Source organism: Python bivittatus, unplaced genomic scaffold, assembly GCF_059951505.1.
Source record: "Python bivittatus isolate LINGU-HERP-01145 unplaced genomic scaffold, Pbiv_v1 ctg000850_np1212, whole genome shotgun sequence".
NCBI classification, from domain to species: domain Eukaryota; kingdom Metazoa; phylum Chordata; class Lepidosauria; order Squamata; family Pythonidae; genus Python; species Python bivittatus.
In genome coordinates, this window is record NW_028277112.1 from 66,675,186 (window position 1) to 66,815,954 (window position 140,769).

Below are 140,769 nucleotides of genomic sequence, written 5' to 3' on the forward strand. Positions count from 1 at the left end.
ACTCCTGGCCTTGTGAGAGCCACCATCCTTGTGTGGGTTCAAAAAGTGGCTGTTGGGGATGTTTCTCCAGTTGCCAAGGGAACATCCCGAGCCTGCCTGTCCAGCTGCCATCTAGGGGTAGGTTCAAAAAACGGCCATTGTGAATGTTTCCCCGGTTGCTGAGCAACCACGATGGTCTGCCCACCTATAAAGGCAGTGTGCCCAGGCGGCTCACTGTCTTTCTGGACTTGCCACGACTTGCCAGGACTTGCCTGCTGGCTGGCAGACGCTACTCTTGGCGTCTCCTGCTGGTGGGCTGTCTTTGCGCCGTCTGGCATTTTCTGCGGGGCGATCCAGCCTCTGCCAGGATGCTACCAACCATGTTCAGAGTAAGTGTGGCCCTCTCGGCCACCAAGAAACCGGTGGGGGGGAGGAGAAAGTCGGCGACGCCGATTCCCCCTCCCTGACTCCGGTCCCTTTTTCTGTTCCCCCTCCTCACAGAACATCTTGAAAAGGTGCCCATGTTCCTGCCTTGTGGGCACCACGGTGGAAGACCTTCCAGGGACGCCTGCCAGGTACCAAGGCCTTCTCCCAGGCCTCCCCCCCCACCGCTTCCTGTACAGAAGGGCCTTGCAGGGGAAAAAAGACTCCAGGCGGACTGGCTGACCGGCTCCTAAAGCATCTGTGTGGCCACGCTTGAAAGAGGGTCCGTGGCTAATCTTGATCTTTGGGCCCTTCAATCTCTCCCCAGTGATGAGGATCCGGAGCTGACGAGCCAGGGGCTCTTCACGTTACAGGAGATCTCCTTTGCATCGGTAAGGCATGACCAGCCAGCCGTTCACCCTTGCGATGGCAGAAGCCCCGTCTCTGTGGGTTTGAAGAGATGCAGCAGCGGATGGAGGCTGGAGGGACAGTTACGGACACACCCTGGAAAGGACAGGCTACCTGTCGGAAGTGCGCTCCTGCACTCTGTGGTTCTCCTTCATCCTCCCTCCGCTGCTTTCCATCGCCCAGCGCTGCCAGATGCCCAGTGGTGTCAGCTAGCTGAGATAGACGGGGGCCTCTGCAAGTCTGGCATTTAGCTCCCGGGTGGATTTGGGAAAGGGGTCAGCAAAGGAAGAGCAACGTGTCCTCGCAGCTCCTTTTCCCACTGAAAGCTCCACGTGGGTTAACCGAGGATGGTTGCATCTGCCAGTTGGCACAATCTTCTCTGCAATCCGGCTGCCAGATGCCCCTGACCTTGTTTGGTTTCTACCTTTAGGATTCCTCAGAAGTCACGCTCTTCTCAGACAAGGCCAGATATCAGAGGGGCGTGAAGTGGGAAATGACTCCCGATCCGTCAAGGTAGGAGGCACCTCGGAGAGTGAAGAGGTTGTGGCAGCTGCCCAAGAGGAAGGGCTCAAAGGCTTTGGGGCCTGCCCAGGCAGATGAGTCTGGAATGAAGCGTGACTCACCGAGTGGCTTTTTTTCCTCCTGTGTGTCCAAAATCTCTCTTTAAAATTACCATATCCAAAGGTGCTTTGAAAGAGGTTTTGCTCGAACCCAGTGTCCTTAAAGGCTCTGCTCCACTCCATGGCCTCTCCTTCTCCAGAGAGGCCTCTCTGGCCCAGACTCGGTGCCAGGCAACTGGTCTGCCCTGTAGCCCCATCTCTGCTCCCTCGGAGATGCCCAAGTTTGCCACAGTCCTCACATGGAGGCCAGAGGGGGGGGTGGCTTTGAAAGACACTGGCAAGGCTGCCCCACCCCTCTTGTGCGTCCCCCCCAACTCTGATGCCCCTTTTGGACCCATGGGCCCCAGGCTGGCAGAAAGAAGGGAAATTCTCCTCTGAAGGGACAGGACTTGGGCCTGCTAATTGGTGGGCAGGAGATACCAGGTGGAGGTGGCCCGAAGGGGAAAGGAGGGTCAAAGTGCCCAAGAGGCCCAGCAGAGAAGCAAGTCGGCCCCTCTGGCCCCTCTCTGTGCTTTGTGCTGCCTGATTGTGCCTTTGTGTTGCTCACAATCAGACACTTTCCCACATGAAAGGCAGAGGCCAAAGGCTACCAAGGGTTGCCACTGCTGGCCCTGGGAGGGCCACCATCCTTGTTTAGGTTCCAAAGGAGGTCGTTTGGGGCCTTTGCCCGTTTGATGAGGGAACCAGGTCTCAAGACCGCCTACGAAGCGCCTGCCTCTCTCAGCACCAGGCTGGGCGGCCTCCCTGTGCCGCCTGCCAGGCACCAAGGCCTCTCCCAAACCCTGGGCATGACGGGGCACCATTGACAGGCCGTACGGGTCTACGGGTCCCCCCCCCCGGACTACTTCCTGTCCACAAAGGGCTTGCAGGGGGAAAAAGACTGACAGAAAGACTGGCTGGTCTTGGAAAGGGGAGGCAGAGCTAGCTGGATGTTCTTCCACATCTCGCTTTCTTCCTCCTGTCAGGACCGAGGAGGCAGAGGGGCGACTTGAGGAGCAGGACAGCTCTTATGATGCAGATGTCTCTTCTGCCTCATGGGTAAGGAAGGTCTGGCAATGTGGCCAGTGGGAGTTCATGCTTCAGGTCCAGGGTGGAAGGGAGGAATTCTCCCCTGGGAGGCCCGGCCAGGCTGGCAAACTCTAGAACAGGAGCCCCTGGGATTCCTGGAGAGGCCTTTACGGCTTGGAGGGCAAGAAACAACAGTTCATAGCAATCCTCCAGCTTCACTTGTGTAATTCTCCCAGGCACATTTAAGGGGCAGCTACTCTGAACCTCCTCCTGACACTTCCGCCTCTCCTGGATTGAGGAGCCTCTTCCTCAATGGTCCTGCTTCTTCCTCCTCCATTTTCCCTGGCTCCTTTAGATTTCCCATCCCCCTGGCCCACCCTCTGGAAAGGGCATCCGAGGGCAGGGACTGGCAGTGGACTCATCTCCTTCTCCCCTGGCCTCCCTGCCTGGCTTCTCCCCTGTCCCCAGTGCAAGATTCCAGATAGCGGCTTCTTAACTAGCTGCCAGATGGCAGGTCACGGCTGGTGGAGGGGCATCCAGTGACGAAATGGTGATTGAGGAAGAGCTGAGTGCCTCACCATCCCTCTTTTCCTGTCCCCCTCCAAGGCAAAAGGAGAGAGGGATCCGTCTTCCAAATGGTGGAAGAGTCGTTGCGAAAAGAATGCCAAGCACCTGACTTTGAGCATAGCTTGTTTCGAGAACAGCCGCTCCTTACTCTGGAAGCAATATCCTCTTAAATTACAGCTTCTGAACGGGTTCTTCCTAGGGGGCTGAACCTTGTGCCCTAGGCTTTAGCCATCCTACTGGGGTGCAGAGAGCTTTCCATTTATCTCTTAATATGAATGAATGTCATTTGCAGGACTTCCAGCGCACTTCCAGGACCCACAGCCTGGAAGATGTGGAGACCGCTCCCGATTGGGCAAGGTACTGCTCTCAGCTGAGGGAGTCTGAAGCCCCCAAGAAGAGGGCTGTAGTACTGTCTTGAATAAATTAGGCTACGAGTAATGCCTGCAGAGGGGAGGGATAGATTTCTATGGGATGCACGCATGAAGGTCGAGGCACAGGACCCGAGTCTCATTTCGGAGAGGTGCCCTATTTTTGGCTGTAGAATCATTGACGAACTGCTACCCTTCCCCTAGAGCTCACTGCAGAAAGACATGGGGTCTTACACTCATTTATTTAAAACAGCGTTTGATGGAAGCCTTGCGAGATGATGGCTATTGTGGATAGAAATGCTTCTCTTGTCTCTTCTCATAGTAGAGTGAAGGACCTCCGGGGAAGCTGGTGTGCTGTGGGTGTGAGACAAAATGTCACTTGACCAGTGGATGGCAAAGAGACCTGTCCAGGGAACAGAGGGGCCCTTGGCTGGATCCTGCACAGTTCTATCTGAGCTTTACTTCTCTGTCCTCCTCCAGAACGTTAGTTAGAGATAACTCCCTTTTCACAAACTGACCCTTTATCTAGGTCTAATCATCTTGTATCTCTCTGCTCAACAGCAGGTCCCCAGAAACAAGGTCTGCTGGAACCTGGGATTGGGCCGAGACAGCCTCCTTGCAGTTATGTTGGGTAAGGTGTGACACCCAGGGTTAAACTGAAGGCTTCCCCAGAGACGGACCTATTCCTGGAACCTCCACTTCGGCCGTCACGTGGAGGAATTGGCCTCTAGCCATCCCCTTCCATTTCCTCTTTCTTTCTCCCTTGCACATGCAGGAAGAGCTGAACAAAATCTTCCACCTGGCCTCTACCCCCTCCCTTGGAGAGAGCCAGGTCCTTCCCTCCATAGATGTCGTGGCCCAGAAGAACCTGGAACTGGCCACGTACCGCCTCTTAGAGCTCCCGTGGAGGTAGGCAGGGGTGTAGGTTCTTCCTCCCTTGAATTCCAGGCCGACCCTTCCAACATCAGGCCGACCCTTCTGTATTTCTCCCTGTGCACCTGGGATGGACAGAAGGGTCCAACATGGTCTCCTCTTGATTTTCTTTCCAGCACCTGCGGCGAGCTGCTATGGGCCATGGTCACCTCGCCGTACTGCAGCGGAGATATGGTCCTGTCCCTCCTCCTGGCCAAGGTGAAGGAGATCCCTTGGCCACATCAAGGAGGAGAGGAAGAGTCCAGACATCCTCTTCCTGCAGCTACGGTAGGGGTACAGCTTGGAAGGAGGTGGTCCTCTTGTACGTGCAGACTTCAACCTCTCCCTCATGGTGTCAGCTGTGTCTGTGGGCTCCCCGCAGGCCAATGTGAAGGCACTTCTTGAATCCAGTTGAGAAGGAGCTTGGGAAGGAAAGTCTGGGTGGTGAGGTTGGCCGAGAGAGCGATTCTACCAAGAGGCAGGGTTGGCTCCATTAGCCAACTTGCCTTAGGAGCTCTGTTGGTGAGGCAGACTCTCCTTCTCTCCTCAGGCCAGAGCGATAAGGCTCATAGGAAGGATCATCCGGTCCGGGGAGCGTCCTGTGGTGCTGGAGGCTTGGTTCCCCGACGTTCTGCTCTGCCTGGTGGATGTCATCATCAAAAGCGCCAGGCAGCAGAACACATCGGCCCGTGAAGGGGACCTTTGGCCTCTAGAGTAAGCAATGGCACTGGGAAGGAGAAACCTCCTTCTCCTTCTTGGGCTTCTGAGTTCCTCCTCCTTTTCTCTTCGCACGCCCAAGCAGCATTTCTGGTACGGCAGTGACTCTGTGGCCCCACAAGACCTCCCCTCAGATAGGCCATGGCATTGCATAGCCCCCCAGGCCAGGAAGAAAAGCTCTCACGAACACAGTGCTCCTAGCTTAGGCGCCTGGCTTTTCTCGTGAGGCTTGTCCCTAAGCTTTAAGGAAACGGAAGAAAATGGAATCTCTGGCCTTCTTGAGGTTTCCAAATGCTGTTGGGGTGGGGTGGAAAGAGCGGTGGACGGCTGCAAGGAAGAAGAGAGCTTCTCCTAGAGCTTCCTCCCCTATTTGCTGTTTTTGTGGCATTCCAGGGAAAGGAGGGAGAGAACCTGGGGAGCGAAGCTTCCCTGTGGGCATAGCACAAAGCATTTCTTTTGCCCTTAGACTGTGGGATCGTGCCTTGGTGACTCTGGCCTTCTTTCCTCTGCAGAGAGACAGTAGACATCATCCAGGTGCTGCTGGCCAAGGTGGCACACCTATTCCTGGATGAGACCAGCAGGGAGATGTTGTGCCACCCCAGCCGCTGCCTCCATGGCGTGGCCATCTTGGTGACGTAAGTCAGAGGGCAAAGGGGCCCTTTTCTCCCCAATGAGAACCTTTCTTCTGCTCTTCAAGCCCAACCTGGCCTGTCCATCTGATGGTTTTTTCTCAAAAGAGACTTGGTGTGTTGCAGGACCCTCATCCAGACCTCCTCGTCTGCCACGTGCACCCTCCAGAGACATCTGGCTTCTGTCTTGGAGGAGGAAGAGGCAAAGGAGCATTCAGCTGCAGCGGTGGCCTTCTTTGTTGAGGTAGGAAAATGCCCACCTTGTTCTGTAGGATTCTGAGCCAAGGGGGCAATGGCACTTGGCTGACAAGGGTGATGCGGAAGAGAAAGCCAGAGTCCACCCCGGCCACCTTTAGGTCCCACTGAGAAGGATTAAGCTGCAAAAGCGATCTCTCTTGCTTTCCCTGCAGCTAAAGAAGAGCCTAGAGGCATGTCCTTGCTTCTCCAAAGAGCAAGGGGAAGCATTTTTCCTGGCGTACTTTTGGGCACCTTCTCCCCAGTGAAGCTGACTCCTTCTCTTTCCTCGTCCGGCCACTGACGGCCCTTCTACTTCTCTGCTCTCTTTCAGCTGCTCACTAACAACAAGAGCCAAGCCCCCGTGGAGAAGACCTGGAAGCTCCTGATGGCTTGGCTGGAACACCCCAGCCTGACTGTTCACCAGCTGAGCAGGAAGGGGCTTCTCTATCTCTGCGAGAACTACAAGGTGGTAAGTGGCCCTTGCCCACAGGGCATAGACAAATGCAGAGCTTCTCTACCCCAGGAGGGGATCTAACCCCTCTAGTCTAGGCAAGATCCAGTCCAAGACTTTTTTCCCTCCGTGTCATGCAGTTCTCAGGGAAATGAATTGGTGAGATAGATGGAAAGACAGATCATAAGGAAAATAGCCCTCAGTTCTGACATTTCTGGGAGAGGGTGGGGACTGCCACGAGGAACTGTTGTGCTCCTCCTCCTTACACCACTCTCAATTTGAGGAGGAGACAGGTCCCATGAGGGCCTTCTGCTGAAAGTGTCACCTTTCCCCCAATCTTCTTCCGTTCATTGGATGCTGCCCAAGCAGGTGGGAGGTGGCATATCTTCCTTTTACTCAGTCTTGGAGCGGTGACGGCTTGCTGCTGTCACATTCCATCTTCACTTTGGTCTTGCTCAGTTAAGAAGAGATTGCTAGCTAAGATCCCCAGCGGCAATCAGAAAAGGGCAGGGTGGTCATCTCTCTTTCACTGGGGGAAAGTCTTTCAGATCTCCCGTTCTCTCTGCAGATTATGAGTCCTGAGGAGCTCTGCCAGGCAGTCCTCAGTGGGCTCGGCAGTTCCAGCCCTGCCATCACCTTGGAGTTCTTGGGCTTGGCGGAGCAGCTCGGCCTCCAGACAGTGGAGGATGTCTGGACGTCCCTGAATGCCTCCTTGGCTGCCCAGTACCGCTCGCTCTTCCACCACGTGAGTCCTCAGCTTCTCCTTCCTTGGGAAGGGAGGAGAAAGTCAATGGAAAACTTAACTGCCAGGCTACAAGAGATCCTTTTCCTTTTCCTTTTGCTTTTCCTTTGTAGGAGGCGGCAGTTATCCGATGGGCAGCCCTGAAACAGATCTGGCCTCTTCAGCAGCACTGGAAAGATCTCGAGGGGACAACCACCATCCACACCCTCGTGGCAGTGCTGATGCACGTGGACGACGTTGAGGAGAAGGTGGCAGAGGTGAGGGCACAGCTCGCTTGGGCAAAGAGGGTTGCACCTTGGCTACCTGACTCACTCAAGGAAAACCGGAGAAGAACGAAATCAGCTTTTTTCTCTGTTTTTCTTTTGCAGGCAGCAAAGGATACCCTGCGGCACCTGGCGACGGCTCTCCGGTGGCACCTCGGGGACGCCCTCCTGGCGAGGGGGACTTACAGCCTGCAGGAGCTGCTCCATCAGATCGCCAAGCGCCTGGTAGGAGCCCTTCTCTGGCTTCTATTCCCCTCTACGGATGAGAGGCAGGTTTGCCATATGGACCACTTGGTGATCTCCCACCTCTGTCTTTCTGCCTTCTTTCCTAGAACCGGTTCCCCATGTCAGAGGGGCAGCTGGAGCTGGAAGTGTTCACCTGCCTTTCATACTTTAAGAGCAAGCAGGCTTCAGTGAGGAGAACGGCTGCTATGTTCATTGGTAACGGAGCTTCTTGTTTCCCCCGGGATCAAAGGGGGAGGGAATGCTGGGGTTACGGCCGCATTCAGTTGGGAAGTCAGCTTCGAAAGGGTCAGTTCTGTGTTTTTCTCCCTCCTTTCCTCTTTAGGTCACCTGCTGCACCTGAACGGCAGCCTCCTCACTGGAGGGACGGTTCCCATCTACCTAGCTCGTAAGCAATGCCTGCGCAAAGGGAAAAGGGGAACAGCTTTGGGTTAGCAGTGCAGAGAGGGAGGGAGGGTGCAGGATTCATTTTGAAGCGCTGATCTAATATTTATCTTTGCAGATGTGGATAGGTTGTTTGGGGACCAGGACCCTGCAGTCAGGCGAGTCGCCTGGCAGTTGAAAGGTTTGGTGGACAAAGCCTTCTCCCTCCATGCTCCAGATGGCCTGGTCGCTGCTCTCAGGCGCTTGGCAGCAGGCTGTAGGCGGCCACGGTACCCCCCGGAATATGAAGGCCTTTCCGCCTAATGGACCGGTGAGGGAAGCTGGGCAAGAACTGGAGGCGAATGGAGGGAAAGCAGGGGAAGGGGACCCGGGGTTTCCTCTGACGGGAGGGGACTTGCTGTGGCCTGAGTCAACCTTGTTAGGGTGGGGGCCAACAGCAGAGGGCCTTCCCAGGAAGGGAGGAATATCCACTGATGGGCTTCCTCCCAGTTCAGGTTGAGGCAAGGCTTGCGAGCAGAGACACTGATTGCCTGATATCTCTGTGTCTTTGCAGGAATGCCAGCTCTTCCTCCTGCAGCACAGAACATCTTGCGGCTCCACAGAGAAAGACCCCTAGGGTGCCCTACCATCCCCTTGCTACGGACAGAAGTCAGTCGCCGGTTGACGGGGCTGGGAAGGAATTTTACCCATAATGTGCCATTACGCTCGGCCTGTGGGGTTTTTGCCTTCCCCGTAGCAACATTCACCCTAGGTTGGCTGTTTACCTGTTAACATTGTTCAATAAATAGTGGAATAGTACTTTTAACTTTGTTTCCTCCATTCTGTTTCTTCATGCGTGTGCCTCAGATGAAAGAGTAAAAATGTAAAAATCAGCAAGAACATTGGTGTTGAAATTCTGCTAAGAATGGGGAAGGAAGAGCGATCAGTGCTGCTCTCTGTGTCAGCCCATCGGGGGGCAGCTCTGGAGCCAAATTCGAATCCCCCCGCCTTGGGACAGAAAGTTCTGTTACCCCTTCCCACTGGAGAGGGTGGACCATATCAGGCAGGTTCATATCAGAAGAGCCTTCTCACACAGAGCCTTTTCTCCCTCTCTGTCACCTTAGATCGTTTTGTTCCCCCTTATTGGAATTATTATTTTTAAAGAAGTATTTTCGTTTGGCGGAATTGGCTTTGATCCATGTGGTAGACACACGTGTGAGTTCCTGCACCCTTTTGAGGTTCATTCTGTCGTGGAACAGAAGTTCTGCTCTCCTATAGATTTTCCTGAGAAGGAAATATTGGATTTACAGGATCAGCACTGCTTTTCTTCTGTGTCAAATTCTTCTGGTCCTTATCCAGCAGTTTTCTGGAACTAAGACTTCCGGATGAGGTCATCTCCTGCCATATTTTAGGGACTTTTTTGGCTTGGTATAAAGCCAAATTCTAAAGATAAGATTTCACTGAATATAAATATAGAAAATGGGAAGGTTTCTCCTTTAAAACCTTTTTCAAAGACAGCAAGTCATGCTAAAAGAATGAGAGAAAATGCAGAGCAATTTCAAAGGAAATCAAAAAATGGCTTTGGAAGAGGTTGAAAAATGCTACACAAGGAGCATCGAAATAGTGCGCAGAATCAAGAATAAAAGTGAAGAAAGAAAGGGGAGGGGAGGGGAGGGAGGGAGAAGAAGAAAGCTGAATTATTTACAGGTAATGTCAAGACAGATTAGATGCTGCAACAAGGAGTATGAATCTGAAATTAATGCATCATGACCATGATGGTTGTCTCTGACAGGGTAAAGAGACTGAACCATGAGAAATTATACGTAAATGGCAAAAAACGAGCAAATAGATGGATTTGGGTATCGTACAGAACCAACAGCGGGTGGAAAAATGAATGAAAAATATTAAGATGTGCAAACACTGGGAGAGATGGGCAGCATGTACAGTAGTGTTTATCAAGAAGTCAATACTGACATAAGGAAAAGTGGCTGTCTATGGGACTTTTTGCCTGCTTTATTGTTACATGGGAGTGAGGTTTGGGTATGTCAGGAGAAACACATAAGTAACCTGAGCGCAATGGGAATGGGGAACTTTAGACGTGTATGTGGGATCACAAGAAGAGGCTGTGTGCTGAATGAAAGAGGGCCGAACGAACAGGGACTGAATCCAAAAGTGAGTGGTCGCCAACTACGTTGAAGTCATTTAATCATGTCGAGGGAATGGAGGAGAGAACTGCAAACCAAAGAGATGAAGAGGGAATGGACTGAGAGGAAGGGGGAAAGAGAAAAGTCAAGGTGGGATGGAATTGATGCGGTCACTAGATCCAAGTGAGAAGCCTGAAGAATAAAAAGGTAACGTTGCTTATCTCCAAAGGGAAGAGACTGACAGCTACGATAAAGAAGATGATCCCGGTCTCTTGAAGAAACACAGTCTGCAGTCAGGGATTTAGTCAGGAGTGCACGGAGCCACGTATTTAAAAAAACGTCTATAATCCACGCCACCCACATCACAGGAGCTACTACAGCGTTAGCTCCCTGGGAGATACACCCAGCATTAGATGTGCTTGTGGACTCAATCCCAGCCAACAGCAAGAGCCAAGGAGAATGGAGTGGCATAGAAATCCCAGTCAATCAATCAATCAGTCAACCAACCAATCAATCAATCAATCAATCAGGAAAAAGAACTTTAACGTGTTCTTAACTTAGAAAGTCACAATGCATCCTGATTGAACGGTTTTTTTAAAATAGATATTCCTTCGAGTTCAGACGGTACCAACCCTACACGTTGCTGTCCTCTTAGCGCTTCCTGCACTCAAACATGCATTTCTTAGGCTATCACAGAAGCCCAGGAAAATGCCTAGGTGTTTATGGCAGGGTTTCTTAAACCTTTTGCTCTCGGAACCTTTCCCATTCTTAAAAATTAGGGAGAACCCCAAAAAAGCTTTTGGTTGCATGGATTATATTTATCAATATTTACCCTACTAAACGTTGAAACTGACACAGTTCTAGAATAGTTATTTACTGAACCACGTAAAAATAACAATATGAAGCCAATGGCGCGTTCACATAAATGAAATATTGTTAATGAAAAAGCCCTATTTTTTAACAAATAAAAATAATAATGAGAAGAGTGCCATTGCTTTCCATATTTGCAAATATCTACAATATCTGGCAAATCGTTCCGATTTTGCAGACCCCCGGGAAGATCTTGGGGGAAGCCCAGGGGTCCTTGGACCAGCTGTTCTGAGGAGCCGTCAGTAGGTCTTCTGGGATGCCCTGCGGGATCTGGAGCCGGTTGCCCAGTTCGGAGCCAAACCCTGCATTCTCGTAGAAAAGGCAAAGGCAAAGAATCCATTGCTCTGCAGTCTCTGTATTCCTTGAGGATCTCTCGCTCTTTTCATGATGTAATGGCCTGATCACTTCCAAATCAATATAGATTTAGAATATGTATGTAGAGATGTTCTTATTGCTCTCCTTGCAAGGATTTGGCAGAGGAGGATTTTTCCTCTGGGGGCTGTTCCCAGGGGCCAAACCCAGAGGATTACAAATCTTCTGCAGTTCCACCGTCCTCTTCTTATTGCAAGGTATTCATCTTTTCTGAATGTCGGAACTATTTCTTTCTGAAACTCCCTTGAAACTTTTCTGGCTTGCATTTATGATTCTTTTTTCTACGTTTGGTGGAACAGGTCGTTGATCTAATTAATCTTCTGGATCGTCTCTCATATTCCTTTCTAATGGCTCATGGTTTTCATTTCAATTAAACTTAGAATTCCAAAATTAATTCACAAGGGCAGCTATTGAAAAACACACAGCAAGCATTCTCTTTGTCATCTTTCTTTCATCGGGAAACGCGAGGAATACTGCTTTGACAAAAACGGACCGTTTAATGCAACTACAGAGCTAAGAAGTTTATTGATTTGGGTCTTCTCGATATTATTACTTTGTTGAAAGAACCAGATATATGCTATTCAGCTTGTTTGGACTAGTTTGAATTGAATTCCTTCCATTTATTTTGAAAACTTGCTTAACTGTTTCTTTGAATCACAAGAGGGAACACCAACATAAGGAATATTTATTTGGAATTAAATGTTTCCTTGGAATGATAGGAATTGTAATGAATGGTAACGAAAGTCAGTTCTTGAGATATAAATTGCAAAATCCATGCAGCTACGGGATGGCGCTCTTTCTAATCTTCTGTGGTCACCCGGATTTCTGCTGCTGGGATACAGCATTTACAAAAGGAGATAGAGTTTGCAGAGTCAGTCGCTCCTCCCTTGGCGAAAAATTCTTGTCTCCTTTGTAGCACATGGAAGTTTGGGTTAAAATGAGTCTTTGCAAATCGGCAGTAATATATTTAACTCCCTCCTCTTCATTGCTTATTAGCTACTCAGGGAAAATTTTGAATATGCCCTCTGACAAGAGACCTGCCACTTTACATACGAAGAAAGAGAGAGACTTTGTTGTTTTTAGTTACTGCTGGTGACATTTACTCATAAGACATTTAAGCACCTATAGTGATTTGAGAACACTGTAGTTCCTAAATATACCAAAACTAAAATTTAGGGATGGTCCATGAACTTTCTTGTTGCCGTTTGGTTATGATACTAGACGTGAGGAAGGAGGGCAGGACCAGAATGTCACCTGGCAGCAACCATCCGTGAGCTGATGGCGCTGAGGTGGAGCAGCTATCCCTCTCCAGTATCTGAATGCCACCCTCTGAATCCTCACCTCTAAACCGGACTGGAGACACTACCAGAGCCTGCTCTGGCTCCAATGGTTGAGAGGAGGATTCAGCATCCATCAGAGGGAACGAAAGCTCTATTCTGTCTATTCCCAGGCATACCTCACTGATCAAAGCAATCTGGGCAGTCAGCATCCCAAAACCCTGACCAGAAGCCAGAATGAAATGGATCAAAACGATCATTGCCATCTGAGATGCCCTGAAATTGCCAGGACACAATGCAACTGAAAGCATACAATTAGAAGCTGACACCTTTCAGAAGTGATTTTCATTCACTTTTCCAGAAAAGCTGCAGCTCCAGATGTACTTGATTACATGATTGATCCAATATGATTGGATGATTGAGTGATTGAGTGATTGACAAAAATTGCATACTGCCTAGTAACCAGAGTCTAGGGTTCACCCAAGCAAAATATTCATATTTTTGGACTATGATGGCACCATAAAGAATTTCTGATTTTGATGCTTTCATTTATGATAATGGAGGTACACGTTCAGACGGATTCTTCAGGAAAATTGCATCTCTAGCTAATAAGGGTTCACTTTTGCAGAAAAAAGGAGTACGTCCAGCCTTGTGTGCTGGGTGGGCACCACCATTCCAGAGGGCGAGGGATTCCCTGATCTTTGCCGCTACTCACTCTCCTGCAGTGTTGCCAGCGGAGGCAGCCGCAGGGTCCCAAAGGCAGGAGGAATGACCGGGGCCAGAACGCCCACCATTAGCAAAGCTTCCCTGATTAATGCTGCACCCCCTTCGGAGAGATGCCGCCCCCATCAACTCTGACAGGCGTGAACGAGGGGAGAGGGAAGCCACGACAAGCCCCTCCAGAGGCCGCTTGTGGCCGGCAGGATCATGGCCGGCGGTTCCCTGCCCGCCTCTGGCTCCAGAAAAGCAGAATCCTGTATTCGGAGACGGACACATGGAAGGAGGCGGAGACTCTGTGAGGTCACTTCCGTTTCCGTTTCCTCCCTCATTGTGTTCTCAAGGGGGAAGCACGTGTCTGAGCTCTTCAGCTCAGAGGCTAATCATGGCCTAATTTTCTAATTTGCTTAATACATTAAATATGCCGCTTAATTGTAGCTAATGTAACTGCTGTTCCTGAAGAAAAACCACTTCATGTGAGTAAATGTTAATTTTGTCTTGTTAATTTTGTTAATTTTAATTTGTTAATGTTAAAAATTAACAAGACAATGTTAATTTTGTCTTGTTTCACAAGAAAACTGTGATCGTTGTTTTTCGAGGGGATCAAAGGGGTCGCTCCAGGCATAATCCCATGCCCACAAAGAGTTCTGGGCCGGGACACGACGAAATTTGAAATATTTTCGTGGATGTCGCTGGATTTTCTTAAGAGACAAGCAAGATTCAAAGCGGACATTTCTTTTTCCTGCTGAGCACGTGGTGACCCCCATTGTCTCCATTGTGAAAGAAATTCACACACACACCCCATTTTTCTTTTGCAGAACAGTAGCTGGGCAGAAAAGGGTTTTTGATTTTTGATTGGAGATTTAAACTTAGTTTTAAATTTTTGCACAATTTTGATTCCTGAGATGGCCAATCAGAATCACACTGATGAGGGAAGCCTCAAGCTACCCAAACTCACAGAGAAACATTTTATCCAATGGAAAAAGCGCCTAGAGGTCTCATTTGATCTTAAAGAAATTCTGGAGTGTATCGAAAATGAAAGGCCTACTGGCACTACTGAAGATGCTAAAGATTCAATCAAGGCATGGGAAAAGGAGAATGTTAGCAGTGGCTATAATTCTGAACAGTATTTCAGATGTGCAGATGATCCACGTTAAGAAGGGGAATACTGCAGCTCAAATCCTTGAGAATTTGGAATTGTCATATGGATTTGCAAGGAAACGCTCTCACCGTGCCTGGATAAGAGACTTACTTAACTTGAAACTCATATCCAAAGCAGATTGTAACAGTCATTGAGTGACTCAGTTCTTGACAATTCTTGAAAAACTAGAACTCACAGAATACCCCATGCAGGACGAACAGAAAGTTTGTTATTTCCTGGGATCACTAGGATCTAGTGCACTCCCTTGCATTTAAGCGACCAAATGAAAGGAAAGGGAAAAGTGAGGGAAGTTTTCTGTTACAAGAAAAGAGTTTAACTGTCCACAATTATGACACCAAGTCAAAGAAATGGATGATAGATTCTGGAGCCTCTAGTCATTTCAGTCATGACAAGGACTTCTTTGAGGACGTTAAAAGTATTGGCCCATCACAAGGTAGCAGTATTCAAATTGCAGGTGGAAAAATCATGAATGCACATGCAGAAGGGTCAGAAGTCCTGAAATGCAAAATAGGTTGTGAGATAAAAGGGAATCCCATACAGAGGGTTTTGTATGCTCCAGAACTGAACTGCAATATGCTTCGTGTCTCCACTCTACCCAGAAAAGGTTTCCATAAATTATTCGAAAATGATGTGTGCCAGATGTCTAAAGGTGGGAGACTGGATGCTGAAGCAAGCCGAATAGGTGAGGTATATGAGATGAATCTTTGGGAACCCCAATCAGCTAAGGTGGCGCGCTCAAGCCAGAAGGATGAGACGGATCCACGACTTTGGCACAGGAGACTTGGACGGAGAGATGTCAATGCTGTAATGGATTTGCAGCACAAGGAGCTTGCAAGAAGAATAAAGGTAGCACTAAACACTTTACCAACAACAAAACGTGTAAGTTGCATGACAGAGAAAAGTGTTAAACCTTCTTTTTCATCATGTACGCGACAGAGAAGGACCAGAGTGCTTGATATAGTTTATAGTGATGCGTGTGGTCCACTGAATGTTCGCTCAGTGTGAGGAAATAAGTACATTCTAATATTTCTGGATGACTTTTCAAGATATTATGTTGTGTATTTTCTCAAGGAAAAGAATCCAACACAAGAGATGTTCAGAAAGTACCTTGCCATGGTAAAGAACAAATTCCAGAGAAAACCCTTGGTTCTCATAACAGACAATGGGGGTGAGTACTGTTTAGGTGAGATGGAAACCTCCTTGAAGAGGAAGGAATTAAACATGTGAAAAGTGTTCCATACACAGCACAGTAAAACTCAGTTGCAGAAAGAAAATTCAGATCCATAATAGAGATGACAAGATGCATGTTAAAAGACGCATCTCTACCCCAGCCCGTGCGGGGAGATGCAGCCGCAACTGCGGTGTGTCTCCAGAACAGATTGCCAACCAAAGGAGCTACACGCACACCTTTTGAGCTTTGGCATGGGAGGATTCCCAGTCTGTCGCACGTTCGTGTGTTTGGGAGGCTTGCCTGTGGCTATATTCCCAAAGAAAAGAGGCACAAGTTGGACTCCATAGCACAAAAAGGCATTCTCGTGGGCTCTGCCACTGTAGGGAAAGGCTACAGAGTTATGGATCTTGAAAGAGGACAGCCCAGCTCAAGACACGTAGGTTATTTGATAAGGTGAACAAAGCCAAGTTGACAAAAGAGGAAGTGTCATCGATTTTTCTGAGCACCCCGAAAAGGAAACACCAGATCTCATGTACTTTCCACCAGAAACGTGTGATTGTCCGGATCTGCCTTCTATTGCCATAACACCATCTACAGAGCCTGAAGAGGAAGAAGACGCAGAGGACCAGACTCCCAGCAGCAGCACCAGAAATGAAGAGGAACTGCCTGATGTGGAGATCCCTGCATTGGAAGCTGATGAGGAAGCTGATGGACCACAGGTCAGACGCTCATGGGGATCCAACAAAGGTGTCCCACCACCACGACTGTCCTACCTTGCAGGGTTGGTGCAACCCCTAGAGCCTCCCAACTGGGAAGCGGTGGAAAAGATGCCAGCCACCGAAGCATGTGTCTGGAAGGATGCTGCGCAGGAGGAAATCAGTGCACTGCCCCAGAACAAGACGTGGACTCTTACCCAGCTACCTCCCGGAAAGCAGGCTATTGGAAGTAAGTGGGTCTTTCAGGTTAAATGAGGTGCAGAAGGGAAAGTACAGTGCTACAAAGCGAGGCTTGTAGCACAGGGGTTCAGTCCACAGTATGGAGAAGACTGTGATGCCACTTTTGCCCCAGTGGTCAGATATACCTCTATCGGAACGCTTTTAAGCAGAGCAGCTTCAAAGCAACTGCAAGTGGGACACATAGACATCAAAACTGCATTCTTACATGGCGAGATCTCAGAGGAGATTTATATGAAACAACCCAAAGGGGTTTTCATCAAACCAAATGAATCTCATTTAGTATACAGACTTCAGAAGGGGCTTTATGGACTGAAACAATCCTCTAGGACGTGGAATGAAAAACTACACACCATGCTAACACAGTTAGGATACAAACAAGGCCACGCAGACAACTGTTTATCCACCAAATGCAGTAATGGACAATTTTCTTACATTCTGGGATTTGCTGATGACCTCATAATTGAGACTGGAAATGACAGAAACTACTCCCAAATCCAAGCAAAGATGTGGAAGTCAAAGAACTAGGAAAAGGGCATTATTATCTAGGAATTCAGATAGAAAGAGAAGAAGATGGTAAGCCAAAAACAAAAGGTCCCTGAATTAATTGAGAGTCTGCAGATGCAAGAAGCGCACCCGGTTGCCACACCTATGGCTACTGATTTTCTGGAGAGTCAAGAGGAATCCGAACTTTTACCTGACAACAACAAATACAGGTCAGTAATAGGGAATGTTTTGTACCTAGCCACAACCTGTAGGCCAGACATAGCGGATGCAGTGGGGATTCTGAGCAGAAAAGTAAATGCTCCCACTCAACGTGACCGGACAGCTGTTCAGAGAGTTGTCAGATATCTAAGAGGTACTGCAAACTGTAGATTAAAATTGCCAGTTACAGCGATCCAGAACTAATCGGTTACACGGACACTGACCGGGCAGGGGATGCAGAAGACTATAAATCCACAGGTGGTTATGTCTTTATGTTTACAAATGGTCCCATTTCTTGGGGCAGTTATAAACAAAATTGTGTAGCCCCGTCTTCCACAGGGTCAGAAGACATTGCAGCTGCAGAAGCTTGCTGAGAAACGGCCTGGCCCGACCAACTGACAAAAGACTTTGGTTTAGTGCGCAAGAAACCCGTTTGCCTCATGGAAGACAACCAGAGTTGCTTCAAGTTGTCACAGAGTGAGAAATTCTATGCAAGAACGAAGCACATTGGAGTGAAATGTCACTTCGCGCGTGAGGCCACCCAGGATGGACTTGTGGACTTGACTTATTGCCATACGAAAGAGATGACTGCAGACATTCTCGCCAAGCCTCTACCGAGAGATGGCTTCGAGAACCTCCGAGTCAAGATGGGACTCTGGGTGGTTTAGTTTAATTGAAATGTTACAGGAAGTGTTTTCGACTGAGAAGGGGTTTTTAGGATAATGCAGCCCAAAGACTCACAGCTCCTGTATTCGTGGACGGACACATGGAAGGAGGCGGAGACTCTGTGAGGTCACTTCCGTTTCCTCCCTCATGTGCTCTCAAGGGGGAAGCACGTGTCTGAGCTGTTCAGCTCAGAGGCTAATCATGGCCTAATTTTCTAATTTGCTTAATACATTAAATATGCCGCTTAATTGTAGCTAATGTAACTGCTGCTCCTGAAGAAAAACCACTTCATGTCAGTGAGCGTTAATTTTGTCTCATTTCACAAGAAAACTAGTCGTTGTTTTTCGAGGGGATAAAAGGGGTAGCACCAGGTATAATCCCACGCCCACATAAAGAAGGAGTAATTACATTCTTTAGATAACAGGCCGGAAAGTTGCTATAGATTTTCGGTTAGAGCAGAAAGATTGTCGTGGTTTGGGTTGCCCAGTGTTAAGAGACTATGTGCAGTCCCAGAAAGGAAAACCAGGAAGACGTTAGCTGCACCGGGTGAGAATTCGTGTGCTGGTCAGATATGCGGCTCATTGCTAGGCCACGCAACCGTGAATTGGGGTCGTGGGGGCACCATTCATCACAGTTTCAGGGGCCTTTCTAGTGCAGACTATGAAACATTACATAGCAAAATGAGACCCTGTAAAGAAATGGGACATTTTGAAGATAGATGTGTTTATCCTTTAGTTGGAGTCAACAAGATCTTCTTGATACCTCTTTAATCTGCTATTGAGGACTGCCTGCCTAACTATTGTTTGCCTCGGCATCTCTGGGGGAGAGGGGCAAGGGAAGAAAGTGACGTCATGATGTCACACTGTCAATCCGATGGCTTCCATACTTGTGTCAGACCTTGGGAATCCTCGAACAAAAGGACAAGCTTTGTGTGGTGACATCACAGCATTTGTGTCATCTTTTTTCTATCCTCCGGACCACAGGCAGCCACGGAGAGTTGAGGGGCCGAGGGCTTCCTGAGCGGCGCTCCAGCCAGTAGGAAATCATCAGGGAATGGTAAAGTCCCCTGCAGTATGTGAGTAAAGTATGTAAATAAAGTTTAAGGCCGAGTAAGCAAGCTACTATGGTAGATAGAGATGATAGAGAGATGATAGAGAGATAGATGAGAGATAGAGACAGAGACGTAGATTTTGCTGATTTCGTTGCTAACTTGACTCGGATTTCTGAATGGCTGCGCAGGTCTGTGATGTGGGATAGAACTTGCCCCGTCCATTACATTAGGGAAGCTTTCCTGAAGACAGAAGGTAACCTTGTTGCCGTCAGATGCCAGGACTGAGCCATTTTTGACAATTTTTTTTTTTAATTCTCAAAAATTGTCACCTCTCAAAAGGCGTCGTCTTCAAGGGCTGTTTCTTCCAGAGCGGATAATCTGGAAACCATTCGCCCCTTATCTACTTCCCATGCCATTTTTACCTCTTTAGATTAGTGTTTTGTAAGTCAGCCAAAACTGAATAGCTGTTCGATAGGATGGTGTTTCGTACAGTGGAAAGGAGGAGGAATAGCCAAAGAAGCAGCAATTGTTGCAAGGTTACAGCAGAGGGGGGAAATAGCTGGAAATACTGGGCTGGAGGCGTGTGCTGGCACTGGATGTGAAGTCCGATGAAGGGAGGTGATAATCTGAGTCAAAGTGAGAAGCTCAGTCAGACAGGGATAACAGCAATCTGACCGGACAAAAGGAGAGCCGCGCGTCTTTGATCGCTGAACGGCTAAGACATGACAGTGAGCAGAGGGGAGAGGGGGCTGCTGCTAATGATCCTGGGGGCTCTTTGCAGGTTTCTTTGTTGTTATAGCCTGCAGACCATCTCTCAGATTTGGGACCGAAGACCATGTTATCAATCAATCTGTCCTATCTCGGCAGCAAGATTCAGAAGTAGTGAAGGGATCTCTCTCTTTACAGTCCCTGGCCTTTGGGGGCCTCCAGGCTCTCTCTCACTTCACACCCCTGCTTTTTCATTGCCAAGACCTGCATTTCTCAGCTTGCTACTGCCCTTTTCCAAGCAGTGGAGCAAGGCAGGGAGGCAGACCGGAATAGGAGTTCGTAAAAAAAGGGACCCAGGAAAATGGGATCCAAGGACAGTCCAATACTTTGGTCAGGTGTAGCAATACAAGAGTGAAGGGAGGTGCAAAACACGGCTCAGGACAGGACTTCACGCTGCTGCTCAGAGGTTTTGCTCGAACCCAGTGTCCTTAAAGGCTCTGCTCCATTGCGTGGTCTCTCCTTCTCCAGAGAGGCCCCTCTGGTCCAGATTCATTACCAGGCAACTGGTCTGCCCTGTAGCCCCATCTCTGCTCCCTCGGAAATGCCTCAGTTTGCCACAGTCCTCACATGGAGGCCAGAGGGGAGGTGGCTTTGAAAGACACTGGAGAGGGTGCCCCACCCCTCTTGTGCATCCCCCCCAACTCTGATGCCACTTTTGGACCCATGTGCCCCAGGCTGGCAGAAAGAAGGGAAATTCTCTGAGGGGACAGGACTTGGGCCTGCTAATTGGTGGGCAGGAGATGCCAGGTTGAGGTGGCCCGAAGGGGAAAGGAGAGTCAAAGTGCCCAAGAGGCCCAGGAGAAAAACAAGTCGGGAGCTCTGGCCCCTCTCTGTGCTTTGTGCCACGTGATTGTGCTTTTGTGTTGCTCAAAATCAGACACTCTCCCACATGAAAGGCAGAGGCCAAAGGCTACCAAGGGTTGCCACTGCTGGCCCTGGGAGAGCCACCATCCTTGTTTAGCTTCCGAAGGAGGTTGTTTGGGGCCTTTGCCCGGTTGATGAGGGAACGAGGTCTCAAGACTGCCTACAAAGCGCCTGCCTTTCTCAGCACCAGGCTGGGAGACCTTCCTGTTCCGCCTGCCAGGCACGAAGGCCTCTCCCAAACCCTGGGCATGGCGGGGCGCCATTGACAGGCTGCAAGGGTCTGCAGGAGCCCCTGCCCCCCAGAACTCTTCCTGTCCACAAGGGGCTTGCAGGGGAAAAAAGACGCCAGGTGGGCAAGGTATCTGCTCTCATCTGAGGGATTCTGCAGCCCCAGAAAGATGGCTGTAGTAACGTCTCAAATTAAAAAGGGCATGGGTAACGTCCACACAGAGGAGGGATAGATTTCTCTTGGATGCATGGTCAGCCCCCGGGACAGGGAGCTTCTCTCTGTTCTCCTTAATCAATGGGTTGGGGGGGCCATTTGGGGCCAAAGGGGGACCAGATGATGAACATGAGCATGGAGCGCATGCTTAAAGCACAGTAAAGTAAGCAAGCTTCCGACAAGGTAAAATGACACAGCACAAAAGGAAAAGGGAGAGGTGGGAGAAGGAAAACAAAATCCCTTCATCCAATCCTCCAGCCCAGCCAGTTGCAAGGGCTACTGCTTGGCTGATTGTGGAGAGTCCTAAGCCTGTGATTCATCTTCTTAGGGAGATTCACCTCCTTTCCTTCTCCACCCTGCTGCTGATAAAAGGGAGGAAACTCAGGTCAAGGCCCTTGCCCTGCCAGCTGACACACTTCCTAGAGCATGAGTGTGGCCACTCTTGTAAGAGGACCCATGCCAAGTTTTGAGTTTTGGGCCTTTTAATCTCTCCCCAGTTCTCAGGAAACGGAGCTCCAGAGGCAGGGGCTCCACATGATGGAGGAGGTCTCCATTCGTTCGGTAAGTCGTGGGCAGCTGGGAAGGGCCCTTTGCCGCTGACTGGCAGCCTAAATGGATGTGGCCCCTTACCCACGCCTTTCATTTTTCAGCTTCATCCTCTCCGCCACCCTGCTGCTTCCAGGCAGGGCATTAAGAGGGAAAGAGTGGAAAGCCTACTTTTCCCGGGGATGGGTGGGGTAGGGGTGGGGGTTCCTTTAACTCAGGGGATGCATCAAGCAACAGAAGCCCTATTCCAGTCAGGCGCCCTGCCTTCGATAGTCCTTTATTCCAGAGTCCCCAGGTTCCACGGACATAGAAATTCGGAGTCTCCTTTCCCTTTGTGTCCACAGAGGAGTCATTGTGATTCACAGGATTCCACCAAAGGCGGCAGAGACCACACCGGTGACCTCAGCGCCCTGAAGGAGGAGGCCTGGGACCCGAGTCTCATTTCGGAGAGGTGCCTACTTTTGGCTGTACAATCATTGAGGAACTGTCACCCCTTGCCCAGGACTCACAGCGGAAAGACATTAGGTCTTTTCCGCTCACTAATTTAAAACAGCGCCTGGTAGAAACCTTGCAAGGTGGTGGCTATTGTGGATAGAAACGCTTCTCTTCTGTCTTCTGACAGTAGAGTGAAGGAGCTCTGGGGAAGCTGGTGTGCTGTGGGTGTGAGACAAAATGTCACCTGACCAGTTGATGGCGGAGAGAGCTCTCCAGAGACAGAGGGGCCCTTGGTTGGATCCTGCACGGTTCTGTCCTAGCTCTACTTCTCTGACCTCCTCCAGAACCGTAATTTCAGATAACTCCCTTTCCTCAAACTGACCCCTAATCTAGGTCTAATCATCCTCTATCTCTCCGCTCAACAGCAGGTCCAGCGGAAAAGGTTCTGCTAAAACCTGGTCCCGCAATACGGCAACCTCTTTGCGGGAACGTCAGGTAAGGCTCGACACCCAGGCTTAAACTGAAGACTTCCCCAGAGAAGGACCTATTGCTGCAGCCTCCAATTCAGCCCTCCCCTGGAAGAATTGTCCTTTCACCATCCCATTCCATTTCCTCTTTCTTTCCGCCTCTTCTTTTTTTATAATATTTTATTGAGATTTTAAAGATACATATTTAAAAGTTAGAAATTAAAAGGAAAATTTGAAATACAAAAGGAAAAGAAAAAGTGAGATAAAGTAAAAAGAGAAAAGATATGAAAAATAGATATCTTCCAATCTATCTCTTGTCCTAGAAATGATAAGGCTATCATAAATGCTAGCTTGTAATACATGAAATAGGAATAATTCTTTGTCTAAATATATCCCATTACGTTTATAATCTAATTTTCAAATCCGCATGTAAGCTTAACCACACCTGCCTTTTGCAAGTAGTCCTTCAATGGTTTCCATTCTCTTAGGTAATAGTTATGTGAGTTTTCTTTTAATAAGCAAGTCAGTTTATCCTTTTCGGCCATATCCATCAGTTTTAACAACCATTCTTGTATTGTTGGTAGTGTCTGGGTTTTCCAAAATTGTGCGTAAAGAAGTCTTGCTGCGGTAATCATGTATTGAGTAATTCTAATAAGATGTTTTCCTATTTGAAAGTCCATTATCCCCAACAGGAAGGGTTCTGGTTTAAATTGTAGTATGCTCTGCATCAAGGTTTGTATTTGAGTCCAACATTTCTTTGCAATTTTACATGTCCACCACATATGGTAAAACGATCTCTCTTGTTGGATACATTTCCAAGAAACGTTGGAAATTGTCCCATACGTCTTTGATAATCTTTGGGGTGTCATGTACCATCGATACATCATTTTATAGAAGTTTTCTTTCGAGTTATAACATAAAGTAAATTTTAATCCTTTAGACCACATATTTTCCCATTGCTGCACATGTATATTATGACCAATATTTTTTGCCCATTTAATCATGCATTCCTTGACTTGTTCTTCCACCATTTCTTCTCTCAACAATAATTCATAGCAAATTATTCATTTTGCTATGAAATGTTCATCTGTTTCACATAATTGGATTTCAAATTCTGATGTATTCTGTTCAAATCTAAATTCTTTTTGATCAAGTTTAAATTTTTCTTTGTATTGCATAATAGAAAGCCATTGAAAGGTATATCTTTCTAAAACCAATTGTTCTTTTGATTTAATTTTATATTCTCCTTGTTCTTTTTTCTAATAAATCTTGGTATCTCATCCCTTTATTTTTATCTCTTGTTTCAGTTCTATAGAAGGCTTCTTGTATAGAGGTCCACAGCGGCATCTTAGGGCATAAAAGTGGTCTACCTTTAGTCCAAACCTTTCATAGAGATCTTCTAATATAGTGATTTTTAAAGTCCACGTAACTTTAACTTTATCATACCACAAATATCCATACCATCCAAATCTCAAATTGTGACCTTCCAAGTTTAATAATTTTTCATTTGTCAAGGTGATCCGTTCTTTAAGCCATACTAAACAGCAAGCTACACAGTACAATTTCAAATCGGGAAGACCCAAACCACCTCTTTCTTTCACATCGTGTAAATCTTTATATTGTATTCTTCGTTTTTTCCCTTGCATATATAAACTTTGCGAAGAGAGATCTCTTTGGAGAAGACCCTGATGCTGGGAAAGATTGAAGGCAAAAGGAGAAGAGGACGGCAGAGGATGAGATGGTTAGATAGCATCACTGAAGCAATGAGCATGAAACTGAGCAAACTCAGGGAGGCAGTGAAGGACAGGAAGGCCTGGCGCAATATGGTTCATGGGGTCACGAAGAGTCGGACACGACTTAACGACTAAACAACAATATATAAACTTAGAGATGTCACGTTGGCATTGTTTAAAGGGTGCTTTTGAACTCAATATCTGGAAAAGATATAAAATTCATGGCAAAATATTCATTTTCATCACCAATATTCTTCCTAATAGCGATAATTGTAGCTTTTCCCACCGATCTATGTCTTTTTTAATATCTGTCCAAAGTAGAAGATAATTATTCTGAAATAAAGCAGCATTCCTCAATGTCAAATATACTCCCAGAGGTTTTATTTTTTTCTCTATCGCAAATGCAGTTAGTTCATTCAGTTTCTTCTGTTGGTAAACATCCATATTTTTAGTTGAAACCGTTGTTTTTGCTATGTTTACTTTGAACCCTGCTAGCGACCCAAAGTCTCTCAATTTTTGCATTAACGATTCAATCCCATCCAATGGGTTTTCTAAGGTAATGACTAGGTCTTCAATAGAAGCTCTTAACTTATATTCTTCTCTTTTAACTCTTATTCCCCAAATGTTGTCATCTTGTCTAATATCTCTAAGTAATACTTCTAAAACCAATATAAATAATAAAGGAGACAAGGCACATCCTTGTCTCGTACCTTTTTGAATTTTACATGCTTTAGTAAAATCTCCATTAAGAATTATGTTTGTGGTTTGTGGTATGTATATTGATTTAATCCATTTAACAAAGTTTTCCGCAAATTTCATAAAATCCGAAACTTTAAACGTAGAAGGCCAATTTAAATTATCAAAGGCTTTTTCAGCATCCAAAAATATCAAGGCTGCTTGTTTTTCATAGTGTTGTTTCAGGTATTCTAATGTATCCAGAACGTTTCGAATGTTATCTCTGATTTGTCTTTTTGGTAAAAATCCTGCTTGATCCTGGTGGATAAACGTTAGAAGAATATTCTTCATTCTTTCCGCAAGAATTGTTGTGAATATCTTATAGTCATTGTTCGATAGAGATATTGGTCTATAATTCTTTGTCAAGGTCAGATCCTCTTGGTCTTTTGGAATCAAGGTAATATGGGCTTCTTTCCATGTTTCTGGCATTACACCTGTGTCCAAAATTGAATTCATAGTCATTTGTAAAGGAAGACAAAGCTCCTCCTCAAAATGTTTATAATAGGCCGCTGATAAACCATCTGAGCCAGGTGCTTTTCAACAATTCATTTACTTAAAAGCAGTTGAAATTTCCTCTAATGTTATGGGATCATGAAGTAATTTTCTGTGTTGATCAATAAGAATAGGCAATTTAAACTCCATTTATATTCCAGGTCAAATATTTGTAATCCATAAGTATATTTGTATTAAAGTCTTTTATAATCCACTCCAGAAACCCCAAGCTTTGTTAAATCCGCACTGGTTTCGATATCTTTTGTGGTCTTTTCTTTTTCTTATAATTCTTGATGGGTATCGCGAAAGTCTGCCTTATATTTTTCCAAAAGGCTTCTGCCTTTAAAGTAGAATTTATTCGAAATCTTTGCTCTTTATAGATAAAAGATAGTCCTTCTAGTCTCTCCCATCTGAAAGAAATACCGTGTTAGTTTAATTTATCTGTGAAGGAGGAGTAATCCTTTCTTTTTCTCAATATTCTTTAAGGTATTTCTTTTAAAAAAGTCACCTTTTTGCCTGTGATACTCAGTCCATCCTTATAGTGTTTTTTCAAAATTTCTTCTCTTGTAACCTTCCGTACAAAATGAATCAATATGTCTCTTGGGACCTTTTTTCTCTAGCAAAACGTGAATTGACTCTAAAAACTTTGTCTATTTCAGAATCTAGATCTTGGTCCTCCGTCTCCAAAAATTGTGCTAATGCGGTAATGATGAATTTTCTTACATCTTCCCCGGGATTTTCCGTTACTAACCTCAATCTCAACATAAATTCTTTCTCCCTCATTTCTGCTAATGCAATAGCATCCAAATTTCAATCAATTTCAATCAGTGGCTCCTTCTGACTTAATTTCTAACAACTGTACCTGTCCTTGAGTATTCTTGGGGTCAGTTGACAAATGATCAACCACATCCTTCACTTTCTGAACCTCATTTCTCAATTCTTGAGTCAATTCCTTCTTTACGTTGTCCATTTTTTCATTCATTTTTGTGTCTCTTTGGTCCCTCTGGTGGCTTAAGGCAGCAATTGCATCTAATCCTTTTTTCATGTCTCCACCCCCTCAACCGGTTCTATAGAAGTTCTGTTGATTCTCTCTCCTTTTCCTTATCCTTCTTCCCTCTTGAAGCCATTGTTGACAGTGCGAAATTCAATATCTTCGAAGGGCAACAGTTATAATCCTATAGCAACAGCTTTCTTCCAAGTTCTCTAACAACACAGCAGTTATAATCCCAGCTATAGAAAGCTGTCTCTTATTGTTCCCAAATATAGATAATAAAATATATAAACAATTCTCAATTCTCAAGCTTTTAAGTTCAACATGAACAGAAAAAAATAAAAGGAACACTCAGCTATAGAAATCCAACAGTAGATTCGTAATCCAATATAAGTTTAGAAGCAAGGAAAAGCAAAAGGGAAAAAAGAAAAAAATTATAATCCCATAAAAAAGGCAAGCCATTAACAGTTTGTAGAAACCTCTATTTAAATTCCACAAAAAGTTTCCATAACGTAGCAAAGTCCATTTCTCAATTTCCACCCATTACATTCCATGACAAAGAATAAAAGAGTAACTCACCAGCATCTGAACATGTAGCCCAGAGATAGATCTTACATATTAATAAAGCAAAAAATTTTTTAAAAGAAGTAATCCAAAGAGGAGGAGAGTAGAAAAAAAAAATCCCCCCTTCCTCTTCTAAAGTGATCTAAGAGGCCGGACTGCAGCGCTAACGTCTCTCATTCGTGAGGCTCTCTGCCTTTGTAAAGCACGATGTTTCCCAGCCGCCTTCGCTATTCTACTCACTGACTTTCCCGTGATGGAAGTGAGGAAAGGCAGGAGGAACAGCGTCCACGGCTCTTGTGGTTCATCTTCTGAACTCCCCCTATCCAGGGGAGTATTCTGGTGGTCTTCTCTCCTCTAGACCCACCGCTAATCAAATGCAGCTTGGGCAGTCCCCAGAGCTCTGAGAAACGCGTCAGCGCACTGCCCTGCCCTGCCCTGCCCTGCCCTGCCCTGCTTCTTTCTCTCTTGCATATGCAGGAGGTTCTGGATAAAAGCTGCACACTCACGTCTACTACCTCTAGTGAAATGAGACAGGTCCTATCCTCCCTACATGTCGTGACCCGGAAGAACATCAAGCAGGTCACATATGGCCTCTTAGAGCTCCCATGGAAGTAGGCAGGGGTATAGATACTTCCTCCCTCGAATTCTAGGCCAACCCTTTCAACATCAGGCTGACCCTTCTGTATTTCTCCCTGTGGAACTGGGATGGGCAGAAGGGTCCAATTTCTGATTTTCTTTCCAGCACCTGTGGCGAGCTGCTCTTGGCCTTTGTCACCTCGCCGTGCTGCAGTGGAGATGCGATCCAGTCCCTGCTTGTGGCCAAGGGAAGGAGGTCCCTTGGCTGCCTCCAGGAGGAGAGGAACAGTCCAGCCATCCTCTTCCTGCAGCTACAGTAAGGGTCCAGCTCGCAAGGAGGTGGTCCTCTTGAACACACAGATTTCAACCACTCCCTCCAGCCAACTTTCCTTTGCAGCTCTATTGGTGAGGCAGACTCTCCTTTTCTCCTCAGGCCAGCGCGATCAGTCTCATTGGGAGGATAGTCCGGTCCGAGGAGTGCCCCGTGGTGCTGGAGGCTTGGTTCCCTGAAGTTCTGCTCTGCCTGATGGATATCATCATCAAAGGTGCCAGACCGCAGAATCCATCGACCCACGGAGGGGACCATGGGCCTCTAGAGTAAGCAGCGGCGTTGGGAAGGAGAAACCTCCTTCTCTTTCTTGGGCTTCTGAGTTCCTCCTCCTTATCCCTTCGCATGTCCAAACAGCATTCCTGGTATGGCAGTGCCTCTCTGGCCCCAGAGACCTCTCCTCTGAGAGGCCAGGTATTGCATAGACCCCAGGGAAAAAAGCTGTCAAGCATGCAGAGCTCCTAGCTTAGGCGCCTTGCTTATGTCATGAGGTCTGTCCCCAGGCATTGCGGACAGAAAACGAAATATGTGGCCTTGGAGATGATTCCAAATTCCATTGGGGTGGGTGGCAGGACAAACTCACCCAGATGCAGCAAATCCCATTTGGTGGTGAACGGCTGTGAGGAAGAAGATAGGTCTGTTACACACACTGCTCCCAGGTTCGGCTTATGGTTACTCACTCACACACTCACAGCCTGTTGAGGCACGCGGATCTTGTCAGCCCCCCTTGCTTTCTACCTGGGTTTTCCCAATAGGTGCGGCTGGAGCAGACAGACACACAGCCCTGGTCAACAGCCGGGAAATAATTAGGGATACACACAAATCACTCCCAACCGAACACTGAGGCACAAGAGGTTCTTTGTAATACACGGAGACCCAGTGAATTTACAGTAACAGCAAAACTTTACTGGTTGCAAGGTACATTTGCTCTTTCTCATACACACACACATGTCCTCATCCAAATTTACCCACGTCCTTCCCAACTAGGCTGCCAGGCACTAGCTAGAGGTACTTCCCAACTAGGCTGCCAGGCACTAGCTAGAGGGACGGAAGCCGCCAAGTCTGGATCCAAAGATGACTCAGGTAACTCAGAGTGGGCGGGCTCTGGGACCCCTTTTATCCGCAAAAGTCCTTGCTGGGTTGATTTACAAGTTGATGGGATTGGGGTGAGGGCTTCCATGTGCTCAGGGCCAACTTCCTCTTTCTGGTTCAGGTCCTTTGTTTTTTCCTTAAGGACTTGCTTCCTTCTTATCTACCTCCCTGAAGGGATCTCAGAGATAAGTTTCCTGGCTTTTGTCCTCTCTGCTTAGGTGCCTGCTTCATCTTTAGGTTATGGCAGCTTCAGCCTAGTCTGACAGGTCCATTTACAGCCCCTTCCCCTATTTGCTCTTCTTGTGGCATTCCAGGGAAAGGAGGGAGAGAACCTTTGATGGAAGTTTCCCCATTGGCGTAGCACAAAGCATTTCTTTTGCCCCTTAGACTTTGGGATTGTGCCTTGGTGACTCTGCCCTTCTCTCCTCTGCAGGGAGACAGTTGACATCATCCAGGTGCTGCTGGCCAAGGTGACACACCTGCTCCTGGAGGAGACCTTCAGAAAGGTGTTGTGCCACCCCAGCTGCTGCCTCCAGGGCGTGGCTTTATTGGTGACGTAAGTCAGAGGGCAAAGGGCCTCTTTTCTCCCCAAAGAGAACCTTTCTTCTGCTCTTCAAGCCCAGCTTGGCCTGTCCGTCTGATGGCTTTTTCTCAAAGGCGCCTTGGTGTATTGCAGGGACCTCATAGAGACCTCCTCCTCTGCCACGTGCAGCCTCCAGAGATATCTGGGTTCTGTCCTGGAGAAGGAAGAGGCAAAGGAGTATTCAGCTGCAGCGGTGGCCTTCTTTGCTGAGGTAAGAAAATGCCCACCTTATTGTGTAGGATGCTGAGCCAAGGAGGCAAAGGGAGTGGCCTGACAAGGGTGATGTATAGGAGAAAACGGGAGTCCCGTTAAAGGTTGAATGGGGCTTTAAGTCCCATTGAGAGGGTTCAAGCTGCAAAAGTGATCTCTCTTGCTTTCCTTACAGCTAAAGGAGAGCCATGTTTCTGCTGCTTCAAAGAGCAAGGGGGAAGCATCTTCCCTGGGGACCTTTTGGGCACCTTCTCCCCAGTGAAGCTGACTCCTTCTCTTTCCCCGTCCAGCCATTGATGGGGCTTCTACTTCTCTGCTCTCTTTCAGCGGCTGACTAACTACAAGAGCCAAGCCCCCGTGGAGAAGACCTGGAAGACTCTCAATTTGAGGAGGAGACCCGTCCCAGGAGGCCCTGGTGCTGAAAGTGTCATCTTTCCCCCAATCTTCTTCAATTCATTGGATGCTGCCCAAGGAGGTGGGGAGGTAGAATATCTTCCTTTTAGTCAGTCTTGGGATGGTGACGGCTTGCCGCTGTCACATTCCATCCTCAATTTGGTCTTGCTCAGTTAAGAAGAGATTGCTAGCTAAGATACCCAGCGGTGATCAGAAATGGGCAGGGTGGTCATCTCTCTTTCACCTGGGGAAAGTCTTTCAGATCTCCCATTTTCTCTGCAGATTATGAGCCCCGAGGAGCTCTGCCAGGCAGTCCTGAGTGGGCTCAGCAGTTGCAGCCTTGCCATCACCTTGGAGTTCTTGGGCTCGGCCAAGCAGCTCGGCCTCCAGACAGTGGAGGATGTCTGGACACCCCTGAATGCCTCCTTGGCTGCCCAGTACCGCTTGCTCTTCCACCACGTGAGTCCTCAGCTTCTCCTTCCTTGGGAGGGGAGGAGAAAGTCAATGGAAACCTTAACTGCCAGGCTACAGGAGACCCTTTTCCTTTTCCTTTTCCTTTTCCTTTTCCTTTTCCTTTTCCTTTTCCTTTTCCTTTTCCTTTTCCTTTTCCTTTGTAGGAGGCGGCAATTATCCGATGGGCAGCCCTGAAACAGATCTGGCCTCTTCAGCACCACTGGAAAGATCTCGAGGGGACAACCACCATCCACACCGTCTTGGCAGTGCTGATGCACGTGGACGATGTTGAGGAGAAGGTGGCAGAGGTGAGGGCCCGGCTCGCTTGGGCAAAGAGGGCTGCAGCTTGGCTACCTGACTGACTCAAGGAAAACAGGAGAAGAACGGAATCAGCTTTTTTCTCTTCTCTTCTTTTGAAGGCAGCAAAGGAGACCCTGCGGCACCTGGCCGAAGCTCTCCGGTGGCACCTCGGGGGCACCCTCCTGGCGAGGGGGACTTACAGCCTGCAGGAGCTGCTCCATCAGATCGCCAAGCACCTGGTAGGAGCCCGTTTCTGGCTTCCATTCCCCTCTAGGGGTGAGAGGCAGGGGTGGCGTATGGACCACTTGGGGATCTCCCACCTCTGTCTTTCTGCCTCTTCTCCTAGATCCGGTTCCCCATGTCAGAGGGGCAGCTGGAGCTGGAAGTGTTCACCTGCCTTTCCTACTTTAAGAGCAAGCAGGCTTCAGTGAGGAGAATGGCTGCTATGTTAATTGGTAACGGAGCTTCTTGTTTCCTCCGGGATCAAAGGGAGAGGGAATTCTGGGGTCACGGCGGCATTCAGTTGGGAAGTCGGCTTTGAAAGGGTCAATGGTTTGTTTTTCTCCCTCCTTTCCTCTACAGGTCACCTGCTTCATCAGAACGGCAGCCTCCTCATTGGAGGGACGGTTCCCATCTATCTTGCTTGTAAGCAATGCCTGCGCAATGTGAAAAGAGCAATAGCTTTGGGTTAGAAGTGTAGAGAAGGAAGGAAGGAAGGAAGGAAGGAAGGAAGGAAGGAAGGAAGGAAGGAAGGAAGGGAGGGAGGGAGGGAGGGAGGGAGGGAGGGAGGGAGGGAGGGAGTTATGCAGGATGCATTGTGAAGCGCTGATCTAATGTTTATCTTTGCAGATATGGACAGGTTGCTTGGGGACCAGGACCCTGCAGTCAGGCAAGTCGCCTATCTTACCAAAGGTTTGGTGGACAAAGCCTTCTCCCTCCACGCTCCAGACGTGCTGGTGGCTGCCCTCCGGCACTTGGTGGCAGGCTGTAGGCGGCCACGGTACCCCCCTGAGTATGAAGGCCTTTCCACCTGATGGACTGGTGAGGGAAGCTGGGCAACCAGTGCCTCAGGTGTAGGGTGGAGGCTAATGGAGGGGAAGCAGGGGAAGAGGGCCAGGAGTTTCCTCTGAAGGGAGGGGTCTCGCCATGGCCTGAGTCACTTTGTTCAGGTGGGGGCCAGAAGCAGAGGACTGTCCCAGGAAGGGAGGAATGTCCACTCGTGGCTTCCTACCAGTTCAGGTTGAAGCCAGGGCTGTGAGCAGAGAAACCGATTGCCTGACCTCTCTTTTTCAGGAATTCCAGCTCTTCCTCCCATGGCAAAGAACATCTTGCAGCACCGCAGAGAAAGACCGCTAGGATGCCATACTATCCCCTTGCTACAGACAAAAGTCAGTCGCCGGTTGACGGGGCTGGGGAGGAATTTTACCCATAGTGTGCCGTTACGCTCGGCCTGTGGGGTTTTTGCCTTCCCCATAAGCAACGTTCACCCGAAGTTGGCTGTTGACGTGTTAAAGTTGTTCAATAAATAGTGAAAGCTACTTTTGACCATGTTGCTTTGGTTATTTCATGGGTTCACTCCATTCTGTTTCTTCATCGGTCTGCCTCTGATCGAAGGGTAAAAATGTTGTAAAAGTCAGCAAGAATATTGGGGTTGAACTACTAGTAAGAGTGGAGTGTTACAGGCGCTCCCAGGTTCGGCTTATGGTCACTCTCTCACCCATCGCAGCCTGTTGAGGCGTGCGGATCTTGTAAGCTCCCCCTTGCTTTCTACCTGGGTTTTCCAAATAAGGGCAGCTAGAGCAGACAAGACGCACAGTCCTGGTCAACAGCCAGGCAATAATTAGGGACACGTACAATCACTTCCAACCAAACACGGAGGCAGAACAGGTTCTTTGGAATACACGGAGACTCGGTGAATTTAAAGTGACAGCAAAACTTCACTGGTTACAATGTACATTTGCTCTTTCTCACACATGCACAGACACTCACCGACACTCACCCACATCCTTCTCAACCAGGCTGCGAGGCAGTAGCTAGAGGGAAGGAAGCCGCCAAGTCTGGATCCAAAGATGACTTAAAAAGTGGGCGGGATTCAGGACCCCCTTTATCCCCCAAAGTCCTTGCTGTGGGGATTCACAAGACTGGCAGCTACTTTTGCCTTCTAAATTTACAAGGGTGGTAGCTGTTGATGGGATGGGGGGGGAGCGGTTCCATGCGCTCAGGCTCAACTTCCTTTGTCTGGTTCAGGTGACATTTTTCCCTTTGTTTCCTTAACGACCTGTTTCCTTATCTCCCTCCCCAAAAGGAGGAGGTCTTTTAGACAAGATCCCTGGCTTTTTGTCCTCTCTGCTTAGGTCCCTGCCTCATCTTTAGCTATGGCCTCTTCAGGCTAGTCTCTCAGGAGAAGGAAGAGAGGTCAGGGCTGCTCTCTCTGCCAGTCCCTTGGGAGGCAGGTCTGGGGCTGGCACTTGGTCCTTGGCAGTTGGTTGCTGTGATAATTTACCTCACTCTTTGGCGGTTCGTGTGTCACCTGTGCTTATCCAAGGTGACCTCCAGGATCCAGCCCAAAAGTACCAATGCCTGGAGGGCAACTTTTCTGCTTTCAACATCTTCATGTTTGTAGGGTTATAACCCAACGTTTAGCTAAGTATGGACAACTGTGAAAAAAGACCAAATTTCAAACATGGATGTCAATTCCTGTGTTTACAACTATAACCAGTAAAGTTTGTCCCTCATTAATGGATTAAAATCAAATAGAAGAAACTTAACTGTTTTAGAAGAATAAGTATTGAATGTACAAAAACCTAAACAAGATTACTTGTGAATCTTTAACAATCATTTAAGTGTAAGGATTTAAAAACATACTTTAATACAGCCAGTAAGCTGTTTCAAAGTTTTTTTTAATTCCTTAAGTTAAATGATTGTTAACAGGATATAGATTATTGTGATCAAAATTTAAAGAAACTGTGGAAGCGTCAGTTTTTCAATGCTGTTATATATATGAACCACAGCTACAATTTGTGCTGCACAATCTTTGAAAGCCTGTCGGGCCCAGCCCCCCACCGCCCCTTTAGAAAAGAGTACTGTGCTCTGACTGATCTCTGGAGTCTTCCACTTGGTCTCCTTCCCTGCTCCCCTCCTACGTCCTTCCTCTTCCAGTTTGGTGCAGTGTCTCCTGGGACATGTAGCACTACGCTACAAGTCTGGCTGGGCAAATGTCGGTATGCTTATTGTGGAGAATGGAAGGGGGCTTTATAACCTCCAAAAGCATGGCGCTCCTAAAAGAGGAGGACTGAGTCCCTACCATCCGTCTCAATCCTCTAGAAAAAATTACTCCAGAGGATTGCTCTAGGTTGCTTGGGAAAGCAGGTAGCAGCCAAGAATGCATGCCATGAAGACACCCTACTTCTTCTATACTCTCAGCAGTCTCTGGGTACAGAAGCAGCCTTCCAGTACTCAAGAAGAGTTGTCTGTGAGACCTGATCGGATGAGTGCTGCAGACGGTGCCTGCTGGGTTCTTCACATTTATCTTTAGTACAATTGAGAAATGCAGATGAGATCCTTCTGCTATCTTCTCCACAGAAGCAACTGGCAGATGGGTTTACAATACAGAGGTGCCTCCTCATACAAGGTGTGCTGAGGGTGAAGGTCATCCTCCCCAAAGTCAGTGCTCCAACGATAGTTCCCACGGGAGCAGAGAGACAACCAGAGCAGTTTCAGAACCTGCTGCTTTGAAGTCCTTTCCAGGCTACATATGCAAAGAAGTTGAGGTGTGTGGTGCGTACGTTCCCAAGATATGGGGGACTGCTTCCTTACATGGACCAAGGTCTTCAAATTCAGCAAGGGAGCTATGGTTGTAGGCTTCATTTCTTTGATTTAGAGTACCTAGCTTTCTGAGTACCATTTGATTTCTGAAGAGAAGTTATCCTTCGAAGGAGAAAGAGGACTTTTAGGTACAGCTTATTTAATAGGATTAAATTCCAAGGCTCAGAGCCATCTTAGAAAGAAACAGCCATACTAGGTATGTTTATGGACGCTCCAAGAAATGAGAGAAGCCATTCAAACTTTTATGATCAATGTGGAATAACTCACATACATTGCTGAAAAAAGGAGATACTTTCAGTGCGCCAGAAATGTTTGTAAAAAAACAAATCCCACGTGCATACATTTGTGAATAACAGTTAATAAATATAATGTAAAGCTTCTCAATATTTCTGCCTAATGTCCCCTCTAAAATGTCAAATTTTGCTATGTGCTGAATTTGAGAGAAAAACATCTGTGGCTGCTTCTTAAATGAAATCTTCAGTATCCAAATGGACGGTGTCCTATTCACTATCTTAATTTTTATTCTGCAATCACCTTGTGTAATACAAAAATTTACTTGGGGTTCTTCTGTTGCTATCTTCCAGTTGTAATTTCCTTGTTTTCCCACTGCATCTTTGCTTGCCTTTACCCCAAAATCCATGGGGAGGGAAGAAAGGAATAATTGCACAATGCACTTGTCAGGAAATATTGCTATTATTGTATACTTGCATCCAGACATCTGACCCCAGTATACCATTGTGCCTTATTTGCCCACTCTCCCCTCCCCTCCATGGTGTCCACAGACTCTGGTTGCTATAACCAAAATGATGAAAGCAGCATCATGCCACAAGCTCTGCCCCTTTGGGGTGTGGGGCTGGGTCACAATGCAAGTAGAAAAGATATGGGACTCAAATTACAACAGCACAACACTGCTTTGGTCATCCTACTCCCCCTTCACCCTCTCCCCTGGCAGATGCCACTGCTCCCCTGCCCCACCTTATCCTAAGGAAAGTGATGGATGAAGGTTTTCTCGCTCGAAGGTTAAAGGGAAAAGAAAGGACCTAGGGGAATCCATCCCTCCTTTTCTAGAACAGGCCCTATTCACAATGAATAAAGGCATCACTACTGGGTGGAATCATGCCTGTAGTAGGATAGGGACCAGCAAGGGGGGAGAGCAAATTTTACTCCAGTATAGATTTTTGCCAGCTGAAGTATGGCAAGGTAGCACTTTGAAGATGCTTTGAGGAAACACAGATCGCTAAAGGCTTTCCTTTCCTCCAAAGCTATCTTGAGTGTACTTTGGTAAGTAGGAATTGGGAACTTTGAACAATATCTGAAGTAAGAAATCCATCTTGTAAGAATCAGTGTAAATATGGAACATCAACACTTCATGGATGCTAAATGTTCCAATGCCTAGAGGCGGTGAAGATCTAGATGGCGAGAAACAGGCTTAAACTCAACCCTGACAAAACAGAGTGCCAGGGAATTTTTGGCTCTCCTGGTATCAGGATACTGCCGGAGGGACACTACCTACTGATGAGCTTCTGGATCTAATTCAAAGTGCTGGTGTTGAGCCACTAAGCCCTTTATGCCATAGAGCTTGGTTACTTGAAGGACTCTCTTTCTCCCATTCTGTCTGCCCACCCTGTAAGATCTGGCAGAGTTGAAATGCTTTGGATCCCATCCTTCAAACAATGTAATCTAACAGGTCCCACCAGGAAGCATGGCTTCTCTGTTGTGGCATCTCCCCTCTGGACTGGTATCCCGCCCCCCCGAAATTTGTGTCGCCCAACCTGTCATTCTTTAAGTGAGTCTTGGGGAAATGTCTCTTCCCCCAGGCCCTGGGATGAGGTGTTGTATGGTTGAATCTTGTCTTTTTGGTTCAGGTTATTTTTATTCTGGGTTGGCCATCTTATTGGGTTTTCTTTATTGGTAGTTTTTATTGTAAGCTGCCTGGAATGGTCAATGGGTGGCTCTATACATTGGATTAAAAAACAAACAAGCACTTACACAAAAAACATTTTCTACCTCTCCAGGGACAATAAAATGGTGTCCTATCATATCTGGGATTGGTCTGAGGACTTCAGGTGAATCAGACTGTTTGGTCAACTATAGAACTTTTCGCCCTTGTTTTTGCCTCATTTTCGTCTAAAGAGATGTGCATCTCCTTCATCATCTTAAGGGCTGTTGTAAGACATATTCTTGGCATCTGATTGATGAAATCACTTGGATGCGCTCTAAGTTACCTGAGTTTTTACCATTTGTTTTGAAATCTGTTCTGTATGTCATCTTGACTTGCTCACAATTAGGTGGCTGAATAAATTGAATAAAATAAAATAAAATAAAAATATCCATATTTAAATCAAATAACCTGGAAGGCAGAAGGCTTTGGAGCAGCCTTCTTAGGATTATCCAATTAGAAAGGGATATTACATTTTTGTTTCCTTTTTCCTTTTTATTATACTTTTTTTCTCTAGACTGCTTTTGTCTCTTTTGTAGGTCTGGCTGTGCTTTTTCCCCATGGACGGACAAAGTCAGTCAGTCAGTCAGTCAGTCAGTCAGTCAGTCAGTCAGTCAGTCAGTCTCTCCTTCCTTCCTTCCTTCCTTCCTTCCTTCCTTCCTTCCTTCCTTCCTTCCTTCCTTCCTTCCTTCCTTCCTACCATGTTCTCTAACAGACATTGATGGGTTGTTCAAATGACAATTACATTAGTAATTGTTACTGTTTCCAACTGGTTTTCTCATTCATCCTTTTTAAATGTGTATATATCACTATTGTATTTTTAATATTTCCTATGGACATATATAAATCTTTGAATCTGTATGTCTTTTAAAGCTGTGAAATAATAATGTGAGGTTTCTAGGTACTTCTAGCAGGAGAAAATATATTCTTACTGAATTTAAGACGATTGAGGCCAACACTGCATTTTTATAAGGAATACAATGATTTGGAAGAGGATAGAATAAGAATTAGGGTTAGACTAAGAATTAACTACTAGTTAAGAAGGGTTTAAGTTGGTGATTTTACAAAAAGGAAGACAGGGATGGCCATGCTAATATATCACGGTACTTTATTTTCTCTTCTCTAAGCGATAACAGAATTTTGTCCAAATATAGTGATTCTGTCATTGGAAAAAATAAATTGCTTTAATACTTGTATCGCGTCACAAATTCCTGGTGTATTTAAGCCATTTCACAACAGTGACAAAAGGCCACTGAGCTGAGCGTCAAACATTTTGTTCAGTCAAGATGAAAGAGAAGTCTTGCAATATTTGCCACTACGTGAATGAATGTCATTTGCAGGTCAAGATGCAAGCCCAGCGCACGTCCGGAACCCACAACCTGGAAGATGTGGAGACCGTTCCCAATCAGGCAAGGTACTGCTCTCAGCTGAGGGAGTCTGAAGCCCCCAAGAAGAGGGCTGTAGTACTGTCTGAATAAATTAGGCTACGAGTAATGCCTGCAGAGTAATGCCTGCAGAGGGGAGGGATAGATTTCTATGGGATGCACGCATGAAGATCGAGGCCTGGGACCCGAGTCTCATTTTGGAGAGGTGCCCTATTTTTGGCTGTAGAATCATTGAAGAACTGCTACCCTTCCCTAGAGCTCACGGCGGAAAGACATTGGGTTTTTTCCACTCATTTCTTTAAAACAGTGTTTGCTGGAAGCCTTGCGAGATGGTGGCTATTGTGGATAGAAACGCTTCTCTTGTCTCTTCTCACAGTAGAGTGAAGGACCTCCGGGGAAGCTGGTGTGCTGTGGGAGTGAGACAAAATGTCACTTGACCAGTTGATGGCAAAGAGACCTGTCCAGGGAACAGAGGGGCCCTTGGCTGGATCCTGCACAGTTCTATCTGAGCTTTACTCCTCTGTCCTCCTCCAGAACGTTAGTTAGAGATAACTCCCTTTCCACAAACTGACCCTTTATCTAGGTCTAATCATCCTGTATCTCTCTGCTCAACAGCAGGTCCCCAGAAAAAAGTCTGCTAGAACCTGGGATTGGACTGAGACAGCCTCCTTGCAGTTGTTGGGTAAGGTGTGACACCCAGGGTTAAACTGAAGGCTTCCCCAGAGACGGACCTATTCCTGGAACCTCCACTTCGGCCGTCACGTGGAGGAATTGGCCTCTCGCCATCCCCTTCCATTTCCTCTTTCTTTCTCCCTTGCGCATGCAGGAAGAGCTGAATAAAATCTTCCACCTGGCCTCTACCTCCTCCCTTGGAGAGAGCCAGGTCCTTCCCTCCATAGATGTCGTGGCCCAGAAGAACCTGGAACTGGCCACGTACCGCCTCTTAGAGCTCCCGTGGAGGTAGGCAGGGGTGTAGGTTCTTTCTCCCTTGAATTCCAGGCCGACCCTTCCAACATCAGGCCGACCCTTCCGTATTTCTCCCTGTGTACCTGGGATGGACAGAAGGGTCCAACGTGGTCTCCTCCTGATTTTCTTTCCAGCACCTGCGGCGAGCTGCTATGGCCCATGGTCGCCTCGCCGTACTGCAGCGGAGATATGGTCCTGTCCCTCCTCCTGGCCAAGGTGAAGGAGATCCCTTGGCCACATCAAGGAGGAGAGGAAGAGTCCAGCCATCCTCTTCCTGCAGCGACGGTAGGGGTATAGCTCAAAAGGAGGTGGTCTTGTACGTGCAGACTTCAACCTCTCCCTCATGGGGTCAGCTGTGTCTGTGGGCTCCCCGCAGGCCAATGTGAAGGCACTTCTTGAATCCAGTTGGGAAGGAGCTTGGTAAGGAAAGTTTGGGTGGTGAGGTTGGCAGAGAGAGCGATTCTACCAAGAGGCAGGGTTGGCTCCATTAGCCAACTTGCCTTAGGAGCTCTCTTGGTGAGGCAGACTCTCCTTCTCTCCTCAGGCCAGAGGAATAAGGCTCATAGGGTGGATCATCCGGTCTGGGGAGCGTCCTGTGGTGCTGGGCTGGAGGCTTGGTTTCCCGACGTTCTGCTCTGCCTGGTGGATGTCATCATCAAAAGCGCCAGGCAGCAGAATACATCGGCCCATGAAGGGGACCTTTCGCCTCTAGAGTAAGCAATGGCACTGGGAAGGAGAAACCTCCTTCTCCTTCTTGGGCTTCTGAGTTCCTCCTCCTTTTCCCTTCGCACACCCAAGCAGCATTTCTGGTACGGCAGTGACTCTGTGGCCCCGCAAGGCCTCCCCTCAGATAGGCCATGGCATTGCATAGCCCCCCAGTCCAGGAAAAAAGCTCTCACACACACAGTGCTCCTAGCTTAGGCGCCTGGCTTTTCTCGTGAGGTCTGTCCATAAGCTTTAAGGAAACGGAAGAAAATGGAATCTCTGGCCTTCTTGAGGTTTCCAAATGCTGTTGGGGTGGGGTGGAGGGAGCGGTGGCCAACTGCAAGGAAGAAGAAAGGTTCCCCTAGAGCTATCTCCCCTATTTGCTGTTTTTGTGGCATTCCAGGGAAAGGAGGGAGAGAACCTGGGGAGGGAAGCTTCCCTGTGGGCATAGCACAAAGCATTTCTTCGGCCCTTAGACTATGGGATCGTGCCTTGGTGACTCTGCCCTTCTTTCCTCTGCAGGGAGACAGTTGACATCATCCAGGTGCTGCTAGCCAAGGTGGCACACCTGTTCCTGGATGAGACCAGCAGGGAGATGTTGTGCCGCCCCAGCTGCTGCCTCCATGGCGTGGCCATCTTGGTGACGTAAGTCAGAGGGCAAAGGACCCCTTTTCTCCCCAAAGAGAACCTTTCTTCTGCTCTTTAAGCCCAGCTTGGCCTGTCTGCCGACGGCTTTTTTTCAAAGGCGCCTTGCTGTGTTGCAGGGACCTCATCAAGACCTCCTCCTCTGCTACGTGCAGCCTCCAGAGACATCTGGCTTCTGTCCTGGAGAAGGAAGAGGCAAAGGAGCATTCAGCTGCACCGGTGGCCTTCTTTGTTAAGATAGGAAAATCCTCACTTTATTCTGTAGGATGCTGAGCCAAGGAGGCAATGGAAGTGGCGTGACAGGGGTGATGCATAGGAGAAAGTTAAAACTTGAATGGGGCTTTAATTCCCATTGAGAGGGTTCAAGCTGCAAAAGTGATCCCTCTTGCTTTCCCTACAGCTAAAGGAGAGCCATGTTTCTGCTGCTCCAAAGAGCAAGGCAGAAGCATCTTCCCTGGGGACCTTTTGGGCACCTTCTCCCCAGTGAAGCTGACTCCTTCTCTTTTCTTCTCCAGCCACTCACAGGCCTTCTACTTCTCTGCTCTCTTTCAGCGGCTGACTAATGACAAGAGCCAAGCCCCTGTGGAGAAGATATGAAAACTCCTAATGGCCTGGCTGGAACAGCCTAGCCTGACCGTTCGCCAGCTGACCAAGATGGGTCTTCTCCATCTGTGCAGTAGCCACGTGTAGCTTCCAGAGACATCTGCCTTCTGTCTTGGAGAAGGAAGAGGCAAAGGAGCATTCAGTTGCAGCTGTGGCCTTCTTTGTTCAGGTAGGAAAATCCCCACTTTATTCTGTAGGATTCTGACCCAAAGGGGCAATGGGAGTTGGCTGACAAGGGTGATGCGGAGGAGAAAGCCAGAGTCAGCCCCGGCCACCTTTAGGTCCCACTGAGAAGGATGTAGATCCAAAAGTGATCTCTCTTGCTTTCCCTGCAGCTAAAGGAGAGCCTAGAGGCATGTTCCTGCTTCTCCAAAGAGCAAGGGGAAGCATTTTTCCTGGCATACTTTTGGGCACCTTCTCCCCAGTGAAGCTGACTCCCTCTCTTTCCTCGTCCAGCCACTGACGGGCCTTCTACTTCTCTGCTCTCTTTCAGCTGCTGACTAACAACAAGAGCAAAGCCCCCGTGGAGAAGACCTGGAAGCTCCTAACGGCTTGACTGGAACACCCCAGCCTGACCGTTCGCCAGCTGAGTAGGAAGGGGCTTCTCCATCTGTGCGAGAACTACAAGGTGGCAAGTGGCCCTTGCCCACAGGGTATAGACAAATGCGGAGCTTCTCTACCGCAGGAGGGGATGTAACCCCTCTAGTCCAGGCAAGATCCAGTCCGAGACTTTTTCCCTCTGTGTCATGCACTTCTCAGGGAAATGAGTGGTGAGATAGATGGAAAGACAGATCATAAGGAAAAGAGCCCTCAGTTCTGACATTTCTGGGGGAGGGTGGGGACCGCCACGAGGAACTGTTGTGCTCCTCCTCCTTACACCACTCTCAATTTGAGGAGGAGACACGTCCCATGAGGTCCTGGTTCTGAAAGTGTCACCTTTCCACCAATCTCCTTCAGTTCATTGGATGCTGCCCAAGCAGGTGGGGAGGTGGTGTATCTTCCTTTTACTCAGTCTTGGAGCGGTGACGGCTTGCTGCTGTCACATTCCCTCTTCAGTTTGGTCTTGCTCATTTAAGAAGACATTGCTAGCTAAGATCCCCAGCGGTGATCAGAAAAGGGCAGGGTTGTCATCTGTCTTTCACTGGGGGAAAGTCTTTCAGATCTCCCATTTTCTCTGCAGATTATGAGCCCCGAGGAGCTCTGCCAGGCAGTCCTGAGTGGGCTCGGCAGTTCCAGTCCTGCCATCACCTTGGAGTTCTTGGGCTTGGCCAAGCAGCTCGGCCTCCAGACAGTGGAGGATGTCTGGACTCCCCTGAATGCCTCCTTGGCTGCCCAGTACCACTCGCTCTTCCACCACGTGAGTCCTCAGCTTCTCCTTCCTTGGGAGGGGAGGAGAAAGTCAATGGAAACCTTAACTGCCAGGCTACAGGAGATCCTTTTCCTTTTCCTTTTCCTTTTCCTTTTCCTTTTCTTTTTCCTTTGTAAGAGGCGGCAATTATCCGATCGGCAGCCCTGAAACAGATCTGGCCTCTTCCGCAGCACTGGAAAGATCTCGAGGGGACAACCACCATCCACACCTTCGTGGCAGTGTTGATGCACGTGGACGACATTGAGGAGAAGGTGGCAGAGGTGAGGGCAGAGCTCGCTTGGGCAAAGAGGGTTGCACCTTGGCTACCTGACTGACTGAAGGAAAACAGGAGAAGAACGGAATCAGCTTTTTTCTCTTTTTTTCTTTTGCAGGCAGCAAAGGATACTGTGCGGTACCTGGCTGAAGCTCTCCACTGGCACCTCAGGGGCACCCTCCTGGCGAGGGGGACGCACACCCTGCAGGAGGGTGAAGGAAGGAAGGAAGGAAGGAGTTATGCAGGATGCATTTTGAAGTGCTGATCTAATGTTGATCTTTGCAGATGTGGATAAGTTGCTTGGGGACCAGGACCCTGCAGTTAGGCGAGTCACCTGTCAGATGAAAGGTTTGGTGAAAAAAGCCTTCTCCCTCCATGCTCCAGACGGACTGGTGGCTGCCCTCCGGCGCTTGGTGGCAGGCTGTAGACGGCAACGATACCCCCCTGAGTATGAAGGCCTTTCCGCCTGATGGACCACTGAGGGAAGCTGGGCAAGAACTGGAGGCAAATGGAGGGAAAGGAGGGGAAGCAGTTCTGACATTTCTGGGAGAGGAAAGAGACTGCCAGGAGCAATTGTCTTGGTCCTCTTGTATGCGCAGATTTCAACCTCTCCCTCATGGTCTCAGCTGTGTCTGTGGTCTCCCCACAGGCAAACGAGACAGCCTTTCTTGAATCTTGCTGAGAAGGAGTTTGGGAAGGAAGGCCCTTTGGGTGGTGAGGGCTGGCAGAGAGGGATTCTACCAGAGTTGGCTCTGTTAGCCAACTTTCCTTTGCAGCTCTATTGGTGAGGCAGACTCTCTTTTTCTCCTCAGGCCAGAGCGATAAGGCTCATTGGGAGGATCGTCTGGTCCAGGGACTGCCCCATGGTGCTGGAAGCTTGGTTCCCTGAAGTTCTGTTCAGCCTGCTGGAGTCCATCATCAAAGGCGCCAGGCAACAGAATAGATCAACCCATGGAGGGACCCATGTGCCTCTAGAATAAGCAGTGGCAATGGGAAAAAGAAACCTGCTTCTGAGTTCCTCCTCCTTTTCCCTTCGCATGTCCAAGCAGCATTTCTGGTATGGCAGTGCCTCTGTGGCCCCACAAGACCTCTCCTCAGACAGGCCAGGGAAAAGCCCAGCCTGGCCTATCCATCTGATGGGTTTTTCTCAAAAGAGCCTTGGTGTGTTGCAAGGCCCTTATTGAGACCTCTTCCTCTGCCATGTGCGGCCTACTGAGACATCTGGGCTCTGTCTTGGAGAAAGAAGAGTCAAAGGAGCATTCAGTTGCAGCCGTGGCCTTCTTTGTTCAGGTAGGAAAATCCCCACTTTATTCTGTAGGATTCTGAGCCAAGGGGGTAATGGGGGTTGCTGACAGGGGTGATGCGGAGGAGAAAGCCAGAGTCGACCGCGGCCACCTTTAGGTCCCACTGAGAAGGATTACGCTCCCAAAGCGATCTCTCTTGCTTTCCCTGCAGCTAAAGGAGAGTCTAGAGGCATGTTCCTGCTTCTCCAAAGGGCAAGGGGAAGCATTTTTCCTGGCATACTTTTGGGCACCTTCTCCCCAGTGAAGCTGACTCCTTCTCTTTCCTCGTCCAGCCACTGACAGGCCTTCTACCTCTCTGCTCTCTTTCAGCTGCTGACTAACAACAAGAGCCAGGCCCCCGTGGAGAAGACCTGGAAGCTCCTAATGGCTTGGCTGGAACACCCCAGCCTGACTGTTCACCAGCTGAGCAGGAAGGGTCTTCTCCATCTGTGCAAGAACTACAAGGTGGTAAGTGGCCCTTGCCCACAGGGCATAGACAAATGCAGAGCTTCTCTACCCCAGGAGGGGATCTAACCCCTCTAGTCTAGGCAAGATCCAGTCCAAGACTTTTTTCCCTCCGTGTCATGCACTTCTCAGGGAAATGAATTGGTGAGATAGATGGAAAGACAGATCATAAGGAAAATAGCCCTCTGTTCTGACATTTCTGGGACAGGGTGGGGACCGCCATGAGCAACTGCTGTGCTCCTCCTCCTCCTTACAACACTCTCAATTTGAGGAGGAGACCCGTCCCATGAGGTCCTGGTGCTGAAAGTGTCATCTTTCCCCCAATCTTCTTCAGTTCATTGGAAGCTGCCCAAGCAGGTGGGGAGGTGGTGTATCTTCCTTTTACTCAGTATTGGGATGATGACGGCTTGCTGCTGTCACATTCCCTCTTCAGTTTGGTCGTGCTCAGTTAAGAACAGATTGCTAGCTACGATCCCCAGCGGTGATCAGAAAAGGGCAGGGTTGTCATCTGTCTTTCACTGGGGGAAAGTCTTTCAGATCTCCCATTTTCTCTGCAGATTATGAGCCCCGAGGAGCTCTGCCAGGCAGTCCTCAGTGGGCTCGGCAGTTCCAGCCCTGCCATCACCTTGGAGTTCTTGGGCTTGGCGGACCAGCTCGGCCTCCAGACAGTGGAGGATGTCTGGACACCCCTGAATGCCTCCGTGGCTGCCCAGTACCGCTCGCTCTTCTACCACGTGAGTCCTCAGCTTCTCCTTCCTTGGGAGGGGAGGAGAAAGTCAATGGAAACCTTAACTGCCAGGCTACAGGAGACCCTTTTCCTTTTCCTTGCTCCTTTGTAGGAGGCGGCAATTATCCGATGGGTAGCCCTGAAACAGATCTGGCCTCTTCAGCAGCACTGGAAAGATCTCGAGGGGACAACCACCATCCACACCCTCGTTGCAGTGCTGATGCACGTGGAAGATGTTGAGGAGAAACTGGCAGAGGTGAGGGCCCGGCTCACTTGGGAAAGGAGGGCTGCACCTTGGCTACTTGACTCACTCAAAGAAAAGAAGAACGGAATCAGCTTTTTTCTCTTTTTTTCTTTTGCAGGTAGCAAAGGATATTCTGCGGTACCTGGCTGAAGCTCTCCACTGGCACCTCAGGGGCACCCTCCTGGCGAGGGGGACGTACAGCCCGCAGGAGCTCCTCCATCAGATCGCCAAGCGCCTGGTAGGAGCTCTTCTCTGGCTTCCATTCCCCTCTAGGGGTGAGAGGCAGGGGTGGCGTATGGACCACTTGGGGTTCTCCCACCTGTCTTTCTGCCTCTTTTCCTAGATTCGGTTCCCCATGTCAGAGGGGCAGTTGGAGCTGGAAGTGTTCACCTGCCTTTCGTACTGTAAGAGCAAGCAGGCTTCAGTGAGGAGAACAGCTGCTATGTTCATTGGTAACGGAGCTTCTTGTTTCCCCTGGGTTGAAAGCCGCAGGCCATTCCGGGTTTACGGCTGCATTTGGTTGAGAAGTCAGCTTTCAAAGGGTCGGTGGTGTGTTTTTCTCCCTCCTTTCCTCTATAGGTCACCTGCTTCATCAGAACGGCAGCCTCGTCACTGGAGGGATGGTTCCCATCTACCTTGCTTGTAAGCAATGCCTGCACAAAGTGAAAAGAGGAACAGCTTTGGGTTAGCAGTGTAGAGAAGGAAGGAAGGAAGGAAGGAAGGAAGGAAGGAAGGAAGGAAGGAAGGAAGGAAGGAAGGAAGGAAGGAAGGAAGGAAGGAAGGAAGGAAGGAAGGAAGGAGTTATATGCAGGATGCATTTTGAAACTCTGGTCTAATGTTTATTTTTGCAGATGTGCACAGGTTGCTTGGGGAGCAGGACCCTGCAGTCAGGCGAGTCGCCTATCTTATGAAAGGTTTCGTGGAAAAAGCCTTCTCCCTCCGGGCGGGCTGGTGGCTGCCCTCCAGCACTTGGTGGCAGGCTTAAGGCAGCAACGATACCCCCCTGAGTATGAAGGCCTTTCCACCTGCTGGACTGGTGAGGGAAGCTGGGCAACACGTGCCTCAGGTGTAGGATGGAGGCTAATGGAGGGGAAGCAGGGGAAGAGGGCCAGGAGTTTCCTCTGATGGGAGGGGACTCGCCATGGCCTGAGTCACTTTGTTCAGGTGGGGGCCGAAAGCAGAGGACCTTCCCAGGAAGGGAGGAATGTCCACTGATGGGCTTCGTACCAGCTAAGGTTGAAGCCAGGCTTGTGAGCAGAGAAACCGATTGCCTGATCTCTCTTTTTCAGGAATTCCAGCTCTTCCTCGCGCAGCAGAGAACATCTTGCAGCACCGCAGAGAAAGACCGCTAGGGTGCCATACCATCCCCTTGCTACGGATAAAAGTCAGTCGCCGGTTGACGGGGTTGGGAAGGAATTTCACCCATAATGTGCCGTGAGTCTCGGCCCGTGGGGTTTTTGCCTTCCCGTAGCAACGTTTGCCGTAGGTTGGCTCTTTACCTGTTAAAATAGTTCAATAAATAGTGAAATGGTACTTTTAACAGTGTTTGCTCCATTCTGTTTCTTCATCGGTCTGCCTCTGAACAAAGAACAAAAATGTTGTGAAAATCAGCAAGAACATTGGTGTTAAAATACTGCTAAGAGTGAAGAAGGAAGAGAAATCAGTGCTGCTCTCTACGTCAGTCCATTGGGAGGCAGGTCTGGAGCTGAGGAGCAAATCCACCCGCATTGGGAAGTAAGTCCTATTCCTCCCTTCCCAGGGGAGAGGATGAATTGCGCAGGTCCATATCAGAAGACCCCGGCATCACTTCCTCTAGCTCTGCACACACGGAGCCCTTCCTCCCTCTCTCACCTTCAAGCACCTTTCATTCCTGCCTGTTGTTGGGACGGTTCGGAAAGGAGAGGGGGACAGGCCAGAGCCGGCAAAGGACTGGAGACCCCACGCACCAGGCTCTGAGTCATGGAGAAGAGAGGGCGGCAGCTTTTGTCCTCTGCCTGAAAGAACGACATCCTTTTGAATGCTCCTGTCTGATACGGCAGCAGTGCTGCATTCCCCAGCATCCAGAGAAAGAAAAGTGGGTCCTACCTAATTAACATCTCCCAGCAAAAGAACAGCAGCTTTCTGGCATTAGGCCTCCCTAATGTCAGAAAGTTGCTCACAAGAAAAGCTGGAGCAACAGACTTTTGAGCACGGAGGGAGGGAGGGAGTGAACACTTTTTTAAAACCTTAGCTCTGTTGTAACACAGAAAGCAGTCCAAAGAATCTCAGAAGAAGGGTCCTTTTCATGTCTTACAGAATTTATTCTGATCAAGCCTACTCCCAAACTTCCAGGAACAGAGATGTTCTAAGTAGCAATTTTCCTCCCTTTGGGGCATCATATATATTTGGGGGGACATACGTATATATTTTTTTCTTTTCTCCTGGTTTGGGATTGTGTGAGAGGGTTGTCTCTCAATCGATCAGTCCACAGTTTTTAATCTTTTCCCAGCGTTGAGTCCCCCTCCCTCCACCTTTCTGGAAGTCTTCGATTCTTATTTCCTTGTGGGCTCCACAAATTCACTTCTTTTCCCACCAACTCCTACTACTCTGTATCAAGTTTCTTTATCTCCAAACTCTCCTGCCTTCTTCCTGTTACATTCCTTGTCATAGGATCTATTCAACTATCTGGCGGTAACATTGTGGAGTGGTTCAAGTTTCCAAACTCTCTTTTTGCATAGCTAGTTTAGACACGCTGACCAGCTTGACTCATCTCCACACTTTCAATCATTGTAGATTTTTTAAAGTACGATGTAGGAAAAGATACTAGAAGTTCTTAAGTAAATAGACAGGGCAGAAGTTCAATTAAAGGATCAATGGACTAATCATCTGCTCCTGGTTATTTTTTGAAAATGACCGCCTCACAGAGTACATATGTTGCATGTGGAAATTCCTGTGTACAAATCTGAACATCTCCATTTCAAAAAAAAGGATCTCTGGTGCAACGTTAGGCAAGTTCTTCCAGAGCTCCAAAACTTGGCTCATTGATTCCTTTTAATGCACAGAATGGTGGGGAAGAGATTCTAAAAAACAAGAAATGGGAGTGCTATTCTATAATTGGACCGTCAGGGTTGTTTCTGTGGCTCTTCACTCCTGGTGCTTTATCTGGCAGAAGGCAAAGTTAGCCCAGGAGGTGATAGGGAACCTCTTCAGGAGTCAGAAAGAAGGAAGCATCTTTACCAGGTTGCCTGATGATGCCCCCTAGGGCAGCCATTTGGGGAATGAGAAACATCCTGCTCTGGCAGCCATCTTGCAAGCGTGCCTGTCACGTGCTCTCAGAACAATGGATTCCCTCTTTTAGCTTAGCATGCACTAGCATGTGCACTAGCATCTCCTACTGCAGACTGCGAGAATTATTCGGAATAAGAGCTGAAGCAGAATTGCTGAAGGAAAGAGATGAGCTTTCCAAGGAAGTATAGTAAATTCATCTAAGCATTACGATCAGTCAAGATAGGTTTCTGAACAAAGCCTGACCCAGCACCCTGAACTTATGATTTATGGTTTTGATGATTAGACAGAAGAGATGAGAGAAAGAAGAGAGCTGTGTTGCAACCACAGAGTAAGAGATAAATTTATAATTGCACTTAGAAGTGCTGTAAAGAAGATCAGAAGCTATTTCTTCGTATCGTTTTTCTTTCTTTTCTATTTTTCTTCTACTTTTTTCCTTTCTTGCACTTTTAGCTTTCTCTCTGATTTCTTTCTTCTTTTCTTTTTCTCACTTTATATTAATTTCTACTAGTTTTTATCTACTTTTAAAAAAATCTTTCATACAATTATACCAAAAGAAAAAAAAAAAGCACTACTTCCACTAGAACCCAGAGGGTGGGCGGGATAGAAAGAGCTTTCTGTCCCTCCTACTATCTGTAGTAATCTATGGCCTCCAAAGATCCCTTTTCCTGCATTTTGCCTGAGCAATTTTAAGCTGCCTTCTGCCAACCGCCTTGCAAACACTGGGCTGACCCTCCCTCCGTCCCTCTCTCCTTCCTTTTCCTGTTTTACTCTCTTTGGGCCCACTATTACTGCACAAATAAAGTATTTCTTTAAAACATAGCAGCAATGTTTTTGCTTTCTGCTTCTCTTTGCAGGATTCTTGTCAGATAGAGTTGGTGGGCCTCCCAGATGCATAGTTTCTAGCTTGTGGAAAATGTAATCAAGGCATTGTCTCACCTGATTCTGTGTGGATCTGACCTTGCCACGAATATCGAATTAGCTAACCTGCAAAAGCTGCAGCAGAAAGGCAGGCAGCCCGGATCAGGGAACTAGAAGCACCTTATGCAGGCCTGTAGAAGCAGAGGTGGAAAGCTGCCTGTCAGAGGTGGCTCCCTCATTCATGGTGCCATACAAGGTTTGGAAAGAGGTTTGGTGCTCCTTCAGATCCCTCCGGTTCACAGCTTTAATGTGGAAATGGGCTGTGTTTTTCTGCCTCAAGAAACCCACGTGCGTCTTTCATGCCTGCAAATTGATAAAAATTTGGGTTGGGAGGAGTTTCAGCTCCAGTACAGTCGCCTGAAGACTGGTGTAGGCGATCCTTGGGGCCGGAGACACGTGTTCAGGATTGAAAGAACATGTTGGGTACATTCCCAAAATGAAGGCCATGGGAAACTTGCCCATTCACTCGGTGTAGCATAGGAATCCCTCAGGCTCGCTTACCAGTAGATGAATGACCCCGCATAGTTCCCAGGATTGCTTTTATAGCCGCTGTGGGAACTCTGAAGAGCGCACAGACGCTGTGGGAAATTGATAGGCCACTACTGGTTGGTATTTGGATTGCTAGCAGGCCAGCTTCCTATGATTTGATGACAGGCATCTATGTCTCTGAAAAGGAGGCAGGTGGGGCCTTGATTCGGGTTCGAAACAGCCAGCAAAAAAAAGGGAAACTCTCCTCTGAGGGGACAGGACTTGAACCCGCTAAGCGGTGGGCAGCAGATCCCAGGCCGTGCTGGCCCGAAGGGGAAAGGAAGGTCAAAGTGCCCAAGAGGCCCAGGAGAGAAGCAAGGCGGCATCTCTGGCCCCTCTCTGTCCTTTGCGCCACACGTGATTGTGCTTTTGCGCTGCTCACAAACAGACAGCTTCCCACACGAAAGGCAGAGGCCAAAGCCACCAAGAGAAACCACTCCTGGGCCAGAGAGAGCCGCCATCCTTGTGTGGGCTCAAAAAGTGGCCGTTGGGGATGTTTCCCCGGTTGCCAAGGGAACGTGGTTCCGAGCCCCCCTGCAAAGGTGGGGCCCGGGCTGCTCCCTGTCTTTCTGGACTTGCCTGCTGGCTGGCGGACGCTCCTCTGGGCGCCTTCTGCTGGTGGGCTGTCTTCGTGCCGTCTAGCTCTTTTGTAGCTTTTCTGCAGGGCGATCGAGCCTCTGCTATGGCGGTACGAACAATGTTCAGAGTAAGTGTGGTCCTCTCGCCTCCAAGTAACCGGGGGCGGGGAGGAGAAAGTCACGGGCCCCGATTCTCAGTTCTCTCTCCCTGACTCAGGTCTCTTTCTCTGCTTCCCTCTCCTCACGGAACATCTTGAAGAGCCGCCCATGTTCCTGCTTGGTGGGCAGCATGGTGGAAGAGCTTCCTGTGCCACCTGCCAGGTACCAAGGTCTTCTCCCAACCCCTGAACTTGGTGGGGTGCCAGTGAAAGGTGGCAACAGTCTGTAGGACCCCCCCCTCCAGGCTGCTTCCTGTCCACAAGGGGTTGCAGGGGAAAAAAGACGCCAGGTGGACTGGCTGGTGTTGGAAGGGGGAGGCTGAACTAGCTGGATGTTCTTCTACATCTCCCCTTCTTCCCCCGGTCAGGACCCAGGAGGCACAGAGAGACCTTGAGGAGCAGGAGAGCTCTTATGATGGGGATGCCTCTTCTACCTCAGGGGTAAGAAAGGTTTGGCAACATGGCTGGTGGGACTTCATGCCTCAAGTTCAGGGGGGTGGTTCCTGGGTCCGTTAGACATCCGATCCCCCTGGCCTGCCATCTGGAAAGGGCATCCGAGCTGCCAGAAGTCAGGTCACAGCTGATGGAGGGACATCCAGTGATGAAAGGGTGATCGAGGAAGGGGCTGAGTGCCTAAGCGTCCCTATTTTCCTGACCCCGTCCAAGGCAAAAGGAGAGAGGGATGCGTCTTCCAAATGCCTGAAGAGTCTTTGGGAAAGGGTTGCCAAACACCTGGCCTTGGGCATAGCATGTTTTGAGAACGGCTGCTCCTTATTCTGGAAACAATGTCCCCTTAACGTTAAGGCTTCTGAAGGCGCTCTTGCTAGGGGCTGAACCTTGTGCCCTAGGCCTTAGCCATCCTATTGGGATGTAGAGAGCTTTGGATTTATGTCTTAATACGAATACATGTCATTTGCAGGATTCAGTGGAAGCCCAGGGAACCTCCAGGACCCACAGCCTGGAAGATGTGGAGATCGTTCCCGATTGGGCAAGGTATCTGTGTAATGAATTTAAGCCTTCTATATATATAATCCTATAGCCATAGAACAGCCATGTTTACCCTATTCATGAACTTTACTAGGAAACTCACGTTGCTGGTATGAAGGAATGTTGGAATGTACGCGAGATACCTTGTATGAATGAGTTCTCAACAATGACAGGGCTGGAATGCTGGTGGGTGTAAGGAATAAAGTGACACATCATAAATTTATAAGATAACGGGACGAGAGGTACCATTGTAACAAGTCACCCAACGTACCGAATATGAAATGTTCCTGGCATGTACCGTACCTGGACGACCTGGATGGAGATGACCTGGATGAATTCTAAGTAAACAAGTTGGGTATAAAAGAAAGGATGGAAACCATACCCACCTGGAAGTGCGAGATGACTCTTGTTGGAGCAGGGGACGCCCTGAGTCTGATTCCCAGCCCACTCTAGCACAGCTTGATCAACTGTGTTGAGAGTGTATGTAAGTATTCTGTGTGAATGTGTAGCCTAGTTGGGCAAGAATATTTACAGCAACTTGGATAGCCTAGTTGGGCAATTGTTTATTGATACACTGTTGCTAGCCTTGTTGGGCATCTATTTTATTGTAATATTACAGGAAACTAAAGAAATTACATGTATTAATCAACATTGATTGAACATTGATTAAGCACTTGCTTTGCTTTCTGTGGGGATAACACAAGAATAAAAGAACTAATTTGGAACTCTACTTTGAGTGGATTCAATCAATCATTGATGATTACCTCTGAGGGATTCTGCAGCCCCCAAGAAGACGGGATTCTGCAGCCCCCAAGAAGACGGCAGTAGTACCCTCTCGGATTAAAACGGGCATGAGAAACGTCTGCACAGAAAGATTTCTGTTGGATGCATGCTCAGCCCCCTGGACAGGAAGCTTCTCTCTTTTCTCTTTAATCAATGGGATGGGGGGCCATTTGGGGCCAAAGGGGGACCAGATAATGAAGGCCTCTGAGCATGGAGTGCATGCTTAAAGCACAGTAAAGTAAGCAAGCTTCTGATAACTTAAAATGACACAGCACAAAAGGAAAAGGGAGAAGTGAGAAAAGGAAAACAAAATCCCTTCATCGAATCCTCCATCCCAGCCAGTCGCAAGGGCTACTGCTTGGCTGACTGGGGAGAGGCCTAAGACTCTGAGTCATCTTCTTAGGGAGATTCACCTCCTTTCCTTTTCCAACCTGCTTCTGATAAATGGGAGAAAACTCAGGTCAAGGCCCTTGGCCGGCCAGCTGACATGCTTCCTAGAGCATGTGTGTGGCCACTCTTGTAAGAGGACCCATGGCTAGTTTTGACCTTTCGGCCTTTCAATCTCTCCCCAGTTCTCAGGAACTGGAGCTGCAGAGGCAGAGGCTCTACACGACAGAGGAGGTCTCCATTCGTTCGGTAAGTCGTGACCAGCTGGGAAGGGCCCTTTGCCGCTGACTGGTGGCCTAAATGGATGTGACCCCTTGCCCACACCTTTCCTTTTTCTGCTTCCGGGCAGGGCTTTAACAGGAAAAGAGTGGAAAGCCTATTTTTCTGGGGAATGGGTGGGGCAGGAGTGGGGGTTCTTTTAACTCAAGGGATGCATAAAGCAACAGAAGACCTGTTCCGGTCAGGCGCCCTGCCTTCGATAGTCCTTCATTCCAGAGTCCCCAGGTTCAATGGATGTAGCAATTCGGAGTCTCCTTTCCCTTTGTGGCCACAGAGGAGTCATTGTCATTCACAGGATTCCACCAAAGGCGGCGAAGACCACACCGGCGACCTCAGTGCCCTGAAGGAGGAGGCCTGGGACCCGAGTCTCATTTTGGAGAGGTGCCTACTTTTGGCTGTACAATCCTTGAGGAACTGTCACCCCTTGCCCAGGACTCATGGCAGAAAGACATTAGGTCTTTTCCGCTCATTTATTTAAAACAGCGCCTGGTAGAAACCTTGCAAGGTGGTGGCTATTGTGGATAGAAACACGTCTCTTCTCTCTCCTGACAGTAGAGTGAAGGACCTCTGGGGAAGCTTAGCCATCCTATTGGGATGCAGAGAGCTTTGGATATATGTCTTAATACGAATACATGTCATTTACAGGATTCAATGGAAGTCCAGGGAACCTCCAGGACCCACAGCTTGGGAGATGTGGGGATCATTCCCAGTAGGACAAGGTGAATTGATTGGGCAAATCTCAGCTGAAGGATTCTGACATCCCTGAGAAGACAGCTGCAGTACCGTCCCGGAATAAAATGACAGTCTTCTTGGATGACTTGGTGATAAATGACTTGGTGAAATAGATGGAAAGACTAAAGGAAAATGGCCCTCAGTTCTGACATTTCTGGGAGAGGGTGGGGACCGCCACGAGCAACTGTTGTGCTCCTCCTCCTTACACCACTCTCAATTTGAGGAGGAGACACGTCCCAGGAGGTCCTGGTGCTGAAAGTGTCATCTTTCCCCCAATCTTCTTCCATTCATTGGATGCTGCCCAAGCAGGTGGGGAGGTGGCATATCTTCCTTTTACTCAGTCTTGGGATGGTGACGGCTTGCTACTGTCACATTCCATCTTCACTATGTTCTTGCTCGGTTAAGAGGAGATTGCTAGCTAAGATCCACAGCGGTGATCAGAAAAGGGCAGGTTGGTCATCTCTCTTTCACTGGCGGAAAGTTTTCCAGATCTCCTGTTCTCCCTGCAGATTATGAGCCCCGAGCTCTGCCAGGCAGTCCTGAGTGGGCTCAGCAGTTCCAGCCCTGCCATCACCTTGGAGTTCTTGGGCTTGGAGGAGCAGCTCGGCCTCGAGACACGGGAGGATGTCTGGACTCCCCTGAATGCCTCCTTGGCTGCCCAGTACCGCTCGCTCTTCCACCACGTGAGTCCTCAGCTTCTCCTTCCTTGGGAGGGGAGGAGAAATCAATGGAAACCTTAACTGCCAGGCTACAGGAGACCATTTTCCTTGGTCCTTTGTAGGAGGCGGCAATTATCCGATGGGCAGCCATGAAACAGATCTGGTCTCTTCTGCAGCACAGGAAAGAACTCGAGCGGACAGCCACCATCCACAACCTCATTCCCGTGCTGATGGACATGGAAGATGTTGAGGAGGTGGCAAAGGTGAGGGCCCCACTTGTTTGGGAAAAGAGGGCTGCAGCTTGGCTACCTGACTCACTCAAAGGAAACAGTAGAAGAACGGAATCAGCTTTTTTCTCTTCTCTTCTTTTGAAGGCAGCAAAGGAGACTCTGCGGCAACTGGCTGAAGCTCTCCGGTGGCACCTTGGGGGCAACCTCCTGGTGAGGGGGACTTACAGTCTGCAGGAGCTGTTCCATCAGATCGCCAAGCACCTGGTAGGAGCCCTTCTCTGGCTTCCATTCCCCTCTAGGGGTGAGATGCAGGGGTGCCATATGGACCACTTGGTGATCTCCCACCTGCCTTTCTGCCTCTTCTCCTAGATTCGGTTCGCCATGTCAGAGGGGCAGTTGGAGCTGGAAGTGTTCACCTTCCTTTCGTACTGTAAGAGCAAGCAGGCTTCAGTGAGGAGAACGGCTGCTATGTTCGTTGGTAACAGAACTTCTTGTTTCCCCTGGGATGAAAGCCGCAGGCCATTCTGCGATTATGGCTGCATTCAGTTGAGAAGTCACCTTTGAAAGTGTCAATGATGTGTTTTTCTCCCTCCTTTCCTCTTTAGGTCACCTGCTGCACCTGAACGGCAGCCTCCACACTGGAGGGACGGTTCCCATCTACCTCACTGGAGGGACGGTTCCCATCAACCTTGCTTGTAAGCAATGCCTGTGCAAAGTGAAAAGAGGAACAGCTTTGGGTTAGCAGTGCAGGGAGGGAGGGAGGGAGGGAGGAAGGAAGGAAGGAAGGAAGGAAGGAAGGAAGGAAGGAAGGAAGGAAGGAAGGGAGGGAGGGAGGGAGGGAGGGTGCATGTTTCATTTTGAAGTGCTGATCTAATGTTTATCTTTGCAGATATGGATAGGTTGCTTGGGGACCAGGACCTTGCAGTCAGGCGAGTCGCCTGTCAGTTGAAAGGTTTGGGGGACAAAGCCTTCTCCCTCCATGCTCAAGACGGACTGGTGGCTGCCCTCCGGCGCTTGGCAGCAAGCTGTAGGCGGCCATGGTACCCCCCGGAGTATGAAGGCCTTTCCGCCTGATGGACCGGTGAGGGAATCTGGGCAAGAACTGGAGGCGAATGGAGGGAAAGCCGGGGAAGGGGACCCGGGGTTTCCTCTGACGGGAGGGGACTTGCCGAGGCCTGAGTCAACCTTGTTAGGGTGGGGGCCAACAGCAAAGGGCCTTCCCAGGAAGGGAGGAATGTCCATTGATGGGCTTCCTCCCAATTCAGGTTGAGGCAAGGCTTGCGAGCAGAGACACTGATTGCCTGATATCTCTGTGTCTTTGCAGGAATTCCAGCTCTTCCTCCCGCAGCAGAGAACATCTTGCGGCCCCACAGAGAAAGACCCCGAGGGTGCCCTACCATCCCCTTGCTATGGACAAAAGTCAGTCGCCGGTTGACGGGACTGGGAAGGAATTTTACCCATAATGTGCCGTTAGCTCGGCCCATGGGGTTTTTGCCTTCCCCGTAGCAACATTCACCCTAGGTTGGCTGTTTACCTGTTAACATTGCTCAATAAATAGTGGAATGGTACCTTTAACTGTCTTTGCTCCATTCTGTTTCTTCATCTGTCTGCGTCAGATGAAAGAGTAAAAATGTAAAAATCAGCAAGAACATTGGTGTTGAAATTCTGCTAAGAGTGGGGAAGAAAGAGAGATCAGTGCTGCTCTCTGTGTCAGCCCATCGGGGGGGCAGGTGTGGAGCCGAAGAGCAAATCCCCCCGCCTTGGGACAGAAAGTCCCAAGTGGAGAGAGTGGACCATATCAGGCAGGTTCATATCAGAAGAGCCAGGGATCATATTGTTCAGGTCTTCTCACACAGACCCTTTTCTCCCTCTCTGTCACCTGAGATCGTTTTGTTCCCCCTTATTGGAATTATTATTTTTAAAGAAGTATTTTCGTTTGGTGGAATTGGCTTTGATCCATGTGGTAGACACACATGTGAGTTCCTGCACCCTTTTGAGATTCATTGTTTCGTGGAGCAGAAGTTCTGCTCTCCTATAGATTTTCCTGAGAAGGAAATATTGGATTTATATGATCAGCACTGCTTTTCTTCTATGTTATGTGGGTCGAATCCTTCTGGTCCTTATCCAGCAGTTTTCTGGAACTAAGACTTCCAGATGAGGTCTTCTCCTGCCATATTTTAGGGACCTTTTTGGCTTGGTATAAAGCCAAATTCTAAAGATAAGATTTCACTGAATATAAATATAGAAAATGGGAAGATTTCTCCTTTAAATCTTTTTCCAAAAACAGCAAGTCATGCTAAAAGAAAGAGAGAAAGTGCAGAGCAATTTCAAAGGAAATCAAAAAACGGCTTTGGAAGAGGTTGAAAAATGCTACACAAGGACCATCCAAAGAGTGCGCAGAATTAAGAATAAAAGTGAAGAAAGAAAGGTGAGGGGAGGGGAGCGGAGGGGAGGGGAGGGGGAAGAAGAAAGCTGAATTATTTTCAGGTAATGTTAAGATAGATTAGATGCTGCAGCAAGGAGTATGAATCTGAAATTAATGCATCATGACCATGATGGTTGTCTCTGACAGGGAAAAGAGACTGAACCATGAGAAATTATACGTAAATGGCAAAAAACGAGCAAATAGACGGATTTGGGTATCGTGGTACAGAACCAACTGCAGGTGGAAAATTGAAAAATATTAAGATGTGCAAACACTGGGAGAAATGGGCAGCATGTACAGTAGTGTGTATCAAGAAGTGAATACTGACGTAAGGAAAAGTGGCTGTCTATGGGACTTTTGGCCTGCTTCATTACATGGGAGTGAGGTTTGGGTATGTCGGGAGAAACACATAAGTCACCTGAGCGCAATGAGAATGGGGAACTTTAGACGTGTGTGTGGGATCACAAGAAGGGGCTGTGTGCTGAATGAAAGAGGGCCGAACGAACAGGGACTGAATACAAAAGTGAGTGGTCGCCAACTACGTTGAAGTCATTTAATCATGTCGAGGGAATGGATGAGAGGACTGCAAACCAAAGAGATGAAGAGGGAATGGACTGAGAGGAAGGGGGAAACAGAAAAGTCAAGGTGGGATGGAACTGATGTGGTCACTAGAGACAAGTGAGAAGCCTGAAGAATAAAAAGGTAACGTTGCTTATCTCCAAAGGGAAGAGACTGATAGCTACGATAAAGAAGATGATCCCGGTCTCTTGAAGAAACACAGTCTGCAGTCAGGGATTTAGTCAGGAGTGCACGGAGCCACGTATTTAAAAAAACCGTCTATAATCCACGCCACCCACATCACAGGAGCTACTACAGCGTTAGCTCCCTGGGAGATACACCCAGCATTAGATGTGCTTGTGGACTCAATCCCAGCCAACAGCAAGAGCCAAGGAGAATGGAGTGGCATAGAAATCCCAGTCAATCAATCAATCAATCAATCAGTCAACCAATCAATCAATCAATCAATCAATCAATCAGGAAAAAGAACTTTAACGTGTTCTTAACTTAGAAAGTCACAATGCATCCTGATTGAACGGTTTTTTTAAAATAGATATTCCTTCGAGTTCAGACGGTACCAACCCTACACGTTGCTGTCCTCTTAGCGCTTCCTGCACTCAAACATGCATTTCTTAGGCTATCACAGAAGCCCAGGAAAATGCCTAGGTGTTTATGGCAGGGTTTCTTAAACCTTTTGCTCTCGGAACCTTTCCCATTCTTAAAAATTAGGGAGAACCCCAAAACAGCTTTTGGTTGCATGGATTATATTTATCAATATTTACCCTACTAAACGTTGAAACTGACACAGTTCTAGAATAGTTATTTACTGAACCACGTAAAAATAACAATATGAAGCCAATGACGCGTTCACATAAATGAAATATTGTGAATGAAAAAGCCCTATTTTTTAACAAATAAAAATAATAAAGAGAAGAGTGCCATTGCTTTCCATATTTGCAAATATCTACAATATCTGGCAAATCGTTCCGATTTTGCAGACCCCCGGGAAGATCTTGGGGGAAGCCCAGGGGTCCTTGGACCAGCTGTTCTGAGGAGCCGTCAGTAGGTCTTCTGGGATGCCCTGCGGGATCTGGAGCCGTTTGCCCAGTTCGGAGCCAAACCCTGCATTCTCGTAGAAAAGGCAAAGGCAAAGAATCCATTGCTCTGCAGTCTCTGTATTCCTTGAGGATCTCTCGCTCTTTTAATGATGTAATGGCCTGATCACTTCAAAATCAATATAGATTTAGAATATGTATGTAGAGATGTTCTTATTGCTCTCCTTGCAAGGATTTGGGAGAGGAGGATTTTTCCTCTGGGGGCTGTTCCCAGGGGGCAAACCCAGAGGATTACAAATCTTCTGCAGATCCTCCGTCCTCTTCTTATTGCAAGGTATTCATCTTTTCTGAATGTCGGAACTATTTCTTTCCGAAACTCCCTTGAAACTTTTCTGGCTTGCATTTATGATTCTTTTTTCTACATTTGGTGGAACAGGTCCTTGATCTAATTAATCTTCTGGATCGTCTTTCATATTCCTTTCTGATGGTTCATGTTTTCATTTCAATTAAACTTAGAATTCCAAAATTAATTTACGAGGGCAGCTATTGAAAAACACACAGCAAGGATCCTTTTTATCATCTTTCTTTCATCAGGAAACGCGAGGAACACTGCTTTGACAAAAAACTGACCGTTTAATGCAACTACAGAGCTAAGAATTTTATTGATTTGGGTCTTCTCGATATTATTACTTTGCTGCAAGAACCAGATATATGCTATTCAGCTTGTTTGGACTAGTTTGAATTGAATTCCTTCCTTTTATTTTGAAAACTTGCTGAACTGTTTCTTTGAATCACAAGAGGGAGCACCAACATGAGGAATATTTATTTGGAATTAAATGTTTCCTTGGAATGATAGGAATTGTAATGAATGGTAACAAAACTCAGTTCTTAAGATATAAATTGATTGTTCAGTACCTGTGTTAGCTTAAAATCCGTAAGGCCATCTTTGTCCTGTTTTTCCCTAAATGCATTTGGTCATTTATATACCATGTTATTAAATATTATTCTTTTTTCTGATCTCCCACTCTGAACTTGATATTTTGCTTCGGTTCAGTTTAACAGTTTAATGACTAGAAATTCTAGGAATAAGATTACTCCCCGCCACCCCCAAAATCAGTAGGAGGAATGACACAGAAAAGAATCCAAATTGAATCTCACAGGCGACCTTGGAAAAGGAATGGGATGGTCAGCAAAATAAGATTTAAGGCAGGAGAAGAAGAGAATATTCGAAAGAAACCTAACTGGGTCTGGCAGAGGGAGGGAAGGGAAAATGCTGCCAGGCTATTGGGACTCTGTTACTCAAGCCTATCTCCATAAAGGAGGCCCCCAGTATTTCTTGGGGAATCCGCTTCCTGATTTGGCCTATCCTGGAGGGCTGACGCTCTGCTTCCTTTCCTGAACTGGAGAGAATTTCCGGCAGGCCAACTGCACCCAAAGGAAGAGACCCTCTCTCAGCTAATTCAACAATCACAAAATATGGAAGGAAAATTCAACTCACTCAAGGACTCGATGGTAGTTTGGTAACCAGACATTCCACGAAATTCTGGTTAAAAGGTTAACTCAATCTCTAAAATTGATATCTGAAAAGTACATCAGATGTACAGTGTTATCTTATTTGGAAACCACTTCTGGATCACAATTCGATACGTGCCACCCCCAAATGTAGGTTGTACAGTTTATATTTTAATCAGGGATATAGGGTATATATGATTGACAGTTTTCTCTTACTGTATTGTTTACGATTTATCTACTTGTTTCTTTCAGTGATTTTAATGGTGTTTACCAGATATTTTTATAGAGACATCGTTTGAAGAGAAATGGGATATGACATTTCTTCTAGTCCTCTAAGTTGTAAATGATGTCGTAGAATTTATTAGCCATATGATATTTTCTATCTGCTGGTTAATTGCGATTTGTTGGCTATCTACCCTTAATCAATTGCTTGTATTTTTTTAATTTCCTCATTATGTTTTCTATATTCCTGTACGTGTTCATTTGTATCAATTTCATTCCTTCTTTGTCTGGAAATTATTGTTCTTATGATTAACCCCAGACAGTTGAAGAAGAAGAAAGGGCATGGGGAGAATCTCTGAAGGACAGTGAAGAAGATGCCCTGAAGCTCGTAACAGCCAGACCTGGCCTTGCCCAAGAGCAGCAAAGCTGAAGAAAGAGACGGGGGGCTAATCCTGGCTGCACAAGGCCAAGCCTGAAGAACAAAGGCCTCCAAGCCAGAAGGGAGAAGAGAGCGACAGGCAGCAAATGCCGCCTCTGCAAAGGAGCTGAAGAAACCGTGGGCCGCCTAGTGAGCCCCTGCGAGAAGATCGCACGGGCTGACGACACACAACGGCATGACCAAGCGGCAGCCAGGGTGCATTGGACTCTCTGCAAGAAGTCCCACTTGCCTGTAGGCAAGAACTGGTGGGACCACAACACAAAGTCACAGCAAATGGAGAAGCCAAAGTGCTGTGGGACTTTCAAATGCAGACAGACCAGCACCTGCCACACAACAATTCCAGACTTAACAAATGTTGCTAAGAAAGACCTGAAGGGCATTATTTTGATACACAATTTTATATTCTATATATACACAATTTTATCTTTTATATATATATATATATATATATATATATATATATATATATATATGCTTCACATAATGTATAACCATACCTGTAACAGTGCACTCTATTTTATTTCTAAAGGGTTAACTTGCTTTTGTTTTGTAAAGAGCACTGGTTTCTTCCCCCCCCCCTTATCTCTTTGCTGAATGCCCGATTGTCTTCGAATAAGCAATTAGCCGAGTACAAGCTCAATGTTGTACCAAGCTTTTTGCAACAGTTGTGAGGTCCTTCATTCTAGAGAAAGATAAGAAAAATGTGGTATGCCATTCCCTTGGTAACCAGAAGAAAAAGTTACATTTAAGTTTACCTTCCTAAGAACCACCTTTCACTTGCTCAGACCGTCCCAAAAATCCCTTGTATGTGTATGAGGGGATGTACTATCTGATTACAGATTTAAATGTCTACAAAGCCTCTGATGTTTGTTTTGTGAGGTGTGATTTCATCAACATCTTTTGTTAATGTGTTGATTGGGGTCACCCAGCTGTGTCTTGATCAATATACATCTGCTATTCATCAGAAGTCTCATCTCAAGTCTTCTTATTGGCATTTTATTGAAACTTGGGAAATAAAAGTGCCATACAGACCAAAAAGTCTGGATAGTGGACACCGCAAGACCTGGAGACAGCAGAAGAGAACAGAGAGGACTGGAGAAAATCACAAGATATAAAGACCTGCAAAGAGAAGCAGATTCTGTCATCGGCATGGACAAAATCTCCCTCAGTCAACTGCAAAAGGCAGCTTTACTGGGAACAGCTCATGTCCTGCAACGACACCTTTAACACCGTCAAGCAACAAGGTCTGCCGATCCCAGGTCCTTGGGGAGGACTCGATAGGTGGATGAAAGTGGCCAATGCTGGCTGACTGTGCGACCAACCATAATAATATGAAACAATAAAGATCACCTGGATGTCAGAGTGGATTCTACCTCCATATGGTCTGGCTGCTTCCATGGAAGAACCTCTCGGTGGTTTGCAGAAAGATTGCTGGGTTGATACAAACAGAAAGAACAATTTGTACATCATCATCGTGGTGAGATTTTTCATCCTGCCTTTGTACTGTATATACTGTATGTAACTCAGCACAGCAAACACAGCTCATGTTTGGGCCCACGCTTTGGGCCAGTCACTCTCTCTCAGCTCAGCCTACCTCACAGGGTTGTTGTTGTGGGGAAAATAGGAGGCGGGAGTATTAGGGGTGTTGGCCACTTTGAGACATCTATGTACAAATAGATGATCTATTTGATCATCAAACAGATCATCCATCTGGCTTTCATGCCCAAGGCAGGCCTAGAACTCAGTCTCCGGGTTTTTACGCCAGCACCTCCACCACGGCACCAAACTGGCTCGCTCTCTTTACTATGCAATAATAAATTCTGCATTGAATGTCTGGGAGAAATATGGGGGGCGGGGGGCCCAATTTTTCGCCTCTCGCCTCACCACCAAATGCTTATTTTTATGAAGAGGAAAGCACTAAGATTTCCTCAGAGGAGAGACAGTAATGCATGTTAAAGCACATTTGTATTTTAGCTTTTTATCCCCTGTTCTTATTTAATGATTGTATATATTCCTGAAAATGCAGAAAAAAAGGAAGGAAGGAAGGAAGGAAGGAAGGAAGGGAGGGAGGGAGGGAGGGAGGGAGGAAAGAAAAAGAAAGAAAGAAAGAAAGAAAGAAAGAAAGAAAGGAAGGAAGGAAGGAAGGAAGGAAGGAAGGAAGGAAGGAAGGAAGGAAGGAAGGAAGGAAGGAAGGAGGGAGGGAGGGAGGGAGGGAAAAAAAGGTTCTTTTTCAAATTCTGCCGGCCTGAGCTTTTTCCTCAGCCTTTTGGTCTCATTGCATGACTGACGTGGTCATCATGCACCCGCTTCAAACACGGCTTCTGTCTTCCATGCATTTCCTGAAATATCGAGGCCCTTCTGCTGCCCAGCTCCTGTCAACTTTCTGCTCGGAATTATTTTAAAGGCTGCACTGCCCATTTCAATCTGGCATTTTCAAGGGGTGCTAACCCTGTCACCCCTGACGTGTGAAAGGTCTTTCTGCATTTGTTGAGGAGCTGCTGGTTAAGATTTAACAGAAATAATGCTGCCCTGAGCTTAATTCGAGGGTTTCGCATGGCATGGCTGGCTGGGGAATTCTGGGAGTTGCAGTCCACCCATCTTAAAGTTGCCAAGTCTGAGAAACCCAGTTCTGAGACGTGCTTCCTGAACGCAAAGCTCATTTTCCTCATTATGCCGGGGCAATCAAGTAATGAAGAAGGTTTTCCAAAGTTGCGTCTTGTGCAATCAAAAGAATGAACAACGTTTCGGAAACATAGCAAGGACTGGAAAGAGATTTGGGTCTTTGAGGCATGAAGGTTTCTCCTTGGACGAGGCCCTCCCCTTGGTCGCTGATTCCAAATTTCAGGAAACCTCCTAGTCTGGCAATGGAGGTTTTGTTCAGGTCAACAATACAGTCAGCCACTTCCCATAGTTTAAAAGGGTCCAAAGGGTCTGCTCTATTCCACTTCAAAACAACACTGTTTATCAGCGGCTTACGGTAAATATTTTGAGGAGGAGCTTTGCCCTCCTTTACAAATCACTATGAATTCAATTTTGGACACAGGTGTAATGCCAGAAACTTGGAAAGAAGCCCATATGACCTTGATTCCAAAAGACCAACAGGATCTGACCTTGACAAAGAATTATAGACCAATATCTCTATTGAACAATGACTATAAGAGATTCACAACAATTCTAGCGGAAAGAATGAAGAATATTCTTGTAAAATGTATCCATCAGGATCAATCAGGATTTTTACCAAAAAGACAAATTCCAGATAACATCCAAAATGTTTTGGATATATTAGAATACCTGGAACAACATTATGAAAAACAAGCAGCCTTGATATTTTTGGATGCTGAAAAAGCCTTTGACAATTTAAATTGGCCTTTTATGTTTAAAGTCTTGGATTTTATGAAATTTGGGGAAAACTTTGTTAAATGGATTAAATCAATATATATACCAGAAACCGCAAACATAATTCTTAATGGAGACTTTACTAAACCATGTGAAATTCAAAAAGGTACGAGACAAGGATGTCCCTTGTCTCCATTATTATTCATATTGGTTTTAGAAGTATTACTTAGAGATATTAGACATGATGACAACATTTTTGGAATAAGAGTTAAAAAAGAAAAATACAAGTTAAGAGCCTTTGCTGATGACCTAGTCATTACTTTAGAAAACCCATTGGAGGGGGTTGAATCATTAATGCAAAAATTGAGAGCCTTTGGGTTGTTAGCAGGGTTCAGAGTAAACATACAAAAAACAATGGTTTTAAGTAAAAATTAGGATTTTTATCAACAGAAGAAACTGAATGAACAAACCGGATTTGCAATAGAGAAAAAAATAAAATACCTGGGAGTACATTTGACATCAAAGAATGCGGGTTTATTTCCGAATAATTATGTTCCACTCTGGACAGATATTAAAAAAGATTTAGACAGATGGGAAAAGTTACAATTGTCCTTACTAGGAAGAATATCGGTGATTAAAATGAATATTTTGCCGCGAATTCTATATCTTTTCCAGACAATTCCAATATTGGCTTCAGAAGCACCCTTTAAACAATGGCAACGCGACATCTCTAAGTTTATATGGCAAGGGAAAAAACCAAGAATAAAATATAAAGACTTACAAGACGTGGAAGAAAGAGGTGGTTTGGGTCTTCCCGATTTGAAATTGTACTATGTAGCTTGCTGTTTAGTATGGCTTAAAGAACGGATCACCTCGAGAAATGAAAAATTATTAAACTTGGAAGGTCACAATTTGAGATTTGGATGGCATGGATATTTGTGGTATGATAAAGTTAAAGTTAATGTGGACTTTAAAAATCACGATATTAGAAGATCTCTATGGAAAGGTTGGACTAAATGTAGACCACTTTTATGCCCTAAGATGCCGATGTGGACCTCTACACAAGAAGCCTTCTACAGAACTGAAACAAGAGATAAAAATAAAGGGATGAGATACCAAGACTTATTAGAAAAAGAACAAGGAGAATATAAAATTAAATCAAAAGAACAATTGGGTTTAGAAGGATATACCTTTCAATGGCTTTCTATTATGCAATACAAAGAAAAATTTAAACTTGATCAAAAAGAATTTAGATTTGAACAGAATACATCAGAATTTGAAATCCAATTATGTGAAACAGATGAACATTTCATAGCAAAAATATACAAATTATTGTTGAGAGAGAAGAAATGGTTGAAGAACAAGTCAAAGAATGCATGATTAAATGGGCAAAAAATATTGGTCATAATATACATGTGCAGCAATGGGAAAATATGTGGTCTAAAGGATTAAAATTTACTTTAGGTTCTAACTTGAAAGAAAATTTCTATAAAATGATGTCTCGATGGTTCATGACACCCCAAAGACTATCAAAGACGTATGGGACAATTTCCAACGTTTCTTTGAAATGTATCCAATAAGAGGGATCGTTTTATCGTATGTGGTGGACATGTAAAATTGCAAAGAAATGTTGGACGCAAATGCAAACCTTGATGCAGAGCATACTACAAATACAGATCCCATTTCAACCAGAACTCTTCCTGTTTGGGATAATGGACTTTCAAATAGGAAAACATCTTATTAGAATTACTCAATACATGATTACCGCAGCAAGACTTCTTTATCCACAGTTCTGGAAAACCCAGACACTACCAACAATACAAGAATGGTTGTTAAAACTGGTGGATATGGCAGAAAAGGATAAACTGACTTGCTTATTAAAAGAAAACCCACACAACTATTACCAGAAGAATGGAAACCATTGATGGACTATTTGCAAAATGGAGGGGCGGTGAAGCTTACATGGGGATTTGAAGATTGCATTATAAATGTAATGGGATATGTCTTGAGAAAGAATTACTCCTACTTAATGTATTAAAAACTAGCACTTATGATAGTCTTACTATTCCTAAGACCAGAGATAGATTGGAAGTTATCTATTTTTCATACTTTTTTCTTTTTCATTTACTTTATCTCACTTTTTCTTTTCCTTTTCTTTACAATTTGTATTTTAAATTTTCTTTTTCATTTCTAACTTTTAACTTTGTAATTTTAAAATTTCAATAAAATATTATTTAAAAGAAACCAAACACTGTGACTGCATCCGCCTTTCAACAGTCCCTTCTTTACACCACTTATGCCATAAATTGCAATTATATTCCTCTACCGATTAGTCAAATACCTTTGTCGTTACAAATCCCATACTGAAGTACAGAAATGTTAGTCGTCTTTAGCTCTTGATTGATTTCAAGGAAGCATAATAACTCTGCCTTCGGTGTTGAATACAGCCCGATTCACAAATGTAGGGAAGACATCCAGTCCGATTTAAAAATGTGACACCATCTAAAAAACCTGGCGCCGGGGAAGAAGTCTCCCATCAGGGGAGCACGAAGGAGCGGAGGAGACGAGGAAGCGAGCTGGGTGTTTGCTGGGACCGTGTGTCAATCCCAGGCAAAGCTGGACTCTCCTGCAGAATGGACCGGAGGAAGCGCCTGAGCCGGCCTCTCCTGCTCCCAAACCCTCTCCGAATCTCTTTCGGGGCGCAGCTGAGGAGCCCTGCGAGGCTGCCGAGGACAGCGGAAGGAGAATCGCAGCAAAGGGGGGACGGCCGACCAAACGTTTGGAACCTGCTTGCAGAAAGCAGCTGGGTGGGAAGGGAAGGGACGGGACGGGACGGGACAGGAAGAAAGAGGGACCATCGGATCTATTGCTGGGAGCTCTGCCCCACTCGGGCCTTTTGAGCAGCGCAGTCGTGACTGGGGATGGGGAGGGTGGAGGAAGCGGGATGTTGAAGTAAAAAACCCTCCAATGTGGAGTCGTGATGTAGTCTAGCATGTTCTGCCAGATTTCTCCATGCAGAAAAGTTTTGCTGAGCAGCAGAAAACTATGTAATTCCGCTGATGATGTTGGCCAGGAACAACTTCACTTGCTTGTACATTCGTTGCTTAGGCTAGGTTTCAGTGACCTGGTTTCACTCATTTGCATTTAGGGTCATGCAGACAAAGCACACCTTCTTGTACAAACACGCATCCTCTGCTACTCGTGTAGATAAAAACCTGCCCTCTGATATCATAGTAAGCCAATGTCAGGATTTGCTCAGTGGCATCGGCGGCAAGCCACAATAATTGAGAAATGAGGGCCAGTGAACAGTGACATCGTGAAGTCCATCCTGCTGTTAGGTACTGGCATCTCAATGACTGACACACGTCCAGGAGAAGGGGAATTTCCATTGTGACATTGTGACGTGGGCTTGACCCTTTCCCCAGATGCCCATGGATCTGTGGTTACTGGAGGTCGGGACTGACATCCACGACTGAATTTGTGCAGTTCAATAGTGCAATAGGCCGTCGTGCCTGGGCTGCAAGATCCATGCAAGTACTGGATGGCACAAGGAGCTCTTTCCTATCTTCTGTGGTCACCCAGATTTCTGCTGCTGGGACACAGCATTTACACAAGGAGATAGAGTTGGCAGAGTCAGTCACTCCTCTCTTGGCGAAATATCCTTGCCCGGTTGGTAGCACATGGAAGTTTGGGTTCTTCTGGGTCATAGTACAACTCCATTGGAGGCAGGTGAAGGGCTTCTCCAAAGTCCTGTCACTGGAAAGCAACAGTTGTACAAGACGCAGATGAGACGTGCTCCGAGCTTGGAATACTCTGGTTCCAGTTCAAAACAGCTGCATCGTCTCTTTATCAGCTGTTCTGAGCTCAGGGCCTTGGCTCATTTCAAGTTTCTAATACCTAACTACGTTAGAAAGTTCTGTCTATTCCCTGTAAAAAAGGTGGAGTGTCAATACAGATGTAGTTGTTAGGCACTAGCCTTTGTTTATTCATTTACCCAAGTTTAGAGAATCAAATTAACTTGAGACGAGGCTTTTTATCTAACAAATGTTTTATTGGCCAAGAAACATCTGGATGGCTCATTCAACACCGTGGCAAGGTGTTGAGGAAAACCACACCTTGCAAAGCAAGCAACAAAGATTTTATAGGCATCCACAAACGTAATCAAATCGTACATCCCCTCATGTCCATATAAAGGATTTTTGGGATGGTCCAGGGAGGAGTAAAGGTGGGCCCTAAAGAGGTGAATCTAAGTTTAACTTTTTTTCTTCTGGTTACCAAGGGAATAGCCCATGTCGGTCCTTATCTCTTCTTTGTTCCTCTTCTTCTGTTCCCAAAGAAATGTCTACCTCCTTATCTTTCTCTGGCTTTCTTTGTAACTTCTTTGGAATTTGGTGTCTCTGCCTGCCCGGTACGAATCTAATTTACAGCTTACTTGTTCAGTCAGGCATCTGGCTAATTGCTTCTAAAGGAAATGGGGTGGGGGAATGGTGTGCTGTCTTAGAAGGCAATCAGGCATTCAACAAAGAGATAAGGTGGGGGGAAAGAAACGCTGTGCTCTTTACAAAGCAAGTTAATCCTTTATAAATAAGATAGAGTGCACTGTCACATGCATGCCCACACATTATGAGAGAGTATAAAATTATGTATCAAAACAATGCCTTTCATAGTCTACATTGTAATGTCTTTATTGATAACGCATATTCCTAGGGCTGTTCGCCTGGTCAGCGACCCTGGGCTGTTGATGCTACAGTTCATCCAGAGACTGAGCAAGCTTTCACCCTCTGAAGGTGTGCTATGGGGTTGGTGGGAGCCAAAGGGGGCATTCCCAAACTCATGGCCCTGGGAAACTTGCCAATTTACATGGTGCAGCATAGGAATCCCTCAAGCACGCTTACTAGCAGATGAACGATCCCCTCATCACGCCCAGGATTGCTTTTACAGCCCCTGTGGGAATCACGTCGGAGAGGCCACCCCAACGCTCTTCTGTGACCTCCAAAAACTCGGTTGCCCCTCTTGTACCCCGGCAAAAAGAAGGGAGATTCTCCACTGAGCAGACAGGACTTGGACCCGCTCAAAGGTGGGCAAGAGATTCCAGACTGGGCTGGCCTGAAGGGGAAAGGAAGATCAAATGGCCCAAGAGGCCCAGGAGAGAAGCAAGTCGGCATCTCTGGCCCCTCTCTGTGCTTTGTGCCACGTGTGATTGTGCTTTTGCATTGCTCACAAACAGACAGCTTCCCACATCAAAGGCAGGGGCCAAAGGCCACCCAGAACTGGCCGCTCCTGGCCCTGAGAGAGCCGCCATCCTTGTTGAGGTTCAAATAGTGGCTTTGGGGGATGTTTCTCCCGTTGCCAAGGGGAGGTCCTGAGTCTGCCTGTACAGCTGCCATGTAGGGGTAGGTTCAAAAAAGGGCCATTGTGACTGTTTCCCCAGTTGCTGAGGGACCACGATTGTTTGCCCACCTGTAAAAACAGCGTGCCCAGGCTGCTCACTGTCTTTCTGGACTTGCCTGCTGGCTGGCGGACGCTCCTCTGGGCGTCTCCTACTGGTGGGCTGTCTTCGTGCCGTCAAGCTCTTTTGTAGCTTTTCTGCAGGGCGATCGAGCTCTGCTATGGCGGTACGAACAATGTTCAGAGTAAGTGTAGTCCTCTCAGCCTCCAAGTAACCGGGGGAGGAGAAAGTCACGGGCCCCAATTCTCAGTTCTCTCTCCCTGACTCAGGTCTCTTTCTCTGCTTCCCTCTCCTCACAGAACATCTTGAAAAGATGCCCATGTTCCTGCTTGGTGGGCAGCATGGTGGAAGAGCCTCCTGTGCCACCTGCCAGGTACCAAGGTCTTCTCCCAACCCCTGAACATGGTGGGGTGCCAGTGAAAGGTGGCAACAGTCTGTAGGACCCCCCCCTCCAGGCTGCTTCCTGTCCGCAAGGGGCTTGCAGGGGAAAAAAGACGCCAGGTGGACTGGCTGGTGTTGGAAAGGGGAGCCTGAAGTAGCTGGATGTTCTTCCACATCTCACCTTCTTCCCCCGGTCAGGACCCAGGAGGCACAGAGAGACCTTGAGGAGCAGGAATGCTCTCGTGATGGGGACGCCTCTTCTACCTCAGGGGTAAGAAAGTTTTGGCAACGTGGCTGGTGGGAAGTCATGCTTCAAGTCTGGGGGGGGGGGGTTCCTGGGTCCTTTAGACACCCCATCCCCCTGGCCTGCCATCTGCAAAGGGGATCCGAGCTGGGGCGGGGGATTCGCAGCGGAGCCACCTCCTTCTTCCCTGACCTCCGTGCCTGGCTGCTCCCCTGCCCCCAGTGCAAGTTTCCAGATAGGTGGTTTGTTAACTAGCTGCCAGAAGTCAGGTCACAGGTGGTGGAGGGACATCCAGTGACGAAAGGGTGATCGAGGAAGGGCCTGAGTCCCGAAGCATCCCCCTTTTCCTGACCCCGTCCGAGGCCACAGGAGAGAGGGATGCCTCTTCCAAATGCCTGAAGAGTCTTTGGGAAAAGGTTGCCAAACACCTGACCTTGAGCATAGCGTGTTTTGAGAATGGCTGCTCCTTATTCTGGAAGCAATGTCCCCTTAACGTTAAGGCTTCTGAAGGCGCTCTTGCTAGGGGGCTGAACCTTGTGCCCTAGGCCTTAGCCATCCTACTGGGATGCAGAGAGCTTTGGATTTATGTCTCAATACGAATACATGTCATTTGCAGGATTCAATGGAAGTCCAGGGAATCTCCAGGACCCACAGCCTGGGAGATGTGGGGATCATTCCCAGTAGGACAAGGTGAGCCGATTGGGCAAATCTCAGCTGAAGGATTCTGAAATCCCTGAGAAGACAGCTGCAGTACCGTCCCGGAATAAAAAGGCTAGATGACAGTCTTCTTGGAGCATTGTGTAGCCACTTTTGAAAGAGGACCCATGGCTAGTATTGATCTTTGGGCCCTTCAATCTCTCCCCAGTGTTGAGGAACCAGAGATGAAGAGGCAGGGGCTCTACATGATAGAGGAGGTCTCCATTGTGTCGGTAAGCCGTGACAAGCTGCTCACCCCTGCAGCGGCAGAAGCCCCGTCTCTGTGGGCTTGAAATATGCCAGGAGGTGGATGGCGCGGTGGTGGAGGCTGGGATGACATTTATGGACACACTCTGGAACGGACAGGCTACCTGTCGGAAGTGCGCTCCCGCTCTCTGTTTTCCTCCTTCATCCTCCCTCCGCTGCTTTCCATCGCCCAGCGCTGCCAGATGCCCAGTGGTGTCAGCTAGCTGAGATAGAGGGGGGCCTCTGCAAGTCTGGCATTCAGCTCCCGGGTGGATTTGGGAAAGGGGTCAGCAAAGGAAGAGCAACGTGTCCTCCCTGCTCCTTTTCCCACCGAAAGCTCCACGTGGGTAAAGCGAGGATGGTTGCATCTGCCAGTTGGCGCGATCTTCTCTGCAATCCGGTTGGAGATGCCCCTGACCTTGTTTGGGTTGTACTTTTAGGATTCCTCAGAAGTAACGTCCTCAGACAAGACCAGCCGCCTGAGGGACGTGAAGTGGGAAAAGAGTCCCGATCCGGCAAGGTAGGAGGCACCTCGGAGAGTGAAGAGGTTGTGGCAGCTGCCCAAGAGGAAGGGCTCAAAGGCTTTGGGGCCTGCCCAGGCAGATGAGTCTGGAATGAAGCGTGACTCACCGAGTGGCTTTTTTCCCTCCTGCGTGTCCAAAATCTCTCTTTAAAAGTATCATATCCAAATGTGCTTTGAAAGAGGTTTTGCTCGAACCCAGTGTCCTTAAAGGCTCTGCTCCATTGCGTGGTCTCTCCTTCTCCAGAGAGGCCCCTCTGGCCCAGACTCCTTACCAGGCAACCGGTCTGCCCTGTAGCCCCATCTCTGCTCCCTCGGAGACGCCCCGGTTTGCCACAGTCCTCACATGCAGGCCAGAGGGGAGGTGGCTTTGAAAGACACTGGAGAGGCTGCCCCACCCCTGTTTTACGTCCCCCCCCAACTCTGATGCCACTTTTGGACCCATGGCCCCCAGGCTGGCAGAAAGAAGGGAAATACTCCTCTGAGGGGACAGGACTTGGGCCTGCTAATTGGTGGGCAGGAGATACCAGGTGGAGGTGGCCCAAAGGGGAAAGGGGGGTCAAAGTGCCCAAGAGGCCGAGGAGAGAACCAAGTAGGGACCTCTGGCCCCTCTCTGTGCTTTATGCCGCGTGATTGTGCTTTTGTGTTGCTCACAATCAGACAGTTTCCCACAGTTTCCCTTTGGCAGAGGCCAAAGGCTACCAAGGGTTGGCCACTGCTGGCCCTGAGAGAGCCACCATCCTTGTTTAGGTTCCGAAGGAGGTCGTTTGGGACCTTTGCCCGGTCGCTGAGGAACCGTGGTCTCAAGACCGGCTACGAAGTGCCTGCCTTTCTCAGCCCCAGGCTGGGAGACCTTCCTGTGCCGCCTGCCAGGTACCACGGCCTCTCCCAAACCCTGGGCATGGCGGGGCGCCACTGACAGGCCGCAAGGATCTGCAGGAGCCCCTGCCCCCCCAGAACGCTTCCTGTCCCCAAGGGGCTTGCAGGGGAAAAAAGATGCCAGGCGGACTGGCTGGTGTTGGAAGGGGGAGGCTGAACTAGCTGGATGTTCTTCTACATCTCCCCTTCTTCCCCCGGTCAGGACCCAGGAGGCACAGAGAGACCTTGAGGAGCAGGAGAGCTCTCATGATGGGGACGGCTCTTCTACCTCAGGGGTAAGAAAGGTTTGGCAACGTGGCTGATGGGACTTCATGCCTCAAGTCCAGGGGGGTGGTTCCTGGGTCCATTAGACATCCGATCCCCCTGGCCTGCCATCTGGAAAGGGCATCCGAGCGGCCAGAAGTCAGGTCACAGCTGGTGGAGGGACATCCAGTGATGAAAGGGTGATCGAGGAAGGGGCTGAGTGCCTAAGCGTCCCTCTTTTCCTGACCCCGTCCAAGGCAAGAGGCAAAAGGAGAGAGGGATGCGTCTTCCAAATGCCTGAAGAGTCTTTGGGAAAAGGTTGCCAAACGCCTGACCTTGGGCATAGCCTGTTTTGAGAACGGCTGCTCCTTATTCTGGAAGCAATATCCCCTTAACGTTAAGGCTTCTGAAGGTGCTCCTGCTAGCGGGCTAAACATTGTGCCCTAGGCCTTAGCCATCCTTCTGGGATGCAGAGAGCTTTGGATTTATGCCTTAATATGAATGCATGTCATTTGCAGGATTCAATGGAAGCCCAGGGAACCTCCAGGACCCACAGCCTGGAAGATGTGGAGATCGTTCCCGATTGGGCAAGGTATCTGCTCGCATCTGAGGGAATCTGCAGCTCCCAAGAAGACGGCAGTAGTGCCCTCTCGGATCAAAAAGGGAATGAGAAATGTGTGCACAGATAGATTTCTGTTGGATGCATGCTCAGCCCCCTGGACTGGAAGCTTTTCTCCTTAATCAATGGGATGGGGGGGCCATTTGGGGCCAAAGGGGGACCAGATGATGAAGGCCCCTGAGCATGGAGTGCATGCTTAAAGCACAGTAAAGTAAGCAAGCTTCTGACAAGGTAAAATGACACAGCACAAAAGGAAAACGGAGAGGTGGGAAAAGGAAAACAAAATCCCTTCAACCAATCCTCCAGCCCAGCCAGTCGCATGGGCTACTGCTTGGCTGATTGTGGAGAGTCGTAAGCCTGTGAGTCGTCTTCTTAGGGAGATTCACCTCCTTTCCTTCTCCACCATGCTTCTGATAAAAGGGAGAAAACGCAGGTCAAGGCCCTTGGCCGGCCAGCTGACACGCTTCCTAGAGCATGTGTGTGGCCATTCTTGTAAGAGGACCCATGCCTAGTTTTGACTTTTGGGTCTTTTAATCTCTCCCCAGTTCTCAGGAAACGGAGCTGCAGAGGCAGGGGCTCCACACAATAGAGGAGGTCTCCATTCGCTCGGTAAGTCGTGAGCAGCTGGGAAGGGCCCTTTTCGCTGACTGGCGGCCTAAATGGATGTGACCCCTTATCCACGCCTTTCCTTTTTCTACTTCATCCTCTCCGCCGCCCTGCTGCTTCCAGGCAGGGCATTAAGAGGCAAAGAGTGCAAAGCCTACTTTCCTAGGGGATGGGTGGGATAGGGGTGGGGGTTCCTTTAACTCAGGGGATGCATCAAGCAAGAGAAGCCCTGTTCCGGTCAGGCGCCCTGCCTTCGATAGTCCTTCATTCCAGAGTCCCCAGGTTCCACGGATATAGCAATTCAGAGTCTCCTTTCCCTTTGTGGCCACAGAGGAGTCATTGTCATTCACAGGATTCCATCAAAGGCGGTGAAGACCACACCGGCGACCTCAGCGCCCTGAAGGAGGAGGCCTGGGACCCGAGTCTCATTTCGGAGAGGTGCCTACTTTTGGCTGCACAATCCTTGAGGAACTGTCACCCCTTGCCCAGGACTCATGGCCGAAAGACATTAGGTCTTTTCCGCTCACTAATTTAAAACAGCGCCTGGTAGAAACCTTGCAAGGTGGTGGCTATTGTGGATAGAAACACGTCTCTTCTCTCTTCTGACAGTAGAGTGAAGGAGCTCTGGGGAAGCTGGTGTGCTGTGGGTGTGAGACAAAATGTCACCTGGCCAGTTGATGGCGGAGAGACCTCTCCAGAGACAGAGGGGCCCTTGGTTGGATCCTGCACGGTTCTGTCCTAGCTCTACTTCTCTGGCCTCCTCCAGAACTGTAATTTCAGATAACTCCCTTTCCTCAAACTGACCCCTAATCTAGGTCTAATCATCCTCTATCTCTCCACTCAACAGGAGGTCCAGCAGAACAGGTTCTGCTGAAACCTGGCCCCGGACCTGGCCCCGCAATAAGACAACCTCTCTGCGGGAATGTCGGGTAAGGCTTGACACCCAGGGTTAAAACGAAAACTTCCCCAGAGAAGGGCCTATTGCTGCAACCTCCAATTCAGCCCTCACCTGGAAGAATTGGCCTTTCACCATCCCATTCCTTTTCCTCTTTTTTTCTCTCTTGCATATGCAGGAGGTGCTGGATAAGAGCTGCACCCTGACATCAACTACCTCTCTCGAAATAAGACAGGTCCCGTCCTCTCTACATGTCGTGACCCGGAAGAACATCAAGCGGGTCATGTATGGCCTCTTAGAGCTCCCATGGAGGTAGGCAGGGGTATGGGTCCTTCCTCCCTCATGTTCTAGGCCGACCCTTCCAACATCAGGCTGACCCTTCTGCATTTCTCCATGTGGAACTGGAATGGGCAGAAGGGTCCAATTTCTGATTTTCTTTCCAGCACCTGTGGCGAGCTGCTCTGGGCCTTTGTCACCTCGCCGTGCTGCAGTGGAGATGCGATCCAGTCCCTGCTCGTGGCCAAGGTAAAGGAGGTCCCTTGGCCGCCTCCAGGAGGAGAGGAACAGTCCAGCCATCCTCTTCCTGCAGCTACGGTAGGGGTACAGCTCAGAAGGAGGTGGTCCTCTTGAACACAGAGACTTCAACCACTCCCTCCAACAACTTTCCTTTGCAGCTCTATTGGTGAGGCAGACTCTCCTTTTCTCCGCAGGCCAGCGCGATAAGGCTCATTGGGAGGATCGTCCGGTCCGGGGAGTGCCCCATGGTGCTGGAGGCTTGGTTCCCTGAAGTTCTGCTCTGCCTGATGGATATCATCATCAAGGGTGCCAGGCAGCAGAATCCATCAACCCACGGAGGGGACCATTGGCCTCTAGAGTAAGCTGCAACATTGGGAAGGAGAAACCTCCTTCTCTTTCTTGGGCTTCTGAGTTCCTCCTCCTTATCCCTTTGCATGTCCAAACAGCATTCCTGGTATGGCAGTGCCTCTGTGGCCCCAAAGACCTCTCCTCTGAGAGGCCAGGTATTGCATAGACCCCAGGGAAAAAAGCTGTCAAGCACGCAGAGCTCCTAGCTTAGGCGCCTTGCTTATGTCATGAGGTCTGTCCCCGTGCATTACGGAAACAAAACGAAATATGTGGCCTGGGAAATGATTCCAAATTCCATTGGGGTGGGTGGCGGGACAAACTCACCCAGATGCAGCAAATCCCATGTGGTACTGAATGGCTGTAAGGAAGAAGAAAGGTCCCTCTACAGCCCCTTCCCCTATTTGCTCTTCTTGTGGCATTCCAGGGAAAGGATGGAAGTTTCCCCATGGGCGTAGCACAAAGCATTTCCTTTGCCCCTTAGACGATGGGATTGGGCCTTGGTGACTCTGGCCTTCTCTCCTCTGCAGGGAGACAGTTGACATCATCCAGGTGCTGCTGGCCAAGGTGGCACACCTGTTCCTGGATGAGACCAGCAGGGAGATGCTGTGCCACCCCAGCCGCTGCCTCCATGGCGTGGCCATCTTGGTGACGTAAGTCAGAGGGCAAAGGGCCGCTTTTCTCCCCAAAGAGAACCTTTCTTCTGCTCTTCAGGCCCAGCCTGGCCTGTCCGTCCGATGGCTTTTTCTCAAAAGTGCCTTGGTCTGTTGCAGGACCCTCATCGAGACCTCCTCGTCTGCCACGTGCAGCCTCCAGAAACATCTGGCTTCTGTCTTGGAGGAGGAAGAGGCAAAGGAGCATTCAGCTGCAGCGGTGGCCTTCTTTGTTGAGGTAGGAAAATCCGCCCCTTATTCTGTAGGATTCTGAGCCAAGGGGGGCAGTGGGAGTTGGCTGACAAGGCTGATGCGGAGGAGAAAGCCAGAGTCGACCCTCGCCACCTTTAGGTCCCACTGAAAAGGATTAAGCTCCCAAAGCGATCTCTCTTGCTTTCCCTGCAGCTAAAGGAGAAGCTAGAGGCATGTTCCTGCTTCTTCAAAGAGCAAGGGGAAGCATTTTTCCTGGCGTACTTTTGGGCACCTTCTCCCCAGTGAAGCTGACTCCTTCTCTTTCCTCGTCCGGCCACTGACAGCCCTTGTACTTCTCTGCTCTCTTTCAGCTGCTCACTAACAACAAGAGCCAAGCCCCCGTGGAGAAGACCTGGAAGCTCCTGATGGCTTGGCTGGAACACCCCAGCCTGACTGTTCACCAGCTGAGCAGGAAGGGGCTTCTCTATCTCTGCGAGAACTACAAGGTGGTAAGTGGCCCTTGCCCACCGGGCATAGACAAATGCGGAGCTTCTCTACCCCAGGAGGAGATCTAACCCCTCTAGTCTAGGCAAGATCCAGTCCGAGACTTTTCTCCGTGTCATGCAGTTCTCAGGGTTATGAGTTGATGAGATAGATGGAAAGACAGATCATAAGGAAAATAGCCCTCAGTTCTGACATTTCTGGGGGAAGGTGGGAACCGCCACGAGGAACTGTTGTGCTCCTCCCCCTTATACCACTCTCAATTTGAGGAGGAGACAGGTCCCATGAGGGCCTTGTGATGAAAGTGTCATCTTTCCCCCAATCTTCTTCCGTTCATTGGATGCTGCCCGAGCTGGTGGGGAGGTGGCATATCTTCCTTTTACTCAGTCTTGGGATGGTGACGGCTTGCTGCTGTCACATTCCATCTTCACTTTGGTCTTGCTCAGTTAAGAAGAGATTGCTAGCTAAGATCCTCAGCGGTGATCAGAAAAGGGCAGGGTTGTCATCTCCCTTTCACTGGGGGAAAGTCTTTCAGATCTCCCATTTTCTCTGCAGATTATGAGCCCCGAGGAGCTCTGCCAGGCAGTCCTCAGTGGGCTCGGCAGTTCCAACCCTGCCATCACCTTGGAGTTCTTGGGCTTGGCGGAGCAGCTCGGCCTCCAGACAGTGGAGGATGTCTGGACTCCCCTGAATGCCTCCTTGGCTGCCCAGTACCGCTCGCTCTTCCACCACGTGAGTCCTCAGCTTCTCCTTCCTTGGGAGGGGAGGAGAAAGTCAATGGAAACCTTAACTGCAGGGCTACAGGAGACCCTTTTCCTTTAACGTTTCCTTTTCCTTTGTAGGAGGCGGCAATTATCCGATGGGCAGCCCTGAAACAGATCTGGCCTCTTCAGCAGCACTGGAACGATCTCGAGGGGACAACCACCATCCACACCCTCGTTGCAGTGCTGATGCATGTGGACGACATTGAGGAGAAGGTGGCAGAGGTGAGGGCACAGCTCGCTTGGGCAAAGAGGGTTGCACCTTGGCTACCTGACTCACTCAAGGAAAACAGGAGAAGAAAGGAATCAGCTTTTTTCTCTGTTTTTCTTTTGCAGGCAGCAAAGGATACCCTGCAGCACCTGGCGACGGCTCTCCGGTGGCACCTCGGGGACACCCTCCTGGCGAGGGGGACCTACAGCCTGCAGGAGCTGCTCCATCAGATCGCCAAGCGCCTGGTAGGAGCCCTTCTCTGGCTTCTATTCCCCTCTAGGGATGAGAGGCAGGGTTGCCATATGGACCAGTTGGTGATCTCCCACCTCTGTCTTTCTGCCTTCTTTCCTAGAACCGGTTCCCCATGTCAGAGGGGCAGCTGGAGCTGGAAGTGTTCACCTGCCTTTCATACTTTAAGAGCAAGCAGGCTTCAGTGAGGAGAACGGCTGCTATGTTCATTGGTAACGGAGCTTCTTGTTTCCCCGGGATCAAAGGGGGAGAGGATTCTGGGGTCACGGCTGCATTCAGTTGGGAAGTCAGCTTCGAAAGGGTCAGTTGTGTGTTTTTCTCCCTGCTTTCCTCTTTAGGTCACCTGCTGCACCTGAACGGCAGCCTCCTCACTGGAGGGACGGTTCCCATCTACCTAGCTCGTAAGCAATGCCTGCGCAAAGGGAAAAGGGGAACAGCTTTGGGTTAGCAGTGTAGAGAGGGAAGGGAGGGAGGGAGGGAGGGAGGAAGGGTGCAGGATTCATTTTGAAGCGCTGATCTAATATTTATCTTTGCAGATGTGGATAGGTTGCTTGGGGACCAGGACCCTGCAGTCAGGCGAGTCGCCTGGCAGTTGAAAGGTTTGGTGGACAAAGCCTTCTCCCTCCATGCTCCAGATGGCCTGGTGGCTGCCCTCCGGCGCTTGGTGGCAGGCTGTAGGCGGCCACGGTACCCCCCGGAATATGAAGGCCTTTCCGCCTGATGGACCGGTGAGGGAAGCTGGGCAAGAACTGGAGGCGAATGGAGGGAAAGCAGGGGAAGGGGACCCGGGGTTTCCTCTCACGGGAGGGGACTTGCCGTGGCCTGAGTCAACCTTGTTAGGGTGGGGGCCAACAGCAGAGGGCCTTCCCAGGAAGGGAGGAATGTCCATTGATGGGCTTCCTCCCAGGTCAGGTTGAGGCAAGGCTTGTGAGCAGAGACACTGATTGCCTGATATCTCTGTGTCTTTGCAGGAATTCCAGCTCTTCCTCCCACAGCAGAGAACACCTTGCAGCCCCACAGAGAAAGACCCCTAGGGTGCCCTACCATCCCCTTGCTACGGACAAACGTCAGTCGCCGGTTGACGGGGCTGGGAAGGAATTTTACCCATAATGTGCCATTACGCTCAGCCCGTGGGGTTTTTGCCTTCCCCGTAGCAACATTCACCCTAGGTTGGCTGTTTACCTGTTAAAATTGTTCAATAAATAGTGGAATGGTACTTTTAACTGTCTTTGCTCCATTCTGTTTCTTCATCCGTCTGCCTCAGATGAAAGAGTAAACATCAGCAAGAACATTGGTGTTGAAATTCTGCTAAGAATGGGGAAGGAAGAGAGATCAGTGCTGCTCTCTGTGTCAGCCCATCGGGGGGCAGGTCTGGAGCCAAATTCGAATCCCCCCACCTTGAGACAGGAAGTCTTGTTCCCCCTTCCCAGTGGAGAGGGTGGACCATATCAGGCAGGTTCATATCAGAAGAGCCTTCTCACACAGAGCCTTTTCTCCCTCTCTGTCACCTTAGATTGTTTTGTTCCCCCTTATTGGAATTATTATTTTTAAAGAAGTATTTTCGTTTGGCGGAATTGGCTTTGATCCATGTGGTAGACACACGTGTGAGACACAAGGGTGAGTCCTGCACCCTTTTGAGATTCATTCTTTCATGGAGCAGAAGTTCTGCTCTCCTATAGATTTTCCTGAGAAGGAAATATTGGATTTATATGATCAGCACTGCTTTTCTTCTGTGTCACATGGGTCAAATTCTTCTGGTCCTTCTCCAGCAGTTTTCTGGAACTAAGATTTCCAGATGAGGTCATCTCCTGCCATATTTTAGGGACCTTTTTGGCTTGGTATAAAGCCAAATTCTAAAGATAAGATTTCACTGAATATAAATATAAAAAATGGGAAGATTTATCCTTTAAATCTTTTTTCAAAAACAGCAAGTCATGCTAAAAGAATGAGAGAAAGTGCAGACCAATTTGAAAGGAAATCAAAAAATGGCTTTGGAAGAGGTTTAAAAATGCTACACAAGGACCATCCAAAGAGTGCGCAGAATTAAGAATAAAAGTGAAGAAAGAAAGGGGGGGGAGGGGGGGAGGGGGGGAGGGATGGAGAAAAAGAAAGCTGAATTATTTTCAGGTAATGTTAAGATAGATTAGATGCTGCAACAAGGAGTATGAATCTGAAATTAATGCATCATGACCATGGTGGTTGTCTCTGACAGGGAAAAGAGACTGAACCATGAGAAATTATACGTAAATGGCAAAAAACGAGCAAATAGATGGATTTGGCGTAAGGAAAAGTGGCTGTCTATGGGACTTTTTGCCTGCTTCGTTACGTGGGAGTGAGGTTTGGGTATGTCGGGAGAAACACATAAGTCACCTGAGCGCAATGAGAATGGGGAACTTTAGACGTGTTTGTGGGATCACAAGAAGAGGCTGTGTGCTGAATGAAAGAGGGCCGAACGAACAGGGACTGAATACAAAAGTGAGTGGTCGCCAACTACGTTGAAGTCATTTAATCATGTCGAGGGAATGGAGGAGAGAACTGCAAACCAAAGAGATGAAGAGGGAATGGACTGAGAGGAAGGGGGAAAGAGAAAAGTCAAGGTGGGATGGAATTGATGCGGTCACTAGAGACAAGTGAGAAGCCTGAAGAATAAAAAGGTAACGTTGCTTATCTCCAAAGGGAAGAGACTGACAGCTACGATAAAGAAGATGATCCCGGTCTCTTGCGGAAACACAGTCTGCAGTCTGGGATTTAGTCAGGAGTGCACGGAGCCACATATTTAAAAAAAACGTCTATAATCCACGCCACCCACATCACAGGAGCTACTACAGCGTTAGCTCCCTGGGAGATACACCCAGCATTAGATGTGCTTGTGGACTCAATCCCAGCCAACAGCAAGAGCCAAGGAGAATGGAGTGGCATAGAAATCCCAGTCAATCAATCAATCAATCAATCAGTCAACCACCCAATCAATCAATCAATCAATCAATCAGGAAAAAGAACTTTAACGTGTTCTTAACTTAGAAAGTCACAATGCATCCTGACTGAACGGTTTTTTTAAAATAGATATTCCTTTGAGTTCAGACGGTACCAACCCTACACGTTGCTGTCCTCTTAGCGCGTCCTGCACTCAAACATGCATTTCTTAGGCTATCACAGAAGCCCAGGAAAATGCCTAGGTGTTTATGGCAGTTTCTTAAACCTTTTGCTCTCGGAACCTTTCCCATTCTTAAAAATTATGGAGAACCCCAAAAAAGCTTTTGGTTGCATGGATTATATTTATCAATATTTACCCTACTAAACGTTGAAACTGACACAGTTCTAGAATAGTTATTTACTGAACCACGTAAAAATAACAATATGAAGCCAATGACACGTTCACATAAATGAAATATTGTGAATGAAAAAGCCCTATTTTTTAACAAATAAAAATAATAAAGAGAAGAGTGCCATTGCTTTCCATATTTGCAAATATCTACAATATCTGGCAAATCGTTCCGATTCTGCAGACCCCCGGGAAGATCTTGGGGGAAGCCCAGGGGTCCTTGGACCAGCTGTTCTGAGGAGCCGTCAGTAGGTCTTCTGGGATGCCCTGCGGGATCTGGAGCCGTTTGCCCAGTTCGGAGCCAAACCCTGCATTCTCGTAGAAAAGGCAAAGGCAAAGAATCCATTGCTCTGCAGTCTCTGTTTTCCTTGAGGATCTCTCGCTCTTTTCATGATATTGAAGGGCATTGTTTTGATACACAATTTTACACTCTCTCCTAATGTGTGGGCATGCATGTGATAGTGCACTCTATCTTATTTACAAAGGATTAACTTGCTTTGTAAAGAGCACAGCGTTTCTTTCCCCCACCTTATCTCTTTGTTGAATGCCTGATTGCCTTCTAAGAGAGCACAGCATTCCCTCACCCCATTTCCTTAAAAGCAATTAGCCAGATGCCTGAAGCCGTAAATTAGATCGGTACCATGCAAAGAAGTTGCAACGAGAGAGGCCCTACATTCCAAAGAAGTTAGGTATTGCCTTGATAACCAGAAGAAAAAAGTTAAACTTAGATTCACCTCTTTAGGCCCACCTTTACTTTTCCCTGGGTCATCCCAAAATTCCCTTGTATGGATATGAGGGGATGTACTATCTGAATATGCCTATAAAATCTTTGTTGCTTGCTTTGCAAGGTGTGGTTCTGGGCAACACTCTTTGAGCCATCCAGAAGGTTTCCTTGGCCAATAAAACCTCTGTTAATTAAAAGCCTCATCTCAAGTCTTCTTATTTGGCTTTATTGAAACTTGGGAAATAAAAGGTGCCATACAATATAATGGCCTGATCACTTCCAAATCAATACAGATTTAGAATATGTATGTAGAGATGTTCTTATTGTTCTCCTTGCAAGGATTTGGCAGAGGAGGATTTTTCCTCTGGGGGCTGTTCCCAGGGGGCAAACCCAGAGGATTATAAATCTTCTGCAGATCCACCGTCCTCTTCTTATTGCAAGGTATTCATCTTTTCTGAATGTCGGAACTATTTCTTTCCGAAACTCCCTTGAAACTTTTCTGGCTTGCATTTATGATTCTTTTTTCTACGTTTGGTGGAACAGGTTGTTGATCTAATTAATCTTCTGGATCGTCTTTCATATTCCTTTCTGATGGTTCATGTTTTCATTTCAATTAAACTTAGAATTCCAAAATTAATTTACGAGGGCAGCTATTGAAAAACACACAGCAAGGATCCTTTTTATCATCTTTCTTTCATCAGGAAACGCGAGGAACACTGCTTTGACAAAAAACTGACTGTTTAATGCAACTACAGAGCTAAGAAGTTTATTGATTTGGGTCTTCTCGATATTATTACTTTGCTGCAAGAACCAGATATATGCTATTCAGCTTGTTTGGACTAGTTTGAATTGAATTCCTTCCTTTTATTTTGAAAACTTGCTGAACTGTTTCTTTGAATCACAAGAGGGAGCACCAACATGAGGAATATTTATTTGGAATTAAATGTTTCCTTGGAATGATAGGAATTGTAATGAATGGTAACAAAACTCAGTTCTTAAGATATAAATTGATTGTTCAGTACCTGTTTTAGCTTAAAATCCGTAAGGCCATTTTTGTCCTGTTTTTCCCAAAATGCATTTGGTCATTTATATACCATGTTATTAAATATTATTCTTTTTTCTGATCTCCCACTCTGAACTTGATATTTTGCTTCGGTTCAGTTTAACAGTTTAATGACTAGAAATTCTAGGAATAAGATTACTCCCCGCCACCCCCAAAATCAGTAGGAGGAATGACACAGAAAAGAATCCAAATTGAATCTCAGAGGCGACCTTGGAAAAGGAATGGGATGGTCAGCAAAATAAGATTTAAGGCGGGAGAAGAAGAGAATATTCGAAAGAAACCTAACTGGGTCTGGCAGAGGGAGGGAAGGGAAAATGCTGCCAGGCTATCGGGACTCTGTTACTCAAGCCTATCTCCATAAAGGAGGCCCCCAGTATTTCTTGGGGAATCCGCTTCCTGATTTGGCCTACCCTGGAGGGCTGACGCTCTGCTTCCTTTCCTGAACTGGAGAGGATTTCCGGCAGGCCAACTGCACCCAAAGGAAGAGACTCTCTCTCAGCTAATTCAACAATCACAAAATATGGAAGGAAAATTCAACTCACTCAAGGACTCGATGGTAGTTTGGTAACCAGACATTCCACGAAATTCTGGTTAAAAGGTTAACTCAATCTCTAAAATTGATATCTGAAAAGTACATCTGATGTACAGTGTTATCTTATTTGGAAACCACTTCTGGATCACAATTCGATACGTGCCACCCCCCAAATGTAGGTTGTACAGTTTATATTTTAATCAGGGATATAGGGTATATATGATTGACAGTTTTCTCTTACTGTATTGTTTACGATTTATCTACTTGTTTCTTTCAGTGATTTTAATGGTGTTTACCAGATATTTTTATAGAGACATCGTTTGAAGAGAAATGGGATATGACATTTCTTCTAGTCCTCTAAGTTGTAAATGATGTCGTAGAATTTATTAGCCATATGATATTTTCTATCTGCTGGTTAATTGCGATTTGTTGGCTATCTACCCTTAATCGATTGCTTGTATTTTTTTAATTTCCTCATTATGTTTTCTATATTCCTGTACGTGTTCATTTGTACCAATTTCATTCCTTCTTTGTCTGGAAATTATTGTTCTTATGATTAACCCCAGACAGTTGAAGAAGTAGAAAGGGCATGGGGAGAATCTCTGAAGGACAGTGAAGAAGATGCCCTGAAGCTCGTAACAGCCAGACCTGGCCTTGCCCAAGAGCAGCAAAGCTGAAGAAAGAGACGGGGGGCTAATCCTGGCTGCACAAGGCCAAGCCTGAAGAACAAAGGCCTCCAAGCCAGAAGGGAGAAGAGAGCGACAGGCAGCAAATGCCGCCTCTGCAAAGGAGCTGAAGAAACCGTGGGCCGCCTAGTGAGCCCCTGCGAGAAGATCGCACGGGCTGACGACACACAACGGCATGACCAAGCGGCAGCCGGGGTGCATTGGACTCTCTGCAAGAAGTCCCACTTGCCTGCAGGCAAGAACTGGTGGGAGCACAACACAAAGTCACAGCAAATCGAGAAGCGAAAGTGCTGTGGGACTTTCAAATGCAGACAGACCAGCACCTGCCACACAACAATTCCCGACTTAACAAATGTTGCTAAGAAAGACAAAAAAGTCTGGATAGTGGACACTGCAAGACCTGGAGACAGCAGAAGAGAACAGAGAGGACTGGAGAAAATCACAAGATATAAAGACGTGCAAAGAGAAGCAGATTCTGTCATCGGCATGGACAAAATCTCCATCGGTCAACTGCAAAAGGCAGCTTTACTGGGAACAGCTCATGTCTTGCAACGACACCTTTAACACCGTCAAGCAACAACATCTGCCGATCCCAGGTCCTTGGGGAGGACTCGATAGCTGGATGAAAGTGGCCAGTGCTGGCTGACTGTGCGACCAACCATAATAATATGAAACAATAAAGATCACCTGGATGTCAGAGTAGATTCTACCTCCATATGGTCTGGCTGCTTCCATGGAAGAACCTCTCGGTGGTTTGCAGAAAGATTGCTGGGTTGATACAAACAGAAACAACAATTTGTACATCATCATCGTGGTGAGATTTTTCATCCTGCCTTATATACTGTATGTAACTCAGCACAGCAAACACAGCTCATGTTTGGGCCCACGCTTTGGGCCAGTCACTCTCTCTCAGCTCAGCCTACCTCACAGGGTTGTTGTTGTGGGGAAAATAGAAGGCCGGAGTATTAGGGGTGTTTGCCACTTTGAGACATCTATGTACAAATAGATGATCTATTTGATCATCAAACAAATCATCAATCTGGCTTTCATGCCCAAGGCAGGCCTAGAACTCAGTCTGCGGGTTTTTACGCCAGCACCTCCACCACGGCACCAAACTGGCTCGCTCTCTTTACTATGCAATAATAAATTCTGCATTGAATGTCTGGGAGAAATATGGGGGGCGGGGGGGGCAGATTTTTCGCCTCTAGCCTCACCACCAAATGCTTATTTTTATGAAGAGGAAAGCACTAAGATTTTCCTCAGAGGAGAGACAGTAATGCATGTTAAAGCACTTTGTATTTTAGCTTTTTATCCCCTGTTCTTATTTAATGATTGTTGAATTATGCAGAAAAAAAGGAAGGAAGGAAGGAAGGAAGGAAGGAAGGAAGGAAGGAAGGAAGGAAGGAAGGAAGGAAGCAAGGAAGGAAGGAAGCAAGGAAGCAAGGAAGGAAGGGAAAAAAAAGGTTCTTTTTCAAATTCTGCTGGCCTGAGCTTTTTCCTCAGCCTTTTGGTCTCATTGCATGACTGACGTGGTCATCTTGCACCCGCTTCAAACACCGCTTCTGTCTTCCATGCATTTCCTGAAATATCGAGGCCCTTCTGCTGCCCAGCTCCTGTCAACTTTCTGCTCGGAATTATTTTAAAAGCTGCACTGCCCATTTCAATCTGGCATTTTCAAGGGGTGCTAACCCTGTCACCCCTGACGTGTGAAAGGTCTTTCTGCATTTGTTGAGGAGCTGCTGGTTAAGATTTAACAGAAATAATGCTGCCCTGAGCTTAATTCGAGGGTTTCGCATGGCATGGTTGGCTGGGGAATTCTGGGAGTTGCAGTCCACCCATCTTAAAGTTGCCAAGTCTGAGAAACCCAGTTCTGAGACATGCTTCCTGAACGCAAAGCTCATTTTCCTCATTATGCCGGGGCAATCAAGTAATGAAGAAGGTTTTCCAAAGTTGCGTCTTGTGCAATCAAAAAGAGTGAACAACGTTTCGGAAACAGAGCAAGGACTGTGAAAGAGATTTGGGTCTTTGAGGCATGAAGGTTTCTCCTTGGACGAGGCCCTCCCCTTGGTCGCTGATTCCAAATTTCAGGAAACCTCCTAGTCTGGCAATGGAGGTTTTGTTCAGGTCAACAATACAGTCAGCCACTTCCCATAGTTTAAAAGGGTCCAAAGGGTCTGCTCTATTCCACTTCAAAACAACACTGTTTATCAGCGGCTTACGGTAAATATTTTGAGGAGGAGCTTTGCCCTCCTTTACAAATCACTATGAATTCAATTTTGGACACAGGTGTAATGCCAGAAACTTGGAAAGAAGCCCATATGACCTTGATTCCAAAAGACCAACAGGATCTGACCTTGACAAAGAATTATAGACCAATATCTCTATTGAACAATGACTATAAGAGATTCACAACAATTCTAGCGGAAAGAATGAAGAATATTCTTGTAAAATGTATCCATCAGGATCAATCAGGATTTTTACCAAAAAGACAAATTCCAGATAACATCCAAAATGTTTTGGATATATTAGAATACCTGGAACAACATTATGAAAAACAAGCAGCCTTGATATTTTTGGATGCTGAAAAAGCCTTTGACAATTTAAATTGGCCTTTTATGTTTAAAGTCTTGGATTTTATGAAATTTGGGGAAAACTTTGTTAAATGGATTAAATCAATATATATACCAGAAACCGCAAACATAATTCTTAATGGAGACTTTACTAAACCATGTGAAATTCAAAAAGGTATGAGACAAGGATGTCCCTTGTCTCCATTATTATTCATATTGGTTTTAGAAGTATTACTTAGAGATATTAGACAAGATGACAACATTTTTGGAATAAGAGTTAAAAAAGAAAAATACAAGTTAAGAGCCTTTGCTGATGACCTAGTCATTACTTTAGAAAACCCATTGGAGGGGGTTGAATCGTTAATGCAAAAATTGAGAGACTTTGGGTCGTTAGCAGGGTTCAGAGTAAACATACAAAAAACAATGGTTTTAAGTGAAAATTAGGATTTTTATCAACAGAAGAAACTGAATGAACAAACTGGATTTACAATAGAGAAAAAAATAAAATACCTGGAAGTACATTTGACATCAAAGAATGCGGGTTTATTTCAGAATAATTATGTTCCACTCTGGACAGATATTAAAATAGATTTAGACCGATGGGAAAAGTTACAATTGTCCTTACTAGGAAGAATATCGGTGATTAAAATGAATATTTTGCCACAAATTCTATATCTTTTCCAGACAATTCCAATATTGACTTCAGAAGCACCCTTTAAACAATGGCAACGCGACATCTCTAAGTTTATATGGCAAGGGAAAAAACCAAGAATAAAGTATAAAATCTTAGAAGATGTGAAAGAAAGAGGTGGTTTGGGTCTTCCCGATTTGAAATTGTACTATGTAGCTTGCTGTTTAGTATGGCTTAAAGAATGGATTACCTTGAGAAATGAAAAATTATTAAACTTGGAAAGTCACAATTTGAGATTTGGATGGCATGGATATTTGTGGTATGATAAAGTTAAAGTTAATGTGGACTTTAAAAATCACTATATTAGAAGATCTCTATGGAAAGGTTGGACTAAATGTAGACCACTTTTATGCCCTAAGATGCCGATGTGGACCTCTATACAAGAAGCCTTCTATAGAAATGAAACAAGAGATAAAAATAAAGGGATGAGATACCAAGACTTATTAGAAAAAGAACAAGGAGAATATAAAATTAAATCAAAAGAACAATTGGTTTTAGAAGGATATACCTTTCAACAGCTTTCTTATATGCAATACAAAGAAAAATGTAAAATTGATCAAAAAGAATTTGGATTTGAACAGAATACACCAGAATTTGAAATCCAATTATGTGAAACAGATGAACATTTCATAGCAAAAATGTACAAATTATTGTTGAGAGAAGAAATGGTTGAAGAACAAGTCAAAGAATGCATGATTAAATGGGCAAAAATATTGGTCATAATATACATGTGCAGCAATGGGAAAATATGTGGTCTAAAGGATTAAAATTTACTTTAGGTTCTAACTTGAAAGAAAATTTCTATAAAATGATGTATCGATGGTACATGACACCCCAAAGACTATCAAAGACGTGTGAGACAATTTCCAACGTTTCTTGGGAATGTATCCAACAAGAGGGATCGTTTTACTATATGTGGTGGACATGTAAAATTGCAAAGACATTTTGGACTCAAATGCAAACCTTGATGCGGACTATACTACAAATACAGATCCCATTTAAACCAGAACTCTTCCTGTTGGGGATAATGGACTTTCAAATAGGAAAACATCTTATTAGAATTACTCAATACATGATTATCGCAGCAAGACTTCTTTATCTACAATTCTGGAAAACCCAGACACTACCAACAATACAAGAATGGTTGTTCAAACTGATGGATATGGCAGAAAAGGATAAACTGACTTGCTTATTAAAAGAAAACCCACACAACTATTACCAGAAGAATGGAAACCATGGATGGACTATTTGCAAAATGGAGGGGCGGTGAAGCGTACATGGGGATTTGAAGATTAGATTATAAATGTAATGGGATATGTCTTGACAAAGAATTACTCCTACTTAATGTATTAAAAACTAGCACTTATGATAGTCTTACTATTCCTAAGACCAGAGATAGATTGGAAGTTATCTATTTTTCATATCTTTTTTCTTTTTCATTTACTTCATCTCACTTTTTCTTTTCCTTTTCTTTACAATTGTATTTTAAATTTTCTTTTTCATTTCTAACTTTTAACTTTGTAATTTTAAAATTTCAATGAAATATTATTTAAAAGAAACCAAACACTGTGACTGCATCCGCCTTTCATCAGTCCCTTCTTTACACCACTTATGCCATAAATTGCAATTATATTCCTTTACCGATTAGACAAATACCTTTGTCGTTACAAATCACATACTGAAGTACAGAAATGTTAGTCGTCTCTAGATCTTGAGTCATTTCAAGGAAGCGTAATAACTCTGCCTTCGGGGTTGAATACAGCCCGATTCACAAATGCAGGGAAGACGTCCCATCCGATTTAAAAATGTGACAGCATCTAAAAAAACCTGGCGCCGGGGAAGAAGTCTCCCATCAGGGGAGCACGAAGGAGTGGAGGAGACGAGGAAGCGAGCTGGGTGTTCGCTGGTACCGTGTGTCAATCCCAGGAAAAGCTGGACTCTCCTGCAGAATGGACCGGAGGAAGCGTCTGAGCCGGCCTCTCCTGCTCCCAAACCCTCTCCGAATCTCTTTCGGGGCGCAGCTGAGGAGCCCTGCGAGCCTGCCGAGGACAGCGGAAGGAGAATCGCAGCAAAGGGGGGACGGCCGACGAAACGTTTGGAACCTGCTTGCAGAAAGCAGCTGGGTGGGAAGGGAAGAGACGGGAAGAGACGGGAAGAGACGGGAAGAAAGAGGGACCATCGGATCCATTGCCGGGAGCTCTGCCCCACTCGGGCCTTTTGAGCAGCGCAGTCGAGACTGGGGATGGGGAGAGTGGAGGAAGCGGGATACCCACGCCCAGAAAGAGGCATGTCCACTTCTGCTTACAGTCATGCCTTATTCTTGCTCAGTGGTTCTGTCTCATCCCGTCCAGTTTGGTGAAGAATGCACATCTTTGATCTTTTGCTGCAACGTAAACATCTCTTCCTCCCTTTCCCCCTCTTCCATTCTTCCCTTCCCCCCACCATTTTTATTTATTTGTTTTTCAATTGTATTCGTTTTTAGTTACACTTCCTCCCTTAATTATCTAATTTTCCCCTAAATCATTGTTAAATCAGTGGGGTTCCTTTTCTAAACTCTGTAACTATTACAAATAATACGTGTCTCGCTATTTGAGGGATTTTGTTCTCACTTTGAAAGGACAAAAGGAGTAAAGAAGGAATGAGAGCTCCTGAGGGAGAGGGCTGTTTATTAACCCATCTGAAAATGCTAAGGCAGGGGGCTTTTCCCCCAGTTCACAATTCCAGGAATTCCAGGAAGAAGCTGAAACAGACCTTCTGCTCCTGGGGCAGAGCGAGTGGGTGAGCCTATGACTGGAGCCCAAGATCCAAGTCCAAACAGACTTAGTGTCCATTGGGACCCACATCACTTCTTCTTCTCCAATGTGCCTAGTGGAAACATGGAGGTTTTAGAATGAAAGGTAGATTTCCTTTTCTGAATGCTGAATGCAACTGGTCTTAAGCCAGAGACGGGTGCTTGAGTTTACAGGTCTTGCACAGATACTCAAGGTCCCCAGTCACCCCATGCCTGGCTCATACCTACCGAAATGGATCTTCTCGTACTTCCGTCCTTTCCCATTTAGCTCTTTCCTCTCTGCACATAAGACTGGTGAGGCCCCAGAATGGATTGTCCATGGTTCTTCATAAGTAAGCAAGTAGACCTAGGGGAGACAGGCTTTGCCACCATTACCAAGGAGAGAGCTGAGGCTTCCGGGTGAGGTGTTATGGCCGGCGAGAGGTCTCTGCAAGCGCCTCCCCAGGCAAAGACAGCAGAGCGGTGGAATTATGGCCCTGAATAGCATCTGATGGGGGGAGCTGCTGAATCAGGAAATGTGAGATGATGGCTACCAGGTATGGCCCCACATCACCACCTTGTCTATGCTCTCCTGAGCATTGAATATTCTGCTTTTGTAGCCAGCTCTCCTCTTCTTTTCAAGGAGTTCATCGCATTGTTCTTCTGATGCATTGTGGGCTGCTCTCCTTCTGGGCCATAGTATTTCTTCAAGCCAAGAGCCGCACTGAACTTTAGCATTCAAGGGATCCCATTCCAGAAAGTAGATCAGGCCGTAGTCTCCCCTTTGTCACGATTCTGTCTCAACTGTTGGAGGGCACATAATGGATCTCCCTCATGTTTTGGGGGCTTCTGTGCCTTGAAATCATGAATTATATGCAGCTTGTTGAAGTAAAAAACCCTCCAATCCGAAGTCATGATGTAGTCTCAGATATTCTGCCAGATTTCTCCATGCAGAAAAGTTTTCCTGAGCGGCAGGAAAGTATGTAATTCCACTGATGATGCTGGCCAGGAACAACTTCAAATACTTACGCATTTGTTACTTAAGCTGGGTTTCAGTGACCTGGTTTCACTCATTTGCATTTAGGGTCATGCAGACAAAGCACACTTTCTCGTACAAACACGCATCCTCTGCTACTCGTGTAGATAAAACCCTGCCCTCTGATATCACAGTAAGCCAATGTCAGGATTTGCTCAGTGGCATCGGCGCCAAGCGACAATAATGAACAATGAGGGCCAGTGAACAGTGACATCACGAAGTCCATCCTGCTGTTAGGTACTGGCATCTCAACGACTGACACGTCCAGGAGAAGGGGAATTTCCATTGTGACATTGTGACGTGGGCTTGACCCCTTCCCCAGATGCCCATGGATCTGTGGTTACTAGAGCTCGGGACTGACATCCACGATTGAATTTGTGCAGTTCAACAGTCCAATAGGCTGTCATGCCTGGGTTGCAAAGTCCATGCAACTAGGGGATGGCGCTCTTTCTAATCTTCTGTGGTCAGCCGGATTTCTGCTGCTGGGATTCAGCATTTACACAAGGAGATAGAGTTTGCATAGTCAGTCGCTCCTATCTTGGCGAAAAATCCTTGCCCCCTTTGTAGCACATGGAAGTTTGGGTTACAATGAGTCTTTGCAAATTGGCAGTAATATTAATTAACTCCCTCCTCTTCATTGCTTATTAGCTACTCAGTGAAAATTTTGAATATGCCCTCTGACAAGAGACCTGCCACTTTACCTACGAAGAAAGAGAGAGACTTTGTTGTTTTTAGTTACTCCTGGTGGCATTTACTCATAAGACATTTAAGCACCTATAGTGATTTGAGAATACTGTAGTTCCTAAATATACCAAAACTAAAAATTAGAGATGGTCCATGAACTTTCTTGTTGCCGTCTGGTTATGATACTAGACGTGAGGAGGGAGGGCAGGACCAGAATGTCACCTGGCAGCAACCATCCATGAGCTGATGGCGCTGAGGTGGAACAGCCATCCCTCTCCAGTCTCTGAATGCCACCCTCTGAATCCTCACCTCTAAACCGGACTGGAGACGCTACCAGAGCCTGCTCTGGCTCCAATGGTTGAGAGGAGGATTCAGCATCCATCAGAGGGAACAAAAGCTCTATCCTGTCTATTCCCAGGCATACCTCACTGATCAAAGCAATCTGGGCAGTCAGCATCCCAAAACCCTGACCAGAAGGCAGACTGAAATGGATCAAAACGATCATTGCCATCTGAGATGCTCTGAAATTGCCAGGACACAATGCAACTGAAAGCATACAATTAGAAGCTGACACCTTTCAGAAGTGATTTTCATTCACTTTTCCAGAAAAGCTTCAGCTCCAGATGTACTTGATTACATGATTGATCCAACATGATTGGATGATTGAGTGATTGAGTGATTGACAAAAATTGCATACTGCCTAGTAACCAGAGTCTAGGGTTCACCCAAGCAAAATATTCATATTTTTGGACTATGATGGCACCATAAGAATTTCTGATTTTGATGCTTTCATTTATGATAATGGAGGTACACGTTCAGACGGATTCTTCAGGAAAATTGCATCTCTAGCTAATAAGGGTTCACTTTTGCAGAAAAAAGGAGTACGTCCAGCCTTGTGTGCTGGGTGGGCACCACCATTCCAGAGGGCGAGGGATTCCCTGATCTTTGCCGCTACTCACTCTCCTGCAGTGTCGCCAGCGGAGGCAGCCGCAGGGTCCCAAAGGCAGGAGGAATGACCGGGGCCAGAACGCCCACCATTAGCAAAGCTTCCCTGATTAATGCTGCACCCCCTTCGGAGAGATGCCGCCCCCATCAACTCTGACAGGCGTGAACGAGGGGAGAGGGAAGCCACGACAAGCCCCTCCAGCGGCCGCTTGTGGCCGGCAGGATCATGGCCGGCGGTTCCCTGCCCGCCTCTGGCTCCAGAAAAGCAGAATCCTGTATTCGGAGACGGACACATGGAAGGAGGCGGAGACTCTGTGAGGTCACTTCCGTTTCCGTTTCCTCCCTCATTGTGTTCTCAAGGGGGAAGCACGTGTCTGAGCTCTTCAGCTCAGAGGCTAATCATGGCCTAATTTTCTAATTTGCTTAATACATTAAATATGCCGCTTAATTGTAGCTACTGTAACTGCTGTTCCTGAAGAAAAACTACTTCATGTGAGTAAATGTTAATTTTGTCTTGTTAATTTTGTTAATTTTAATTTGTTAATCTTAAAAATTAACAAGACAATGTTAATTTTGTCTTGTTTCACAAGAAAACTGTGATCGTTGTTTTTCGAGGGGATCAAAGGGGTCGCTCCAGGCATAATCCCATGCCCACAAAGAGTTCTGGGCCGGGACACGACGAAATTTGAAATATTTTCGTGGATGTCGCTGGATTTTCTTAAGAGACAAGCAAGATTCAAAGCGGACATTTCTTTTTCCTGCTGAGCACGTGGTGACCCCCATTGTCTCCATTGTGAAAGAAATTCACACACACACCCCATTTTTCTTTTGCAGAACAGTAGCTGGGCAGAAAAGGGTTTTTGATTTTTGATTGGAGATTTAAACTTAGTTTTACATTTTTGCACAATTTTGATTCCTGAGATGGCCAATCAGAATCACACTGATGAGGGAAGCCTCAAGCTACCCAAACTCACAGAGAAACATTTTATCCAATGGAAAAAGTGCCTAGGGGTCTTATTTGAAGAAATTCTGGATTGTATCGAAAATGAAAGCCCTACTGGCACTACTGAAGACGCTAAAGATTCAATCAAGGCATGGGACAGGCAGAATAAGTTAGCAGTGGCTATAATTCTGGACAGTATTTCATTTCTGCAGATGATCCACGTTAAGAAGGGGAATACTGCAGCCCAAATCCTTAAGAATTTGGAATTGTCATATGGATTTGCAAGGAAACGCTCTCACCATGCCTGGATAAGAGACTTACTTAACTTGAAACTCATATCCAAAGCAGATTGTAACAGTCACTGAGTGACTCAATTGGTGACAATTCTTGAAAAACTAGAACTCACAGAATACCCCATGCAGGACGAACAGAAAGTTTGTTATTTCCTGGGATCACTAGGATCTAAGTTTGAGACTCTTGCAACTCTTGTGGGTGGGAAGACAGACTTAACTCGAAGAACAGCAATTACCCATCTGAGAGAAGAGTGTGTGGAAAGGAGACAAGAATCGGCCACTAGAAATGAAAAGGCCAATGATTGAAACTATATGTTCAAATTCCAAGTGAAGGCCAAAGTGACCCAAAAGAAAATTGTGTGCTTTAATTGTAATAAGGAAGAACATTGGACTAAAGATTGCAAAGCTCCAAAATCAGAAAGACTCCCTGCATTTAAGCGACCAAATGAAAGGAAAGGGAAAAGTGAGGGAAAGGCTACAGAGTTATGGATCTTGAAAGAGGACAGCCCAGCTCAAGACACGTAGGTTATTTGATAAGGTGAACAAAGCCAAGTTGACAAAAGAGGAAGTGTCGTCGATTTTTCTGAGCACCCTGAAAAGGAAACACCAGATCTCATGTACTTTCCACCAGAAATGTGTGATTGTCCGGATCTGCCTTCTATTGCCATGACACCATCTACAGAGCATGAACAGGAAGAAGACGCAGAGGACCAGACTCCCAGCAGCAGCACCAGAAATGAAGAGGAACTGCCTGATGTGGAGATCCCTGCATTGGAAGCTGATGAGGAAGCTGATGGACCACAGGTCAGACGCTCATGGGGATCCAACAAAGGTGTCCCACCACCACGACTGTCCTACCTTGCAGGGTTGGCGCAACCCCTAGAGCCTCCTAACTGGGAAGCGGTGGAAGAGATGCCAGCCACCGAAGCATGTGTCTGGAAGGATGCTGCGCAGGAGGAAATCAATGCACTGCCCCAGAACAAGACGTGGACTCTTACCCAGCTACCTCCCGGCAAACAGGCTATTGGAAGTAAGTGGGTCTTTCAGGTTAAACGAGGTGCAGAAGGGAAAGTACAGTGCTACAAAGCGAGGCTTGTAGCACAGGGGTTCAGTCCACAGTATGGAGAAGACTGTGATGCCACTTTTGCCCCAGTGGTCAGATATACCTCTATCGGAACGCTTTTAAGCAGAGCAGCTTCAAAGCAAATGCAAGTGAGACACATGGACATCAAAACTGCATTCTTACATGGCGAGATCTCAGAGGAGATTTATATGAAACAACCCAAAGGGGTTTTCATCAAACCAAATGAATCTCATTTAGTATGCAGACTTCAGAAGGGGCTTTATGGACTAAAACGAGCTGCTAGGGCGTGGAATGAAAAACTACAGACCACGCTAAGACAGTTAGGATACAAACAAGGCCACGCAGACAACTGTTTATACACCAAATGCAATCATGGACAATTTTCTTACATTCTGGCATTTGCTGATGACCTCATAATTGAGCCTGAAAATGACAGAAACTACTCCCAAATAGTAGAGCATCCAAGCAAAGAAGTGGAAGTCAAAGAACTAGGAAAAGGGCATTATTATCTAGGAATTCAGATAGAAAGAGAAGAAGATGGTAAGCCAAAAACAAAAGGTCCCTGAATTAATTGAGAGTCTGCAGATGGGAGAAGCGCACCCGGTTGCCACACCTATGGCTACTGATTTTCTGAAGAGTCAAGAGGAATCAGAACTTTTAACTGACAACAACAACATTAGGTCAGTAATAGGGAAACTTTTGTACCTAGCTGCAACCTGTAGGCCAGACGTAGCGGATGCAGTGGGGATTCTGAGCAGAAAAGTAAATGGTCCCACTCAACGTGACCGGACAGCTGTTAAGAGAGTTGTCAGATATCCAAGAGGTACCGCAAACTGTAGATTAAAATTGCCAGCTAACAGCGATCCAGAACTAATAGGTTACACCAACGGTGACTGGCCAGGGGATGCACAAGACTATAAATCCGCAGGTGGTTATGTCTTTATGTTTGCAAGAACGAAGCACATTGGAGTGAAATGTCACTTCGCGCGTGAGGCCACCCAGGATGGACTTGTGGACTTGACTTATTGCCATACGAAAGAGATGACTGCAGACATTCTCGCCAAGCCTCTACCGAGAGATGGCTTCGAGAACCTCCGAGTCAAGATGGGACTCTGGGTGGTTTAGTTTAATTGAAATTTTACAGGAAGTGTTTTTGACTGAGAAGGGGTTTTTAGGATAATGCAGCCCAAAGACTCACAACTCCTGTATTCGTGGACGGACACATGGAAGGAGGCGGAGACTCTGTGAGGTCACTTCCCTCTCCTCCCTCACGTGCTCTCAAGGCGGAAGCACGTGTCTGAGCTGTTCATCTCAGAGACTAATTATGGCCTAATTTTCTAATTTGCTTAATAGATTAAATATGCCGCTTAATTGTAGCTACTGTAACTGCTGTTCCTGAAGAAAAACCACTTCATGTCAGTGAGTGTTAATTTTGTCTTATTTCACAAGAAAACTGATCGTTGTTTTTCGAGGGGATAAAAGGGGTAGCCCCAGGTATAATCCCACGCCCACATAAAGAAGGAGTAATTACATTCTTTAGATAACAGGCCGGAAAGTTGCTATAGTTTTTCGGTTAGAGCAGAAAGATTGTCGTGGTTTGGATTGCCCAGTGTTAAAGAGACTATGTGCAGTCCCAGAAAGGAAAACCAGGAAGACGTTAGCTGCACCGGGTGAGAATTCGTGTGCTGGTCAGATATGCGGGTCATTGCTAGGCCACGCAACCGTGAATTCGGGTCATGGGGGCACCATTCATCACAGTTTCAGGGGCCTTTCTAGTGCAGACTATGAAACATTACATAGCAAAATGAGACCCTGTAAAGAAATGGGACATTTTGAAGATAGATGTGTTCATCCTTTAGTTGGAGTCAACAAGATCTTCTTGATACCTCTTTAATCTGCTATTGAGGACTGAATGCCTAACTGTTGTTTGCCTAGGCATCTCTGGGGGAGAGGGGCAAGGGAAGAAAGTGACGTCATGATGTCACACTGTCAATCCGATGGCTTCCATACTTGTGTCAGACCCTGGGAATCCAAGAACAAAAAGACAAGCTTCGAGTGGTGACATCACAGCATTTGTGTCATCTTTTTTCTATCCTCCAGACCACAGGCAGTCACGGACAGTTGAGGGGCCGAGGGCTTCCTGAGCGGCGCTCCAGCCAGTAGGAAATCATCAGGGAATGGTAAAGTCCCCTGCAGTATGTGAGTAAAGTATGTAAATAAAGTTTAAGGCCCAGTAAGTAAGCTACTACGGTAGATAGAGATGATAGAGAGATAGATGAGAGATAGAGACAGAGACGTAGATTTTGCTGATTTCGTTGCTAACTTGACTCGGATTTCTGTATGGCTGTGCAGCTCTGTGATGTGGGATAGAACTTGCCCCGTCCATTACATTAGGGAAGCTTTCCTGAAGACAGAAGGTAACCTTGTTGCCGTCAGATGCCAGGACTGGGCCATTTTTAACAATTTTTTTTTTTAATTCTCAAAATTGTCACCTCTCAAAAGGTGTCGTCTTCAAGGGCTGTTTCTTCCAGAGCGGATAATCTGGAAACCAGTCGCCCCTTATCTACTTCCCATGCCATTTTCAACTCTTTAGATTAGTGTTTTGTAAGTCAGCCAAAACTGAATAGCTGTTCGATAGGATGGTACAACTTCTTAGATGAAACTGAAATATTTAGCCAGTTTCCCAAAGCACCTTTTTTTGTCCTGTCTCTGCAGGTAAAGAAGCCTTCCGGGTCATCTCATGTTGAACATCTGTTGGTGTGTTTCGTGCAGTGGAAAGGAGGAGGAATAGGCAAAGAAGCAGCAATTGTTGCAAGGTTACAGCAGAGGGGAAAAATAGCTGGAAATACTGGGCTGGAGGCGTGTGCTGGCACTGGATGTGAAGTCCGGTGAAGGGAACTGATAATCTGAGTCAAAGTGAAAAGCTCAACCAGACGGTGATAACAACAATCTGACCGGACAAAAGGAGAGCCGCGTGTCTTTGATCGCTGAACGGCTAAGACATGACAGGGAGCAGAGGGGAGAGGGGGCTGCTGCTAATGATCCTGGGGGCTCTTTGCAGGTTTCTTTGTTGTTATAGCCTGCAGACCATCTCCCAGATTTGGGACTGAAGACCATGTTATCAATCAATCTGTCCTATCTCGGCAGCAAGATTCAGGAGTAGTGAAGGGATCTCTCTCTTTACGGTCCCTGGCCTTGGGGGCCTCCAGGCTCTCTCTCACTTCACACCCCTACTTTTTCATTGCCAAGACCTGCATTTCTCAACTTGCTACTGCCCTTTTCCAAGCAGCGGAGCAAGGCAGGGAGGCAGACCGGAATAGGAGTTGGTAAAAAAAGAGACCCAGGAAAATGGGATCCAAGGACAGTCCAATATTTTGGTCAAGTGTAGCAATACAAGACTGAAGGGAGGTGCAAAACAAGGCTCAGGACAGGACTTTACTGTGCTGCTCAGAGGTTTTGGTCGAACCCAGTGTCCTTAAAGGCTCTGCTCCATTGCGTGGTCTCTCCTTCTCCAGAGAGGCCTCTCTGGCCCAGATTCGGTGCCAGGCAACTGGTCTGCCCTGTAGCCCCAACTCTGCTCCCTCGGAGACGCCCCAGTTTACCACAGTCCTCACATGGAGGCCGGGGGGGGGGGGCTTTGAAAGACACTGGAGAGGCTGCCCCACCTGTCTTGTGCGTCCCCCCCCCAACTCCTTTGCCACTTTTGGACCCATGGCCCCCAGGCTGGCAGAAAGAAGGGAAATTCTCCTCTGAGGGGACAGGACTTGGGCCTGCTAATTGGTGGGCAGGAGATACCAGCTTGAGGTTGCCTGAAGGGGAAAGGGGGGTCAAAGTGCCCAAGAGGCCGAGGAGAGAAGCAAGTCGGGAGCTCTGGCCCGTCTCTGTGCTTTGTGCCGCGTGATTGTGCTTTTGTGTTGCTCACAATCAGACAGTTTACCACAGTTTCCCTTTGGCAGAGGCCAAAGGCTACCAAGGGTTGGCCACTGCTGGCCCTGAGAGATGATATCCAAGTTCGGTTTCTTTAAAAAGTGAAACATTTTCTTTCTTTTTTGAGGAGCATTTGCTCCATTTATATTCCAGGTCAAATATTTGTAATCCATAAGTATATTTGTATTAGTCTTTTATAATCCACTCCAGAAGCCCCAAAGCTTTGTTAAATCCGCACTGGGTTCAATATCTTTTGTAGTCTTTTTCTTTTTCTTTTTTTTCTAATTCTTTATGGGTATCGCGAAAGTCCGCCTTATATTTTTCCAAAAAGGCTTCTGCCTTTAAAGTAGAATGTATTCTAAATCTTTGCTCTTTATAGATAAAAGATAGTCCTTCTAGTCTCTCCCATCTGAAAGAAATACCGTGTTGCTTTAATTTATCTGTGAAGGAGGAGTAATCCTTTCTTTTTCTCAAAATTTCTTTTAAAAAAGTCACCTTTTTGCCTGCGATACTCAGTCCATCATTATAGTGTTTTTTCAAAATTTATTCTCTTGTAACGTTCCGTACAAAATGAATCAATATGTCTCTTGTGTCAGGCCTAGCCCAAGGAACTCCAAGAGACCATGCACATTCAGTCCAGCTATGTTTATTAGCTACAACCTCAAGCAAGAATCTTCCCAGACTAAAACCCCAGTTCCCAAAGTCCTCCAGCCACCAGAGTGTGAATTCCTCCGGGAGGTGCCAGTCTCATCCTTTTGTTCCTCCCATGCGGTTCCAGTGAGCTAAGAAAATGCTTATCTCCCTGAGCTTCACCTTCATAATTCCATTCCATCACACCTGGGACCTTTTTTCTCTAGCAAAACGTGAATTGACTCTAAAAACATTGTCTATTTCAGAACCTAGATCTTGGTCCTCCGTCTCCAAAAATTGTGCTAATGCGGTAATGATGAATTTTCTTACATCTTCCCCGGGATTTTCCGTTACTAACCTCAATCTCAACATAAATTCTTTCTCCCTCATTTCTGCTAATGCAATAGCATCCAAATTTCAATCAATTTCAATCAATGGCTCCTTCTGACTTAATTTCTAACAACTGTACCTGTCCTTGAGTATTCTTGGGGTCAGTTGACAAATGATCAACCACATCCTTCACTTTCTGGACCTCATTTCTCAATTCTTGAGTCAATTCCTTCTTTACGTTGTCCATTTTTCCATTCATTTTTGTGTCTCTTTGGTCCCTCTGGTGGCTTAAGGCAGCAATTGCATCTAATCCTTTTTTCATGTCTCCACCCCCTCAACCGGTTCTGTAGAAGTTCTTGTTGATTCTCTCTCCTTTTCCTTATCCTTCTTCCCTCTTGAAGCCATTGTTGACAGTGCGAAATTCAATATCTTCAAAGGACAACAGTTATAATCCTATAGCAACAGCTTTCTTCCAAGTTCTCTAACAACACAGCAGTTATAATCCCAGCTATAGAAAGCTGTCTCTTATTGTTCCCAAACATAGATAATAAAAAATATAGACAATTCTCAATTCTCAAGCTTTTAAGTTCAACATGAGCAGAAAAAAATAAAAGGAACACTCAGCTATAGAAATCCAACAGCAGATTCGTAATCCAATATAAGTTTAGAAGCAAGGAAAAGCAAAAGGAAAAAAAGAAAAAATTATAATCCCATAATAAAGGCAAACCATTAACAGTTTGTAGAATCCTCTATTTAAATTCCACAAAAAGTTTCCATAACGTAGCAAAGTCCATTTCTCAATTTCCCCCATTACATTCCATGACAGAGAATAAAAAAGTAGTTTTTAAAAGCATCTGAAAGTGTAGCCCAGAGATCTTACATATTAATAAAGCAAAAAAAAAATTTTTTTTTAAGTAATCCAAAGAGGAGAAGAGTAGGAAAAAAAAATACCCCCTTCCTCTTCTAAAGTGATTTAAGACGCCGGACTGCAGCGCTAACGTCTCTCATTCATGAGGCTGTAAAGCACGATGTTTCCCAGCCACCCTCACTATTCTACTCGCTGGCTTTCCCGTGGTGCAAGAGAGGAAAGGCAGGAGGAACAGCGTCTGCAGCTCTTCTAGTTCATCTTCCAAACTCGCCCTATCCAGGGGAGAATTCCGGTGGTCTTCTCTGCTCTAGACCCACCGCTAATCAAAGGCAGCTCGGGCGGTCCCCAGAGCATATACACGAGGTTCTGATTAAAAGCTGCACCCTCACGTCTACAACCTCCCTTGAAATGAGACAGGTCCTGTCCTCCCTACATGACATATAGGTTACCTAGAAGAGTCACCGATGGGTGAATACATCCCAGATACCTTTCATAGGTTATCTAGGTTAGGTGTAGACTAACCTAGAAGGGTCACCATCAAACCACCATATATGGGAATATAGGGCCAAAGGGTGGGGAGAGCATCATCAAACCACCATATATGGGTATAAATAGCCCAGGGGTGGGGACAGCATCATCAAACCACCATATATGGCTATAAACGGCCAAAGGATGGGGACAGCATCATCAAACCATCATATATGGGTGTATCTGGCCTAAAGGTGGGGATAGCATCATCCAACCACCATATATGGGTACATAGGGCTAAAGGTGGAGAGAGCATCATACAACCACCATATAGGGGTATATAGGGACAAAGGTGGGGAGAGCATCATCAAACCACCATATAGGGGTATATAGGGCCAAAGGTGGGGAGAGCATCATCAAAGCACCATATATGGGTATGTAGGGCCAAGGTGTGTGAAGAGCATCATCAAAGCACCATATATGGGTATGTAGGGCCAAGGTGTGTGGAGAGCATCATCAAAGCACCATATATGGGTATGTATGGCCAAAGGTGTGGAGAGCATCATCAAAGCACCATATATGGGTATGTAGGGCCAAAGGGTGGGGAGAGCATCATCAAAGCACCATATATGGGTATGTAGGGCCAAGGTGTGTGAAGAGCATCATCAAAGCACCAAATATGGGTATATAGGGCAAAGGTGTGGAGAGCATCATCAAAGCACCATATATGGGTATGTAGGGCCAAGGTGTGTGAAGAGCATCATCAAAGCACCATATATGGGTATATAGGGCCAAGGTGTGGAGAGCATCATCAAAGCACCATATATGGGTATGTAGGGCCAAAGGGTGGGGAGAGCATCATCAAAGCACCATATATGGGTATGTAGGGCCAAGGTGTGTGAAGAGCATCATCAAAGCACCAAATATGGGTATATAGGGCAAAGGTGTGGAGAGCATCATCAAAGCCCCATATATGGGTATGTAGGGCCAAAGGGTGGGGAGAGCATCATCAAAGCACCATATATGGGTATGTAGGGCCAAGGTGTGTGAAGAGCATCATCAAAGCACCATATATGGGTATATAGGGCAAAGGTGTGGAGAGCATCATCAAAGCACCATATATGGGTATGTAGGGCCAAAGGGTGGGGAGAGCATCATCAAAGCACCATATATGGGTATATAGGGCCAAGGTGTGTGGAGAGCATCATCAAAGCACCATATATGGGTATGTAGGGCCAAAGGGTGGGGAGAGCATCATCAAAGCACCATATATGGGTATGTAGGGCCAAGGTGTGTGGAGAGCATCATCAAAGCACCATATATGGGTATGTAGGGCCAAAGGGTGGGGAGAGCATCATCAAAGCACCATATATGGGTATGTAGGGCCAAAGGGTGGGGAGAGCATCATCAAAGCACCATATATGGGTATGTAGGGCCAAGGTGTGTGAAGAGCATCATCAAAGCACCATATATGGGTATGTAGGGCCAAGGTGTGTGAAGAGCATCATCAAAGCACCATATATGGGTATATAGGGCAAAGGTGTGGAGAGCATCATCAAAGCACCATATATGGGTATGTAGGGCCAAAGGGTGGGGAGAGCATCATCAAAGCACCATATATGGGTATGTAGGGCCAAAGGGTGGGGAGAGCATCATCAAAGCACCATATATGGGTATATAGGGCCAAGGTGTGTGGAGAGCATCATCAAAGCACCATATATGGGTATGTAGGGCCAAAGTGTGGGGAGAGCATCATCAAAGCACCATATATGGGTATGTAGGGCCAAGGTGTGTGAAGAGCATCATCAAAGCACCATATATGGGTATGTAGGGCCAAAGGGTGGGGAGAGCATCATCAAAGCACCATATATGGCTATATAGGGCCAAGGTGTGTGGAGAGCATCATCAAAGCACCATATACAGTCAGGTCCAGAAATATTGGGAGATCGACACCATTCTAACATCTTTGGCTCTATACACCACCACAATGGATTTCCAATGAAACAAACACAATGTGCTTTATCGGCAGACTGTCAGCTTTAATTTGAGGGTATGTACATCCAACTCAGGTGAACGGTGTACGAATTAGAACAGGTTGCATATGTGCCCCCCACCTGTTAAGGGACCAAAAGTAATGGGACAATTGGCTTCTCAGCTGTTCCATGGCCAGGTGTGTGATATTCCCTCAGTATTCCAATTACAATGTGCAGATATAAGACCCAGAGTTCATTTCAAGTGTGCTATTTGCATTTGGAATCTGTTGCTGTCAACTCTCAAGATGAGACCCAAAGAGCTGTCACTATCAGTGAAGCAAGCCATCATTAGGCTGAAGAAACAAAACAAACCCATCAGAGAGATAGCAAGAACATTAGGCGTGGCCAAAACAACTGTTTGGAACATTCTCAAAAGAAGGAACGCACCGGTGAGCTCAGCAACACCAAAAGACCCAGGAGACAACGGAAAACAACTGTGGTGGATGACCGAAGAATTCTTTCCCTGGTGAAGAAAACACCCTTCACAACAGTTGGCCAGATCAAGAACACTCTCCAGGAGGTAGGTGTATGTGTGTCAAAGTCAACAATCAAAAGACGAGTTCACCAGAGTGAATACAGAGGGTTCACCACAAGATGTAAACCATTGGTGAGCCTCAAAAACAGGAAGGCCAGATTAGAGTTTGCCAAACGACATCTAAAAAAGCCTTCACAGTTCTGGAACAACATCCTATGTGTAAGATTTGCCCTGTTCGACAGAGAAACTCTCGTGACACGTGTGGTTCACAAAGAAGGTTTACTCATGCGTAACGTAGTAGTCACAAGCAAAGCCAGGACTGGCTTGGTACAATTGCATCACTTGTTATATTCCCCCCTTCCCGCGCTTTTTCCCGCCTCGTGATCGCGTTGCGGCTGTGGGCTATTAGGCCCCCCAATGTCCCCCCTGATCGTTCATGATGGCAGGGTCGGTCAGAGTCCATTGTCCTTGATTGCCAGTCCCCCTCCGGCTGGGTTGGTCCCTCCCTGCTACGTGCAGACCCGCGGGTTCTGTGCTGCGTTGCGATCTTGTTTTGCTGCCCTGCGGCCCCGTTCCTTGCATGCTCGCGCCGTTATCAGTTCATAGTTAAAAGCTTCCGCTGTGGTTTTCCTGTTTAGCTGGCCGCAGGTGGCTCGTTAATTAGCGGCGCTTTCGGTTCCTCTTTTCCCCGCTAGCTACCGCCGGTGGATTCCGCGTGGTCTGGTTGCGAGCTTCCCTGCAGCCCCGTGCTTCCCTGAAGCCTCGTGCTGACCGAACCTGACATGCCGCCCCCCTGAAGACAACTCCCCCCCCTCGGTTCTATTTCGGCTTCCCGGGGTATTTACTGTAAAAGTCCCGCACTAGGTCCGGCGCCCTTATGTGGGTTTTACTCACCCATTCGCTGTGGGACTTGGGGAAATGTTTCCATTGCACTAGGAGCTGGGTCTGCCCCTTGTGCCTCCGGGCGTCCAGTATCCGGTTGATTTCGAAGTGCTGCTCCCCCCCGACCATGATGGGTGGCGGTACTCCCTCCGCCTTGTGCCAGGCGTTCCCCGGCTGGTGCAACTTTAGCAGGCTGCAATGGAACACCGGGTGGATCTTCCCGAGGCTTTTCGGGAGCGTCAGCCTGACGGTCACCGGATTGATGACCTCCGTAATGGGGAACGGCCCCACAAACCTCGGGCTGAGTTTTTTCGATGCCTGGTGCGTCTTTAGGTTTTTGGTTGACAGATACACCTGGTCCCCCACTTTCCATTTTTCCTCGGGGAGCCTCTTGCGGTCCGCGTGCTTCTTGTAGTCGGCTTTGGCTCTTTGCAATGCCGCGTGCGCCGCTCGCCGGGTCTCGTCGATTTGGGCGAACCAGGCGTCCAGGGAGTTGATCTGGGATTCCGGCTGAGGCAGCTCCGGCATGGGGACGAAATCTCTCCCGGTGGCTACTTTGAACGGAGAGAACCCGGTACTCTTGTGGACGGCGTTGTTGTATGCCACCTCCGCGAATGGTAGTAGCTCCGCCCAATCGTCCTGTTGGTGCCCCACGTAGCAGCGCAGGTACTGTTCGAGCCCCCGTTCAGGCGTTCCGTGGCTCCGTCCGTCTGCGGGTGCGCCGCGGAGGATAGGGCTTGTTTCGTCCCCACCCGCTTCAGGAACTCCCGCCAGAACCGCGCGATGAAGTTGCCGCCCCGATCGCTGACGACACGTCGAGGTGCGCCGTGGAGTCGGTAGACATGTTGCACGAACAGTCTCGCCAGCCCCTCGGCCGTGGGGACTCGCCGGCACGCTACAAAATGCGCTTGTTTGGAGAATAAGTCCGTGACCACCCAAATGGCGGTCTTCCCCTTACTCTCCGGGAGCTCCACTATGAAGTCCATGGCGACCTCTTGCCAAGGGCCGTCGGGTTCCGCTACCGACTGGAGTAGGCCTCTAGGTTTGCCTTTGGCTCCTTTCGCTGTTGCGCACACCGGGCAACCCCCCGAATACGCCTCCACGTCCTCCCGGAGCGTGGGCCACCAAAACTGCCGCCGGATTAAGTGGAGTGTCTTTACGAAGCCGTAATGCCCCGCGCTCCGGCTGTCGTGGGCTCTCTCCATGACCTCCCGTCGGCAACCCTCGGGCACGTACAGCTTTCCTTCGTGCCACCACAACCCCTCTTGGCCGGTTAGCGCCTCTCGGTTCTGCTTGAGCCAAGCGTCCCGCTCCGCCGCCTCCGCGAACCCTTGCCTTACTTCAGGCGCCGCGTCCCGTCGCTCCCCCTTGGTCTGGCTTCGGGTCACCGCCTTTGCAGCCAGCCTGCTGGCGGGGATGACGGCGTCCACGATCTACTCCCGTAGGCTGGCGTGTTGGGGCATGCGAGACAGTCCATCCGCTAGGAAGTTGCGCTTCCCGGGGATGTGTTTCAGTGTGAACCTGAACCTCCCGAAGTATTGGGACCACCGTGCCTGTTTGGGGGATAGCTTACGCGGGGTCTTCAGGGCCTCGAGGTTCTTATGGTCCGTCCACACCTCGAACGGTTCAGTTGCCCCCTCCAGTAGATGCCTCCACGTGGCCAGCGCCCACTTGACCGCGTACGCCTCTTTCTCCCACACCATCCACCTCCTCTCCGTCTCGGTGAATTTGCGGGAGGCGTAGGCGCACGGGTGGATGGCCCCTCCGGGCTGGGTTGGAGCAGGACTGCTCCCGTTGCCACGTCTGATGCATCCACTTGGATTATAAACCGCCGGTCTGGGTCGGGATGGCGCAGGATCGGCTCCGCGGTGAACCGCCGTTTTAGTTCCTCAAACGCCCCCTGGCATTCTGCAGTCCACGCGAGTGCCATGCTGGGCTTGGGGGGATTTCCCAGTGCCCTTGGTTTTTAGCAGGTCGGTTAGGGGAAGGGCGATTTGGGCGAAGTTCGGGATGAACTGACGATAGAAGTTCGCAAACCCTAGGAAGCTTTGGAGTTGCCTCCGGGTTCGCGGCGCTTCCCAGCCCAGGACATCCCTTACTTTCGCCGGGTCCATCTCAATTCCCCGGCTGGATATTCGGTAGCCGAGGTAGTCTAGTTGCTCTCGATGGAACTCGCATTTCGAGAGCTTTGCGTACAGCTGTGCCTTCAGCAGTCTCTGGAGCACCGTGCGCACCAGGCTCACGTGCTCCGCCAGGGTCTCGGTGTAGATGAGGATGTCGTCCAGGTAGACCAGGACGCCCCGGTAGAGTAGGTCGTGCAGCACCTCATTTATTAGCTGCATAAATACCCCGGGGCCCCTTTTAATCCGAACGGCATCACGGAAAACTGGTAGCTTCCGAGCGGGGTGTTGAACGCCGTCTTCCACTCATCTTTTGCGCGGATCCTGACTCTGAAGTAGGCTTCGCGCAAGTCCAGTTTTGTGAACACCCTCCCCTTCGACAGATGCGACATCAAGTCCTTCATCAGTGGGAGGGGGTATTTGTACTCCGTGCTGATTGCGTTCAGCCCCCGGTAGTCTACGCACATACGGAGCGAGCCGTCCTTCTTCTCCCGGAATAACACCGGGGCCGCTAATGGTGACTTCGCGGGTTGGATGAATCCCCGCGCTAGGTTCTTGTCTATGAACTCGCGCAGGGCCCCCATCTCCCTCCTCGACAGGGAGTACATTTTCGGCTTAGGCAGGGTCGCTCCTGGCTCTAGCTCGATGGCGCAATCACTGGGCCGGTGTGGTGGGAGCTGGTCGGACTCCTTCTCCCCGAACGCTGCCGCCAGGTCTCGATACTGCCTCGGGATTCCGCCGCCCGTCGGGGGTTCCCCGGGTCCGGCCCCTCGCTTTGCGGTCGCCTCGCCAGTCGCCGCTGCCTCCCATCGCCTCGGGATCGTGGCGGGTCTCCGGGGTCCCGGCGCTGCTGCTGCTGCTGTTGCCGCCCGGGTCTCGGGCCCCATCTGCTCTCGCCCCGTCTCCCGGTGTCCCGGACCCTCCGCTTGCCCCCCGGTGGTTGCGGCTGCCTCCGTCTCCACGGCTCGGTCCCCTCTGCTCTCGCCCCTCGCCGGTCTGTCGACCCCGAACCGCACTGCCTCCGCCGTCCAGTCGACTCGTGGGTTCCGCCGCCGCAGCCACGCCAAGCCGAGTACCACCGCGTAGTCGGCCACCGGGACCACCACGAACCTCAGTTCTTCCCGGTGACTCGCGATCGTCATCTGGACCGGCTCGGTGTAATACTGAGCTGGCCCCCCCCCTGCCAGCGTGCCATCTAGCTGGCTGAATGAAATGGGCTCCCGGAGGCGCCTCAGCTGTAGCCCGAGCCCCGAGACCACCGCTGGGTGCATCAAGCAGTGGGTGCAGCCCGAGTCCAGTAGCGCCCGTAGCTGCGCCTCCCCTCCGGATCTCACCCCTCGGACGTGTATCCTCACCCGGAACGGTGGGCAGTCCTCGTCTCCTATTGGGTCTGCGCGCCTCGACTCCCCTGCTCGCACTGGGACGCCGTTCAGTGCGAGCGCGCCTCGTTTCCCGCCGGCTCCGAGTCCTCTCCGGAGGATGCTGTCTCCGGGGTCGACCACCCCCCGCGTCCTTTCTCGGTCACCGCCGCCACTGCCCCCTTCCGCGGTCGGTCACCGGTCCTTTTCCCGTTCGCACGCGGGGTTTTGACTTCGGGCCGTGGTGGGGCGCGTTCCCGCTCCGTCGGGCACTGCGCCGCTCAGTGGCCTCTGCCTCCGCATCGGAAGCCCAGATTCGGGGCTCTGGTCGCGTCTCGCCTCCCGGTGGACTGCCGTCGACCGCTCCGCCTCTCCTCGGGGGTCCTCTCCCTCGGCTGGTCCCTCGTCTGGTCCCGTCGTCTTGTGGTCTGTTGGATCTGCCGCCACGCCGATTCCGCCGTTCCGGCCAGCCAGATCCAATCCTTCACTGTGGACGGGTCGTCCCGCCCCAGTGCCCGTTCCAGGATCTCTGGGTTGAGTCCCCTCTTAAAATACTTCACCTTCAGGGACTCCGGCCAGTCCGCGAGCTTCTCGGCCAACCTCCGGAACTCCAGGGCATATTCCGATACCGATTTGCCCCGCTGTCTGAACTGTAGGATGTCATCCTCCGCCCGCTTTGCGCTCAATGTGTCCTCGAATCTGCCCCGGAGTGCCTGCATGAAGTCCGGGAAACTCCGTAGTTCCGCCGCGTTGGCATCGTACAGCCCGATGCAGGTGCAGGTGCATCATCAAAGCACCATATATGGGTATGTACGGCCAAAGGGTGGGGAGAGCATCATCAAAGAACCATATATGGGTTTGTAGGGCCAAGGTGTGTGAAGAGCATGATCAAAGCACCATATATGCGTATGTAGGGGAAAAGGGTGTTGAGAGCATCATCAAAGCCCCATATAAAGGTATGTAGTGCCAAGGTGTGTAAAGAGCATCATCAAAGCACCAAATATGGGTATATAGGGCAAAGGTGTGGAGAGCATCATCAAAGCCCCAAATATGGGTATGTAGGGCCAAAGGGTGGGGAGAGCATCATGAAAGCACCATATATAGGTATGTAGTACCAAGGTGTGTGAAGAGCATCAGCAAAGCACCAAATATGGGTATATAGGGCAAAGGTGTGGAGAGCATCATCAACGCCCCATATATGGGTATGTAGGGCCAAAGGGCGGGGAGAGCATCATCAAAGCACCATATATGGGTATATAGGGCCAAGGTGTGTGGAGAGCATCATCAAAGCACCATATATGGGTATGTAGGGCCAAAGGGTGGGGAGAGCATCATCAAAGCACCATATATGGGTATGTAGGGCCAAAGGGTGGGGAGAGCATCATCAAAGCACCATATATGGGTATGTAGGGCCAAAGGGTGGGGAGAGCATCATCAAAGCACCATATATGGGTATGTAGGGCCAAGGTGTGTGAAGAGCATCATCAAAGCACCATATATGGGTATGTATGGTAAAAGGGGGTTGAGAGCATCATCAAAGCCCCATATATGGGTATGTAGTGCCAAGGTGTGTGAAGAGCATCATCAAAGCACCAAATATGGGTATGTAGGGCCAAGGTGTGGAGAGCATCATCAAAGCACCAAATATGGGTATGTAGGGCCAAAGGGTGGGGAGAGCATCATCAAAGCACCATATATGGGTATGTAGTGCCAAGGTGTGTGAAGAGCATCAGCAAAGCACCAATTATGGGTATGTAGGGCAAAGGTGTGGAGAGCATCATCAAAGCCCCATATATGTGTATATAGGGCCAAGGTGTGTGGAGAGCAGCATCAAAGCACCATATATGGGTATGTAGGGCCAAAGGGTGGGGAGAGCATCATCAAAGCACCATATATGGGTATGTAGGGCCAAGGTGTGTGGAGAGCATCATCAAAGCACCATATATGGGTATGTAGGGCCAAAGGGTGGGGAGAGCATCATCAAAGCACCATATATGGGTATATAGGGCCAAGGTGTGTGGAGAGCATCATCAAAGCACCATATATGGGTATGTAGGGCCAAAGGGTGGGGAGAGCATCATCAAAGCACCATATATGGGTATGTAGGGCCAAGGTGTGTGGAGAGCATCATCAAAGCACCATATATGGGTATGTAGGGCCAAAGGGTGGGGAGAGCATCATCAAAGCACCATATATGGGTATGTAGGGCCAAGGTGTGTGAAGAGCATCATCAAAGCACCATATATGGGTATATAGGGCCAAGGTGTGTGGAGAGCATCATCAAAGCACCATATATGGGTATATAGGGCCAAGGTGTGTGGAGAGCATCATCAAAGCACCATATATGGGTATGTAGGGCCAAAGGGTGGGGAGAGCATCATCAAAGCACCATATATGGGTATGTAGGGCCAAAGGGTGTGGAGAGCATCATCAAAGCACCATATATGGGTATGTAGGGCCAAAGGGTGGGGAGAGCATCATCAAAGCACCATATATGGGTATGTAGGGCCAAGGTGTGTGGAGAGCATCATCAAAGCACCATATATGGGTATATAGGGCCAAGGTGTGGAGAGCATCATCAAAGCCCCATATATGGGTATGTAGGGCCAAAGGGTGTGGAGAGCATCATCAAAGCACCATATATGGGTATGTAGGGCCAAAGGGTGGGGAGAGCATCATCAAAGCACCATATATGGGTATATAGGGCCAAGGTGTGTGGAGAGCATCATCAAAGCACCATATATGGGTATGTAGGGCCAAAGGGTGGGGAGAGCATCATCAAAGCACCATATATGGGTATATAGGGCCAAGGTGTGTGGAGAGCATCATCAAAGCACCATATATGGGTATGTAGGGCCAAAGGGTGGGGAGAGCATCATCAAAGCACCATATATGGGTATGTGGGGCCAAGGTGTGTGGAGAGCATCATCAAAGCACCATATATGGGTATGTAGGGCCAAAGGGTGGGGAGAGCATCATCAAAGCACCATATATGGGTATATAGGGCCAAGGTGTGTGGAGAGCATCATCAAAGCACCATATATGGGTATGTAGGGCCAAAGGGTGGGGAGAGCATCATCAAAGCACCATATATGGGTATGTAGGGCCAAAGGGTGGGGAGAGCATCATCAAAGCACCATATATGGGTATGTAGTGCCAAGGTGTGTGAAGAGCATCATCAAAGCACCATATATGGGTATGTAGGGCCAAGGTGTGTGAAGAGCATCATCAAAGCACCATATATGGGTATGTAGGGCCAAGGTGTGTGAAGAGCATCATCAAAGCACCATATATGGGTATGTAGGGCCAAGGTGTGTGGAGAGCATCATCAAAGCACCATATATGGGTATGTAGGGCCAAGGTGTGGAGAGCATCATCAAAGCACCATATATGGGTATGTAGGGCCAAAGGGTGGGGAGAGCATCATCAAAGCACCATATATGGGTATGTAGGGCCAAGGTGTGTGAAGAGCATCATCAAAGCACCATATATGGGTATGTAGGGCCAAGGTGTGAAGAGCATCATCAAAGCACCATATATGGGTATGTAGGGTCAAACGGTGGGGAGAGCATCATCAAAGCACCATATATGGGTATATAGTGCCAAGGTGTGTGAAGAGCATCATCAAAGCACCATATATGGGTATATAGGGCCAAGGTGTGGAGAGCATCATCAAAGCACCATATATGGGTATGTAGGGCCAAAGGGTGTGGAGAGCATCATCAAAGCACCATATATGGGTATATAGGGCCAAGGTGTGTGGAGAGCATCATCAAAGCACCATATATGGGTATGTAGGGCCAAAGGGTGGGGAGAGCATCATCAAAGCACCATATATGGGTATATAGGGCCAAGGTGTGTGGAGAGCATCATCAAAGCACCATATATGGGTATGTAGGGCCAAAGGGTGTGGAGAGCATCATCAAAGCACCATATATGGGTATGTAGGGCCAAAGGGTGGGGAGAGCATCATCAAAGCACCATATATGGGTATGTAGGGCCAAGGTGTGTGAAGAGCATCATCAAAGCACCATATATGGGTATGTAGGGCCAAGGTGTGTGGAGAGCATCATCAAAGCACCATATATGGGTATGTAGGGCCAAAGTGTGGGGAGAGCATCATCAAAGCACCATATATGGGTATGTAGTGCCAAGGTGTGTGAAGAGCATCATCAAAGCACCATATATGGGTATGTAGGGCCAAAGGGCGGGGAGAGCATCATCAAAGCACCATATATGGGTATATAGGGCCAAGGTGTGTGGAGAGCATCATCAAAGCACCATATATGGGTATGTAGGGCCAAAGGGTGGGGAGAGCATCATCAAAGCACCATATATGGGTATGTAGGGCCAAGGTGTGTGAAGAGCATCATCAAAGCACCATATATGGGTATGTAGGGCCAAAGGGTGGGGAGAGCATCATCAAAGCACCATATATGGGTATGTAGGACCAAAGGGTGGGGAGAGCATCATCAAAGCACCATATATGGGTATGTAGGGCCAAGGTGTGTGAAGAGCATCATCAAAGCACCATATATGGGTATGTAGGGCCAAGGTGTATGAAGAGCATCATCAAACACCAAATGTGGCTATATAGGGCAAAGGTGTGGAGAGCATCATCAGAGCCCCATATATGGGTATGTAGGGCCAAAGGGTGGGGAGAGCATCATCAAAGCACCATATATGGGTATGTAGTGCCAAGGTGTGTGAAGAGCATCATCAAAGCACCAAATATGGGTATATAGGGCAAAGGTGTGGAGAGCATCATCAAAGCACCATATATGGGTATGTAGTGCCAAGGTGTGTGAAGAGCATCATCAAAGCACCAAATATGGGTATATGGGGCAAAGGTGTGGAGAGCATCATCCAAGCCCCAAATATGGGTATGTAGGGCCAAAGGGTGGGGAGAGCATCATCAAAGCACCATATATGGGTATGTAGTGCCAAGGTGTGTGAAGAGCATCAGCAAAGCACCAAATATGGGTATATAGGGCAAAGGTGTGGAGAGCATCATCAAAGCCCCATATATGGGTATGTAGGGCCAAAGGGTGGGGAGAGCATCATCAAAGCACCATATATGGGTATGTAGTGCCAAGGTGTGTGAAGAGCATCATCAAAGCACCAAATATGGGTATATAGGGCAAACGTGTGGAGAGCATCATCAAAGCCCCATATATGGGTATGTAGGGCCAAAGGGTGGGGAGAGCATCATCAAAGCACCATATATGGGTATATAGGGCCAAGGTGTGTGGAGAGCATCATCAAAGCACCATATATGGGTATGTAGGGCCAAAGGGTGGGGAGAGCATCATGAAAGCACCATATATGGGTATATAGGGCCAAGGTGTGTGGAGAACATCATCAAAGCCACATATATGGGTATGTATGGCCAAAGGGAGGGGAGAGCATCATCAAAGCAAAATATATGGGTATGTAGGACCAAAGGGTGGGGAGAGCATCATCAAAGCACCCTATATGGGTATGTAGTGCCAAGGTGTGTGAAGAGCATCATCAAAGCACCATATATGGGTATGTAGTGCCAAGGTGTGTGAAGAGCATCATCAAAGCACCAAATATGGGTATATAGGGCAAAGGTGTGGAGAGCATCATCCAAGCCCCAAATATGGGTATGTAGCGCCAAAGGGTGAGGAGAGCATCATCAAAGCACCATATATGGGTATGTAGGGCCAAAGGGTGGGGAGAGCATCATCAAAGCACCATATATGGGTATATAGGGCCAAGGTGTGTGGAGAACATCATCAAAGCACCATATATGGGTATGTAGGGCCAAAGTGTGGGGAGAGCATCATCAAAGCACCATATATGGGTTGTAGTGCCAAGGTGTGTGAAGAGCATCATCAAAGCACCATATATGGGTATGTAGGGCCAAAGGGCGGGGAGAGCATCATCAAAGCACCATATATGGCTATATAGGGCCAAGGTGTGTGGAGAGCATCATCAAAGCACCATATACAGTCAGGTCCAGAAATATTGGGAGATCGACACCATTCTAACATCTTTGGCTCTATACACCACCACAATGGATTTCCAATGAAACAAACACAATGTGCTTTATCGGCAGACTGTCAGCTTTAATTTGAGGGTATGTACATCCAACTCAGGTGAACGGTGTACGAATTAGAACAGGTTGCATATGTGCCCCCCACCTGTTAAGGGACCAAAAGTAATGGGACAATTGGCTTCTCAGCTGTTCCATGGCCAGGTGTGTGATATTCCCTCAGTATTCCAATTACAATGTGCAGATATAAGACCCAGAGTTCATTTCAAGTGTGCTATTTGCATTTGGAATCTGTTGCTGTCAACTCTCAAGATGAGACCCAAAGAGCTGTCACTATCAGTGAAGCAAGCCATCATTAGGCTGAAGAAACAAAACAAACCCATCAGAGAGATAGCAAGAACATTAGGCGTGGCCAAAACAACTGTTTGGAACATTCTCAAAAAGAAGGAACGCACCGGTGAGCTCAGCAACACCAAAAGACCCAGGAGACAACGGAAAACAACTGTGGTGGATGACCGAAGAATTCTTTCCCTGGTGAAGAAAACACCCTTCACAACAGTTGGCCAGATCAAGAACACTCTCCAGGAGGTAGGTGTATGTGTGTCAAAGTCAACAATCAAAAGACGAGTTCACCAGAGTGAATACAGAGGGTTCACCACAAGATGTAAACCATTGGTGAGCCTCAAAAACAGGAAGGCCAGATTAGAGTTTGCCAAACGACATCTAAAAAAGCCTTCACAGTTCTGGAACAACATCCTATGTGTAAGATTTGCCCTGTTCGACAGAGAAACTCTCGTGACACGTGTGGTTCACAAAGAAGGTTTACTCATGCGTAACGTAGTAGTCACAAGCAAAGCCAGGACTGGCTTGGTACAATTGCATCACTTGTTATATTCCCCCCTTCCCGCGCTTTTTCCCGCCTCGTGATCGCGTTGCGGCTGTGGGCTATTAGGCCCCCCAATGTCCCCCCTGATCGTTCATGATGGCAGGGTCGGTCAGAGTCCATTGTCCTTGATTGCCAGTCCCCCTCCGGCTGGGTTGGTCCCTCCCTGCTACGTGCAGACCCGCGGGTTCTGTGCTGCGTTGCGATCTTGTTTTGCTGCCCTGCGGCCCCGTTCCTTGCATGCTCGCGCCGTTATCAGTTCATAGTTAAAAGCTTCCGCTGTGGTTTTCCTGTTTAGCTGGCCGCAGGTGGCTCGTTAATTAGCGGCGCTTTCGGTTCCTCTTTTCCCCGCTAGCTACCGCCGGTGGATTCCGCGTGGTCTGGTTGCGAGCTTCCCTGCAGCCCCGTGCTTCCCTGAAGCCTCGTGCTGACCGAACCTGACATGCCGCCCCCCTGAAGACAACTCCTCCCCCTCGGTTCTATTTCGGCTTCCCGGGGTATTTACTGTAAAAGTCCCGCACTAGGTCCGGCGCCCTTATGTGGGTTTTACTCACCCATTCGCTGTGGGACTTGGGGAAATGTTTCCATTGCACTAGGAGCTGGGTCTGCCCCTTGTGCCTCCGGGCGTCCAGTATCCGGTTGATTTCGAAGTGCTGCTCCCCCCCGACCATGATGGGTGGCGGTACTCCCTCCGCCTTGTGCCAGGCGTTCCCCGGCTGGTGCAACTTTAGCAGGCTGCAATGGAACACCGGGTGGATCTTCCCGAGGCTTTTCGGGAGCGTCAGCCTGACGGTCACCGGATTGATGACCTCCGTAATGGGGAACGGCCCCACAAACCTCGGGCTGAGTTTTTTCGATGCCTGGTGCGTCTTTAGGTTTTTGGTTGACAGATACACCTGGTCCCCCACTTTCCATTTTTCCTCGGGGAGCCTCTTGCGGTCCGCGTGCTTCTTGTAGTCGGCTTTGGCTCTTTGCAATGCCGCGTGCGCCGCTCGCCGGGTCTCGTCGATTTGGGCGAACCAGGCGTCCAGGGAGTTGATCTGGGATTCCGGCTGAGGCAGCTCCGGCATGGGGACGAAATCTCTCCCGGTGGCTACTTTGAACGGAGAGAACCCGGTACTCTTGTGGACGGCGTTGTTGTATGCCACCTCCGCGAATGGTAGTAGCTCCGCCCAATCGTCCTGTTGGTGCCCCACGTAGCAGCGCAGGTACTGTTCGAGCCCCCCGTTCAGGCGTTCCGTGGCTCCGTCCGTCTGCGGGTGCGCCGCGGAGGATAGGGCTTGTTTCGTCCCCACCCGCTTCAGGAACTCCCGCCAGAACCGCGCGATGAAGTTGCCGCCCCGATCGCTGACGACACGTCGAGGTGCGCCGTGGAGTCGGTAGACATGTTGCACGAACAGTCTCGCCAGCCCCTCGGCCGTGGGGACTCGCCGGCACGCTACAAAATGCGCTTGTTTGGAGAATAAGTCCGTGACCACCCAAATGGCGGTCTTCCCCTTACTCTCCGGGAGCTCCACTATGAAGTCCATGGCGACCTCTTGCCAAGGGCCGTCGGGTTCCGCTACCGACTGGAGTAGGCCTCTAGGTTTGCCTTTGGCTCCTTTCGCTGTTGCGCACACCGGGCAACCCCCCGAATACGCCTCCACGTCCTCCCGGAGCGTGGGCCACCAAAACTGCCGCCGGATTAAGTGGAGTGTCTTTACGAAGCCGTAATGCCCCGCGCTCCGGCTGTCGTGGGCTCTCTCCATGACCTCCCGTCGGCAACCCTCGGGCACGTACAGCTTTCCTTCGTGCCACCACAACCCCTCTTGGCCGGTTAGCGCCTCTCGGTTCTGCTTGAGCCAAGCGTCCCGCTCCGCCGCCTCCGCGAACCCTTGCCTTACTTCAGGCGCCGCGTCCCGTCGCTCCCCCTTGGTCTGGCTTCGGGTCACCGCCTTTGCAGCCAGCCTGCTGGCGGGGATGACGGCGTCCACGATCTACTCCCGTAGGCTGGCGTGTTGGGGCATGCGAGACAGTCCATCCGCTAGGAAGTTGCGCTTCCCGGGGATGTGTTTCAGTGTGAACCTGAACCTCCCGAAGTATTGGGACCACCGTGCCTGTTTGGGGGATAGCTTACGCGGGGTCTTCAGGGCCTCGAGGTTCTTATGGTCCGTCCACACTTCGAACGGTTCAGTTGCCCCCTCCAGTAGATGCCTCCACGTGGCCAGCGCCCACTTGACCGCGTACGCCTCTTTCTCCCACACCATCCACCTCCTCTCCGTCTCGGTGAATTTGCGGGAGGCGTAGGCGCACGGGTGGATGGCCCCCTCCGGGCTGGGTTGGAGCAGGACTGCTCCCGTTGCCACGTCTGATGCATCCACTTGGATTATAAACCGCCGGTCTGGGTCGGGATGGCGCAGGATCGGCTCCGCGGTGAACCGCCGTTTTAGTTCCTCAAACGCCCCCTGGCATTCTGCAGTCCACGCGAGTGCCATGCTGGGCTTGGGGGATTTCCCAGTGCCCTTGGTTTTTAGCAGGTCGGTTAGGGGAAGGGCGATTTGGGCGAAGTTCGGGATGAACTGACGATAGAAGTTCGCAAACCCTAGGAAGCTTTGGAGTTGCCTCCGGGTTCGCGGCGCTTCCCAGCCCAGGACATCCCTTACTTTCGCCGGGTCCATCTCAATTCCCCGGCTGGATATTCGGTAGCCGAGGTAGTCTAGTTGCTCTCGATGGAACTCGCATTTCGAGAGCTTTGCGTACAGCTGTGCCTTCAGCAGTCTCTGGAGCACCGTGCGCACCAGGCTCACGTGCTCCGCCAGGGTCTCGGTGTAGATGAGGATGTCGTCCAGGTAGACCAGGACGCCCCGGTAGAGTAGGTCGTGCAGCACCTCATTTATTAGCTGCATAAATACCCCCGGGGCCCCTTTTAATCCGAACGGCATCACGGAAAACTGGTAGCTTCCGAGCGGGGTGTTGAACGCCGTCTTCCACTCATCTTTTGCGCGGATCCTGACTCTGAAGTAGGCTTCGCGCAAGTCCAGTTTTGTGAACACCCTCCCCTTCGACAGATGCGACATCAAGTCCTTCATCAGTGGGAGGGGGTATTTGTACTCCGTGCTGATTGCGTTCAGCCCCCGGTAGTCTACGCACATACGGAGCGAGCCGTCCTTCTTCTCCCGGAATAACACCGGGGCCGCTAATGGTGACTTCGCGGGTTGGATGAATCCCCGCGCTAGGTTCTTGTCTATGAACTCGCGCAGGGCCCCCATCTCCCTCCTCGACAGGGAGTACATTTTCGGCTTAGGCAGGGTCGCTCCTGGCTCTAGCTCGATGGCGCAATCACTGGGCCGGTGTGGTGGGAGCTGGTCGGACTCCTTCTCCCCGAACGCTGCCGCCAGGTCTCGATACTGCCTCGGGATTCCGCCGCCCGTCGGGGGTTCCCCGGGTCCGGCCCCTCGCTTTGCGGTCGCCTCGCCAGTCGCCGCTGCCTCCCTCGCCTCGGGATCGTGGCGGGTCTCCGGGGTCCCGGCGCTGCTGCTGCTGCTGTTGCCGCCCGGGTCTCGGGCCCCATCTGCTCTCGCCCCGTCTCCCGGTGTCCCGGACCCTCCGCTTGCCCCCCGGTGGTTGCGGCTGCCTCCGTCTCCACGGCTCGGTCCCCTCTGCTCTCGCCCCTCGCCGGTCTGTCGACCCCGAACCGCACTGCCTCCGCCGTCCAGTCGACTCGTGGGTTCCGCCGCCGCAGCCACGCCAAGCCGAGTACCACCGCGTAGTCGGCCACCGGGACCACCACGAACCTCAGTTCTTCCCGGTGACTCGCGATCGTCATCTGGACCGGCTCGGTGTAATACTGAGCTGGCCCCCCCCCTGCCAGCGTGCCATCTAGCTGGCTGAATGAAATGGGCTCCCGGAGGCGCCTCAGCTGTAGCCCGAGCCCCGAGACCACCGCTGGGTGCATCAAGCAGTGGGTGCAGCCCGAGTCCAGTAGCGCCCGTAGCTGCGCCTCCCCTCCGGATCTCACCCCTCGGACGTGTATCCTCACCCGGAACGGTGGGCAGTCCTCGTCTCCTATTGGGTCTGCGCGCCTCGACTCCCCTGCTCGCACTGGGACGCCGTTCAGTGCGAGCGCGCCTCGTTTCCCGCCGGCTCCGAGTCCTCTCCGGAGGATGCTGTCTCCGGGGTCGACCACCCCCCGCGTCCTTTCTCGGTCACCGCCGCCACTGCCCCCTTCCGCGGTCGGTCACCGGTCCTTTTCCCGTTCGCACGCGGGGTTTTGACTTCGGGCCGTGGTGGGGCGCGTTCCCGCTCCGTCGGGCACTGCGCCGCTCAGTGGCCTCTGCCTCCGCATCGGAAGCCCAGATTCGGGGCTCTGGTCGCGTCTCGCCTCCCGGTGGACTGCCGTCGACCGCTCCGCCTCTCCTCGGGGGTCCTCTCCCTCGGCTGGTCCCTCGTCTGGTCCCGTCGTCTTGTGGTCTGTTGGATCTGCCGCCACGCCGATTCCGCCGTTCCGGCCAGCCAGATCCAATCCTTCACTGTGGACGGGTCGTCCCGCCCCAGTGCCCGTTCCAGGATCTCTGGGTTGAGTCCCCTCTTAAAATACTTCACCTTCAGGGACTCCGGCCAGTCCGCGAGCTTCTCGGCCAACCTCCGGAACTCCAGGGCATATTCCGATACCGATTTGCCCCGCTGTCTGAACTGTAGGATGTCGTCCTCCGCCCGCTTTGCGCTCAATGTGTCCTCGAATCTGCCCCGGAGTGCCTGCATGAAGTCCGGGAAACTCCGTAGTTCCGCCGCGTTGGCATCGTACAGCCCGATGCAGGTGCAGGTGCATCATCAAAGCACCATATATGGGTATGTAGGGCCAAAGGGTGGGGAGAGCATCATCAAAGCACCATATATGGGTATGTAGGGCCAAGGTGTGTGAAGAGCATCATCAAAGCACCATATATGGGTATGTAGGGCCAAAGGGTGGGGAGAGCATCATCAAAGCACCATATATGGGTATGTAGGGCCAAGGTGTGTGAAGAGCATCATCAAAGCACCATATATGGGTATGTAGGGCCAAGGTGTGGAGAGCATCATCAAAGCACCATATATGGGTATGTAGGGCCAAAGGGTGGGGAGAGCATCATCAAAGCACCATATATGGGTATGTAGGGCCAAGGTGTGTGAAGAGCATCATCAAAGCACCATATATGGGTATGTAGGGCCAAGGTGTGGAGAGCATCATCAAAGCACCATATATGGGTATGTAGGGCCAAAGGGTGGGGAGAGCATCATCAAAGCACCATATATGGGTATGTAGGGCCAAGGTGTGTGGAGAGCATCATCAAAGCACCATATATGGGTATGTAGGGCCAAAGGGTGTGGAGAGCATCATCAAAGCACCATATATGGGTATGTAGGGCCAAAGGGTGGGGAGAGCATCATCAAAGCACCATATATGGGTATGTAGGGCCAAAGGGTGTGGAGAGCATCATCAAAGCACCATATATGGGTATGTAGGGCCAAAGGGTGGGGAGAGCATCATCAAAGCACCATATATGGGTATGTAGGGCCAACGTGTGGGGAGAGCATCATCAAAGCACCATATATGGGTATGTAGGGCCAAGGTGTGTGGAGAGCATCATCAAAGCACCATATATGGGTATGTAGGGCCAAAGGGTGGGGAGAGCATCATCAAAGCACCATATATGGGTATGTAGGGCCAAGGTGTGGAGAGCATCATCAAAGCACCATATATGGGTATGTAGGGCCAAAGGGTGGGGAGAGCATCATCAAAGCACCATATATGGGTATGTAGGGCCAAGGTGTGTGAAGAGCATCATCAAAGCACCATATATGGGTATGTAGGGCCAAAGGGTGGGGAGAGCATCATCAAAGCACCATATATGGGTATGTAGGGCCAAGGTGTGTGAAGAGCATCATCAAAGCACCATATATGGGTATGTAGGGCCAAGGTGTGTGAAGAGCATCATCAAAGCACCATATATGGGTATGTAGGGCCAAGGTGTGTGGAGAGCATCATCAAAGCACCATATATGGGTATGTAGGGCCAAGGTGTGTGAAGAGCATCATCAAAGCACCATATATGGGTATGTAGGGCCAAGGTGTATGTAGAGCATCATCAAAGCACCATATATGGGTATGTAGGGCCAAAGGGTGGGGAGAGCATCATCAAAGCACCATATATGGGTATGTAGGGCCAAGGTGTGTGAAGAGCATCATCAAAGCACCATATATGGGTATGTAGGGCCAAGGTGTATGTAGAGCATCATCAAAGCACCATATATGGGTATGTAGGGCCAAAGGGTGGGGAGAGCATCATCAAAGCACCATATATGGGTATGTAGGGCCAAGGTGTGTGAAGAGCATCATCAAAGCACCATATATGGGTATGTAGGGCCAAAGGGTGGGGAGAGCATCATCAAAGCACCATATATGGGTATGTAGGGCCAAGGTGTGTGGAGAGCATCATCAAAGCACCATATATGGGTATGTAGGGCCAAGGTGTGTGGAGAGCATCATCAAAGCACCATATATGGGTATGTAGGGCCAAAGGGTGGGGAGAGCATCATCAAAGCACCATATATGGGTATGTAGGGCCAAAGGGTGTGGAGAGCATCATCAAAGCACCATATATGGGTATGTAGGGCCAAAGGGTGGGGAGAGCATCATCAAAGCACCATATATGGGTATGTAGGGCCAAGGTGTGTGAAGAGCATCATCAAAGCACCATATATGGGTATGTAGGGCCAAAGGGTGTGGAGAGCATCATCAAAGCACCATATATGGGTATGTAGGGCCAAGGTGTGTGGAGAGCTTCATCAAAGCACCATATATGGGTATGTAGGGCCAAGGTGTATGTAGAGCATCATCAAAGCACCATATATGGGTATGTAGGGCCAAGGTGTGTGGAGAGCATCATCAAAGCACCATATATGGGTATGTAGGGCCAAGGTGTGTGAAGAGCATCATCAAAGCACCATATATGGGTATGTAGGGCCAAGGTGCGTGAAGAGCATCATCAAAGCACCATATATGGGTATGTAGGGCCAAGGTGTGTGAAGAGCATCATCAAAGCACCATATATGGGTATGTAGGGCCAAGGTGTATGTAGAGCATCATCAAAGCACCATATATGGGTATGTAGGGCCAAAGGGTGGGGAGAGCATCATCAAAGCACCATATATGGGTATGTAGGGCCAAGGTGTGTGGAGAGCATCATCAAAGCACCATATATGGGTATGTAGGGCCAAAGGGTGGGGAGAGCATCATCAAAGCACCATATATGGGTATGTAGGGCCAAAGGGTGTGGAGAGCATCATCAAAGCACCATATATGGGTATGTAGGGCCAAAGGGTGGGGAGAGCATCATCAAAGCACCATATATGGGTATGTAGGGCCAAGGTGTGTGGAGAGCTTCATCAAAGCACCATATATGGGTATGTAGGGCCAAGGTGTATGAAGAGCATCATCAAAGCACCATATATGGGTATGTAGGGCCAAGGTGTGGGAGAGCATCATCAAAGCACCATATATGGGTATGTAGGGCCAAGGTGTGTGAAGAGCATCATCAAAGCACCATATATGGGTATGTAGGGCCAAGGTGTATGTAGAGCATCATCAAAGCACCATATATGGGTATGTAGGGCCAAGGTGTGTGGAGAGCATCATCAAAGCACCATATATGGGTATGTAGGGCCAAAGGGTGGGGAGAGCATCATCAAAGCACCATATATGGGTATGTAGGGCCAAGGTGTGTGGAGAGCATCATCAAAGCACCATATATGGGTATGTAGGGCCAAAGGGTGGGGAGAGCATCATCAAAGCACCATATATGGGTATGTAGGGCCAAGGTGTGTGGAGAGCATCATCAAAGCACCATATATGGGTATGTAGGGCCAAGGTGTGTGGAGAGCATCATCAAAGCACCATATATGGGTATGTAGGGCCAAGGTGTGTGGAGAGCATCATCAAAGCACCATATATGGGTATGTAGGGCCAAGGTGTGTGGAGAGCATCATCAAAGCACCATATATGGGTATGTAGGGCCAAGGTGTGTGGAGAGCATCATCAAAGCACCATATATGGGTATGTAGGGCCAAAGGGTGGGGAGAGCATCATCAAAGCACCATATATGGGTATGTAGGGCCAAGGTGTGTGGAGAGCATCATCAAAGCACCATATATGGGTATGTAGGGCCAAAGGGTGGGGAGAGCATCATCAAAGCACCATATATGGGTATGTAGGGCCAAAGGGTGTGGAGAGCATCATCAAAGCACCATATATGGGTATGTAGGGCCAAAGGGTGGGGAGAGCATCATCAAAGCACCATATATGGGTATGTAGGGCCAAAGGGTGTGGAGAGCATCATCAAAGCACCATATATGGGTATGTAGGGCCAAAGGGTGGGGAGAGCATCATCAAAGCACCATATATGGGTATGTAGGGCCAAAGGGTGGGGAGAGCATCATCAAAGCACCATATATGGGTATGTAGGGCCAAGGTGTGTGAAGAGCATCATCAAAGCACCATATATGGGTATGTAGGGCCAAAGGGTGGGGAGAGCATCATCAAAGCACCATATATGGGTATGTAGGGCCAAGGTGTGTGAAGAGCATCATCAAAGCACCATATATGGGTATGTAGGGCCAAGGTGGGAGAGCATCATCAAAGCACCATATATGGGTATGTAGGGCCAAAGGGTGGGGAGAGCATCATCAAAGCACCATATATGGGTATGTAGGGCCAAGGTGTGTGGAGAGCATCATCAAAGCACCATATATGGGTATGTAGGGCCAAAGGGTGAGGAGAGCATCATCAAAGCACCATATATGGGTATGTAGGGCCAAGGTGTATGTAGAGCATCATCAAAGCACCATATATGGGTATGTAGGGCCAAAGGGTGGGGAGAGCATCATCAAAGCACCATATATGGGTATGTAGGGCCAAGGTGTGTGGAGAGCATCATCAAAGCACCATATATGGGTATGTAGGGCCAAAGGGTGGGGAGAGCATCATCAAAGCACCATATATGGGTATGTAGGGCCAAGGTGTGTGGAGAGCATCATCAAAGCACCATATATGGGTATGTAGGGCCAAAGGGTGGGGAGAGCATCATCAAAGCACCATATATGGGTATGTAGGGCCAAGGTGTGTGGAGAGCATCATCAAAGCACCATATATGGGTATGTAGGGCCAAAGGGTGGGGAGAGCATCATCAAAGCACCATATATGGGTATATAGGGCCAAGGTGTGTGGAGAGCATCATCAAAGCACCATATATGGGTATGTAGGGCCAAGGTGTGTGGAGAGCTTCATCAAAGCACCATATATGGGTATGTAGGGCCAAGGTGTATGAAGAGCATCATCAAAGCACCATATATGGGTATGTAGGGCCAAAGGGTGGGGAGAGCATCATCAAAGCACCATATATGGGTATGTAGGGCCAAAGGGTGTGGAGAGCATCATCAAAGCACCATATATGGGTATGTAGGGCCAAAGGGTGGGGAGAGCATCATCAAAGCACCATATATGGGTATGTAGGGCCAAGGTGTGTGAAGACCATCATCAAAACAACAAATACGGGTATGTAGGGCCAAGGTGTTTGGACAGAATAGTCAAAGCACCATATATGTGTATCTAGGGCCAAAGGGGGGAGAGCATCATCAAAACAACATATATGGGTATGTAGGGCCAAGGTGTGTGGAGAGCATCATCAAAGCACCATATATGGGTATGTAGGGCCAAAGGGTGGGGAGAGCATCATCAAAGCACCATATATGGGTATGTAGGGCCAAGGTGTGTGGAGAGCATCATCAAAGCACCATATATGGGTATGTAGGGCCAAAGGGTGGGGAGAGCATCATCAAAGCACCATATATGGGTATGTAGGGCCAAGGTGTGTGGAGAGCATCATCAAAGCACCATATATGGGTATGTAGGGCCAAAGGGTGGGGAGAGCATCATCAAAGCACCATATATGGGTATGTAGGGCCAAGGTGTGTGGAGAGCATCATCAAAGCACCATATATGGGTATGTAGGGCCAAAGGGTGGGGAGAGCATCATCAAAGCACCATATATGGGTATGTAGGGCCAAGGTGTGTGGAGAGCATCATCAAAGCACCATATATGGGTATGTAGGGCCAAAGGGTGGGGAGAGCATCATCAAAGCACCATATATGGGTATGTAGGGCCAAGGTGTGTGGAGAGCATCATCAAAGCACCATATATGGGTATGTAGGGCCAAGGTGTGTGAGGAGCATCATCAAAGCACTATATATGGGTATGTAGGGCCAAGGTGTGTGTAGAGCATCATCAAAGCACCATATATGGGTATGTAGGGCCAAAGGTGTGGAGAGCATCATCAAAGCACCATATATGGGTATGTAGGGCCAAAGGGTGGGGAGAGCATCATCAAAGCACCATATATGGGTATGTAGGGCCAAGGTGTGTGGAGAGCATCATCAAAGCACCATATATGGGTATGTAGGGCCAAGGTGTGTGGAGAGCATCATCAAAGCACCATATATGGGTATGTAGGGCCAAAGGGTGTGGAGAGCATCATCAAAGCACCATATATGGGTATGTAGGGCCAAAGGGTGGGGAGAGCATCATCAAAGCACCATATATGGGTATGTAGGGCCAAGGTGTGTGAAGAGCATCATCAAAGCACCATATATGGGTATGTAGGGCCAAGGTGTGGGGAGAGCATCATCAAAGCACCATATATGGGTATGTAGGGCCAAAGGGTGGGGAGAGCATCATCAAAGCACCATATATGGGTATGTAGGGCCAAAGGGTGGGGAGAGCATCATCAAAGCACCATATATGGGTATGTAGGGCCAAGGTGTATGTAGAGCATCATCAAAGCACCATATATGGGTATGTAGGGCCAAGGTGTGGGGAGAGCATCATCAAAGCACCATATATGGGTATGTAGGGCCAAGGTGTGGAGAGCATCATCAAAGCACCATATATGGGTATGTAGGGCCAAGGTGCGTGAAGAGCATCATCAAAGCACCATATATGGGTATGTAGGGCCAAGGTGCGTGAAGAGCATCATCAAAGCACCATATATGAGTATGTAGGGCCAAGGTGTATGTAGAGCATCATCAAAGCACCATATATGGGTATGTAGGGCCAAAGGGTGGGGAGAGCATCATCAAAGCACCATATATGGGTATGTAGGGCCAAGGTGTGTGGAGAGCATCATCAAAGCACCATATATGGGTATGTAGGGCCAAAGGGTGGGGAGAGCATCATCAAAGCACCATATATGGGTATGTAGGGCCAAGGTGTGGAGAGCATCATCAAAGCACCATATATGGGTATGTAGGGCCAAAGGGTGGGGAGAGCATCATCAAAGCACCATATATGGGTATGTAGGGCCAAGGTGTATGTAGAGCATCATCAAAGCACCATATATGGGTATGTAGGGCCAAAGGGTGGGGAGAGCATCATCAAAGCACCATATATGGGTATGTAGGGCCAAGGTGTGTGAAGAGCATCATCAAAGCACCATATATGGGTATGTAGGGCCAAAGGGTGGGGAGAGCATCATCAAAGCACCATATATGGGTATGTAGGGCCAAGGTGTGTGGAGAGCATCATCAAAGCACCATATATGGGTATGTAGGGCCAAAGGGTGGGGAGAGCATCATCAAAGCACCATATATGGGTATGTAGGGCCAAGGTGTATGTAGAGCATCATCAAAGCACCATATATGGGTATGTAGGGCCAAAGGGTGTGGAGAGCATCATCAAAGCACCATATATGGGTATGTAGGGCCAAGGTGTGTGGAGAGCTTCATCAAAGCACCATATATGGGTATGTAGGGCCAAAGGGTGGGGAGAGCATCATCAAAGCACCATATATGGGTATGTAGGGCCAAGGTGTGTGGAGAGCATCATCAAAGCACCATATATGGGTATGTAGGGCCAAAGGGTGGGAGAGCATCATCAAAGCACCATATATGGGTATGTAGGGCCAAGGTGTGTGGAGAGCATCATCAAAGCACCATATATGGGTATGTAGGGCCAAAGGGTGGGGAGAGCATCATCAAAGCACCATATATGGGTATGTAGGGCCAAGGTGTGTGGAGAGCATCATCAAAGCACCATATATGGGTATGTAGGGCCAAAGGGTGGGGAGAGCATCATCAAAGCACCATATATGGGTATGTAGGGCCAAGGTGTGTGAAGAGCATCATCAAAGCACCATATATGGGTATGTAGGGCCAAAGGGTGGGGAGAGCATCATCAAAGCACCATATATGGGTATGTAGGGCCAAGGTGTGTGGAGAGCATCATCAAAGCACCATATATGGGTATGTAGGGCCAAAGGGTGGGGAGAGCATCATCAAAGCACCATATATGGGTATGTAGGGCCAAGGTGTGTGGAGAGCATCATCAAAGCACCATATATGGGTATGTAGGGCCAAAGGGTGGGGAGAGCATCATCAAAGCACCATATATGGGTATGTAGGGCCAAGGTGTGTGGAGAGCATCATCAAAGCACCATATATGGGTATGTAGGGCAAAGGTGTGGAGAGCATCATCAAAGCCCAATATATGGGTATGTAGGGCCAAGGTGTGGAGAGCATCATCAAAGCCCAATATATGTCTATTTTGGGGAAAAGGTGTGTGGAGAGCATCATCAAAGCACCATATATGGGTATGTAGGGCCAAAGGGTGGGGAGAGCATCATCAAAGCACCATATATGGGTATGTAGGGCCAAGGTGTGTGGAGAGCATCATCAAAGCACCATATATGGGTATGTAGGGCCAAAGGGTGGGGAGAGCATCATCAAAGCACCATATATGGGTATGTAGGGCCAAGGTGTGTGGAGAGCATCATCAAAGCACCATATATGGGTATGTAGGGCCAAAGGGTGGGGAGAGCATCATCAAAGCACCATATATGGGTATGTAGGGCCAAGGTGTGTGAAGAGCATCATCAAAGCACCATATATGGGTATGTAGGGCCAAAGGGTGGGGAGAGCATCATCAAAGCACCATATATGGGTATGTAGGGCCAAGGTGTGTGGAGAGCATCATCAAAGCACCATATATGGGTATGTAGGGCCAAGGTGTGTGGAGAGCATCATCAAAGCACCATATATGGGTATGTAGGGCCAAAGGGTGGGAGAGCATCATCAAAGCACCATATATGGGTATGTAGGGCCAAGGTGTGTGGAGAGCATCATCAAAGCACCATATATGGGTATGTAGGGCCAAGGTGTGGGGAGAGCATCATCAAAGCACCATATATGGGTATATAGGGCCAAGGTGTGTGGAGAGCATCATCAAAGCACCATATATGGGTATGTAGGGCCAAGGTGTATGTAGAGCATCATCAAAGCACCATATATGGGTATGTAGGGCCAAGGTGTATGTAGAGCATCATCAAAGCACCATATATGGGTATGTAGGGCCAAGGTGTATGTAGAGCATCATCAAAGCACCATATATATGGGTATGTAGGGCCAAAGGGTGGGGAGAGCATCATCAAAGCACCATATATGGGTATGTAGGGCCAAGGTGTATGTAGAGCATCATCAAAGCACCATATATGGGTATGTAGGGCCAAAGGTGGGGAGAGCATCATCAAAGCACCATATATGGGTATGTAGGGCCAAGGTGTATGTAGAGCATCATCAAAGCACCATATATGGGTATGTAGGGCCAAAGGTGGGGAGAGCATCATCAAAGCACCATATATGGGTATGTAGGGCAAAGGTGTATGTAGAGCATCATCAAAGCACCATATATGGGTATGTAGGGCCAAGGTGTATGTAGAGCATCATCATCAAAGCACCATATATGGGTATGTAGGGCCAAGGTGTATGTAGAGCATCATCAAAGCACCATATATGGGTATGTAGGGCCAAGGTGTATGTAGAGCATCATCAAAGCACCATATATGGGTATGTAGGGCCAAGGTGTATGTAGAGCATCATCAAAGCACCATATATGGGTATGTAGGGCCAAGGTGTATGTAGAGCATCATCAAAGCACCATATATGGGTATGTAGGGCCAAGGTGTATGTAGAGCATCATCAAAGCACCATATATGGGTATGTAGGGCAAAGGTGTATGTAGAGCATCATCAAAGCACCATATATGGGTATGTAGGGCCAAGGTGTATGTAGAGCATCATCAAAGCACCATATATGGGTATGTAGGGCCAAAGGTGTATGTAGAGCATCATCAAAGCACCATATATGGGTATGTAGGGCCAAGGTGTATGTAGAGCATCATCAAAGCACCATATATGGGTATGTAGGGCCAAAGGGTGGGGACATCATCAAAGCACCATATATGGGTATGTAGGGCCAAGGTGTATGTAGAGCATCATCAAAGCACCATATATGGGTATGTAGGGCCAAGGTGTATGTTAAGCATCATCAAAGCACCATATATGGGTATGTAGGGCCAAGGTGTATGTAGAGCATCATCAAAGCACCATATATGGGTATGTAGGGCCAAGGTGTATGCAGAGCATCATCAAAGCACCATATATGGGTATGTAGGGCCAAGGTGTATGTAGAGCATCATCAAAGCACCATATATGGGTATGTAAGGCAAAGGGTGGGGACATCATCATCAAAGCACCATATATGGGTATGGAGGGCCAAGGTGTATGTAGAGCATCATCAAAGCACCATATATGGGTATGTAGGGCCAAGGTGTATGTAGAGCATCATCAAAGCACCATATATGGGTATGTAGGGCCAAGGTGTATGTAGAGCATCATCAAAGCACCATATATGGGTATGTAGGGCCAAGGTGTATGTAGAGCATCATCAAAGCACCATATATGGGTATGTAGGGCCAAGGTGTATGTAGAGCATCATCAAAGCACCATATATGGGTATGTAGGGCCAAGGTGTATGTAGAGCATCATCAAAGCACCATATATGGGTATGTAGGGCCAAAGGTGTATGTAGAGCATCATCAAAGCACCATATATGGGTATGTAGGGCCAAGGTGTATGTAGAGCATCATCAAAGCACCATATATGGGTATGTAGGGCCAAGGTGCGTGAAGACCATCATCAAAGCACCATATATGGGTATGTAGGGCCAAGGTGTACGTAGAGCATCATCAAAGAACCATATATGGGTATGTAGGGCCAAGGTGTATGTAGAGCATCATCAAAGCACCATATATGGGTATGTAGGGTAAGGTGTATGTAGAGCATCATCAAAGCACCATATATAGGTATGTATGGCCAAGGTGTATGTAGAGCATCATCAAAGCACCATATATGGGTATGTAGGGCCAAAGGTTGGCGAGAGCATCATCAAAGCACCATATATGGGTATGTAGGGTAAGGTGTATGTAGAGCATCATCAAAGCACCATATATGGGTATGTAGGGCCAAAGGGTGGGGAGAGCATCATCAAAGCACCATATATGGGTATGTAGGGCCAAAGGGTGGGAGAGCATCATCAAAGCACCATATATGGGTATGTAGGGCCAAGGTGTATGTAGAGCATCATCAAAGCACCATATATGGGTATGTAGGGCCAAGGTGTATGTAGCATCATCAAAGCACCATATATGGGTATGTAGGGCCAAGGTGTATGTAGAGCATCATCAAAGCACCATATATGGGTATGTAGGGCCAAAGGGTGGGGAGAGCATCATCAAAGCACCATATATGGGTATGTAGGGCCAAGGTGTATGTAGAGCATCATCAAAGCACCATATATGGGTATGTAGGGCCAAGGTGTATGTAGAGCATCATCAAAGCACCATATATGGGTATGTAGGGCCAAGGTGTATGTAGAGCATCATCAAAGCACCATATATGGGTATGTAGGGCCAAGGTGTATGTAGAGCATCATCAAAGCACCATATATGGGTATGTAGGGCCAAAGGTTGGGGAGAGCATCATCAAAGCACCATATATGGGTATGTAGGGCCAAGGTGTATGTAGAGCATCATCAAAGCACCATATATGGGTATGTAGGGCCAAGGTGTATGTAGAGCATCATCAAAGCACCATATATGGGTATGTAGGGCCAAGGTGCGTGAAGAGCATCATCAAAGCACCATATATGGGTATGTAGGGCCAAAGGGTGGGGAGAGCATCATCAAAGCACCATATATGGGTATGTAGGGCCAAGGTGTGTGAAGAGCATCATCAAAGCACCATATATGGGTATGTAGGGCCAAGGTGTATGTAGAGCATCATCAAAGCACCATATATGGGTATGTAGGGCCAAAGGGTGGGGAGAGCATCATCAAAGCACCATATATGGGTATGTAGGGCCAAAGGGTGGGGAGAGCATCATCAAAGCACCATATATGGGTATGTAGGGCCAAGGTGTATGTAGAGCATCATCAAAGCACCATATATGGGTATGTAGGGCCAAAGGGTGGGGAGACATCATCAAAGCACCATATATGGGTATGTAGGGCCAAGGTGTAGGTAGAGCATCATCAAAGCACCATATATGGGTATGTAGGGCCAAGGTGTATGTTAAGCATCATCAAAGCACCATATATGGGTATGTAGGGCCAAAGGGTGGGGACATCATCATCAAAGCACCATATATGGGTATGTAGGGCCAAAGGTGGGGAGCATCATCAAAGCACCATATATGGGTATGTAGGGCCAAAGGGTGGGGACATCATCATCAAAGCACCATATATGGGTATGTAGGGCCAAGGTGTGGGGAGCATCATCAAAGCACCATATATGGGTATGTAGGGCCAAGGTGTATGTAGAGCATCATCAAAGCACCATATATGGGTATGTAGGGCCAAGGTGTATGTAGAGCATCATCAAAGCACCATATATGGGTATGTAGGGCCAAGGTGTATGTAGAGCATCATCAAAGCACCATATATGGGTATGTAGGGCCAAGGTGTATGTAGAGCATCGTCAAAGCACCATATATGGGTATGTAGGGCCAAAGGGTGGAGATATCATCATCAAAGCACCATATATGGGTATGTAGGGCCAAGGTGCGTGAAGAGCATCATCAAAGCACCATATATGGGTATGTAGGGTCAAAGGGTGGGGAGAGCATCATCAAAGCACCATATATGGGTATGTAGGGCCAAGGTGTGTGAAGAGCATCATCAAAGCACCATATATGGGTATGTAGGGCCAAAGGGTGGGGAGAGCATCATCAAAGCACCATATATGGGTATGTAGGGCCAAGGTGTGTGGAGAGCATCATCAAAGCACCATATATGGGTATATAGGGCCAAGGTATGTGGAGACCATCATCAAAGCACCATATATGTTTCTGTATGGCCAAAGGGAGGGAGAGCATGATCAAAGCAACATATATGGGTATGTTGTGCCAAAGGGTGTGGAGAGCATCATCAAAGCACCATATATGGGTATGTAGGGCCAAAGGGTGTGGAGAGCATCATCAAAGCACCATATATGGGTATGTAGGGCCAAGGTGTGTGGAGAGCTTCATCAAAGCACCATATATGGGTATGTAGGGCCAAAGGGTGGGGAGAGCATCATCAAAGCACCATATATGGGTATGTAGGGCCAAAGGGTGGGGAGAGCATCATCAAAGCACCATATATGGGTATATAGGGCAAAGGTGTGGAGAGCATCATCAAAGCACCATATATGGGTATGTAGGGCCAAGGTGTGTGGAGAGCATCATCAAAGCACCATATATGGGTATGTAGGGCCAAAGGGTGGGGAGAGCATCATCAAAGCACCATATATGGGTATGTAGGGCCAAGGTGTGTGGAGAGCATCATCAAAGCACCATATATGGGTATGTAGGGCCAAAGGGTGGGGAGAGCATCATCAAAGCACCATATATGGGTATGTAGGGCCAAGGTGTGGAGAGCATCATCAAAGCACCATATATGGGTATGTAGGGCCAAGGTGTGTGGAGAGCATCATCAAAGCCCCATATATGGGTATGTAGGGCCAAAGGGTGTGGAGAGCATCATCAAAGCACCATATATGGGTATGTAGGGCCAAGGTGTGTGGAGAGCTTCATCAAAGCACCATATATGGGTATGTAGGGCCAAAGGGTGGGGAGAGCATCATCAAAGCACCATATATGGGTATGTAGGGCCAAAGGGTGTGGAGAGCATCATCAAAGCACCATATATGGGTATGTAGGGCCAAGGTGTGTGGAGAGCTTCATCAAAGCACCATATATGGGTATGTAGGGCCAAAGGGTGGGGAGAGCATCATCAAAGCACCATATATGGGTATGTAGGGCCAAGGTGTGTGAAGAGCATCATCAAAGCACCATATATGGGTATGTAGGGCCAAAGGTGTGGAGAGCATCATCAAAGCACCATATATGGGTATGTAGGGCCAAGGTGTGTGGAGAGCATCATCAAAGCACCATATATGGGTATGTAGGGCCAAAGGGTGGGGAGAGCATCATCAAAGCACCATATATGGGTATGTAGGGCCAAGGTGTGTGGAGAGCATCATCAAAGCACCATATATGGGTATGTAGGGCCAAAGGGTGGGGAGAGCATCATCAAAGCACCATATATGGGTATGTAGGGCCAAGGTGTGTGGAGAGCATCATCAAAGCACCATATATGGGTATGTAGGGCCAAAGGGTGGGGAGAGCATCATCAAAGCACCATATATGGGTATGTAGGGCCAAAGGGTGGGGAGAGCATCATCAAAGCACCATATATGGGTATGTAGGGCAAAGGTGTGGAGAGCATCATCAAAGCACCATATATGGGTATGTAGGGCCAAGGTGTGTGGAGAGCATCATCAAAGCACCATATATGGGTATGTAGGGCCAAGGTGTGTGGAGAGCATCATCAAAGCACCATATATGGGTATGTAGGGCCAAAGGGTGGGGAGAGCATCATCAAAGCACCATATATGGGTATGTAGGGCCAAAGGGTGGGGAGAGCATCATCAAAGCACCATATATGGGTATGTAGGGCCAAAGGTGTGTGGAGAGCATCATCAAAGCCCCATATATGGGTATGTAGGGCCAAAGGGTGTGGAGAGCATCATCAAAGCACCATATATGGGTATGTAGGGCCAAGGTGTGTGGAGAGCTTCATCAAAGCACCATATATGGGTATGTAGGGCCAAAGGGTGGGGAGAGCATCATCAAAGCACCATATATGGGTATGTAGGGCCAAAGGGTGTGGAGAGCATCATCAAAGCACCATATATGGGTATGTAGGGCCAAAGGGTGGGGAGAGCATCATCAAAGCACCATATATGGGTATGTAGGGCCAAGGTGTGTGGAGAGCATCATCAAAGCACCATATATGGGTATGTAGGGCCAAAGGGTGTGGAGAGCATCATCAAAGCACCATATATGGGTATGTAGGGCCAAAGGGTGGGGAGAGCATCATCAAAGCACCATATATGGGTATGTAGGGCCAAGGTGTGTGGAGAGCATCATCAAAGCACCATATATGGGTATGTAGGGCCAAAGGGTGGGGAGAGCATCATCAAAGCACCATATATGGGTATGTAGGGCCAAAGGGTGGGGAGAGCATCATCAAAGCACCATATATGGGTATGTAGGGCCAAGGTGTGTGGAGAGCATCATCAAAGCACCATATATGGGTATGTAGGGCCAAAGGGTGGGGAGAGCATCATCAAAGCACCATATATGGGTATGTAGGGCCAAAGGTGTGGAGAGCATCATCAAAGCACCATATATGGGTATGTAGGGCCAAAGGGTGGGGAGAGCATCATCAAAGCACCATATATGGGTATGTAGGGCCAAGGTGTGTGAAGAGCATCATCAAAGCACCATATATGGGTATGTAGGGCCAAGGTGTGTGGAGAGCATCATCAAAGCACCATATATGGGTATGTAGGGCCAAAGGGTGGGGAGAGCATCATCAAAGCACCATATATGGGTATGTAGGGCCAAGGTGTGTGAAGAGCATCATCAAAGCACCATATATGGGTATGTAGGGCCAAAGGGTGGGGAGAGCATCATCAAAGCACCATATATGGGTATGTAGGGCCAAGGTGTGTGGAGAGCATCATCAAAGCACCATATATGGGTATGTAGGGCCAAGGTGTGTGGAGAGCATCATCAAAGCACCATATATGGGTATGTAGGGCCAAAGGGTGGGGAGAGCATCATCAAAGCACCATATATGGGTATGTAGGGCCAAAGGGTGTGGAGAGCATCATCAAAGCACCATATATGGGTATGTAGGGCCAAAGGGTGGGGAGAGCATCATCAAAGCACCATATATGGGTATGTAGGGCCAAGGTGTGTGGAGAGCATCATCAAAGCACCATATATGGGTATGTAGGGCCAAAGGGTGGGGAGAGCATCATCAAAGCACCATATATGGGTATGTAGGGCCAAAGGGTGGGGAGAGCATCATCAAAGCACCATATATGGGTATGTAGGGCAAAGGTGTGGAGAGCATCATCAAAGCACCATATATGGGTATGTAGGGCCAAGGTGTGTGGAGAGCATCATCAAAGCACCATATATGGGTATGTAGGGCCAAAGGGTGGGGAGAGCATCATCAAAGCACCATATATGGGTATGTAGGGCCAAGGTGTGTGGAGAGCATCATCAAAGCACCATATATGGGTATGTAGGGCCAAAGGGTGGGGAGAGCATCATCAAAGCACCATATATGGGTATGTAGGGCAAAGGTGTGGAGAGCATCATCAAAGCACCATATATGGGTATGTAGGGCCAAGGTGTGTGGAGAGCATCATCAAAGCACCATATATGGGTATGTAGGGCCAAAGGGTGGGGAGAGCATCATCAAAGCACCATATATGGGTATGTAGGGCCAAGGTGTGTGGAGAGCATCATCAAAGCACCATATATGGGTATGTAGGGCCAAAGGGTGTGGAGAGCATCATCAAAGCACCATATATGGGTATGTAGGGCCAAGGTGTGGGGAGAGCATCATCAAAGCACCATATATGGGTATGTAGGGCCAAGGTGTGTGGAGAGCATCATCAAAGCACCATATATGGGTATGTAGGGCCAAAGGGTGGGGAGAGCATCATCAAAGCACCATATATGGGTATGTAGGGCCAAGGTGTGGAGAGCATCATCAAAGCACCATATATGGGTATGTAGGGCCAAACGGTGGAGAGCATCATCAAAGCACCATATATGGGTATGTAGGGCCAAGGTGTGTGAAGAGCATCATCAAAGCACCATATATGGGTATGTAGGGCCAAGGTGTGTGGAGAGCATCATCAAAGCACCATATATGGGTATGTAGGGCCAAAGGGTGGGGAGAGCATCATCAAAGCACCATATATGGGTATGTAGGGCCAAGGTGTGTGAAGAGCATCATCAAAGCACCATATATGGGTATGTAGGGCCAAAGGGTGGGGAGAGCATCATCAAAGCACCATATATGGGTATGTAGGGCCAAGGTGTGTGGAGAGCATCATCAAAGCACCATATATGGGTATGTAGGGCCAAGGTGTGTGGAGAGCATCATCAAAGCACCATATATGGGTATGTAGGGCCAAAGGGTGGGAGAGCATCATCAAAGCACCATATATGGGTATGTAGGGCCAAGGTGTGTGGAGAGCATCATCAAAGCACCATATATGGGTATGTAGGGCCAAAGGGTGGGGAGAGCATCATCAAAGCACCATATATGGGTATGTAGGGCCAAGGTGTGTGGAGAGCATCATCAAAGCACCATATATGGGTATGTAGGGCCAAAGGGTGGGGAGAGCATCATCAAAGCACCATATATGGGTATGTAGGGCAAAGGTGTGGAGAGCATCATCAAAGCACCATATATGGGTATGTAGGGCCAAGGTGTGTGGAGAGCATCATCAAAGCACCATATATGGGTATGTAGGGCCAAAGGGTGGGGAGAGCATCATCAAAGCACCATATATGGGTATGTAGGGCCAAGGTGTGTGGAGAGCATCATCAAAGCACCATATATGGGTATGTAGGGCCAAAGGGTGGGGAGAGCATCATCAAAGCACCATATATGGGTATGTAGGGCCAAGGTGTGTGGAGAGCATCATCAAAGCACCATATATGGGTATGTAGGGCCAAAGGGTGGGGAGAGCATCATCAAAGCACCATATATGGGTATGTAGGGCCAAGGTGTGTGGAGAGCATCATCAAAGCACCATATATGGGTATGTAGGGCCAAAGGGTGGGGAGAGCATCATCAAAGCACCATATATGGGTATGTAGGGCCAAGGTGTGTGGAGAGCATCATCAAAGCACCATATATGGGTATGTAGGGCCAAAGGGTGGGGAGAGCATCATCAAAGCACCATATATGGGTATGTAGGGCCAAGGTGTGTGGAGAGCATCATCAAAGCACCATATATGGGTATGTAGGGCCAAAGGGTGGGGAGAGCATCATCAAAGCACCATATATGGGTATGTAGGGCCAAGGTGTGTGGAGAGCATCATCAAAGCACCATATATGGGTATGTAGGGCCAAAGGGTGGGGAGAGCATCATCAAAGCACCATATATGGGTATGTAGGGCCAAGGTGTGTGGAGAGCATCATCAAAGCACCATATATGGGTATGTAGGGCCAAAGGGTGGGGAGAGCATCATCAAAGCACCATATATGGGTATGTAGGGCCAAGGTGTGTGAAGAGCATCATCAAAGCACCATATATGGGTATGTAGGGCCAAAGGTGGGGACATCATCATCAAAGCACCATATATGGGTATGTAGGGCCAAGGTGTGTGAAGAGCATCATCAAAGCACCATATATGGGTATGTAGGGCCAAAGGGTGGGGAGAGCATCATCAAAGCACCATATATGGGTATGTAGGGCCAAAGGGTGTGGAGAGCATCATCAAAGCACCATATATGGGTATGTAGGGCCAAAGGGTGGGGAGAGCATCATCAAAGCACCATATATGGGTATGTAGGGCCAAGGTGTGTGAAGAGCATCATCAAAGCACCATATATGGGTATGTAGGGCGAAAGGGTGTGGAGAGCATCATCAAAGCACCATATATGGGTATGTAGGGCCAAGGTGTGTGGAGAGCTTCATCAAAGCACCATATATGGGTATGTAGGGCCAAAGGGTGGGGAGAGCATCATCAAAGCACCATATATGGGTATGTAGGGCCAAGGTGTGTGGAGAGCATCATCAAAGCACCATATATGGGTATGTAGGGCCAAAGGGTGGGGAGAGCATCATCAAAGCACCATATATGGGTATGTAGGGCCAAGGTGTGTGGAGAGCATCATCAAAGCACCATATATGGGTATGTAGGGCCAAAGGGTGGGGAGAGCATCATCAAAGCACCATATATGGGTATGTAGGGCCAAAGGTGTGGAGAGCATCATCAAAGCACCATATATGGGTATGTAGGGCCAAAGGGTGGGGACATCATCATCAAAGCACCATATATGTCTATGTAGGGACAAAGGGTGGGAAATCATCATCAAAGCACCATATATGGGTATGTAGGGCCAAGGTGTGTGAAGAGCATCATCAAAGCACCATATATGGGTATGTAGGGCCAAAGGGTGGGGAGAGCATCATCAAAGCACCATATATGGGTATGTAGGGCCAAGGTGTGTGGAGAGCATCATCAAAGCACCATATATGGGTATGTAGGGCCAAAGGGTGGGGAGAGCATCATCAAAGCACCATATATGGGTATGTAGGGCCAAGGTGTGTGAAGAGCATCATCAAAGCACCATATATGGGTATGTAGGGCCAAAGGGTGGGGAGAGCATCATCAAAGCACCATATATGGGTATGTAGGGCCAAGGTGTGTGGAGAGCATCATCAAAGCACCATATATGGGTATGTAGGGCCAAGGTGTGTGGAGAGCATCATCAAAGCACCATATATGGGTATGTAGGGCCAAAGGGTGGGGAGAGCATCATCAAAGCACCATATATGGGTATGTAGGGCCAAGGTGTGTGGAGAGCATCATCAAAGCACCATATATGTGTATGTAGGGCCAAGGTGTGTGGAGAGCATCATCAAAGCACCAGATATGGGTATCTAGGGCCAAGGTGTGTGGAGAGCTTCCTCAAAGCACCATATATGGGTATATAGGGCCAAGGTGTGTGGAGAGCATCATCAAAGCACCATATATGGGTATGTAGGGCCAAAGGGCGGGGAGAGCATCATCAAAGCACCATATATGGCTATATAGGGCCAAGGTGTGTGGAGAGCAGCATCAAAGCACCATATATGGGTATGTATGGCCAAAGGGAGGGGAGAGCATCATCAAAGCAACATATATGGGTATATAGGGACAAAGGGTGGCGAGAGCATCTTCAAAGCACCATATATGGGTATGTAGGGCCAAAGGGTGGGGAGAGCATCATCAAAGCACCATATATGTGTATATATAACCAAGGGGTGGGGAGAGAATCATCAAAGCACCATATATGGGTACAGTGATACCTCGGGATACGAACGCCTCTGCTTGCGAATTTTTCGGGTTACAACCAGCTCTGGCCCCAAAATTTTACCTCGGTTTGCGAACTCCGCCTCGGGGTACGAGCCATTTTCCGCCCGTGCCACGTGGTCCGCGGCCATTTTCTGCCCGTGCCACGTGGTCCGCGGCCATTTTTCCGCCCGTGCCACATGGTCCGCGGCTGTTTTTCTGGCCCTGCCGCGTGGTCCGCAGCCGTTTTCGCGCCGCGCCGGGCTGTTTTCGCGCCGCGCCGCGCTGCGCCAGGCCGTTTTCGCGCCGCGCCGGGCCGTTTTCACGCCGCGCCGCGCTGCACCCGGCCATTTTCGCGCCGCACCACGCCGCGCCCGGCCGCTTTCCGTGTGGTCCGTGGACGCCAGACCGGATTAAGGGTAATTACATTGAACCTTATGGGAAATTGCCTCGGGTT

The 140,769-nt window shown here is 48.2% G+C and overlaps 4 protein-coding genes, 2 long non-coding RNA genes and 1 pseudogene across 17 annotated transcripts; 6 read left to right on the forward strand and 1 right to left on the reverse strand.

The window, feature by feature from the left end:
- Positions 1 to 6,768: 6,768 nt before the first annotated feature.
- Positions 6,769 to 8,727, forward strand: LOC148213878 (maestro heat-like repeat-containing protein family member 6). The gene is made up of 7 exons (XM_088130102.1): positions 6,769 to 7,064; positions 7,175 to 7,318; positions 7,430 to 7,549; positions 7,657 to 7,765; positions 7,893 to 7,955; positions 8,070 to 8,261; positions 8,505 to 8,727. The coding sequence occupies exons 1-6, from the start codon at positions 6,891 to 6,893 to the stop codon at positions 8,252 to 8,254; spliced, it is 795 nt and encodes a 264-aa protein (XP_087986228.1). The 5' UTR covers positions 6,769 to 6,890; the 3' UTR covers positions 8,255 to 8,261; positions 8,505 to 8,727.
- A 4,949-nt stretch (positions 8,728 to 13,676) lies between these two features.
- LOC148213879 (uncharacterized) lies at positions 13,677 to 32,361 on the forward strand. Of its 8 annotated transcripts, none has more exons than XM_088130259.1 (17): positions 13,678 to 13,786; positions 18,951 to 19,042; positions 21,590 to 21,653; positions 21,983 to 22,089; positions 22,499 to 22,568; positions 27,798 to 27,947; positions 28,065 to 28,228; positions 29,485 to 29,607; positions 29,728 to 29,845; positions 30,172 to 30,327; positions 30,520 to 30,696; positions 30,855 to 30,998; positions 31,110 to 31,229; positions 31,337 to 31,445; positions 31,573 to 31,635; positions 31,840 to 32,031; positions 32,284 to 32,361. In XM_088130259.1, exons 3-16 carry the CDS (start codon positions 21,627 to 21,629, stop codon positions 32,022 to 32,024), a joined length of 1,713 nt encoding a protein of 570 aa, XP_087986385.1. In that variant the 5' UTR covers positions 13,678 to 13,786; positions 18,951 to 19,042; positions 21,590 to 21,626; the 3' UTR covers positions 32,025 to 32,031; positions 32,284 to 32,361. The 8 variants fall into 8 exon arrangements, with proteins under 8 accessions (XP_087986387.1, XP_087986385.1, XP_087986382.1 ...); XM_088130256.1 differs by lacking the exon at positions 13,678 to 13,786 and adding an exon at positions 16,632 to 18,263; XM_088130258.1 differs by lacking the exon at positions 13,678 to 13,786 and adding an exon at positions 16,632 to 18,259.
- Positions 32,362 to 52,673: 20,312 nt separating this feature from the next.
- Positions 52,674 to 60,580, forward strand: LOC148213880 (uncharacterized). 2 transcript variants are annotated; one of them, XM_088130267.1, is made up of 5 exons: positions 52,674 to 55,169; positions 55,275 to 55,383; positions 55,511 to 55,600; positions 55,795 to 55,986; positions 56,230 to 60,580. In XM_088130267.1, the coding sequence occupies exons 1-4, from the start codon at positions 54,825 to 54,827 to the stop codon at positions 55,977 to 55,979; spliced, it is 729 nt and encodes a 242-aa protein (XP_087986393.1). In that variant the 5' UTR covers positions 52,674 to 54,824; the 3' UTR covers positions 55,980 to 55,986; positions 56,230 to 60,580. The 2 variants fall into 2 exon arrangements, with proteins under 2 accessions (XP_087986393.1, XP_087986392.1); XM_088130266.1 differs by having other exon boundaries at positions 55,795 to 60,580.
- LOC148213881 (uncharacterized) lies at positions 55,485 to 93,959 on the reverse strand. 2 transcript variants are annotated; one of them, XR_015793865.1, is made up of 5 exons: positions 93,696 to 93,959; positions 91,266 to 92,753; positions 89,903 to 90,365; positions 62,467 to 62,547; positions 55,485 to 55,611 (listed from the first exon to the last, which is right to left on the reverse strand). It is a non-coding gene; the product is annotated as an uncharacterized LOC148213881 (long non-coding RNA). The 2 variants fall into 2 exon arrangements; XR_015793866.1 differs by lacking the exons at positions 55,485 to 55,611; positions 62,467 to 62,547 and adding an exon at positions 80,959 to 85,753.
- On the forward strand, positions 76,437 to 80,107 carry LOC148213882 (maestro heat-like repeat-containing protein family member 6). Its single transcript, XM_088130168.1, has 11 exons — positions 76,437 to 76,441; positions 76,622 to 76,744; positions 76,865 to 76,982; positions 77,281 to 77,445; positions 77,993 to 78,169; positions 78,280 to 78,423; positions 78,535 to 78,654; positions 78,762 to 78,870; positions 78,997 to 79,059; positions 79,195 to 79,386; positions 79,630 to 80,107. Exons 1-10 carry the CDS (start codon positions 76,437 to 76,439, stop codon positions 79,377 to 79,379), a joined length of 1,209 nt encoding a protein of 402 aa, XP_087986294.1. The 3' UTR covers positions 79,380 to 79,386; positions 79,630 to 80,107.
- An 87-nt stretch (positions 93,960 to 94,046) lies between the features above and the next one.
- LOC148213883 (uncharacterized) lies at positions 94,047 to 101,729 on the forward strand. 3 transcript variants are annotated; one of them, XR_015793867.1, is made up of 3 exons: positions 94,047 to 94,173; positions 98,102 to 98,200; positions 98,717 to 101,729. It is a non-coding gene; the product is annotated as an uncharacterized LOC148213883 (long non-coding RNA). The 3 variants fall into 3 exon arrangements; XR_015793869.1 differs by lacking the exon at positions 94,047 to 94,173 and adding an exon at positions 96,302 to 97,420; XR_015793868.1 differs by lacking the exon at positions 94,047 to 94,173 and adding an exon at positions 96,302 to 97,416.
- Positions 94,259 to 95,442, forward strand: LOC148213884 (uncharacterized; annotated as a pseudogene).
- Positions 101,730 to 140,769: the final 39,040 nt, after the last annotated feature.

Excerpts from the sequence above, each read along its gene's own strand:
- LOC148213878 (XM_088130102.1), top strand. The coding sequence starts at position 6,891 with ATGAGTCCTGAGGAGCTCTGCCAGGCAGTCCTCAGTGGGCTCGGCAGT. Across the intron at positions 7,319-7,429 it reads TTGAGGAGAAGGTGGCAGAG|GCAGCAAAGGATACCCTGCG; the intron begins GTGAGGGCACAG and ends TTTCTTTTGCAG. Across the intron at positions 7,956-8,069 it reads GGTTCCCATCTACCTAGCTC|ATGTGGATAGGTTGTTTGGG; the intron begins GTAAGCAATGCC and ends TTATCTTTGCAG.
- LOC148213882 (XM_088130168.1), top strand. Across the intron at positions 78,170-78,279 it reads ACCGCTCGCTCTTCCACCAC|GAGGCGGCAATTATCCGATG; the intron begins GTGAGTCCTCAG and ends TTTCCTTTGTAG. Across the intron at positions 79,060-79,194 it reads GGTTCCCATCTACCTAGCTC|ATGTGGATAGGTTGCTTGGG; the intron begins GTAAGCAATGCC and ends TTATCTTTGCAG.
- LOC148213879 (XM_088130255.1), top strand. The coding sequence starts at position 21,821 with ATGGGTGGGGTAGGGGTGGGGGTTCCTTTAACTCAGGGGATGCATCAA. Across the intron at positions 28,229-29,484 it reads GGGGACCATGGGCCTCTAGA|GGAGACAGTTGACATCATCC; the intron begins GTAAGCAGCGGC and ends TCTCCTCTGCAG. Across the intron at positions 29,846-30,171 it reads CGGTGGCCTTCTTTGCTGAG|CGGCTGACTAACTACAAGAG; the intron begins GTAAGAAAATGC and ends GCTCTCTTTCAG.
- LOC148213880 (XM_088130266.1), top strand. The coding sequence starts at position 54,825 with ATGAAACAGATCTGGTCTCTTCTGCAGCACAGGAAAGAACTCGAGCGG. Across the intron at positions 55,170-55,274 it reads ATCAGATCGCCAAGCACCTG|ATTCGGTTCGCCATGTCAGA; the intron begins GTAGGAGCCCTT and ends CTCTTCTCCTAG. Across the intron at positions 55,601-55,794 it reads GGTTCCCATCAACCTTGCTT|ATATGGATAGGTTGCTTGGG; the intron begins GTAAGCAATGCC and ends TTATCTTTGCAG.